At 43.0% G+C, this 144,179-nt stretch overlaps 2 protein-coding genes and 1 long non-coding RNA gene across 3 annotated transcripts; all 3 read right to left on the bottom strand.

The window, feature by feature from the left end:
- Window positions 1-40,509: 40,509 nt before the first annotated feature.
- LOC114661403 (melanin-concentrating hormone receptor 1-like) lies at window positions 40,510-42,646 on the bottom strand. Its single transcript, XM_028814613.2, has 2 exons — window positions 42,343-42,646; window positions 40,510-42,136 (listed from the first exon to the last, which is right to left on the bottom strand). The coding sequence occupies exons 1-2, from the start codon at window positions 42,395-42,397 to the stop codon at window positions 41,133-41,135; spliced, it is 1,059 nt and encodes a 352-aa protein (XP_028670446.2). The 5' UTR covers window positions 42,398-42,646; the 3' UTR covers window positions 40,510-41,132.
- Window positions 42,647-60,799: 18,153 nt separating this feature from the next.
- On the bottom strand, window positions 60,800-121,603 carry LOC114661052 (lipid droplet assembly factor 1-like). The gene is made up of 5 exons (XM_028814158.2): window positions 121,348-121,603; window positions 102,371-102,496; window positions 85,196-85,364; window positions 76,105-76,243; window positions 60,800-61,697 (listed from the first exon to the last, which is right to left on the bottom strand). The coding sequence occupies exons 1-5, from the start codon at window positions 121,363-121,365 to the stop codon at window positions 61,622-61,624; spliced, it is 528 nt and encodes a 175-aa protein (XP_028669991.1). The 5' UTR covers window positions 121,366-121,603; the 3' UTR covers window positions 60,800-61,621.
- Window positions 68,630-71,222, bottom strand: LOC127529627 (uncharacterized). The gene is made up of 2 exons (XR_007936255.1): window positions 70,938-71,222; window positions 68,630-68,756 (listed from the first exon to the last, which is right to left on the bottom strand). It is a non-coding gene; the product is annotated as an uncharacterized LOC127529627 (long non-coding RNA).
- Window positions 121,604-144,179: the final 22,576 nt, after the last annotated feature.

Here is a 144,179-nt window from a genome sequence, read left to right as displayed (position 1 = left end):
TTAGCTGATTTGAATGCCTGTCACTGCTCAATGATGATTACTTGCAACACCAAATTGGTGTGATGAGCTCGTTAAGCCTTGAACTTCATAGACAGGTGTGTCCAATCATGAGATATAAAGGTATTTAAGGTGGTCAATTGCAAGTTGGGCTTCCCTTTGACTCTCCTCTGAAGAGTGACAGCATGGGATCCTCAAAGCAACTCTCAAAAGCTCTGAAAACAAAGATTGTTGAGTCTCCTGGTTTAGGGGTAGGCTACAAAAAGCTATCTCAGAGGTTTAAACTGTCAGTTTCAACTGTAAGGAATGGAATCAGGAAATGGAAGGCCACAGGCACAGTTGCTGTTAACCCAGCAGGTCTGGCAGGCCAAGAAAAATACAGGAGCAGCATATGAGCAGGATTGTGAGACTGGTTGCAGACAACCCACAGATCACCTCCAAAGACCTGCAAGAACATCTCGCTGCAGATGGTGTATCTGTACATCGTTCTACAATTCAGCTGAATTTGCACAAAGAACATCTGTATGGCAGGGTGATGAGAAAGAAGCCCTTTCTGCACTCATGCCACAAACAGAGTCGCTTGTTGTATGCAAATGCTCATTTAAACAAGCCAGATTAATTTTGGAACAAAATGCTTTGGAGTGATGAAATAAAAATTGAGTTATTTGGCCATAACAAAAAGCGCTTTGCATGGCAGAAGAAGAACACCACATTCCAAGAAAAACACCTGCTACCTACTGTCAAATGTGGTGGAGGTTCCATCATGCTGTGGGGCTGTGTGGCTTGTTCAGGGACTAGGGCCTTTGTTAAAGTCGAGGGTCAGATGAATTCAACCTAATATCAACAAATTCTTCAGGATAATGTACAAGCATCAGTCACAAAGTTGAAGTTACGCAGGGGTTGGATATTCCAACAAGACAATTACCCAAAACACAGTTTGAAATCTACAAAGGCGTTCATGCAGAGGGAGAAGTACAATGTTCTGGAATGGCCGTCACAGTCCGCTGACTTGAATATCATCAAAAATCTATGGGATGATTTGAAGCAGGCTGTCCATCAAATTGAACTGAACTGGAGAGATTTTGTGTGTTGGAATGATCAGAAATACCTCCATCCAGAATCCAGACTCTCATCAAAGGCTATAGGAGGACAGCATCTAGAGGCTCAAAGGAGCAAAAGGAGGCTCAACTAAGTATTGATGTCATATCTCTGTGGGGTGCCCAAATTTATGCAACTGTCTAATTTTGTTATGATGCATATTGCATATTTTCTGTTAATCCAATAAACTTAACGTCACTGCTGAAATACTACTGTTTCCATAAGGCATGTCATATACTAAAAGGAAGCTCAGCCAATGAGAAACAAAAATCCAAAGAATTAAGAGGGGTTCCCAAACTTTTTCATATGACTGTATGTTATGTAGCATCTTGAGTTTGTGTTAATGTTTTCTTTCTCATTCATTTTTGATTCTTTTGTTTACGTTAACATTGTCGATCATTTCATTTTTTTTTGTCTGGATATCTTTTCTTTTTATGCACCATGTGTCCCCTAAGAGGCAGGACTACTTCCCCATCACTGCTGTGGACTTCCCTTATCCCTACAGAGGCTGAGGAAAGCCCACAGTCCTTTGCGGTTCATTGAATGCACTTGGTGGTTGGTGAGTTCTCCTATGTTGTTTTTTTTTGCTATTTTTGTACTTTGCCGATTGTCTTTTTTTGTAAACCTTTCGTTCTTTTTTTTTTTTTTTTTTGGATTTCGTATTGAGATGATTTGCTATTTGGATTGCTTTTTTTGAAGACATTGCCTTCTGTATCCTTTGTGCTTCTCAGAGTTACTTATTTTAGAGTACAGTATATACTTGCATATAAGTCGGGTCTTGAAACCCAAAATATCCATCATAAAATCAGATCCCGACTTATATGCCCGTTCAAAAATGCGACACTTCATTTTTTTTTTTTTTACATCTTCTTGCCTCCACCAATCTTGCATCAGTTTCACAGACACAGCGAATTTTGTTGCAGCAGCACAGTTACCACTTTCTTTTGCTACTTCAATGACGTTTAATTTTAAAACCAGCTTCATATTTTCCTCTGATCGAACGCTCCATCGTAGATAAGGGATGTTCTTACGATGAAGGTGTATGAGGGTGTGAGATACAAAAAACACAAATCAGTGCAAACGTCGCTTCGGAATAGTTTGGGTATTACCGTGTGGTCACGTAGGCACAATAGAGAGAGAGGGGTTAGGAGCACATGCTAATACAGCGCATTGCCGCACCCACACAGAAAAAAAAGGCCGTGTACTCCATGGTTCCTCTCTCTGGTGGGCGTTAGCATATCGTAATCTCTTGGATCAATAGCGTGAGTTTTCCGCATTCAACTTATACAACCAACATTATAAAATTCCAGACATTATACTGTAAAATCAAGTTCCGACTTATCCGTGGGAGAACTTATCCGCGAGTATATATAACAACAACAACATCTTCTTATATAATACGCTACCGTGGCTGTCTGTTTGTCTGTCAAGGATTTTAAATCACCTGTAGCTCGCAAACCGTTTGACCTATTGACCTAAAATCTACTGTCCGCCCGTGGGGTGATGATTGACGTTCAAGGTTATTCCTCTTTTTATTTTTATTTTATGTTATTGTAGAATCAACCCTCAGCAGTGGCCAGCAGGGTGGCCGTGTGGCGCATGCACACAGGGTTGGCGTCTCTATCATCCCTACCACCTTCGCTGTCACTTCCCCTACCTCATCATATCTTAAATCATTCTTGAGGCAGATTGAAGACTTAAGTGCCAGCTTAAGTGAAAAATTAAAGAAAACGAACTAAGCAATTGCAACACAAACACTGACTTAATCAGTTTTAACTCGAAAAGATGCCGACAGAAGAGAAGAAGTGGACGGCTAGGGTAGAGAAAAGAACAGCTGCTCAGAAAGCAGCAAGCGCATCAACCTCTGAGCAAACGAATGCTAAACGTACAGAGAAAGACGATGAAAACTAGGAATGCTCAAGTCAAGTGTATTCACTAAGCGTTATTGTGCAGTGCACCGTTACTGCTTTATTTCTATAGAGCACATTTTTGATGCTCAAAGTGATGTAGCTCAAAGTGCTTTACAAGATGAAGAAAGATGAAAATATATAAAAATGCAATTAGGCAATATTAAGTCTTCTTCTTCTGCTCCCGTTAGGGGTTGCCACAGCGGATCATCTTCTTCCATATCTTTCTGTCCTCTCCATCTTACTCTGTCACACCCATCACCTGCATGTCCTCTCTCAGCACATCCATAAACCTTCTCTTAGGCCTTCCTCTTCTCCTCTTCCCTGGCAGCTCTATTCTTAGCATCCTTCTCCCAATATACTCAGCATCTGTCCTCTGTACATGTCCAAACCAACGCAATCTCGCCTCTCTGACTTTGTCTCCCAACCATCCAACCTGAGCTGACCCTCTAATGTCCTCATTTCTAATCCTGTCCATCCTCGTCACACCCAATGCAAATCTTAGCATCTTTAACTCTGCCACCTCCAGCTTTCTCTGTCTCCTGCTTTCTGGTCAGTTTCACCGTCTCCAACCCATATAACATAGCTGGTCTCACTACCGTCATGTAGACCTTCCCTTTCACTCTTGCTGATACCCGTCTGTCACAAATCACTCCTGACACTCTTCTCCACCCACTCCACCCTGCCTGCACTCTCTTCTTCACCTCTCTTTTACAATCCCCGTTACTATGTACTGTTGATCCCACGTATTTAAACTCATCCACCTTCACCAACTCTACTCCTTGCATCTTCACCATTCCAATGACCTCCCTCTCATGTACAAACATGTATTCTGTCTTGTTCCTACTGACCTTCATTCCTCTCCACTCTAGAGCATATCTCCACCTCTCCAGGGTCTCCTCAACCAGTTCCCTAATATCGCTACAGATCACAATGTCATCAGCAAACATCATAGTCCACAGGGACTCCTGTCTAATCTCGTCTGTCAACCTGTCCAGAATAAAGTAAGGTCCGATGGGCAGGGAGGGCAGAAAAAAAAAAAAAAAACTCCAGATGGCTAGAGAAAAAAACAAAATCTGCAGGGGTTCAAAGGCCACAAGACCAGCCAGCCCCCACTGGGCAAATCTTTCATTTCTAAAGATTCCATGCTCTGCCTTTTTTTGTGCTAGCTGGGGTGTGATGGTGTTTTCCGATAGGAGTCGCCAGCTCCCTGGAAATATGTTTGTTTTGCAATTGTGGCGTCTTAAGTAACCTAAACCTGAATAGATATATTATAAAGAGGCGCTATCCCTCCCTTAGTGATACAGCGGTAAGGAATCACATAAGAGATAATAACTTAGCTTTGTTTAATATCGGCTTACGCTGCATATGAGACGAGGGAAGCGAATAGCAAAACTCAATCCAAGAGTGGGGGCCTGACGTGTAGAGTATGGCATCATCGTCGCTGCGTTAGAAGGATATTCAGGATCGAATGACGTAATCTTCCATCCATCCGTCGGCTTACAAAGTATTTGGCTGCTGTCCAAGTCTTTTATACAGTTTTCTCCACGTGGAGGCCCCCAAGTAGGCAAATAGTCCAATTCCAAACAAGGAAAGAAGATCCTATGTCATGCTGACTCTAACAGACAAAAAATAGTATACAGCTGTTGTCAGGCTGACTGCACGTTCCCCCATTTGTCTTTATCTATCTTATCCTATGCATGGCCTAGCAGTTCTAAATGCTGAGCCCCTTTGTACTAAATCTGGCTCAACTGTGCTTGTAGAAAGAAAAGAAAAACAGATTTGAAATATTTGCGCAGACCACAGAGACATTAAACTTATATTCTGATTACAGATGGTCTTCCCTCCTCTAGTGGGCATTTAGAGATTTATTTTGGGGATTCTGTTAGCTAAGGAGTCCCCAGTTAAAAATAGTGTTGTTATTTTTTAATTATTATTGTTCATATTGTCATTTATTTCCTATTATTTTTGTAACTATATACTGTCTTTTTAAATGATTCCTGGATTTTCATGTCTGTTTATTTGGTTGTGCCTTTGGGATTTGTGCATTGGGACTTGCTAGCTTTGGATTGCCTTTTAGGCTAATCATTTTTGTTTTTTGCTCCTTTGAGCATTTTGCTTTGTTTTTCTCATTGTGTTAAATTAATTCTTCCTTTATAAAGATTCTCTGTTGCCGTTTTGTTTGCAAGCCAGGGGTTTGCAGTTATCCCTGTCCTTGTAGGGCATCTTGATATAATTTTTAGACATTTGTTTATATTTGAAATTGTTAAGTCAGCTTTCCCCACTTTTGACTTAAACAAGCTGAAGTCAGCAAACTGGACTGGGTGAGCCTCGTCTGGGCTGACTAGTGAAGGTAGCACCCTGCATGTATGAGTCATTTTGGAGTTCTCATCCCCTTTTCAACATGTTTGTGATACCTTCTTACTACAGTACAGGGTGGTTTATTTCCATGCTGAGGACAGAAGACTGTAACAACAATGGCGTGTCATGAATTGAGGAGTACTTCTTAAAAGAATCCTAATGAGGTCCCTCAGGGTAGCTGGGGAGCAGACACTCAGAATGGGAAACTAGCCAGTATAGTTGAATGTCCCAAAAACTGTAACAAGTAGCCCCACAAGAGGAAGGATCCTCAAATGAAGAATCTTTATAAACGATCGAATTTATTTTGCCAAATTACTCTGAAACAAAGGAAGCTCCAAGTATACCCACTGGGAGGATAGCTTAACCGTGAGTGTTCTACTTGCTAGACGGATGGCAGAACAGTCCGTAGTATACTCACTGGGCAGATGGCATTGCAGTGTGCGGGATGCTCATTTGGCAGTTGGTATTACTGTGGCCGGGATATTCACTGGGCACATGGCATTACCGTGTGTGTTATTAACATTCTGCAGATGCCATTACAGTGTCCAGTATACTCCCTGTTCAGATGGCATTACATTGTCCAGTATACTCCCTGTTCAGATGGCATTACATTGTCCATTATACTTCCTGTTCAGATGGCATTACATTGTCCGTTATACTCCCTGTTCCAATGGCATTACAGGGAGTGGTATACTCCCTGGGCGAATGGCATTACAGTATATGGACTCACTTGGCAGATAGTATTAATGCGTTCCACATACATGCTGGTTAGATTACATTATGCTCTCCTCTGTATTTGCTAGGTGATAGCACAACATTGTTTCATATACTCACTGGGCACATGACATTACTGTGTCCAGTATACTCACTCAGATGGCATTACAATGCGAGGTGTTTACCAACTTGGCAGATGGCATTAATGTGTCCAGTGTACTCCATGGTCAGTGGTCATAACAGTGTGCAGTATACTCATTGGGCACATGGCATTAGCTTGTGCAACATGCTCACTACAAAGATGGCATTGCACTGGGTGGTACGCTCTCTTTGCAGTTGGCATTACTGTGTCCTCCATCCAGTCCCTATTAAGAAAGCTTCACGTTACATAAAAACACAAACTCCATGGGTATCCTGATGCTGCTTGTTCCTTTAAAAATTGTCGAGAATTAAGACTTACCCTGAAGCCAAGCACACCCTAGATGGGATGCGGGTTCACTTAGATTTATTTTTCACCCTGGATGGTGTCAGTCCATTGCAGCCACACTGGCTGAGAGACCTTCTGATATTCTTACAGGACATCCTCGAGATTTTAAAGGGCACTGGAGTAGCTGGGCCAAATCCGAACGGGCACAGTGACAAACGTGGAGCTTGACCAGGCTGGGAGTGGGCAGCAGCCCCAATGACAGAGCCACTAAGTCTCAAATCAATGATTTATTTCGCCAAATACGTTTAAATGGACTCCAGGGATTTTAGAAATGAGCCCTTCAATGTAGAATAACATGCTATTGAACGTCCATCTTAAACAAGAGAGAAGACACTAATTAGAGCCAGCAGTCAATGTGACTTCATTGGAAAACTCTTAAGTACGATCTGTGTCACTGACCTGAACCATTCAGACTGGGAGACAGATGTCTGGAATTCTAATGCTGAGGATTCAAGCCTGCCATGTGAGAAAAATCAATGATTGTTTGTTACTCTTTTAAGCTTTCTTAGTCAAGTTTAAGGCGTGTGAGGGGTCAGAGCCTATCCTGGCATCATTGGGCACAAGGCAGGAACCAATTGGCCCATCATTATGGCCCACTCACAGACACACAGAGTCACTTTGGGTGTCACCAATTAACCTGACAGGGAAGTGGGAAGGAAAATGGAGAACCTGGAGAAGAACACACAATGACCAAGGGAGAACATGCAGATGTCACTTAGGCAATAGCTGAAATGTACCAGCTGAGGGGGGCAAGCTGTTCAAAGCTCGAATCAAAGTTATCGATATCGATAGTGATAAACAGATCAAGACTCTTTCATGTGTAAGACACTAGAGGTCGCTGTTGCCTCTTTTAACCCAACAGACAGACACCCTGAGCACAGGGTAAAATCACCAAGAAGGTATTTCATTATTTTTCTTCTTGTAGTAGATGACAGAGTGTCTCGAGAGGAGTTGTGGTATTGTATGAGGAAGTCTGGAGTGGCAGAGAAGTATGTAAGATTGGTCCAGGATATGTACGAGGGAAGTGTGACCGTGGTGAGGTTTGTGGTAGGAGTGACGGAGGTGGGATTACATCACAGATCGGCTCTGAGCCCTTTCTTATTTACAATGGTGATGGACAGGTGGACAGAGGAGATTAGACAGGAGTCCCCTTGGACTGTGATGTTTGCTGATGATATTGTGATCTGTAGTGAGAGTAGGGAGCAGGTTGAGGAGAACCTGGAGAGGTGGAGATCTGCTCTAGAGAGGAGAGGAATGAAGGTCAGTAGGACCACCAAGACAGAATACATGTGTTTGAATGAGAGGGAGGTCAGTGGAATGGTGAGGGTGCCGGGAGTAGAGTTGGCGAAGGTGGATGAGTTTAAATACTTGAGATCAACAGTACAGAGTAATGGGGATTGTGGAAGAGAAGTGAAGAAGAGAGTGCAGGCAGGGTGGAGTGGGTGGAGAAGAGTGTCAGGAGTGATTTGTGACAGACAGGTATCAGCAAGAGTGAAAGGGAAGGTCTACAGGATGGCAGTGAGAGCAGTTATGTTATATGGGCTGGAGATGGTGGCACTAATCCGAAAGCAGGAGACAGAGCTGGAGGTGGCAGAGTTAAAGTGTGACGAGGATGGACAGGATTAGAAATGAGGACATTAGAGGGTCCGCTCAAGTTGGACGGCTGGGAGACAAAGTCAGAGAGGAGAGATGGCGTTGGTTTGGACATGTGCAGAGGAGAGATGCTGGGTATATTGGGAGAAGGATGCTAAGGATAGACACTGCCAGGTAAGAGGAGAAGAGGAAGGCCTAAGAGAAGGTTTATGGATGTGCTGAGAGAGGACAAGCAGGTAATGGGTGTAACAGAACAAGATGCATAGGACAGAAAGATATGAAAGAAGATGATCCGCTGTAGCAACCCCTAACAGGAGTAGCCGAAAGAAAAAGTAGTGACCACCATAAACAGGCTATACAATACAATACTAATAATACAATAAATTGACTCAAATCTCTCCTCCACACCTCCCAGCAAGCTCTGTCCTCTACCTCCCAACTCCGGCTCACTTGCTGGGTGTCCAGCAGTCCTTTATATAGTCCTTGACCTGGAAGTGCTCATCCTCTTCCGTTTACATGACTTGCCAGCACTTCTGGGTCAGATGGAGAACTTTTCTTCTTCAGCCTGGAAGTACTTTGAGGCTTCCGTCCCCGTGACTCGATAGTACTTCTGGGCTATGGAAAAGATATGAGTCCCCAGGTCCCTCGGCAGCATCTCCTGGCGGCACCCACAGTATCCACCAGGGCTGAGAAGCCGGACTCCAAATCCCATGGTGCCTTGTGGGAATCTGGGGCACCACTATCCTGCAGGGACCTCACCATCTGGCGTCTCAGGGGAGGCAGTGTCCCACAGTAGCTGCCTTCCCCCATCCTTCTCTTCTTTGGGCGTCCCAGTCGGGTTGAGTGGCCAGCCATCTGTCACACATGTCAAAGTGAAAAGAGATCTCTGCAAAGTGGTCTAAATTTACGACAAATACAAGACACAGTATTGGACTGCACAAATATTCCTGTCAGAATAGCAGCCCATAATGGTGTTCTTCTTTTCCAAATTGCAGGGTGCAAATGTTCTTTACAATTTCATAAACGAAACCGCTAATCCATATTTGGAAATCCATTCATGTGAAAGCTGAGCAAACATAAAGGAAGAATGAAGATTGAGCCCCGCGCTGTTCTCTAAGGGATTTTCTGCTTCATGACCATTTTTTCTTTTTCTTTTCACTTCTGAAAAATAAAGGAATCTCGAGGCTGCACGCCAGCCCTAAAGGAAAATCCAATTTGTGTCTCCTTAATAAGAAGGAGCCTAAGGATGGATCTCCTTTTCAAACCCAACAGCGGGCTTGATTTTTCTTTTTCTTTTTTTTTTTTTTGCAGATTTTATCAATTGTTTTCATTTATACACCAACAATTTCTTACGAGATTCAACGTTTGTGTTTCCCAGGCTGCTCTCTTAGGATCCTGTGAGGAGCGTGGGCTGTTAGGTCAGTCAGGAGGGGTTTTTGGGACCCAAGGTATCTCTTGGAATTTTATTTTGCTTTTTTTTTTAGCCAAGAGACACTCCATCCATCCATTGTCCACAGCTTATCCGAAGTCAGGTCACGCGGGGAAGCAGCCTAAGCAGCGAAGCCCAGACCTCCTTCTCCCAGGCCACCTCCTCCAGCTCCTCTAAGGGGACCCCGAGGCGTTTCCAGGCCAGCCGGGAGATATAATCCCTAAAACGTGTCCTGGGTCTGCCCCTTGGCCTTCTAGCAGTGTGACATGCCCGGAACACCCCCCTAGGGAGGCGTTCAGGGGGCATCCTGACCAGATGCCCGAACCACCTCAACTGACTCCTCTCAATTCGGAGGAGCAGTGACTCTAATCCAAGTCTCTCCTGGATAACTGAACTCCTCACCCTATCTCTAAGGGAAAGTCCAGCCACCCTGCGGAGAAAACTCATTTCGACTGCTTGTATCTGCAATCTTGCTCTTTCGGTCACTACCCATAGCTCGTGGCCATAAGTGAGGGTAGGATTGTAGATCGACTGGTAAATTGACAGCCTCGCGTTTTGGCTCAGCTCTCTCTTCACCACAGCGTTGCAGAGCCTGCATTACTGTGGATGCCGCACCGATCCGTCTGTAGACCTCCCGCTCCATTCTTCCCTCACTCGTGAACAAGACCCCAAGATACTTGCACTTCTCCACTTGAGGCAGTAATGTGTACCCAACCCGGAGAGAGCATTCCACCCTTTTCCAGCAGAGAACCATGGCCTCGGATTTAGATGTGCTCTCATCCCCGCTGCTTCACACTCGGCTGCGAACCGCACCAGTGAGAGCTGGAGGTCACTGTTCGTCGAAGCCAACAGAACCACATCATCCGCAAATAGTAGAGACGAGATTATGAGGTCACCAAACCATACCCCCTCCGCTCCTTGGCTGCGCCTAGAAATTCTGTCCATACATGAACAGAATCGGTGACAAAGGGCAGCCCTGGCGGAGTCCAACCTCAACAGGAAACGAGTTTCACTTATTACTGGCAATGCGAGCCAAGCTCCTGCTCCTCCTGTACTGGGACTGAATGGCTTGTAACAATGAGCCTTGAACCCTGTACTCTTGGAGCACACCCCACAGGATGCTTTGAGGGACATGGTCAAATGCCTTCCCCAAATCCACAAAACACATGTGGACTGGTTGGGCAAACTCCCATGCCCCCTCCAGGATCCTGGCCAGGGTGTAGAGCTGGTCCAGTGTTCCACGGCTGGGACGGAATCCGCATTGTTCCTCTTGAATCTGAGATTCAACTATCGACCGAACTCTCTTCTCCAGCACCCCTGAATAGACCTTAACGGGGAGGCTGAGGAGTGTGATTCCCCCTATAGTTGGAGCACATCCTCCGGTCACCCTTCTTAAAAATTGGGACCACCACCCCGGTTTGCCAATTCAGAGGCACTGCCCCTGATGTCCATGTGATGCTGCAGAAACGTGTCAACCAGGACAGCTCCACAACATCCAGAGCCTTGAGGAACCCAGGGTGGACCTTGTCCACCCCAGGGGACCCACCAACTCAGAGCTTTTTAACTACCTTGATGACCTCGGCCCCTGATATGGACGGAACCCCCCCGGAGTTCTCCAGCTCTGCTTCCTTTAAGGAAGACATGCTGGTGGGATTGAGAAGATCATCAAAGTATTCCTTCCACCGGTCAATAATGTCTACAGTTGAAGTCAGCAGGCAGTTCATAATTTGATTGGAGTCATTAATATCTGAATCATTACCTAAATGTCTGTCCATTCATCCATCCATTCAGTTCCATTCAGTTTATATTTATATAGCGCTCTTCACTGAGGTCTTCCATACTAGTCAATCTCACTTCTAACACCATGTGCGACTCTTAACACATCATTTTACCTGCCACTACAGCATGACCCCCAGGTGACTTGGTTTACTGTGCGCTGGATGTTCTGACTGGGGACCAGGCGCTCTCAATGCCCAGTTGAAAAATGTAAAATGCTCTTAAGTAGCCACACTGGACCCCAAAACAAGAGGAGGAACTTTCAAAATGAGCAGAGGGATACACAGACATCATGAAGATTGGATATTTTTAAACCTTAACTGACCTCATTTTCAATTTCTGGGGGTCCCCTGGGACTCCGTGAGAAATGAAACACTTTTGGCTGCCCGCCAAGGCACATGTGTGCCGCTGGCTTCACTTGTCAGTGTCTCAGACATCCACACGGTTTGATCAGTCAGACAGACTCGGTCCATTCACAGGCAGGTTGCCGCATCAAAACAAAACAGACAACGGCAGGGCCTGCAAGCTCAGCACGTTGAAAGGCCCGTGCCGGAAAGTCGGAACTTGAGAGCTGCAAAAAACAAACTTGGATCACCTCCAAGTTGTCATGAAAGAATAAAAAACCGAAAGGAAGCAATTTAAAAGTATGAAATTTCAACCTCTTCAGGCCCCCTTTCTTTCTGTCACACTGCAGCACTGAGTGGAGAGTGACCTTGCCTAATCTGATGGGCACATGGAGGCCTTGTTGCGACTGGCTAAATTGTCCTCTGATGCCACACTGAAGAGTGTTAGAATGTCTTAAACCCCCAGTTAGGCTCCCAAGAGGACATCTGATGAACTTTATAAGGCCCACTGAGAGAACCTTCCCAAAGTATGGGGTCTTCCACTTGAGCTCTCCAGTGGTCCGTGTAGGGCTGTCTCAGTGGACACCTCTCAAAATTTCAGCTCGCCGACATCGGGGCTCTAAATGTGGCCCTCCATGTGTTTGTCTTGTAAAGCCTTTCAAGTCTGCACTCCCAACATGGCCATCTCAGAAGACACGAGTAACAGCATCCAAATGGGCATTCACAAGAAAGGACCCCCAAGTGTCCATTTTATAAACTTCATATAGCTCCTTTTCGAGCGTGTTTCCCCAATGTGCGTATTTCAAAAAGGCTTGACTGGTGCCCTCCAAGTGTATGTAACTTATGAGCCTCACGTAAGACCCTCAGAGTGAGGGCCTTTCTGAATTGTCCATTCCATGAGTCCACCATTAACCCTTCAAATGGCATTTCCCAAAGTGTGTGTCTCATTACACCTGTGCAGACCTGTAAACTGAGGTGTATCTCACACTCTTCAAATGCCCTGAAACAGGGATACATTTTTGAATTGTGTATTCCACGAGCCCACCCTAAAACTGGCACAAAGTGGGTATCTCATGAACCAGGATATGGTGCACCCAAAGTGTCTTTCAGTGAGTCCCCTGTAGAGACTCCAAATGTTTTAACGAGTCCTCCAAATGTGAACCTCTTGTGGGGCTTGAAAATGACTGCTTACAAGCGTTTAATTTTATAAACCCTACAGTATATAGCACCTTTCAAGTGTCCATCTCATAAGGCCTGTTGAGGACCCTCCCATAAAGACATGTCTTGTGAGCCAGGAGTAGGCCTATCCAAAGTGTCTTTCCCTGAGCCCAGTGTAGGGCTCTCCAAATGTGCACCACTTGTGAGGCTTGCAAGTGGCCATTCCCAAGTGTTCATTTTATAAACCCTATATAGCGTCTAGCATACTGTATATAGCACCCTTCAAGTGTGTCTGACTGCTGTGCACATCTCTTAATGCCTGTCTAGGGCCCTCCGTGTTTAGCCTGAGCGAGTTCTTCCGTTGTATAAATACAGAAACAATTGTTCTGAGCCTTGGGATGAGATTCACTTTGAAAGGTTGCTATATAAAAGAATGAGGCTCAATCCCCATTATTTAAAGGCCACTATACAATGACTACTAATGGTTTTGCCACTCCGGGGGCTTTCCTTGCCTGTGATCTCATACAGCTTATAAAAGACACATATTGCCAATTTCGTTTTTCATTTTGCATTAGGTGTCTTTCCTCTTCCTTTCTAGGGCCATGCCACCCCCTGATATTTCAGATATTTCAGTCTCCATGGTAACCCGCATAGCCAGCCACAGTGTCACGAGCCACCACATTATTGTGTCTGAGGTGAATGCCCCATCTGCAGCTTTACAGGGGACGGTGACGCCATTGGCACACATGAGGATAAATCAATGTCACTGTACAGCATAATTAAACAAAAGGCAAATCAGACCTACGTGGCTAATGACCAGCCTGCTCGGATTAGCATACGGGTTGAAGGTTTTGAGAAAACTGCAAAAAAAAAAAAAAATATAAATGAAATGACTATTTTTATACTTCAAGTGCCTGAAATAGTGGATGGGCAGATGGAAGAAAGATTTTTGGTTAGTTGAATTGAAACATCCTGCAGCGCCAATGATGCCTTGAAAGTGCACCATCTAGTGGAGGGATCTGAACTTGCCAGTAGACTGTATTAAAGTTTATTTTGAAATTGTGCCACCTGCTGGTGAGATCTGGATTTGACAGACGAATATATTAAAATATTCATTATGTACTGTACAATAATGCCATAAATTGGGGGGATCCAGGATAATTCCAAATGAATATTAATTACCTTCTTTACATAATACTTCCTTTTCATCTTTTCCCAATTTTATGCGGGGTTGATGAGCTCAATCAATCTTCTCCAAACGGCTCAGTCCTGCACTTCCTCCCCAGTCAGACCCTTTTCCTTAAAATCTTCTTTTACTTTATCCATCCACCTCCGCTTTGGCCTTCCTCACTTTCTCTCCTCCTGAACCTTCTTTCCCATCACTCTTTTGCCCACATGTTCATTGTCTCTCCTCATCACATCTCCAGACCACAACAATCCACTTTCCCGTACATTCTTAGATCCAGTATCTCTCCCACTTTTGTTGTATCTTTGATTGTCTCATTTCATAGTCTGTGCTTTTGTGTAACTCCACACCTCCATCTCAACATTCTCATTTCTGACACATCTAACTTCTACTGCTCTCCCTTTGCTGCCCATGTCTCAGCTCCATACATCATTGCTGGTCTTAAAAACCTAACCCTTTAACCTTCGTCTTAATTCTTTGATCACACAACACTCCTGATACCTTCATCCAGTTGTTCCATCCACACTGCATGCACTCTGTGGGTTATCTCTGCATCTGATTCTCCATTTTGGGCAACCACTGATCCTAGATATTAAAACTTCCTCTTTTCAGTAGCTCCTCCTGCAGGCTAACTTTTGAATTCTAAGCACCATTCTTCTTCTTTTGGCTGCTCTGGTTAGGGGTTGCCACAGCAGATCATCTTTTTCCATCTTTTCCTGTCCTCGTCATCTCGCTCTGTTACACCCATCACCTGCATGTCCGCTCTCTCCACATCCATAAACCTTCTCTTAGGCCTTCCTCTTCTCCTCTGGCCTGGCAGCTCTATCCTTAGCACCCTATCAGTATATAGTCTATCAGTATACCCAGCATGTCTCCTCTGCACATGTCCAAACCAACGCAATCTCAATTCTCTGACTTTGTCTTCCAACTGCCCAACCGGAGCTGGCCCTCTAATGTCCTCATTTCTAATCCTGTCGTTCCTTATCACACCCAATACAAATCTTAACATCTTTAACTCTGCCACCTCCAGCTCTGTGTCCTGTGCCACCGTCACCAGCCCATATAACATAGCTGGTCTCACTGCCGTCCTATAGACCTTCCCTTTCACTCTTGCTGATATCCGTCTCTCACAAATCACTCCTGACACTCTTCTCCACCCACTCCACCCTGCCTGCACTCTCTTTTTAACTTGTCTTCCACAGTCCCCATTACTCTGTACTGTTGATCCCAAGTTTTTAAACTCATCCATCTTCGCCAACTCTACTCCCTTCATCCTCACCATCCCACTGACCTTCCTGTCATTCACACACATGTATTCTGTCTTGGTGGTCCTACTGACCTTCATTCCTCTCCTCTGTAGAGCAGATCTCCACCTCTCCAGTGTCTTCTAGACCTGCTCCCTGCTTAAATTTCACATCTTCTGTCTTCTTCTCCCTGTTTGTCTTTAACCTTCTGTCTTCCAAAGCCCTTCTCCAGTTCCTTTTTTCTGGTGCTACAAAACACAATACAATACAATACAATTTAATTTTATATAGCCCAAAATTACACAAGGAGTGCTGCAATGGGCTTTAATAGGCCCTGTCTTTTGACAGCCTCCCCAGCCTTGACTCTCTAAGAAGACAAGGAAAAACTCCCAAAAAACCATTATAGGGAAAAAATGGAAGAAACCTTGAGAAAGGCAGTTCAAAGAGAGACCCCTTTCCAGGTAGGTTGGGCATGCAGTGGGTGTCAAAAAAAGGAAGTAAATACAATACAATACACAGAACGGAGCACAAGTAATCCTCAATACAATATAACAATAGAAATATTACAAGTACAGAGCAGAATCCAACAGTAGATGATATCACAGAATACGATTTGTGTCATCAGCACAAAGCCTGTACTGAAGGGATTGGTCCTTTTTCCTATGAGTCCCATGATCCCATGATATCCCATGTTTAAAATGAGACTTAGCCCCCCTTTACATCAACGGCGAGTGTGTGGAGAGGGTCCATACCTTCTGGTTTCTCGGCATCCTTATCTCCGCTGACATCTCCTAGACAGACAACATCACAGCAGTCATCAAGAAGGCTCAGCAACAGTTACACTTCCTGAGGGTCGTTAGAAAGCAAACCTGGACTCCAACCTGCTACTGACCTTCTACCGCTCGTCCATCGAGAGCCTTTTGATGTACTGTATCACAGTATGGTACGGCAGCTGCACCATGGCAGACGGAGAGGCTTCAGAGAGTAGTAAAGGCAGCACATAAGATAATCGGCTGCCCTCTCCGCTCCCTGATGGACATTTACACCTCCCGCTGCCTCAGCAGAGCAAAAAACATCATCAAGGACTGCTCCCACCCTGGCTCTGATCTGTTTGACCTGCTGCTCTCAGGGAGGCGCTATAGGTGCATCACAACAAGGACAAACAGACTCAAGAACAGTTTTTTCCCAAAAGCCATAACCATCCTAAACTCACACATGCACTGACTACACAGTCTAATGCCCGAACCCCTGGACTTCCTTCTATCCATCAACTGTGCAATATCCAATATCTAAATGGTACTGATAATAACTGTGCAATATCTGTATACTGTACAATATCATTACTCTCAGGGTCCAACATCCACTACTCACTGCACATGATCATTATTGTGCAATATTTTAATTATTTGCAATAACCCAACAGTGCAATTGTTATTATTCTTTCTATATGTATATAGCGTCGCAGAACTTTTTTGCAACTTCTTTGCAACTTTTTGCAACCTTTTGCACCATTTATTTATTTGTTTATTTACTTGTGTTCTACATATGTGTCTGCACTGAAGGAATGCTTTTAATTTCATTGTACATGTGTATAGTGACAATAAAAGGCATTCTATTCTATTCTCTTCTCTTCTCTTCTCCCAGCATGCTTCATTCACCTCCTCCCGACTCCCGAATGGAGGGAGGCGGCCCCTTTTATGTTGCTCCTGGGAATGCTCCAGGTGGTTCATTAGCAATATCTGGAATCACTCCCAGGTGTAATGAAAGTTCAAGAAAAGGCTCCACAGCTCCTCCTGATGGCCCTCACAGAAACCAACAAGGCTGCAACAAACTCCAGCTTCCAGCGTGCCCTGCGGGAATCCATGGTACCACAGCCGCCCAGGAGGGCTGCCTTCTAGCATCTCAGGGGAGGTAGTGCCTAGCAAGTGCTGTCTCCCCCAGGTCCTTTCATTAGAGAGGCGTCCCGGCTGAGCAAGGGCCTCTGCAGTCAGACTTTAGGGATTTTCAAAACTCAATGACATTTTAGAAGAATGAAGTGGATAGGACTGATGAGCTTTGGTGGGCTGAATGGCCTGTTCTCGTCCAGATTGTTCTAATGTTCTAAAACTACAAGTTTAGAGAAATCACCTTAAAAATGTGAAAAGCAAAGATTAGTGCATGGGTGCCTGTCTCCTAACAGCAGGTAGAGCTGTAAACATCTCAGAGATTATTCAGACAAGGAAGACCGACATTGTACGGTCAGGTTGCAATCCTCACTAATGGTGGCAGCAGATGTTATGCTTCAGCCAGGGTCTCATCACTGCCCCAAATGTGTTTTATTTTTATACTTTTAGCTGTTTTTTGAGTGTGTTATTTTGTTTTATGTTTTTTTATCTTTATTGTATGCATGAACTATTGTGATGTTTAGGGTCTTTTTTGTATTCTGTTGAGTTTCATTGTTTTCATTTTGTTTCTCGGCCCTGTCACCTTACATTGAGCCCAAAGAGGTAGGGCCGCCGGTGGGTTTTGTTGGCCCGACTAGTGTTGAAGGCGCAGTGTCTTTGTTTCAGTTTCTGTCTTGCGGTTTGTTTTCATTTCTTATTGGATTTTCTGCCTTTGCCCACCCCTCCGAACCCCCCCCCCCCCCCTGCTTTGTTGACCAGCTTGTGGATTATTGGATTTGTTTGCTGTTAGTTTTGCCATTGTAGACAAAATCCATTTTCACTCTTTTTTTTCCTGCATTGCCTTTTGTTTTTCCTTTTTTTTTCTTCAGAAAAATCTTTAAATATTAAAAGAAACATTTTGTTTGTCTTTGCTTTCCTGGGACAGGAAGTTTCACAGTTTCTCTCTCATCCGTTCTGGACATTTTATTTTTAACTTTTGATATTTGAAACACCGTTCTTGAGCCTGTGTGTCATGATTTGACTGTTGTTCTTTTTTTTTTCTTTTTTTATGTTTTCATTGACTTCAAGAAATAATAGAAATTTAATTCTGGGAGGCTTTAGAGGTCAGGCACTCCAGTGGTCACGTCTGATTCTTGATTCCAGGCATTTTTTGCAACACTAGATTTAAAACACATTTGTCTGTGATGCCCTTTTGAAGCAGACATTTGGATGTCTGCTTGCCGCTGTTAGGGCTCTCTGCACACAGGACAGCTGTTCCATGTTTTTTATAAAACAAAGTCATTCTTGATTATGTATATAGTGCCTTTCCATTCTTAATTCCATTCCAGTTTGCTTTCTGCATGCGGTATTTTTTCACAGTACAAGGCCAGTCTTCATTTTATATAGCGCCTTTCCACTCTGTAACCCCCATCTCTGTATGTGCATCTGCTCCATATCTGAATTACATAAAGCCTGTCTTCATTTTATATAGCGCCTTTCCGTTCTTCACTCCATCCCATATGTTTTTTACCCACAATGCAGTTGTTTCCATAGTTTTAAAATGTGAGGCTACCCTTTATGTTATATAGCACCTTTCCAGTCTGTAATCCCATCTCTGTATGTGCAGCTGCTCCATATCTGAATAACATAAAGCCAGTCTTCATTTTATATAGTGCCTTTCCAGTCTGTAATCCCATTTCTGTATGTGCAGCTGCTCCATATCTGAATAACATAAAGCCCGTCTTCATTTTATATAGCGTCTTTCTGTTCTTAACTCCATCCCCTGTGTTTTTCACCCACAGTGCAGTTGTTTCCATAGTTTAAAAATGTGAGGCCACTCTTTATGTTATATAGCGCCTGTCCATTCTTTCTCCATCCCAATTTGCTTTCAGCACACAATACTCTTGTTCCCGTATTTTAATATTATGAAGCTAGTCTTCATTTTATATAGTGGCGTTCCATTCTATAACGCCACTTCTGTATGATTTTCACGTGCAGTACAGCTGTTCCATTGAACAACATGAAGCCAATTTTTATTTTATATAGTGCATTTCCATTCTTAACTCTATCCCAATATGTTTCTTGCCACATCTTAATATCATGAACAGAGGCGGATTAAGTGGTCATGGGCCCCTAGGCTACTCTTTGTTTGGGCCCCCTGTTGCAGAGGATATAGACAGCCCCACGTACTCATAATGCTTTACCAGAAAAAAAAAGTGATTTAATGCCATGTGTAATAGCATGCTGGAAATATTACATAGCCATAATATTTGCACTAGCATAAACAAACATCCACAGAAATACCTTGACAGCCTTTACTATAAGTAGCAACTCCACAGATAAAAGACATTAATAGTGGATCTGCAACTTAATAACTTTAGCTTTCTAAACCAACAGGTGCAATAACGGCAGTAGTATAATGGCCACACTATATTACAGAGGCAAAATCACACATATCAAATAAAACAAGACCCATAAAAATACAATACAGTAACACAAAGTAATAACACAACAGCATCACAATCTTACGGCAAATATACATTTTTCTACCTTTAGAAGATTTTCTTCCTTGTTTTCCTGCTTGAGAAGTCCTTGATGAGGCTGGTAAAATCCAGTTTGTGCAAAATATCTCAGAGACAGGTGATTCAGTCTGTTATGGCCCATTGTGGATCTCAGTCTGTTTTTAACTAGTCTCAGTTTAGAAAATGAACGCTCCCCGCTAGCATTTGTTACAGGCAGAGTCATAAATATCCGGTGTGCTATATCAACATTGACTGTAATTTTCTTCCTCATATAAGTTGCAGCAGTGACCTTGCTGAGATGTCCTTGTTTCTTTAATAAATTCTCTGAATTGTCCAATTCCATCCACAAAATCTTCCTCCAGATCACCCGCATATTTCTTCTGAAGATTAGCCGCTCCATTTCGAAGATCTTCTACAGAGATGGAGGGAATATTGTTCAAAAATCCAAACGTCTGCTCAGTGTCTTTGTAGGAGTGATACCTTTGTAGGAGTGAGTCGGTCTATGATGGCATTAAAAACTGTTGTCTCGGCCTGATTGCTGATTCAGTGGATTCATCTGCTTGTTTTTTCCTTTTTCTGTGCCTCTGTGTGTCCGCTTTGTAGTGTTGGAACACAGTTGGTGACACGTTCTTTGCACCACTCTGAAAGTTGTCCAAATCATCTCGCAGGCAGGCTGCATACAGTTAAGTCCATAAATATTTGGACAGAGACAACTTTTTTCTAATTTTGGTTCTGTACATTACCACAATGAATTTAAAATGAAACAACTCAGATGCAGTTGAAGTGTAGACTTTCAGCTTTAATTCAGTGGGGTGAACAAAACGATTGCATAAAAATGGGAGGCAACTAAAGTATTTTTTAACACAATCCCTTCATTTCAGGGGCTCAAAAGTAATTAGACAATGTTTATTTTTTTCCCTGTGCTTAAAACTCATTAAAAAAAAGTGTTTACAGCAATCGGTTCGTAAGGCTATTAGCGTGAACTCTTGTAATGTTAGTTTTCTCAGTTGAAGGTTTTCTCAGTGTTATTCAATGTTTTTACATTTAGTTTACTATTACACTGTGCATTCTATCGTATAATTAACTATTTTTGTGCTTAAAAATATATATATATTTACATTCAGCTCGTACGATCCAGAATGGATTAATTGTATTTACATACAATCCTATGGGGGAAATTGCTTCGGGTCATGACCAAATCGGGTTGCGACCAAAGTTTTGGAATGAATTACGGTCGTGACCTGTGGTTCCACTGTATGTGTAATAAAGGGGAATGACACAGGAAATAAGTTTTGAACACCAGAAGAAAAGGAGGTGCAGAAAGGTCTGGAAAGCCAAGAGAGCAGCTGAAATCTGAGTGTTTAGAAAGCAATCCTGATAGCTCCCCATCAGTGCAAATGAATATCCTCTGGTTTAGTCCTAACTGATGGTTTCTCATTCCCAAGGTGTCACACAAGAAGCATCTCATGATGGGTAAAAGCAAAGAGCTCTCTCAAGACCTTCGCAGCCTTACTGATGGCATCGGTAACAGACGTCTTTCTAAACTTCTCAATGTTCCAGTGAGCACTGTTGGGGCCATAATCCAGAAGTGGAAAGAACATCATTTCACCATAAACCGGCCACGACCAGGCAAGATTTCTGACAGAGGAGTCAAAAGAATCATCAGAAGAACCAAGAGCCAAGGACCATTCGCTGGTGGAGAGCTTCAGAAAGACCTGCAGTAAGTCCAGTAAGTAATGCACTCCACCGCCATGGCCTCTATGCACACCACTCTCCACGCAAGACTCCACTACTGAAGAAAAAAGCACATTGAAGCTCGTTGAAAGTTTGCTGCCCAACATTTGGACAAGCCAATGAAATACTGGGAGACTAGAGTCTGGTCAGATGAGACCAACATTGAACTCTACGGATGTTCGTCCTGTCTTTTTCATCTCGCTCTGCCACACCCATCACCTGCATGTCCTCTCTCACCACATCCATAAACCTTCTCTTAGGCCTTCCTCTTCTCCCCTTGGCAGGCAGCTTTATCCTTAGCACCCTTCACCGAATATACTCATCATCTCTCCTCTGCACATGTCCAAACCAACACAATCAATCCTTTCTGACTTTGTCTCCAAACCGTCCAACTTGAGCCGACCCTCTAATGTCCTCATTTCTAATCCTATCCATCCTTGTCACACCCAATGCAAATCTTAACATCTTTAACTTTGCCACCTCCAGCTCTGTCTCCTGCTTTCTGGTCAATGCCACCGTATCCAACCCATATAACATAGCTGGCCTCACTACTGTCCTGTGGATGTCTGTCACCCACAAATACAGCTGTTCCATATTTTAATAATATGAGGCCTGTCCTTATTTAATATATTGTCTTTCCATTCTATAACTCCAGCCCTAGATGTTTTTACACACAGGATGACTGTTCCATATTTCAATAACACGAGGCCCATTTTTATTTAATATACAGTAGTGCCTTTCAATTGTATAACTCCATCCCCATATGTTTTTCACCCACAGTGTAGCTGTTCCATATTTTGATAATGTATAGCGCCTTTCCATTTGGTGACTCCATCCCTATATGTCTGTCACCCACAAATACAGCTGTCCTTATTTAATATAGCGTCTTTCCATTATATGACTCCATCCCTAGATGTTTTTACACACAGGATGACTGTTCCATATTTCAATAACATGAGGCCCCTTTATGTTTAATATAGTGCCTTTCCATTCTGTAACTCCAGCCCTAGATATTTTTTTACACAGATTATGACTGTTCCATATTTTGAAAACGTGAGGCCAGTCTTTATTTAATATAGCGTCTTTCCATTCTACAACACCATCCTTAGATGTTTTTTCCTCCTCAATGTTTCTGTTCCATATTTTAGTAACATGATGCCACCCCTTATTTAATATGAATGTCTTAATTGCTCACAATCAAACACAACAATAGAAGGACATCTGACGAGCCGTCATTGGAATCAACATCTGCAGAAGCCAAAGGAGCGAATAAAGAACAGAACAAGGCGCGGTATCGACGGAAACACTGAACAGGTGGGTCTGTGTTGAGCGCCAACGCAGTGATGTCTTTGTGCTATAAATCATTAAAAATGTTCAACAAGAAAAAGAAAAAATAATAAAAAAAAAAGAAAAGAATGATTAAATGGTCGGTGGGCGTCTACTTTCACAAAGGGAGTGCAAAATAAGCCGACAAGGTAATCAGGGGAATAAAACAGTAATGAGACCCGCGCTGTCGGTTTAATTCAGCTATTAAACAACACGCCGGTGGATCTGATTGAGCCGCTCGCTTGCTCACTCACTGGCTGTGGCTTCGATGACACCAATTTGACACACTCGCTACCTTTTTTTTTTTTTCTTCCCTGTGGCAGCTCCTTCTCCATTACCTGGAGGGGAGGCTGATTAGCACACAACAATGCTGAGCACCCCCGGGACCATCTTGATGTCTCATTGGCTGAATCTGATGAACAGAGAAAGTAAAAGAAAAAGAAACGAAATGTCGATTCTTCTTGCATGCTGATGACAAATGAGACATTGGAGCTGAGATTGCTGGCAGAAATGAGCAGAAATTTCTGAAGAATCTCATAAAATTAGTAGTTCAACGGTGGCTAATGGCAGCACATGAGAGTCACTTGTTTACTCCTCCTGGGTATGAAAAGCATGTCGGTGCCATGTTTTTTTTTTTTTCTTATAGATTTGTATTACATCGCAGATGCCTTCTTACCCCCATTTTTATGGATGTGGCCATGGCCAGAAGGAGAGGTGTTTGGGTGGTAACCAACCTTCTCAGAATGTTAACCATAACACTCAGCAGTGGTACCCAAGTCACTGACCTCCCCTTCCAAGCTTCCGTCTGGTGTCCTCTCTCTGTCATGCCAGTGCCAACCTCTGCCCCAACATTCCCAGCCAAGCCTTTGCTTCTTGGATTTCTTTCTATCTGTTGCTTCCTCACACAGGACTGGACATTCCACCAGGAGGATTTTCTTTCCCTCAGGAGACCACATGAGGAGTTATGGACAGTACCGCCTCTGGAATCTGGAATTTTCTGCCCTGTTCAAATTTCATCTCCCATTCATGAGTTCTTCTGACCCTTTTTTCCAAAAGTGGTGGTGCTCAGAAGTGGCTTTGTTTTTGGTTAAGTATGTCTTTCTCCTTTCCCAGTCCAAGATCTCCATGAGCGTGTGTCAGCACCTTGTCATAACACCACCTACATTTCCACTCGGTCAATGCTGTTTTTTTCATTCTGACAGGTTGTCCGCCAGGCTTCCTCTACCCCACAAAACTTGCAGAGAGGGTCCTCCCTCATTCCCCACCTGTGCAAGTTGACTGGAGTTTGGAGGTTGTCAAAAACTGCTCTGAGCAGAAAGGAAATGCAAAAAAAAAAAAAAAAGGCTCTAGCCGCCACAGTTCAATCTATGTGATGGTTCTCTTAGGGAGGTCCTATCTTGTCCAGACACCTTTTAATTTCAAGCTCATTGGATTTAGCTCTTCTTTTAAGAAGCATCTGTTGGTGAAGAAAGATTCACTGATCTTGACTTTGCTGACAATGCTGTGATCTTCGCTGAGTCAATGGAGGCTCCGATGGGGGCTCTCGAGAGACTGAGCAAGGAGTCTGAGGGTCTGGGCTTGCGAGGGTCCTGATAAAAACCAACATCAGGCCTTTAATGACCTCTTGGGCACGGCCATCAGCAGTGTGTTTGTCTGCAGAGAGAGTGTTGACCTCGTTGAGAGGTTTATTACCATGGCAGTGACATTCATGGCTCTGGTGACTCTTCCTATGAAGTCAGTAAACGGATTGGGAGAGCATGGAGGGTCATGAGGTCGCTGGAAAGGGGTGTGTGACACTCCCGGTATCTCAGCAAAAGGACAAAGGTCCAAGTCTTTAGAGTCCTGGTGCTTCCTGTTTTGCTATATGGTTGTGAGACATGAATGCTATCCAGTGACCTGAGACGAAGACTGGACTCCTTCATGTGTGTCTCTTCGGAGAATCCTTGGGTGCCGCTGGTTTGACTTTGTGTTGCTCACGGAGTCCCGAATGAGGCACATGGCCTGCATTGTGAGGGAGCCTCAGTTACGGCACTACGGCCATGTGGCACGTTTCCCTGAGGGTGATCCGGCTCGTAAGATCCTCATTGTTGGGGACCTGAGTGGCTGGACCATGCTAAGGGGTCGCCAATGTAACACCTGGCTGCAGCAGATAGAGGGTCATTTCCGGAGGGTGGGACTGGACTGCGTGTCTGCCTGGGGGGTTGCAAACCTGGATGCCGAGTTGTTTCGTCGTGTGGTGGGTGTGGCAACACGCTGTACCAGTGCATGCTCTCCAACTTTACTTGACTTGACATAGTGGCCCTCTGTGTTGCTAGCTGAGCTTTTTGGATGGGATTTCCCCCTTTAGTGGGCACTTTGGGAAGTATTTAGAACTTACATGCATTGAGACTCTGGAGCATCATAACACAAACACGCCTTCACAATCTTCAAAGGAGTCGTTAAAGTCAATCCAGCAGAATTCTTTCAACTTCACATTGAATCACGTACCTTGAGGACACTAGTGGACATTAAGGGGAAGTGCCTTTCGGACTGAAGCCAGGAAGTCCTTCTTTATGCAAAGAATCATGGGACTCTGGAGCAAACTACCAAGTCATGGAGTTGATGCAGAAATCTTGAGAACCTTTCAGAAGGATCAGGATGAGATGTCGAGACTGCTTTGCTATGAGCTTAACAAACGGGCGACTATTGGACTCTCGTTTGTAAAATTTCTTTTGTTCTGGTTAAATAGATACCTCTGGAAAAATCACAATATTTTAGTAAAAAAATGCATGTGTTTTGCATGTTTTGAGCATACGACTGGATAATGGTCATGTGGATTATGTGACACAAGTGATGTGAGATTATTTCTTCTTTTTTCCATGGACATTTTTCAGATCTTTTGTACAGCATTAGTCACCACTGAGTTCTGTTATATCTCAAAAGTTATTCTTCTCTGTTCTCCATTAAAACATGAGATTAAAAATGCTCTCAAATTACATGGTGTAAGCGGCATGTTTAAAAATGCCATTTTAGGCAGAGCGTTCAAGATCCTATTTGACGGACGGGACTGCAGGACTTGCTTGGTGTCGGTACACTGTTGAACATTAAGTCACATTTAATCGATTTCTGCTCATTAAATCAGCACACTCTGGAAACGGTGCAGTAACATTCCAAAAACATGAAGTGCATCTCAAACATCTGAAAGAAATCTCTGAGGCTCCATCCTGTGTGTGGCATTAAGCAATTCAAGAGGTGTCTGCTGATCCCTACAAGCGGCACAGCATGTCTTCTTCTGAGGATTCACTTGACGCTCAAAGGCTGTTGTTACTTCACTGGAATTGTTAATGATGTTACATTTACAAAACAAGTTTGTGCACGGGCCGTCCTGGGCCGCCTTCAGCTCAGGGCCCCGAACAAATGTTCCCATTGTCTCCTCCACCAGTGCCCGCCCCGGGGCAGAGCTATGCAAAGTTTCTCCCCATGGTGGATTTAGTCAGTGAAATTCTGATTTGAGACAAGCTTTTTCCCCTTGGTAAGTGCATTGATTCCACACCCCGATTAGTAAATTTATACACAGATCAGCCACAGCATGAAAACCACCTGCCTAATATTGTGTACACTACCCGTGATGCCAAAACAGCTCTGACCATTAGCCTGACATCGAATATATGTGTCTCATAGTGTGTTTCATGGCATAAGCTGTCAATTGAGACCAAGATCAAGCTTCAAATGCCAGGGGTGAATGAGTTTTTGTGTCATAGACTGACGTCATTTACAATTTTATATATAGATTAATACACACCGATCAGCCACAGCATCAAAGTCCCTGCCTAACTTTGTGGAGACCACCCTCATGCTGCCAAAACAGCTCTGACCCATCGAGGCATGTGTAATAAGAATATAAGTTTAATGTCACTGTGGGCGGCACGGTGGCGCAGTGGGTAGCGCTGCTGCCTCGCAGTTGGGAGACCTGGGGACCTGGGTTCGCTTCCCGGGTCCTCCCTGCGTGGAGTTTGCATGTTCTCCCCGTGTCTGCGTGGGTTTCCTCCGGGTGCTCCGGTTTCCTCCCACAGTCCAAAGACATGCAGGTTAGGTGGATTGGCGATTCTAAATTGGCCCTAGTGTGTGCTTGGTGTGTGGGTGTGTTTGTGTGTGTCCTGCGGTGGGTTGGCACCCTGCCCGGGATTAGTTCCTGCCTTGTGCCCTGTGTTGGCTGGGATTGGCTCCAGCAGACCCCCGTGACCCTGTGTTCGGATTCAGCGGGTTGGAAAATGGATGGATGGATGTCACTGTGCTCTGTACACAAATTATTTTAGAAATTCACTCACATGTACAAGCCAGGCCAAAGTTAGCACACAGGGGCTCTCAGCATTTAGAACTGCTAGGCAAGCATTTGAAGAGAGAAGGTACAACTACAAAAATGGGCATTGTAATATTTCTGTATGTTAGAGATGAAATTGAATCCTCTCCTTCCTTGTTTGGAACCTAAGTAAGGGCCTGCACGTGGAGAAATCAGTATAAAAGACTTGGACAGCACCCAAATACTTTGAAGCCGACAGACGGATGGGTGATATCGTCATCCGTCCTGAAAAGCCTTCCAGCACAGCGACAAAAGATGGCAGACTGTATAGATCAAGATCCCACCTTGGTATTGTCTTTGCTATAGGCTTCCCGTCTGTAATGTCGCGTAAATCGTCAGTAAAGAAAGCTAAGTTATTTTCTCTTATGTGATTTTTCCTGCCGTATCACTATGGGAGAGGTATCGCCTTTTAATATCATATCTGTATAGTTTTCGGTTACTTAAAACGCGGCAATTGCAAAAGAACTTATTCTAACTAGGGAGGTATTGCCCCCTAAAAGGAAACAGCATGGACCCCACAAGATCTCTAGTGGTGTCTTGTGTTATCTGTCACCAAGATGTTAGCAGCAGATCCTTTAAGTCCTATAAGTTAACAAAGTGGGGGCTTCCATAGATGAATGTCACGTGAATTCATCGAATGGCCTCTAAGATCACCTGGCCATCGATGAAACGGCGCTTGAGTCCCAAAGTGCAGAGTGAGCAGGGCTGTCAGGATTTCCCTTTATGTAATATACAGTAGTGCCTTTCTATTCTGTTACTCTCTCCCTATATAGTGTTCACCCACCATGTGACTGTTCCATATTTAAATGACGTGAGCCCTGTCTTTATTTAATATAGTGCCTTTCAATTCTATAACTCCATCCCCATATGTTTTTCACCCACTTGCAGCTGTTCCATATTTTGATAATGTACTGTATAGCGCCTTTCCATTTGGTAACTCCATCCCTACATGTCTTCTTCTTCTTTCAGCTGCTCCTGTAAGGGGTTGCCACAACAGATCATCTTCTTCCATATCGTCCAGTCTTATTCATCTCGGTCTGCGACACCCATCACCTGCATGTCCTCTCTCACCACATCCATAAACCTCCTCTTAGGCCTTCCTCTTCTCCCCTTGCCAGGCAGCTCTATCCTTAGCACCCTTCACCCAATATACTCATCATCTCTCCCCTGCACATGTCCAAACCAATGCAATCTCACCTCTCTGACTTTGTCTCCAAACCGTTCCAACTTGAGCTGACCCTCTAATGTCCTCATTTCTAATCCTATCCATCCTCGTCACATCCAATACAAATCTTAACATCTTTATCTCTGTTATCTCCAGCTCTGTCTCCTGCTTTTTGGTCAGTGCCACTGTCTCCAACCCATATAACATAGCTGGTCTCACTACAGTCCTGCAGATGTCTGTCACCTACGAATACAGCTGTTCCATATTTTAATAATATGAGGCCTGTCCTTATTTAATATATCATCATTCATTAACTTCAGCCCTAGATGTTTTACATACAGGGTGTCTGTTCCATATTTCAATAACACAAGGACCCTTTTTAATTAATATAGTGCCTTTCAATTCTATAACTCCATCCTCATATGTTTTTCACCTACAGTGCAGCTGTTCCATATTTTGATAACGTATACTGCCTTCCCATTTGGTAACTCCATCCCTACATGTCAATCACCCACAAATACAGCCCCCTGACATCCCTTACAATTTTATATATAGATTAATACACACCGATCAGCCACAGCATCAAAGCCTCTGCCTAACTTTGTGGAGGCCACCCTCATGCTGCCAAAACAGCACTGACCCATCAAGACCTGGACCCTACAAGATCTCTAGTGGCGTCTTGTGTTATCTGGCACCAAGATGTTAGCAACAGATCCTTTAAGTCCTATAAGTTACAAGGTGGGGGCTTCCATAGATCGGACTTTTATTTCCCGCTCATCCCACAGATGCTCAATGAGATTGAGATCTGGGGAATTTGGAAGCCAAGTCAACACCTTGAACTCTTTGTTGTGTTCCTCAAACCAATCTTGAACTACTTCTCTAGTGTGACAGGGCGCTTTATCCTCCAGAGAGAGGCCACTGCCACCAGGGAATACTGCCAACATGAAGGGGTGTATGCAGTTCGCAACAGGCATTAGGTACTTGTGCTACTTGTCAAGGTAACATCCACATTAGTGCCACGACACAAGATTTCCCAGCAAAACATTATCTAGAGCAAGGGTCTCTAACACGCTCGCCACCTCTTTCCAAGTAGCTCGCCAAAGGGTTAATGAATCCTACATAAATTTGAAAACTCGATTAGTCAAATTAGGGGTGGGCGATCTTTCCAAAAAATTATATTGCGATCCTTTAAACACAAAATCACGATCCACAATCTGAATTGCAATCTATCTTTCCCCTTGGGATTAATAAAGTATCTATCTATCTATCTATCTATCTATCTATCTATCTATCTATCTATCTATCTATCTATCTATCTATCTATCTATCTATCTATCTATCTATCGAGATCCACGAAGGGAGAAAAAACGAATCACGTATCATAAAATAGTTTTATTCCTGAGCTTTCAACCCCTATCAGGGGTCTTCATCAGAGGATAATGCTTAGACTTACAAGAATCAAAGGCAATATATAGCAACACATTCAGTATGGGGGGGGGGGGGGGGTGGAGGTGACTAAGTCAGTATGATCAAGGGGGGGGGGGGGGGTTGTATAGTTTAATCATTGTTTATATGTCCTTCTATGTCTTTTCAATGTGGCAGACACTTAAGAGAATATCCGGACTCAAAATCATCAAAACCTAAGTAAAACCATCCATTATCCAACCTGCTAGATCCGAACTACAGGGTCACGGGGGTCTGCTGGAGCCAATCCCAGCCAACACAGGGCGCAAGGCAGGAAACAAAACCCCAGGCAGGGCGCCAGCCCACCGCTGCTAAGTAACACTTTATTTTAAATATCAAACAAAGTTGAATTCAATTGTTCTCTCGTTCACTAGCTAAGCAGACTTAAGGAACACGTCCCGAAGCTGCTTTGTTTGGGTCTCCAAACCTCTGTGAGTCTAACATGAATGTCATGAAATCACAGTTCAGAACAAGACAGACAGACGAACATTTAAATGACTCCATAAGAGTGAACCTGAGGGGCTCCACTCCACCATACACCTCAGTGCCCGTCATCTGACGAACTCAAAAACACATCACACATGAAACTAACCTGTGAATAAAGTGACACAGTGACATGTGACAAAATGACAAATGAAGAAGTCATATCTGTGGATTTGGAATTGCATTGTTTTGTTTTGACAGCATGCATGTTTTAATTCAATAGTGTGAGAAAATGCATACAGACATACAAAATACAGTTGCAGGTGAACTCAGTATTTTTTTGTGATGTTTTAATGCAAAATGTGAGTTGTGGACACCAACATTTTGTAAATGTTTGGGCAAAGCAAGCTTATTCAGTTTGTTTGGGTTGAAATAAGCTATGAGAATAAACGTTAGAAAACATGAAGAGCTCTCTGCCATTTTCATTTTGTAAAAGGAGCTCTCAGGGGGGAAGAAAGGTTGGAGACCCCTGGTCTAGAGCGTCATTCGGCCTCCGCTGGCTTGCTTTCTTCCCATAGTGCATCCTGTTGCCGTCTCTTCCCCAGCTGTCCACATGATCTTAAAGAAATTGGGATTCATCAGAACAGGCCGCCATTCTCCCATTGTTCCATAGTCCAGTTGTGACACTCATGTGCCCATTGTAGGCGGTTTTGACAGTGGAGACAGACCAGCATGGGCACTCTAACTGATCTGCGGCTGATAAGAAAGCTGTGATGCTCTGTGTGTTGTAACACTTTTTTTTTTCTCATGTCCAGCCTTAAGTTCTTTTGCAGTTTGTGCTCCAGTAGCTCTTCTGTGGGATCGGACCAGGTTGGCTAGCCTTTGCTCCTCACACCAATTAATGAGTCTTGAGTATCCGTGACCCTGTTGCAGGCTCACCAGTTGTCCATCTTTGGTCCACTTTTGGTAGGTACTAGCCACTGGATACCAGGAACACCCTGCTATTTTGGAGATGCTGTGACTCAGTTGTCTAGCCATCACAGTGTGGAACCCAGATCCTTGCGCTTGCCTGTCTTTCCTGCTTCCTGCTAAATTTACCCCAAGGTTGGGAATCCCTGATTAAGAGGAATGTCATTGATTTCAATTCGATAAGGTGACAATTCATACAAATACTAATTCATTCTCAGTAGTGTTGTTTTAAAATGTCATGTCTGTTTAAAGCAAATTGTGGTGTGCCTTATAACATTGTTTTGTATTGTGTTTAGTTATTCAATTGTTTTGTAATTCTTTCCTTTTTTCATTAACTATGGGGGCACAGTAGTCTTTTCACTAATGCAGGCCTTTCGGAGTCCTTTGGACCTGCGCTGGTTTTAATGTAGCGCCTGCTTTGTGTATTTGAGGCGGCTGTCGACATCTTTCAATCCAGCGATCTTCCGCCTCAGTGCGGCTTTTTCTTTCAGTTCCTCAGGCCGTATTGTCGGCATGTATGGAGCTTCATCTTTTTTTTTTCATTGCGGCAGTAAATTTTGGCAAAGAAAGAACGACGAATCCATGTTTAAAATGTTTAATTCAACTGAAAAAAAAAATCAAAAAAACGTAAGCAAATGTTTACATCTTCACTGACGACTTCTTTTATTTTATTGAAGTACTGGAGATTTCAAAGTCCAGGGCTTTAAAACGTCGAAGCGCAGGTCCAGCTCATTATCGCAAAAAAGACAAATGTGTGGTGCATGGCAGGAGAAGACACACCGCAAAAGCACTTGCGATCAGATCCCGCCGCGCGTGTGCAAACGTATGAAAGGACCGACATGTAGGTAGGCAGGAGTGCAGGCTCGTCAGCTTCACACTGTGCACATTTCACAGGACAGCAAAACTCATACAAGTGCGGCTTTGGATGAATGATTATTTAGTGCATCAAGCGCATCGGCATCAGAAGCTTGGAAAATAGAAAACAAAAATCTACCCGTCCCACGATCACCTTCATTAAACAGCCGCTTTCTCCTCCTCCTCCTCCTAAGTCTGTCTGCTCCCACCGACGCCGCTTTAACAAACACACGTGAATCCGCAGTTGGGCGATGCGATGAATTTTGAGCAAATGAGAAAAACAATGACAGAAAGAGAAGGCAGGGTAGCTGTGTCACTAAGTGGATGAAACTGATGCTGGCATTTGTCACCTTCCCTAGCGGCAAGTGTTCGGCCTGCGAAAAGGACCGCCCACGTGTTGAAACGAGCGCGAGATAAGCGACGCGACCTGTTGAGCTAAGTGTGGCGAGTTGCCGCCGACTTTGTCGAAAAGCTGCTTAAAAACTGAAAAGGGCAAGCAGCATTTTCTGTGGAAATGTAAATGGAGTCTCGATCGACGGTCCGCTAACCCAGGCGTCCGCCCCCTCATCACGCCGGAGATCCGCGAAGAAACCGCTTGGAACTGCGCAGCTCGCTTTGCTGTCCCTGGTGCTGAAAATCAAACCCGTTGATGGCGGAGACGTTAACAGCGTGGCATGACCCTGCCCAGGATAAGCGGGTTAGGAAGTTGGATAATAATAATAATAATAATGTATTAATACATCGCCTTCACCATGCTTAAAGTGCTTCATAAATATTAAAAGAAATACAATAGCAATAAAAACAAACATGACATTAATAACACAAGGGTACACATTAACATCAAACATTAGTACAATTAACTCATTAATTACATTTATATAGCGTTACTTCTGACACTTAAAGCCAGGGGCGGGACAACCTTTAAGGAATTCTGGGTGCATACCCAGGGGGCCGTTATGGCAAGGGGGCGTTTCACAAATCCCACCCAAGCGCTCGATGAAACGACTGAGCATCCACGAGTCGAAATGGTCAAGGGGGGACCCCCCGCCTTCCCAGAGAAAGGTTGGGATGGCAGAAAGTGATCAAGTCTTAAACCAAAATCAAATACGCCTATTTAATGCCTTACCGCCCAGTCAAAAGTTTTAAAATTTTCCTCCTTTTTAGTCATTCTGGTGTTTGTGTATACATATTTCTTTATATATCAATTTATGTATGTATTTATCTAAACAGCTTCTGTAAAAAGTAAAATTTCCCCCTTAGGGACAAATAAAATATATAGTGCATATCTATCTATCTATCTATCTATCTATCTATCTATCTATCTATCTATCTATCTATCTATCTATCTATCTATCTATCTATCTATCTATTATATAGTGCCATTCATATCTATCTATCTATCTATAGTCATATGAAAAAGCCTGGGAACCCCTCTTAATTCTTTGGATTTTTGTTTCTCATTGGCTGAACTTCCTTTTAATATATGACATGCCTTATGGTAACAGTAGTATTTCAGCAATGACATCAAGTTTATTGGATTAACAGAAAATATGCAATATGCATCATAACAAAATTAGACAGGTGCATAAATTTGGGCACCCCAACAGAGATATGACATCAATACTTAGTGGAGCTTCCTTTTGCAAATCTAACAGCCTCTAGACGCTGTCCTCCAATAGCCTTTGATGAGTGTCTGGATTCTGGATGGAGGTATTGTTGACCATTCTTCCATACGAAATCTCTCCAGTTCAGTTCAATTTGATGGCTGCTGAGCATGGACAGCCTGCTTCAAATCATCCCATAGATTTTCGATGATATTCAAGTCAGGGCCATTCCAGAACATTGTACTTCTCCCTCTGCATGAATGCCTTTGTAGATTTCGAACTGTGTTTTGGGTCATTGTCTTGTTGGAATATCCAACCCCTGCGTAACTTCAACTTTGTGACTGATGCTTGAACATTATCCTGAAGAATTTGTTGATACTGGTTTGAATTCATCCAACCCTCGACTTTAACAAGGGCCCTTGTCCCTGAACTAGCCACACAGCCCCACAGCATGATGGAACCTCCACCACATTTGACAGTAGGTAGCAGGTGTTTTTTTTGGAATGTGGTGTTCTTCCACCATGCAAAGCGCTTTTTGTTCTGACCAAATAACTCCATTTTTGTCTCATCAGTCCAAAGCACTTTGTTCCAAAATGAATCTGTCTTGTCTAAATGAGCATTGGCATACAATAAGTGACTCTGTTTGTGGTGTGAGTGCAGAAAGGACTTCTTTCTCATCACCCTGCCATACAGATGTTTTTTGTGCAAATTGCACTGAATTGTAGAATGATGTACAGATACACCATCTGCAGCAAGATGTTCTTGCAGGTCTTTGGAGGTGATCTGTGGGTTGTCTGTCACCATTCTCACAATCCTGCACATATGCCACTCCTGTATTTTTCTTGGCCTGCCAGACCTGCTGGGTTTAACAGCAACTGTGCCTGTGGCCTTCCATTTCCTGATTCCATTCCTTACAGTTGAAACTGACAGTTTACACCTCTGAGATAGCTTTTTGTAGCCTTCCCCTAAACCAGGAGACTCAACAATCTTTGTTTTCAGATCTTTTGAGAGAGATCTATCTATCTATCTATCTATCTATCTATCTATCTATCTATCTATCTATCTATCTATCTATCTATCTTATAGTGCCTTTCATATCTATCTATCTATCTATCTATCTATCTATCTATCTATCTATCTATCTATCTATCTATCTATCTATCTATCTATCTATCTATCTATCTATCTATCTATCTATCACAGGTGGCGCAGTGGTAGTGCTGCTGCTTTGCAGTAAGGAGACTGTGGAAGATTGTGGGTTCGCTTCCCGGTTCCTCCCTGTGTGGATAGCGCTTTGAGTACTGAGAAAAGCGCTATATAAATGTAATGAATTATTATCTATCTATCTATCTATCTATCTATCGTGCCTTTGACAGAAACGGGGCGTGTGGGGGTCTTAATTCGGCCTTTCTCAAGGCACTTTACATATACAGTATGTGTAAGTAAGTTTGATCACTGCCGAGAGTCTCTGTGCGCACCATTTTGTAATCGCGTGACGTTTTCAGCGCGGACGGTAGAAAATTATCGCTCACGCTTGCAAAACGTATATCGCATCAGTGACGTAGCTGGAGTTCGTGCCGCGCGAGGCGGGGCGGGGCTTCAATTTGCCCCCTCCAACGTATCTGAATATGTTAACCTATTTAAACAGAAAATTAAAATGACGTATGGAGAAAAATCAAGATACATTTTGCATATATTTATTTATATATAGAGAAACAGCAATATTTCTTCACATATAATTATTTATAAGCATAAACTAGACAAGAATATAGTATAGACGCACTGATAAGCCGTGTTCTGATTATTAGTTTAATATAATTACGCTGCGAAAACCAGAACCGGTGTGGTGTACAAGCGATAGGTGGGGATGAGCAAGAACGCATTCGGATTGTTAACGAAACGAAATTATACATTGTGAATTACAGTAGTTGTTTATCTTTCTTGAAATTATTATCGGTGTAATGTTTCTGTTTATTTTTGTTATTGCCTCATAAATATCAACTGCCGTGTCTGATGCCGTCACAGAAGGACTGTCAGAAAATGATTTTTGAAGCATTTGTGGATGAAAATCAGAGAATTTGACTTTTTTCATTCATGAGTTGATATTTTTCCGAACCCTGCTGCTTACACGTGAAGTGTTCTGAGCCTTTTGGCCAATAATGCCGCGCCAAAAATGTGCCGCCCGAGGCGGACCGCCAACTCCGCCCGCCCCAAGCTACGCCACTGTATCGCATGCGCTAAAAATGTGACGCCACCCGCGCTGAAAATGTGATATGCTCTATATCGCTCGCGCTGTTCTGATGACGACTATGAAGGGTGCCGGACCGAACAATCATTTCACTCATAAAAAGCCGTGCCACCCCCATACGCACTTCAAATATCAGTTATAGACTGATCCCTGTGCCATTCGCACTTTCAACTGGCGTTAAACAAGAAATTTCAAATGTACTTCTTTTTACTACTGGTTCTTGACTTTAATCGTCTTCTCCTTATTTACTATTTTTTGTATTGCTGTAAGAAAGAAACAGTATCTTTTCTGCATTTGAATTTTCGTGTACTCTTTTGTTTCGTGTTATTGCCTGATATAAGCACAGTAGGAAACGTATATGGCTGCACAAACGTGTGCGCGTTTTCGGGCATCGAGCTAAAATTGCGTGTAAAGATTCGCTGTGCCCCTCTTTACCTACGCAGAACTTCTGAGCGCACGGAGACGTACAAAGTGTGCGTTTATGTTATAAATATGAAACGATCCGCAAAGACCGCCAGCCCCCGCATGTTAAGCGAGCTGAAAATAGTTATACGAGGAATATGTACAAACCGGACAGACACAAAAGAAGGAGCATTGTGTTACATTTTAGGGACGATTCGCCAGGTTACCAGCAATTGCCCGAAATGTGGAACACAAAATATCCACTTACTTTAAAATTGCATCAAAGAAGAAAGAGACAGCCAGGCATCGGTGTGCACGACGCAGAGCGCTCAGCGATTACCGACATGCGGAGGATGAGAGGCTGGTGGTTTCAGGCGCAGTTCTTTTCACAAACGAAAGGTTATGTCGGCTTCACCAAAGAAACAATACTCTCTAAAGAAGATTGTTTAAACTTTATTTTAACTTTATTACTGAGTCTTTGTATTTTCTGCGCTGCTTCGCACGGAGTCACTGATAACCCCAAGTCAAATGTCTATTAATACTTGAATGAAAAATGTGAATATCCATCGTTCACCGATTGTCCTAACACGCCTATCTCAGGCAGGATTCAAGGGCAGCTGGAGCCATCCCAGTAAGCATAAGGCAAGAACAACATCTGGAAGGGGGCGCCAGTCCATTGCTGGGTGAACACACACGGGCCAATGCCAGTTCACCTAACCTGCATGTTATCTGTGGATGGAAACAGGAGCACCCAGCGGAAATTCACAGCCCCCCATATCCCCCCAGCGACCATCCAACAGTCAACTGCAATAGACCATCTTCATTTGCCCATCTTCATTCTCATCTCAGGAAAGCTACCATTGCAATCTCCACCCTCGCTCATTGGAACCATCCACCACAATTGACCATCCTCGTCTTTCTATAGACTACCCACCTCCTGGAAACCATCCAACACAACTGACGATCCTCAACTATCCCATGTCCCCAACCCATTTTCATCTAACCCAAGAAAACCATCCACCGCCACTCGGCCAGTTTTGAGGGAGACCCTCCCTGGAAATCATCCAGGCAACTGACCACTCCAACAAATTAATATAGCAGCAAATTGGTGGTAATCGGGGGTCTCTAATGAGCTTGCCCCTCCCACTTCAAAACCTTTTCTCTGCCACTATTAATAATAAGAATAATAATCCTTTAATAAAAGGATAAGTGCCTTTGTGTCTGGCCGGTTGCTTTGTCATTGTCATTCCAACAGATGCCACATCACAAACAAGTTTAGTAATAAAATTTATTGCGTGTCTTATTCCAACAAATGGCACATTACAGACATTAATACGGCTATTACGCTTCCCATACCAAATGGCATATCACAGAGATCTGCATTGCTTGATAGACTGCAAACGTTAACGCTAAAGTCTCCGTTGATTATTTCGATTTCATTTCATCACAGACGGTAGCAAAGCTAATAAGAAGAAGAACTCAACAAACGCCACCCGGGATCGTGATCGGGCACCGGATTTGAACCCACAGTGGAGCAGAGTAGAGCCACGCAGCCGTGCACCACAGCGCCGCTTTGTCGTATTAACAGAAGTGATCGCGTGCCGCCCTCGTCTCCAGTCTGGCTTTGCGGTCTCTTATCGATGATTAATGCGACGCACGTATGCAGAACAGAAAACGGCCATTCATTAAACTTGCATTCGTTACTTTCATCAGACACTTCCATTTCTACGCCGCCGCCAATGATGGTTTCTTTTGCAGACTGGGCGGAATGACGACTCTGAAGCTCTTGTGTGGGTATAGACGATTGATCGGGGGAGTGTGATCGAGACACCTCAATCCGGAAAAAATAAGATGTAATCTGGGGGGTGGATGGCTGCATGAAAAGTGGTCGAAGTTAATGCGTACTTGGATCATCTATTTATTAAAATGAAATGAAATTCTGCGACCAGCTAGACTCTTCAAAAGAGCGGGTCTTTAAGTGGCACTACACTGGATTGTGTGGAAACAAAAATAATAATCCTGTTTTTTCGCATATGAAGTTGGCTCTTTGGGCTTTAAACCTTCCAAAAATGTAAACAAAGCAGAAAGCTTAATGTCTAGCACACGACCTACCAGAATGGGACAGATGAAGAAAACCTGAGCTAAGTGAATGTCCTATCAAAATCAAAAGCCCATTCCTTATTTTATCATCTCGCCGTGGTTATTTATGGAACGGGATCTAATTAAGTAAAGATTATTTCTGGAACCTTCCTGTAGACGGTTCTTTTCGAAACCAAAAACGATTCCCTTATAGCATCGCTCTGAAGAACCACTTTGACACCCCGAGTGTGTACTCGTACTTGGAGAGAGCCGTCTGATAAACAGTAAGCCAGTCACCACTAGTCGCCAGCCGTCCAACTGCTTCATCCCACCAAACGTATTCCAAAAAGCTGAGTTCGTCTATGCCTTGACACCCAATTGGAAATCCGAGTGTAGGCGGGGATACGAGGCTACAGCTTTAATCGCATTAGTTCGATTCCCGTTGCGTCTTTCTGGCGTCAGCTGTCCATATGTATTTCATAAAGTGTCAGAGACGACTGTCACACTCGCTCACACAGACACCCATTCTCCGTGCGCGTGACAATGACATACGACGCTCCCCTACATTGCAGATTTTGCTGAAGCTCCAAAAAATGTCTTATCATATAGTGCCTTTCATCTATCTATCTATCTATCTATCTATCTATCTATCTATCTATCTATCTATCTATCTATCTATCTATCCATTTTCCAACCCGCTGAATCCGAACACAGGGTCACGGGGGTCTGCTGGAGCCAATCCCAGCCAACACAGGGCACAAGGCAGGAACCAATCCCGGGCAAGGTGCCAACCCACCGCAGTCTATCTATCTATCTATCTATCTATCTATCTATCTATCTATCTATCTATCTATCTATCTATCTATCTATCGTGCCTTTCATCCATCTATTTATTATATAGTGCCTTTCCTATCTATCTATCTATCTATCTATCTATCTATCTATCTATCTATCTATCTATCTATCTATCTATCTATCTATCTATCATGTAGTGCCTTTCCTATCTACAGTATCTATCTATCTATCTATCTATTATATACTATAGCACCTTTCATATCTATCAGTTTTAAAGTGTCTGTCATATCTAATAAATTTATCTATCTATTATATAGTGCCTTTCATATCTAAGTATTCAGGCAGAGTTGTGGGACAGCTTGATCCTGTCCTAGCAATTGTATGTATATATATTTCCATCAATCCATCTATTTTCCCAACCCATCTATCTTGTATATAATGTAAACTGCCGGCATTGTATTATATAATAAGTTTGAAGGCTACTTTGCATCTTTTTCCACTGAACTTCCATAATGTGAATCCTTTTTCAACCCCGCTTATCCTGACCAGGGTCCCAGTGAAGCTGGGTCTGTTTTCTGCTCTGCCTAACACAGAGCCACCAGTGACCACACACCAAATGTCATTCGTAACTATTCATATTTAAATAAAAAATCCATCCATTCATTTTCCTGACAGGGCAGCTGGAGCCTATCTCAACAAGATCAACACCTGGACAGGGCACCAGTCGATTGGGGAACACAGACACATTAGGACCAATTTTAGCATCTCCAGTATTTCATATATTGTGGACTGTAAGGGAAAACCAAAGCACTAGGAGGAAACTCACATGAACACGGGTAGAACATGCAAACTCTATGCAGTGAGGACCTGGGACACGAACCCTGGTCTCTTTGTTGTAGTAGTACTGCCACTGTGCCACCGTACTCTGCATCTTGAGATGTTAAATTGGTATCTGGATTTTTCTCTTAAGTTTGTACAGTATATATTTTTAATTTTAATACACTTTATTAATCCCTGGCAAAGTCACAGGTCAGCTGGACTCTATCACAGCAATCGTAATTGTAAGCTTATATAATAAATGGCATACTGGATGGCATCTTGACTGGAATTGAGGGGGGATCTTTATCCAGCCGAGATGTCATTACAAAAGGACAGTTTGGTGGGATGTACATCTCAGCCAGGATGGCTCCTATTCCTATTCCCAGTTGGGGTGAGGAAATAACAGATGGACAGTCTTTTGTACATATATATATAAATGTTCCAAACCCGCTTACCTTTTATATAATAATATATAAATGATGTGGATATAGTATTTATCAGTCCGTCCTTCTTCATTCCCGCATGTTTACATTTCTCTGCAAATCCCAAATTGCGGTATTTAACGCCAAAAAACGTTCCGTCATACATAAAGAAACAACTGCTGGCAGGGGGCTTTAGAGGCTTACGACCCCAATCTTTTATACCATTTATCTTATACTCCCTCCCCCCACGGTACCCAAATCCTGCCCTTAGATGTTCAATACGTTTTTAACGAGCTCGAAACCTAAGGGGGACGCCCCCACTGCCCACCCCTTTCTTCGATAATGCAGATACACCCATAAAGACTCCGATACAATCCAAATTTGGAAACGCCGCTCTTAAATCCCCTAAGCCCACCTTTACCACATACGCCCTCACCAAGCCGCTCGCGTCCTTTGTTCCTTTTCCAAAATTAGTCTGCACCGGGCTCTGGTTCTACAGGTGGCACTGCCCGTTTAAACCGTTCCGCTGTTCGGTGTAGTATGGCGCCTCCCTGCCATTTACGACTTTCCCTTTTTTTTTCCTCACTTGGCGTAACTAACGGGGTGGGCGTCGGATTGTTGCTTGCCCTCTCATCCATGTCCTAAGATAACTGAAACTGTTCCATGCTACATCCTTTGAGCGGAGCGATTGAAGTCGATGACGCCGCCGCCTGCACACACGTTTATGAACGGGGTGGGTGGACTGCATGTGCTGCGCGCTTTAAAAACACCGTGACACTCATGCAAACAGTCACAGTGACAGTGAACGGGTCACCTCCCGGTCACCGAGACAAGGTGGAGAATCTGCTGGCCGGAGGAATGATCTCCATCTCCTCTGCTGGGATTCCTTCGGCTCCGTGCCGGACTCTGCGCCTCCTCGGCGGGTCTCACGGACACGATGAACCTCCTCCTGAACGTTTCGCACAGGACGATGTAGATGAAGGGGTTTAGGCAGCTGTTGGCGTAGCCCAGACTGATGGCCACCCTGTAGGCATAATAGAAGGGTAGGGTTGGCTGGTCGATGGCCAGTTGAGCTAGCTGTAGCACATAGAAGGGAGCCCAGCAGAAGAAGAACACCAGGCAGATGGTGATGGCGATGCGGGTCACTTTTTTGGTCTTGATGCGGGCGCTTCTCTGCGTGGTGAGCGCCTCCGAAGAAGTCATGCGGAGCAGAATCCTCCAGTAAGCTACTGAGATGACAGTGAAAGGAATAGCGAAGGCCAAGAAGAACTGATAAAGAGTGTACCAGTAAATATCCGTGGCCGGGTTAGGCAGTCGGATCCCGCAGCCCAGTACCCCCCCGGGTAAGGGGATGAGCCTGGCATACATCCATACGGGGGTAATGCTCAAGAAGGACACGAGCCATAGGACGCAGATGATGAGCACGGCCACAGTGGGGGTCCTGAAGCGCGAGGACGTCAGCGGGTACACGGTGGCCAGGTACCTGTCAAGCGTCATGGCCGTCAGGATGTAGGTACTGGTGAACTGGCTGTTGGTGTCCAGTGCCGTGATGATCGTGCACATCGTCTCTCCGAAGTGCCACACTCCATTGCCCAGCAGCTGATGGATGAGAAAGGGCATCCCCAATAGGAAGAGCAGGTCCACCACCGACAGGTTGACGATGAAGATGTCCGGGACACTACTTCTGCAGCGAAACTTGGACTTTTTAAACACGGTGACAATGACGATTGTGTTCCCGATGATGCCCAGCAGACAGATGATGCCAAACACCGTTGGCATGAAGACGCTGCTGTAAGCCATGTGTTGATCTGCTCCTTAAAAAACGAAGAGAAAACGAAATCAGCGCCGGGGGAGACAAACCATTCAGCAAAGACACCAACGTGAAATAAAGAAAGAGGGGGGAAAAAAGCCTTTAAAAAGCACCCGCTGCAACAAAACAAAAGAAATCCAAACGCCACACTCTGAAACTTTTTAGCTTGCCGAATGAAAACGGTCAGAGCTACTCCACGACAAGCCTTACCTGTCTCGGACACGTTCGGGGACAAGCGGGACAGGTTGGCGTCTCCGTGGTCCATGCCACGCCGGCGGCCTCCACGTCGCTACGCACCTTTGCTCAAGCCCGCGCCGACTGACTCGCTGCCGTTTTTTGGGGAGATGGGCGACCGACTGAATGCGGGAGGCTGCGCGTTCGCTCTACCCCCCGTGCGCGCGCTTGTGCCTGAGTGCTCGTGCGCGCAAGTCTGTGTGTGGACGAGCGTGAAGCCGCAGAACCATTGGAGCGCCTGCGCAGCACACCGTCGCAGCAGCAAGCGGGTAGCTCCGCGGGGCTTTCAGAGCTACTGGTCCTTAATAATCATGAGAGAGGTATTGGTGCTGGTGCGAATGGCGATGATGTCCAAATATTTCTGTTATCCGTGCATTTTGAACACTTTTCTGCAATTATTATTATTAGTAGTAGTTGTAGCACTAGCAGTTAACAAATGTGAATTTCCCCTTGGGATTAATAAAGTATCTATCTATCTATCTATCTATCTATCTATCTATCTATCTATCTATCTATCTATCTAGTAGTAACAGAATTTATACTGCTAATCCACCTTAATAAAAGGATAAGTGTCAGTGTGTCCATGCAGTTGCTATGTCTCAGTCGTTACAACATATGGCACATCACAAACATTCGTAGTAATAAATGCATTGCATAGGGAAGAAAGGCGACTGGAGTGACTTTGAATAAGACATGGTTGTTGGTGGTGGACGGACTGGTCTGATTATTTCAGAAACGGCACAACCATCTCTAGAGTTTACAGAGAATGGGTTAAAGTGAAAATATCCAGTGAGTGGCAGGTCAATGGGCCAAAAAGCCCTGTTGATGCCAGAGGTCAGAGGAGAATGAGCTGATAGAAAGGCAACAGTAACTCAAATAAGCACTTGTTACAACTGAGGTATGCAGAAGAGCATCTCTGAAAGCACAACACATCAAACCTTGAACCTTATGGCTACAGCAGCAGGAGACCACACCGGGTGACACTCCTGTTAGCTAAGAACAGGTAACAGAGGCTACAGTTTTCATAGGGTTACCAAAATCGGACAACAGAAGATTGGAAAAACATCGCCTGGTCTGCTGAGTCTCGATTGCTGCTGCGACGTTCGGATGGCAGGGTCAGTATTTGGTGTCAATAACATGAAAGCATGGATCCGTCCTGCCTTGTATCAACTGTTCAGACTGGTGCTGGCAGTGTAATAGTGTGAGGGATATTTTCTTGACACACTTTGGGCCCCTCAGTATCAACTGAGCCTCGTTTAAATGCCACATCCTACCCGAGTCTTGTTGCAGACCACGTCCATCCCTTTATGACTGCAGTGTCGCCATCTTCTGATGCCTATTTCCAGCAGGATAACGCGCCATGTCACAAAGCTCATATCACCTCAAACTGGTTTCTTGAACATGTCAATGAGTTCACCGGACTCAAATGGCCTCCACAGTCACCAGATCTCAATCCAATGGAGCACCTTTGGGATGTGGTGCAATGGCAGATACACATCATGGATATGCAGCCAACAAATCAGCAGCAACTGTGTGATGTCATCATGTCAATATGGACCAAAATCCATGAGTATTTTCCAACACCTTGGTGAATCTATGCCTCGAAGAACTACAGCAGTTCTGAAAGCAAAAGGTTTGCGGGATCCTCTCAAGGTTGCTGGACATCATGGCCGGCCTGTATGCTGGTACTGTGAGTGCTGTGCAGAGTGAAGGCAGAACCTCTGCGTTTTTTCCAGTTGATTCTGGGGTTCCGTCAGTAGGTGTGTTCTGCTCCTACTCTGTTTAATGCTTGCATGGACTGGGTGTTGGGCAGGTCGTGGGGTCCAGCGGCTGTGGGGCATCTGTTGATGAAAAAAGATTCACTGATCTTGACTTTGCCAACGATGCTGTGATCTCCGCGGAGTCAATGGAGGCTCTGATGGGGGCTCTTGAGAGACTGAGTGAGGAGTCAGAGTGTTTGGGCTTGTGAGGGTCCTGATAAAAACCAACATCAGGCCTTTAATGACCTTGTGGGCACGGCCATCAGCAGTGTGTCTGTCTGCAGAGAGAGTGTCGACCTTGTCAAGAGGTTTACTGACTTCGGCGGTGACAGTCATGTGCCTGGTGACTCTTCTTATGAAGTCAGTAGACGGACTGGGAGAGCATGGGGGGTCATGAGGTCACTGGAAAGGGGTGTCTGGCACTCCCGATATCTCAGCAAAAGGACGAAGGTCCAAGTCTTTAGAGTCCTGGTGCTTCCTGTCTTGCTATATGGCTGCGAGACATTGACGTTATCCAGTGACCCAAGATGAAGACTGGACTCCTTTGGTACTGTGTCTCTTCGGAGAATCCTTGGGTCCTGCTGGTTTGACTTTGTGTTGCTCATGGAGTTCCGAATGAGGCACATTACCTGCATTGTGAGGATGCGTCAGTTACAGCACTACTGCCATGTGGCGTGATTCCCAGAGGGTGATCCGGCTCACAAGACCCTCATTGTTGAGGACCCGAATGGCTGGACCAGGCCAAGGGGACGCCCATGTAACTCCTGGCTGCGACAGATAGAGGGTCATTTCTGGAGGATGGGACTGGACCGTGTGTCTGCCTGGGGGTTTCCAACCAGGATCCCGAGCTGTTTCGTCATGTAGTGGGTGCGGCAACGCGCTGTACCAGTGCATGCTCCCCAACCTGACCTGACCTGAAGGCAAAAGGGGGTCCAACCTGGTACTAACAATGTGTACCTAATAAAGTGGCCAGTGAGTGCAAACCCCTTCAGTACCCATGGAGGAAATAATCAGACAAGAGAAATATGGTACAAGAAGATTATATATATATAATATGTATTTAACTTGCATTAATATTTAGCCTTCACTCCCAACATTCAATATTGTAGTCTAATCATTTATAGTGCACATGTTCAGGCCGAAGAGAAGCCATTGGAGCAGAACAATCACCCTCCAGTTCTCCAGTGGGGAGTGCTGATGATTGTAAGTCCAGTTCAGCAGAGTGCAGGTGGCAGACGGCTTCTATTTCAATATAATTGCCCACATAATTTGCATATTCAGTGAGCGTTTTATGAAACTTGCCAGGTATGGAAAACTACCAGCCTAAGCTGTTGTTATTTATGGACTGAGCACTTCTAAGACCCAAATAGCACCTTTTTCCTGTCTGTGCACAGTGCTCCTGCTCCAATCACTCATGGCCTCCACCTGAAAGTGATGCTTGAAAGAACCCTCCTGACATCAGCTGCACCTATGCTAAACATTTAGGCTCACAAATCACAATCATCAAATAGTTAATTTTTAATTTCTGGCAACAATAGATGACAGCAGTTTTAGCTTTTCGTTTTCCCTCGGCATCGAGTCTTTTGTTCAGAATCGTTTGCTCTCTCCCTGAAGCCCTGACGGTGGTTTAAAAATGCATGGACTGGAGGATTTGGGGGTTGGTGTTTTAGGAAGAAGCCCTGTGGGCGGAACCATTGCAACACAGGATTCTGCTGCCATTCACTACACACTTTTTAATGGGTGGTCTCCTGATGTTTATTCCCATTTGACAATGACCTGCTTTGGTGATTGGCACAGGTGTAGCCTAACCGTTTGGTCTGCTTGTGCTGAGCTGGTAAGTTGCTTTGCTTGAGGCAGCTGTCCATGTGCAGGTAAGGCTGTACACGTGGGGCGCCATAAAGTAACATTAAACCTAACATTACTATAAATAATACAGCTCAGCATAGACGAACCAAAATAACAAACATAGGAATCCCCATGATAGTTTATTCAAGGTATGGTGATAAGAGCACCTGGTGTGGGAGATTGCCATATTTCCATAAAGGTTAGCAGCTTGGACGACGGCAATAAAAAGTGAGCGGGCACTTGCTTTGGTGATTGGCACAGGTGCAGCTCAACCGTTTGGTCTGCTTGTGCTGAGCTGGTAAGTCCCTTTGCGTAAAGCAGCTGTCCACATCCAGATAAAGCCGTACACGTGGGGCACTATAAAGCAGATAGATTAAGGCAAATTTCCACAACAATACAGCATCTCTTTTGTGTTTAGCTGCAAGCTGATAACAAAGGAACAAAGGTAATACTTTAGGTTAGACACAGCAAAAATGAATCTATACTAATAAAAGGCAAAGCCCTCACTGACTCACTCATCACTAATTCTCCAACTTCCCGTGTAGGTAGAAGGCTGAAATTTGGCAGGCTCATTCCTTACAGCTTACTTACAAAAGTTAAGCAGGTTTCATTTCGAAATTCTACACGTAACGGTCATAACAACGTCCACCATGTTAAACTTTCTTATTTATGGCCCCATCTTCATGAAATTTGGTAGGCCGCTTCCCTGCGCTAATCGAAACCGATGTACGTACTAATTTCGGTGGTATGACACCACTGTCGGCCGCTATATTGAACTTTCCAACGGTCTTTGTTACTTATGGGCCCATTTTCAAGAAATTTGGTACGCAGTGTCCCAACGCTAACTGAATCCTACTTACGTACATATATACGTCCATAGCCTGCAGCTCGGTCGCCGTGTGAGGCGGCGTTGGGTCCCCCATCCCCATGTAGTTGGCTGCCTGCCTAATATAAGGCCATCCGTCGCTCCGGTCTCTTCATTCCCTTCCTTGCTTCGCCACAGTATTCACGTCTCCCTGCTGATAACTGCGGCCTTTTTATTTAATCCATGGCTTCTCCGCTGTTTTATTGTTCGTTTATTACGATTATAGTTATTGTGTAGGTACTTTAGACTTAGTTTACATTGTTCAGGTACCCATTTCCTTTATCGTTCCAACCATACCCCCATTAACATGTCTATCGAGGTGATCACCATCGATCAAAGAACTGTCACTTACCGAGTGGTTTCCATGCCTGGAGATGGCGACTGCCTTTTCAGTATCAGGCTCACTCTTGATATCTGGAGGAACATTAGTGTCTTATGTATTGAATGACTGGGACAGGTTCAAGGTGTGGACTGATGATGGTACAGGAGATAATTATACTACACAGGAGCACTAGAAGAGTGAAATGCTTAAGCCCTTCACTTATGGTTCTGCATGTGAGTTGATGGCTGGCACTGAATTGTTCGGTTGTCGCTTTCAAGTGTACTGAAATGGCCAAATATTTTACACCTTTGGACAACCGCTAATGCCTCTTAAATATCTTAGATTCACAGGTGACGATTTGAGTAGTGGACACTTTGATGTTCATGAATGTTTAAACTCTCAAAAGCTGGATGCGAAGTTATTGATGAAACCCATTTCAATTCAAATGCCTCCAATTTCCAGTAAGGCTCTGCTTCGAAATGACAATTAATAAGTCTCAGGGACACATCAGTGACACACTCCTTAAGTTTCACAAAATGTTGTCTGCCTGACAGTTCATTCTCCGTAGACTCAGAGATGGCTGGATGGCATTGAAGGCACTGGAGATGTAAAGAATGAAAGAATTATAAAGAACGTAACCCTCACAGTGTGGACAATTCGATCTGCATTAAGATACAAAGTTCTCCCCCTGACTCCTCTCCTCTGTCTCATCACCTTTATCAATATACCCCATAAGTGCAGACTCATCAGAGAGTTCCTACAAGTGACCTGACCTGCTGTTATTTCTAGATGGATGTGTATGGAGTGAAGAGTAAAGGTGACGGGCCTGTTCCTTGTGATGCTCCAGTGTTCCCCACACAGTCACAGAGTGTCACAAATTGCAGTCTGTCTGACAGACAATCCATCATCAGGACACCATAGGCTCATCCACCTGCATATCTCTGAGTTGGCAGAGATGGCTGTAGGGCATTGAAGGCACTGGAGAAATCAAAGAACGTAACCCACACAGTGTAGACAATTCAATCTGCATTAAGATACAAAGTTCTTCCCTGACTCCTCTCCTCTGTCCTATCCCCCTTGTCAATGTACCCCATAAGTGCAGAATCATCTGAGAATTTCTGCGAGTGACGTGACCTGCTGTTATCCTTCTAACCTGAGATGTGAAGAGACAAGAAGACGGGCCTGTTCAGTGTGGCGCTCCAGTGCTGCTCACATTCACATCAGTGACACACTCCTTAAGCTTCACAAACTGCTGTCTGCCTGACTGTCCATTCTCCGTAGACTCAGAGATGGCTGGATGACATTGAAGGCACTGGAGAAATCAAAGAATGTAATCCTCACCATGTAGACAGTTCTATCTGCATTAAGATACAAAGTTCTCCTCCTGACTCCTCTCCTCTGTCCTATCCCCCTTGTCAATGTACCCCATAAGTGCAGATTCATCTGAGAATTTCTATAAGTGACCTGACCTGCTGTTATATTTCTAGTCTGAGGCATACAAAGTGAATAGTAAAGGTGACAGGACTGGTCCATGTGATGCTCCAGTGTTCCTCACACAGTCCTGGAGTCTCACAAATTGTGGTCTGCCCAAGAGACAGTCCATCATCAGGACACCACTGGCTCATCCACCTGCATATCTCTGAGTTGGCAGAGATGGCTGGATGGCATTGAAGGCACTGGAGAAATCAAATAATGTAATCCTCACAGTGTAGACAATTCTATCTTCATTAAGATACAAAGTTCTCCCTCTGACTCCTCTCCTCTGTCCTATCCCCCTTATCAATGTACCCCGTAAGTGCAGAATCATCTGAGAATTTCTATAAGTGACCTGATGTTATATTTCTAGACTGTGGTGTACAGGGTGAAGAGTAAAGGTGACAGGCCTGGTCCATGTGGTACCCCAGTGTTCCTCACACAGTCCCAGAGTAGAGCCGTTCTTAGCAGTTTGGGGGCCCTACGTGGTTCAGAAATGTGCAGGCCCCGGATGTGCAGGCCCTGGATGGGGGGGGGGGTTCCGGGGTGACAGAGCCCCTCCGAGCTCAGGAAGGTGTTCTAATAAAACATCCGGAGAAGGCCTTAGATGACCAGTAGGCCTACATGTACGCTTGTGTGTATGCAGAGTGGTAAAATATTGATTTTGTTCTGGATTTGGTAAAGGCCGGTAATATAGGGATATTTCATGATTTTATGGGGATCTCTCTGAATGAATCCGAAATGAATCTCTAAAACTAACGTTTGCTACAGTGCATTTGGCAAAGTTACGACGGCATGACAATATTATTAGGGATTTAGGTGAAGATTGCAATTTGGATAATAAATTACCATTGTTAATAAGACTAAGAGATGCAATGAAATGAATTTCCTGGGACAGGCACAGACGGCTGCAGTGCCAGGGGGCATGACAGGGGCCCCAGGCCCACAGCCCGACAACAAAATAAAAAATAAAAAAATTGTAAGTGAGGGCCAGCTCGGGGCCCTACACGGATGCGTAGTTCGTGTACGCCTAAGAACGTCCTTGCCCAGAGTGTCACAAATTGTGGTCTGTCTGACAGACTCCTCTCCTCTGTCTCATCCCCTTTATCGATACACCCCATAAGTGCAGAATTATCTGAGAGTTTCTGCGAGTGACGTGACCTGCTGTTATATTTCTAGTTGGAGGGGTATGGAGTGAAGAGAGAAGGTGACAGGCCTGCTCCTTGTGCTTATTCATCTGTGCAGCATAACTTCACTTTAGAGTGGTCAGACGTATTTCTCTAGATTTTGCATATTTCAGTATGAGGTTTGTGAATCCTTCATATTCATAACTAATTTTACCAGAGTATCAAAGATCCACGTTGCACGAGATTCTATCTATTTCTTCTTTATAGGCGTAATTAGGACTACAAGAAGCCTTTGTTAAGGTCTTGTTACCTAAGAGTAAATGAGCAATAGATGCATTTGTGCAACACCTAAACCCAATTAAGCGCTTCGAGTTTTAACAAGCAGGTCAATAAAAAACGAACCGAAAGCAGTAAGTGTTACTAACAGAGGAGGCCCTGCAGGAATGGAGTTTGACACCCCTTGTTATCCGAGCAGCAGCAGGAATCGGCCTCTGATGAGAAAAACGAAAGATCAGACACACTTGCAGATCCACTCAGCTCAATGTTAGTTGTGAACAGGGTCGCGGGGGGTCTGCTGGAGTACCATCCCAGGTAGCACAGGGTGCAAGGCAGGAAAAAACCCTGAACAGGGTGCCAGTTTATCGCAGGGCAAATGAACACAGACACACCAAGCACACACTTGTTGCCAATTTAGAAATCGCCAATTCACCTAACCTGCATGTCTTTGGACCATCGGAAGAAACCGGAGCACCCAAGACAAACCCCACGCAGACATGGGGAGAACATGCAGACTTGCGGCTCTAAATTGACTCTGGGGTGTGTGTGTGTGCATTTGTTTGTGTGTGTTTGTTTGTGTGTGTCTAAGTGTTTCGGCCGCCTGGCGTCCTGTTCAAGGCCGTGTCCTGTCTTGCTCCCAGTTTTTATTTGTCAAATGAGTCATACTATAGATCAATTTGGATGTCTTGGTTCTCCGTCTCTGAACTTTTCTTCTTTTTTTTTTATCACAATCATCGTTTGTCATTTCCAAATGTGTCGCCGCGGGATGAAGGTGCCATTATCATCAGTCACTCGTCATTTTGCAGATGGATGATGGCCTCCTCATCTTTACTGTCACAGGTTTTGGGATGTTTAGAATACAACCAGCCCTCCGAGCCATACCCTCCCATGTTTTTGTACTCATTTCCCTTTCTGTAGTGTGGCAGTGGCTCTGATGAGAAGCTCAATGCCCACAGGCACCATGAAGAGAGACTACCCCGAAGGGCAGCCATCTTTTTGTTTCCTTACTCTGCTTTGATAAGCTGCATTTCTGTACGGACCCTTCGGGGCATTCCAGAGACTTATGTGAATTTCCCCTTGGGATTAATAAAGTATCTATCTATCTATCTGGAGTGAATGTCCCTAAATCGATAAAGTTGTTTATCATACTTTGAAATTCCTGGGCACCTTTTAGGAAGTGTCTGTAGATGGCAAGGCCGGCACTGAGTGGAGAAATACAGTAGGTCACCATTTTGTAGATCATCCTGACAGCCTTTTTCTCATAAGATGGAAGTTACACCTAATTGCCGATATCCTTTAGATATGAATTAAGAGACACCGTTGTATGTCTCTGAGGCTTCCGGCGGGGAAATCTTTGGAGTGTTAATTGTACAACTTCTAAGCCTTGGAGAACAGAAGTAATTAAGGACATTTATCTCATTAGAATAAAAAAAATGGTAAAGAGCGGAGATGTGAAAAAAATGCAAAAATGGAGTCGCTGTTTTTAAAGACAAAAACGTAGCAATGAAAAAGAACAGAAATTAAGAGAACCTTGAAAGTCAAGTTCACTGGCTTCATTAGCAATAACTGGCTTCTAATTAATCGGAACAAAAAACCTGCAGCCACCGTGGCTTTCCAGGACTTGAAAATTGTACATCCGCTTCCCCATACGTGGACGGCAGAGCCGTGATGTGACAAGTGTGTAGCACCCGCCCAGGGGTTGGCGATCGAAGCGAGCAGGGGGCAGTGCCCTCAAGTGATTTTACATTACAATGTCGCCTACTTATGGCAGCTGACACCTACTGATCTTGTTAACTTGTTCCTGGTAATACAGTAAAAAAAAAAAAAAAAAAGTTATAAAAGGTTAAGTCTCATTTTATGTAGCGCCTTTCATAATAAGTTATCAAGAAACAGCTGTGAAAAGCAACGTGTGACAAAAGCTTTACAGGTCACATTACACAGCAAGCAAAAAAAACAAAACCTGAAAAAGCCAGGAATCGAGATAAGAGTAGCCATCGTAAAAATGCTTGTGCAAATTAACACAGTGGGCAGAATAACATCACTGGTCATGTACGGCATACAGAAGGGGTCTCAAGCTCGGTAACTGAAAGACCACCATGGTCTCCTCGTCAATTTCGAAATCAGAAGCCGAGAAATGTGTCATTTAATTCTACATTTCTTTTTTGTGCTATCCATTTGCCTGATCAGAAATTTGTTTATGGAACGTTTAGACCTTCGTGGTCCTTCTTTTTTCTTTATCTTTCTTCCTAGACCCTCCAACCTGCAGGGAAAAACCTGGGGGCTGGTGACAGAATTGGCCCTTCAGCCACCATAAAAAAATACCTCACGCTGTTCCATTCCATCTGAAGTAGTGTGGTGCTGAGGTGTCATCTGTCGCATGGCTGGTACTCGGGTCCTAATCTGGGATCCTGAGTTGGTTTGACATGTGGTAGGTGTGGCAACGCGCTGGATCAGCATGCGCTCCTAACCTCCTCCACTCTCTCTCTCTCTCTCTCTCAATTCTACGGAGCCCTGTAGGTGACAGGAAAAAATTTTTAAAAAATCTATTTGAAGGGATTGTTTTAATTTTTTCTTATTTCAGTGGCTATTTATTTTTCCTGGTACGCAGTTTAGTTAACCGGAACCGGAGGAGAATAGCCAGGCAGTACTTTCAGTCTATTCTACGCTGTGCAGTGCCATTATCGACTAGATTTTTAAACGTACCTTTTCTTCTATTAAAGTTTGCTTATACCACTGACTCTGGAATGTCACGTTGTCGGAGAAAAATCCATAAATCCATTCTTGTAACTTCTCCTGTGTTTGAAACTCGTTTCAGGACTCCTCAAAAGAGCCGTTTCAACCGCGGTGGTCTTCCAACTAGTTCTTCTGGTTCACTGATTTTAATGCACATTTCACGGTTCGCTCAACTGTATGCCAAGAAAACCATACTGGGCACCATAATAAGAACTGGACTGCCAGGGGGAAAAATAAAAATAATCAGTTCAAACGAATTAATACGAAATTGGCTCCGTACTACTCAAATGAAAAAAAAAAAAAAAAATCCGCTCAAACAAGTTTCGTAATTTGTTCAAACGAGTTAATAATTCATTTGAGCGGATTTTTTTATTTTTTTGTTTTTGCTTGACACCTACGGGGCTCCATACAATTCATATGCTGTACTGTTTTATTATGATAAGCTTTACAAACAAGATGAATTTCCACAGAACTGACGTTGCTAGGGTGATAAAGGAAATGTTTAATCGTGACAAATATTTCATGATGAAAACACATCATTTTCTTCTGGTTCTCTTTGTTACTTGTACCACATTGTTAAAAGCAAAATGAAAATGGGAAGTAAATTAAGAGAGCGACTGAAGCTCGTTCAAAGTGTGTGATGCAATTAAGAGGTGTGTAATCTTATCGAGTGAAAGAATTACAATTAAGACAAACGAGGTTTACTCTGTTAGTGTCAATGATTGGCATCTTGTTTGGAAAATCAACTATAATGAAAAGCTGCAGCCACCAAGTTGGAAACATCTGGTGTACCAGTTAATTAAAGAACATCTCCAGGATTTCAACATGTAGTTCCTTTTGAATGCCTAACAAAATGCAAAACAGTTCAATTTAATTTTAGTTGGGCAAACTCGGAGCTTTACTAAGATAATTTGGCACAGCATTTGAAGTGCGGAAACAGTTGAGAAGACGTGGGGCAGGTTTAAAAATGTTTTTTCATATAATGCCGGACAGGTTTCCCACATTTACCTCTGGGGACAAATAAATCTATCTATTATATAGTGCCTTTCATCCATCTATCTGTTATATAGTGCTTTTCATCCATCAATCTAATATATATTGCCTTTCATCTGTCTATCATATAGTGCCATTCACAGATCTATTATAGTGCCTTTCATCTATTATATAGCACCTTTCGCATTTCTATCTAATAGTACCTTTCATTTATCATATAGTGCCTTTCACATATCTAATAAGTTCTTCATTTATCTATTGATCAATTATATAGTGCCTTTCACATATCTATTATATAGTGCCTTTTATCTGTTATATAATGCATTTCATCTATCATGTAGTGCCTTTCATCTACCTATTACATAGTGCCTTTCACATTATCTATTTCTATTTTATAGTGCCTTTCATCTGTCTATCATATGGTGCCCTTCACAGATCTATCTATTGTATAGCACCTTTCACATTTATCTATTGATCTGTTATATAGTGCCTTTCATCTATTATATAGCACCTTTCACAGATCTATTATATAGCACCTTTCACATCTATTGAGCTATCTGTTATAGAGTGTGTTTCATCTGTCTATCATATGGTGCCTTTCACAGATCTATTATATAGCACCTTTCACATCTATTGAGCTATGTTGTAGAGTGCCTTTCATCTGTCTATCATATAGTGCCTTTCACAGATCTATTATATAGCACCTTTCGCATCTATCTATTGATCTGTTAGTGTCTTTCATCTATTATATAGTGCCTTTCACCTGTCTATCATATAGTGCCTTTCACAGATCTATTATATAGCACCTTTCACATCTATTGAGCTATCTGTTATAGAGTGCCTTTCATCTGTCTATCATATAGTGCCTTTCACAGATCTATTATATAGCACCTTTCACATCTATCTATGGATCTGTTATATAGTGTCTTTCATCTATTATATAGTGCCTTTCACCTGTCTATCATATAGCACCTTTCACATCTATTGGGCTATCTGTTATAGAGTGCCTTTCATCTAGCTATTTATAGTAGGTCATCCCAAAATTTAGGAATAGTAAGAAGTTCAAGAAAACTCTGAGGGGGATAAGTAGGGAGCTAAAATGGAATTTACAAAGGGAAAAAAGAGACGAATAAGGCATGGAAGACTAATAACTCCAGCATGAACCATAGGGCATATGAGAGCAACAGTTAAAAAGGATATTAGGAAAGATAAAAGACAGTTGGAGAAAAATAGTGCAGAAAAGGCAAAAGATAACCCAAAGAGATTCTTTCAATATTTTAGTAGTGAAAAGAACACTCAGGGAGGAGGTGAAGAGTATTGGGAATGGTGAAGGCGAGCTAGAATACACAGGCAGTGAATTAGAAAATCCTTTGAACTTGTATTTTATTGAAGTTTATACACATGAAGAAGTCAATAACCTCCCAAAAGTAAAAGGGGCCAATATGGAGGTACTTTGTGACTGGGAAATTATAAAGAGAGAGACGTGTTGCTTAGATTAAACTGGCTGAAATCTAACAAATCACCAACAACAGATAACACTTATCCTCAAGTGCTTACAGATGTTAGTGAGTACAAACATAAACCTTTGGCACATATTTTTCCAAACTCTTGGCACACACTCTATCCACTGGAAGCTGGAAAATATTATCCCATTGTATAAATAGGCCAGTTAGCTTAATGTGCATGACAGGTAAATTAACGAGTGGAATTATTAAGGAAAAGCTTGAGCAGCACATGTCTAGAACAGGAGGAGTGTTAGCAAATACTCAACATGAGTTCAGACACAGAAGTCATGTGTCACAAAAATGCTGCAATTCTAAAGGGAAGCAGCAACAGAATACAACCAGAGAGGCGCCTACGGTATTATTTATCTAGTTTTTAAGATTGCTTTAGATAAGATACTACATGAATGGCCACCATTATGCTAAAGGTGTGGTCTGTAAGTGGGCACAAAACACAGTAAGCAAAGGACAATGATGAGGGGAACTTTTACCAGAATTAGGTGGTGTCCAGCACGGGTCAGTGCTGGCACCTCTACGTTATTTAATGTACATAAACAATCTGAACAAGAACAGTAACAATAAGCTGGTCAAGTCTTCTGTAATAATACTAAAATAGCTGGAACTGCAGAAAATGGAGAATCTGCTAAATTGGTATAGAGCAGGGGTGGGCAATGCCAGTCCTGGAGGGCTGCAGTGGCTGCAGTTTTTCATTCCAACCCAATTGCTTAATTATAAACCAATCCTTTCCAATCTTGGACCTTATTTAATTTAATGGTCTGTTAGTCTGCAATGTAAGGTTCTTATGTCATAGATTTTTTTCCTTTCCAAGGATATCATCCAAATGATTTGAACTCTGTCACATTTTCTATTAAGTGTTTTAATAAATCAAACAGTACATGATGAACACACACAGGTATATATCGAAACAAATTAGATAGTGAACTGCTGGCCGCTTTGTCATTTACATCTTATTGCTAATAAGGAGCCATTAAAACAGTGAATGCAGCTGTTTAAGACTGAAATAAGCAATTAAGGGTGGGGAACCTTAACAAGCGAGACCACTAAAATGAAGCATCAAAATGTCACTTAAGCAATAAGAGCTTCAACAGCAGAAATTGACTTATCATTAAGAAACTGGGTTGGAACAAAAACCTGCATCCACTGCGGCCCTCCAGGACCGACACTGCCCATCCCTGGTCTAGCGAGACACGGACAGCTGAAATGTGTTGTAAGTAAATCTAAAGCGTTACACGTAGCAAGTAAAAATAGTAGATTTGAATACACGATAGGAGGTCTGAAACTTGAAAACACACCTTATAAGAATAACCTGGCAGCCATAGTGGGCTCATCAGTATTGGCCACCGGACAGCGTACAGAAGCGATCCAAAAAGCTAATAGGATGTAGAGTGTAAGAGCAGAAGTACAAGTGAAGGGAGGCTGTGCTTCAGGTATATAATGCGCTAGTGAGGCCTCACCGGGAGTACGACGTGCAGTTGTGGTCTTCTTATCACAAAGAAGACATGGCAGCACTAGAGAAAGTCCAGAGCAAGGGTCACCAACTCTGGCCCTGGAGGACCACCGTGGCTGCAGGTTTTCCTTCTAACCCTTTTCTTAATTAGTGACTGGTCCTTGATGCTAATTAACTTCTTTTGAACTCATTTTAATTGATTTGCTCGTGAAGACTCAGACCCCTTCATTGTTTCTTTTTCCTTAATTAGCGGTGAAGGTCTCAGGAAAGAGAACAGAAAAGAGAAAATCAACAATTACAGAAATGTCTGCTATTGCACAACGAGAGCAGCAACAAGCCACGGAATTAAAGAACGGGTTTAATTAACGACAAGACTCGGCGCCTCATTAAGCAGCTGGTTGGAGTGAACTTGGCTGGAGTTTGAGGCCCTGACTTAGTTGGTCTTCTGTCAGCTCCCTCACTTCACATTTCACTTCTGTTTGGGTGCCATTTAAGGAAAGAAATGAAGCAATTCAGAGGAACGGTGAAGAAAATCAGGGGAACAGATCTTAAAAAAGCCATTCAATTAAAATGAATTCACAAGAAGTTAATTAGCAGCACAAACAGGGCACTCATTAAAAAAAAAGGGTTAGAATGAAAACCTGCAGCCACGGTGGTCCTGCAGGACTGGAGTTGGCGACCCCTGGTCCAGAGGACAGCCGACACCAGGACTAAAAGGAATGAGCGAAGAATCTTTTAAGTAGAGTCAAGTGGGGACAAGACTGAAGTGTTTAAAATTACGGAAGGAATAACTACAGCAGATCCCAGTTGTTACTCCACAATAAATTCCGCAAACAAGAACTCAAAGACATGGATCGAAACTGGCTTTCTTATAAGTATTAGAATGAAAGAACTGCAGAGACTTGCAGACAGTGTGGTGGAGAGCAGGACTTTAGGGACCTTTCAAATTCGCAAACGGATCTGATTTTGGACAGTCTAGATGAATGGACAGGCTCGTTGGACTGAATGACCTGTGTGGGAGAATAATTTTAGGGTAACATTCATCTTTAAGAAATAGCATAAAGGGTTAACAAATGTCGGAAAAGAGATTAGGATCAAGTGAACAACAAAATGTACACTGAAATAGAAGAATTGGTTTAGGAAAAATACTGAGATGGTCAAGTAAATAAAGAATGTACCAGAAGAAAAGGTGATGTGATATACAAAATGTACTGAAGAATGACTAAGAAATTAGCAGATGTCCTATAAACAACGAGAATGGACAGTTGTTATATGCACTGAAATTTCAAGGGTGGTGGGCTCAACTCACACAGTATGAGAAGAACCAGAATATAATATAATAAGACTTTTATCTTCTTCTATAATACGCTACCGTGGCTGTCTGTTTGTCTGTCCAGGATTTTAAATCACTTGTAGCTCACAAACCATTTGACCTATTGACCTGAAATTTGGTACACAAATACTACGGGACCTTTACTGTCTTTACTTTCGGGGTGATGATTTTTATTACTCTTTTTATTTTACTATAGGATCAACTCTCAGCAGCAGGGCGACCGTGTAGCACACGTGTACGGGTGCCGTTTTCATTCCCTACCCCTGTCACATTACTTCCCCTACTTCTTCATATCTTAAATCATTCTTGAGGCAGATTGAAGACTTAAGTGCCAGCTTAAGTGAAAATTAAGGAAAACGTACTAAGTAATTGCAACACAAACATTGACTTAATCAGTTTTAACGCAAAAAGATGCCGACAGAAGAAGAGAAAAGTGGGCCGCTAGGGTGGAGAAAAGAAGAGCTGCTCAGGAAGCAGCAAGCGCATCAACCTCTGAGCAAACGAATGCTAAATGTACAGAGAAAGAGGATGAAGACTAGGAATGGTCAAGTTCAGTGGATTCACTGCACGTTATTGTGCAGTCTGCCGTTACTGGTTTTATATAAGTCATTTGGGTGTAAACCAACAAACCAACCAGAGTAAAACATATGCATCGATTGACAGTGTATGTAAATTCAACAGTTTATAAAATGAACCTCGAATTCTTTGTTTCTCTGTTCATTCTAACCAGGCTGTCACAGACTGCTTCTTGATGAACGCTCCCTCCAAGGCATTTTGCTGAGGAGTAATTAAAAGATACAATGAACAGCTTTACTCCTGCCTGATGACTGAATTGTCCTGTTAGAGGATGTTTCTTTCTTTAAGAAGACTAGGGGGCTTTGCCCCCCTGCTCGCCAACCCCCCGGCCTGTGCTACACTCCAGCCACTTCACGTCACTGCCACTCGCATGTGTGGATTTCACTTTCACTAAACAACAAATCTTTTAATTCTCGCGGATACGCCTCCTCATTGGGTAGAAACACAACTTTTCCCTGATGGCAACACGAATTAGACGATCTACAAGTCTCCGACTTAAAGTTTATATCCAGACGATATATTCCACCTCTTTTCGCTGTTCCGTTATTTCACAGAGTACTAATTTCCATTTGTTTGCACTATCATTTTTTTGAGACTTTCGAATTTTCTTACTTCCATGATCTCTAACCTGCTTTGCATGTGTATTGCGCCAACGTTTTTGAATTCTTTATGACGTTCTACTATGTCATCTACTCTTTGTCTTTTATTTCCGGCCCCGGGTGTGGTTAAACCTCTTGGCACAAAGTCTCATCTCGCGGGACGTGAAAGTGTCTCTCTGAGAAAGTCACGTCTCGTCCCAGGACTTTTTTTATTATAGATAGATAGATAGATAGATACTTTATTAATCCCGATGGGAAATTCACATATAATAGAAAGATGTTAAATTTCGACCACACCTGTTCTTGTTTTCTAAAAAAACAGCTGCCTGGTTTGTAAGAGTGTTGAAATTCTCTTCATTTTATTGTTATACTTTTTATGATGTGGTTAGGATCCCAGGGTGGAGCAAATCCTGATGTGAGCACCATTTGCTATGTAGGTGTGGGGTTTGGGGAGGTGAGTACGCCAGTTCCCCTTTAACTCTGAACTGGTAATGGACGTTATTTTGTGATAATCTTCAGTGTGTTGTGGCATTTAGTGAAGGTCAATATAATGACACCTTTGGCACTAACAATGCCTTTTCTGTGGTCACAGGGGCTACCACAGGCTGCAGTTGGCCTGTTCCACAGGGTAAAAAAGACTGTCTTTTACTGATGTGAGAATCATAATGTGAATATCATCCAGAAACTAGTAAGGTCCATCAGCAATCACTCGGATATCTGCTTAACTAGAGAGAGGTGGGGATAAAAACTAGGGAGCACTTTCACACGGTTCTATTCAATAAGGGCGCGCACAAAAAGGCGACCTTCAAAAGGGCGACCTCAATTGGGCGCGGAGAATAAAAGCGCACATAAATAAAAGCGATCTTCAAAAGGGCGACCTCAATTGAGCGCCGAATAAAGGCGCGCGTAAATAAAGGCGAGCTTCAAAAGGACGACCTCAATTGAGCGCCGAATAAATGCGCGCGCAAATAAAGGAGCGCTTCAAAAGGATGACCTTCGGAGCGAATTAAATTAATTGTCCTTGATTATGCTAATAGGCCGCATCTCGAATATCTATGTGGCATTGCACATAATCTACAGCTTCAAGTGTAACTTGCTTTCACCTTTTTATACATTCAGTCATTGCCTTAATCTAATTTTCTGTAATTTTGAAAACAACGAAATATAGAGAGCTTTAGAAATAGTTCGTTAGAAGTTCATGCATTAATTAATTTGATGTTTTAATATTCTTGCTTTCACCTTTTTATACGTTCAATCATTGCCTTTATCTAATAAATTTTCTGTAATTTTGTTGCGTTCGTCTTTATTCGCTGCGCCCAATTGACGTCACCCTTTTGAAGCACTCCTTTATTCGGCGCTCAATTGAGGTCGCCCTTTTGAAGATTGCTTTTATTTATGTGCGCATTTATTCGCCGCGCCCAATTGAGGTCGCCCTTTTGAAGGTCGCCTTTATGTGCGCGCCCTTATTGACGGATACCCTTTCACACGTTTCCTCATAAAGTTCAAATTTACAAATACATTAAGAACTGGAATCTTGCACTTGTTAGTTGACAACCCAGAATTAACACGCAAGGTGCTGTTCAATACACAATCTTAAACTTAGTGTGCTACAAACCTCTAAAGTATTGTGTGAATACTTTATAACAGTTATAGCAGTTTTAAAGAAATCAATCAAATCAGTTAGTGTTCCTCGCTGAGCAAAGAAATCTGTTTCCTTTAAAATCTTTGGCAAAATGGCCTTAAATGTACTCTATCATTAAAAAATAAACATGTAACTGTACCGAATTTATTGGTTTTTTTTTCGTGAAAAAGCAGGTAATATTCAAAAAGGCACTTAAGTTTACTGTATGGACACAACAAATGCATTTTAAAAAATATTCCTGCAATACAGAGACAAGTCAGGCTGATGGACACATGGAGAATACAGCGTCAGTGCCCGATACCTGCTGCTTTCACCTTTACTTTTCACTCTCCTTTAAGAAAATGAGATCAAGAAGAAGGGCAGCCTCCGTATTTCATTCAGCTCAACATCATACATTATTTACACCCAGATCACCTTCATCCTATTTGTTTACGTGTCACAAATTCTTTCTCTGATCCTCGATGCCAGTGTTGCAGCTGCTCTCTGGGCTGCAGGTGGGAAGGCACGAGTCTCTTCCTTCTTGTAAAGGCGGCTTTGCATAAAACATCAAGTTAAAGTGCTAATTATTCCTAATCCCATTCATCAAACCTCTCCTGTGGCAGTCTAGAACTATTAAATTATAAATGCTGATAAATCTGAAAGGCACATAAAAGCACCAAAATTAGATTCTTTCACTGAAAAATACTGTGAAGGAAGTCGTGGCAGAGGGTAAGCACTGGGCATAAACCCCACATTGGATCTCTAATCACTTTTTTGTTCTGTCTGTTGCTCAGAAGTAGGTGATTTCCCAGAGGTGTCTTGCTTCATCCGTCTTGAGCTTAAAAGAAAAATAAAAAGTAACAAAATCGAAAGAAGAGTAAGTGCATTTTGTTAACATTTATGTAATATGCAAGCACAAAATCAGTTTAATAGAATGTATGTACTAAATCTGTCACAAAGTGCAGCAAATGTCTGGTATCACAATGCCATTGGATGTGGCAGTTCTATGCATAACACGGTGCTATGAAAATGGCTCATTTAAGTCTCGCTAATTGCTGTTCTTGAAATGCCAAGGAGCAGACGGCAGGGTCAATTCCAAATGAGGCTGGTAAAAATTCTTATCTCCACAGCAAGTCATTATAAACCATCAAGGAAGAATAAAGGACCAGGCCGAAATGGAAAATGTAGGATAGTTACAACACTGGGCCATTAACCAATCTGCCAGTGGGGACCTTACTGTTATTTCAGGCCACCATACCCGTGAGCAAACAAATGTAACAATCATGCGATAGATAGATAGATAGATAGATAGATAGATAGATAGATAGATAGATAGATAGATAGATAGATAGATAGATAGATAGATAGATAGATAGGAAAATACTACGCAATGGATGGATACATATGAAAGGCACTATATAATAGATACATATATATGAGAAACACTATATAATGGATAGATATGAAAAGCACTATATAATAAATAAATAGATAAATAAATAAATATGAAAAGCACTATATAATGGAAAGATAGGTATGAAAGGCACTATATGATAGGTAGTATAGAATAGATAAATAGATATATATATGAAAAACACCATATAATGGATAGATATGAAAGGCACTATATAACAGATACATAAATATGAAAAGCACTATACAATGGATGGATAGGCATGAAATAATAGGTACTATATAATACATAAATAGATAACATGTATGAAAAATACTATATAATGGATAGATAGGTATGTAAGGCACTATATGATAGATAAATAAACATTTTTGGAGCTTCAGCAAAATCTGCAATGTATAAGCGTTGGGGAACGTTGTTTGTCATTGTCACACACACAGGGGTGATAACAGCTTACAAAGAAGGGGTGTTTGTGTGAGCGAATGTGACGTATGTCTCTGAAATGTTATGAAATGCTAGCCGACTTTATGGACTGCTGATATCAGAAAGACGCAAAGGGAATCAAACTAATGCAATTAAAGCTGTAGCCTTGGTGTACCATGGGGGTCTCTCCCACCCTCAGATTTCAATTTTGGTGCCAAGGCAGTAGTCAGACTCAGCTGGCTGCAATGAGTTTGGTGGGGTTGAGCAGTTTGACGACTGGTGTCTAGTCCTGATCGGCTTACTGCTTATCAGACGGCTCACTCCAAGTCAAGCACTCGAGGTGTCAAAGTGGTTCTTCAGAGTGATGCTATAAGGAAATCATTTTTTGGTTTTGAAAACAGCAATCCACATAAGGTTTCCAGAAAGACCCTTTACTTATTTAGATCCGCAACCTATTCCATAATTAATCATGGAGAGATGATAACAGATTTGTAAAATATGAATGGGTTTATGATTTTCAAAGGACCATCATTCTTAATCAGTTGAAGTTTTCTTGATATATCGTGCCTTTATTTGCCACTAGGGAGAAATCTGGTATCTTACAGAAGCTCTTTAAATAAATCCTTACATTTGACACACACCAGAATAACAACATTTACACTGAGCCACTAGGCTACACTACAATGGCACACCAGAGAAACTCATTCAGTGACACAATGGCCTCATAACTGAAGCAAACGTTGAGGAGCTTACTCTGCTGTACATCTGAGTCACTGCAGAGGTCAGTCAGGACAGATTACATGCTTGATGAAGTTAACTCATTTAATTAAAATCCTATCTAACATTTCCATCCCTCAATTATTAGTTCACCGATATGTCACGGGTCCAGAATCCTGAGGTCCCTGCCCAGACAGTGAATTTGTGATGTCCATGCCTTCTGCCAATGTCTGCATGGGTTCCCTCCTATGGACATAAAAGGTTACGCTAATTTGGTGAGTCCAAATCGTCCCGAGAGGGGTAGTTTGAATGAGTGAGTCCCGTAATTGGTCAGAATTGGTTCTTACCTTGCAAATTGTGCTGCTGTGACTATGAACTGGAAAGGAATGATGAATAAGGACAGAAAGTAGATACTGCTTAGATTAAAAAGAAAATAAAGACAAAAAAAGTTTTTAATGTGCTCAAGAGGTCAGTGTTATAAATATAAACGTTACTTGTTCCAAGGTCCTGTCAGGAAGGTGTGGTACTGTGCTGGATGGGGGGAATGTTTTATCCAACTGTAGGTTTTCATTAAACTTCAGTAAAACAACAAACAAGTTTGAAGCCCTCTGATTATCTTACAACTTCCACTCCCTATCACAGCAGTGTATCTGACTGTTTGCTAATCACTCATAACTTGACACGCCTTTGGGATTCTTTCAGTTCTATAAAGCACACCTCGGTCTGTAAACACCACAGCAGTGAGGGTCAGCCTTCCAGCTCCTAGCAGGGCGAATTCAGCTGGAAAGACCCGCCACGTGCTGTGTACGACTGCCTAAACTTGTGATCCTGATTTTTGACCATACAGTATATACAGGGTGAGTTAAAATTATGTTAACATTTGAATGGCGGAAACAATTTATTCACAAAACATACTTCATATGTGCAAGATGATTTACAGGAACATCTCAACCTGTTCACCATCACGTTCAACAAATGTACCACATAAATTGTCCACAAAAATTGTATCTATTATAAAAAAAAAGCTTGCGACAAGACTTTTTGCCAGAGACGAGATGTGATTTCTTGAAAAGAGACAGAGAGACACTTTCACGTCCCACGAGACGGACAAGTCCCGTCATACTTACAACCTTCAGATGCAAGTCCCGTGATGCACCGTTGTATCACCGTTTAAGAGGGGTTTCGGAGGAACGGCCGCGTCTCCTTTGGGTGCGCTCAGCCCCCCCCTTCAAAATGGCGCCTACCTCCGGCGGGGGGGCTGATGGGTAGGCGAATGAAATGCAGATCACGCGTGAGGGCAGCAGCAGCACGCCAGCAGCTGCTCGAGCAAAAAGGAGTTAAAAAAAATGTATTGGTTTCCCATTGTATCACCATTTAAGAGGGGTTTCGGACAGGCGGCCGCTGGCAGGGGGCAAAGCCCCCTAGTATAAGTATATACATAGCGCTACCATTAGTGTTAACATAATTTTGACTCACCCGGTACTGTGAGCAAACCAAACTTCTAGTGCTTTCCATCATGAGTTTCTTATTTGTAATTTCTTCTGGCAAAGACTCACAACAAACACCCACAAATGCTCTTTAAAACTGCCAGACCATTCTATAAATTCAATTCCCTGCTCATCTTTCTTCCTTTACTTTAACTTTGACAGTCTGATTCTGTTAAAGCCCTGAACAGGTAGCAGGTGTGCTTCAAATTGGTTAGATGAACAGTGAGGTGTTGTGTCTTTTGCCATCCCAAGCTGCTCTTTTCCTTTCTACATTCACAGCACAGCCACTTTTATGTGAATCATCAAGCCTCCCCATGGCTGGTTTAAAGGTATTAAACCTACTGTTTTCGCTTTGGGTGGGCATATAAATAGTAACAAGCTCAGGTGTTCAGCAGCATGTGTTTTTAATTTACGTCATACCATCCACCCCCCCCCAAAGCCCCATGGTTCAAAGGAAAGATTGTTTTCCGTATTGAAGAAACTCGTCTTTCATTGAATCTCTTTGTAACAACAAGGATTATGGTGTCAGTGGGTTGGTTTTAGCTGCAACTGTTTGAGTCAAAGTGTCAACCTGATGACAGAAAAGTCCTAAAAATGGCAAATTATGGGGATTGTAATAGTGGTATGGCAGACATGATGCTGTCACCTCAGACTAACAGTGTTTGGTTTTTAATTTTTAGTAATGGCTCCTATTTCCATTTCAGTCAAAACAGATGCCAGTGGTTACATCCAGAAATAAGAAAAGTGCAAAAGTGTTGTTTAAACTTATAAAGCACACTTAATTATATAGGACGCGAACTAGACATAGACACTTGTTGTGATGTGAGATTTTGCGTATAAGTTGATAAATATTTTGTATGTATTATTTTGTAGCATTCATGTTTACAACAACCAGGAATGGGTCTCTTTGAATTTTACGACAGAGTTGGGGGGGGGGGTGTGCCTTAAACCAGTTTGGCGAGTGTTTCTCTGCTAAATTCTTTGAACCCCCCCAAGAAAGCCAGGCTGCCAAACTGCCAAGCTTTAACTTAACATATGGTCTTGGGGGGGTGGCAGGTGTTAAGATGTTCTATTCCCCCATTGGTCTGAAGTATGGCTGTTTGGAATTGCCTTGTATCAAAAGCTTTTAAGTACCATGACGTCCTATTGGCTCTAGGGGTTGGACAGAGAATCTATAAATTTACTTGCTTAACCTCACACTCTCTCTCTTACTAACATCTGATGAAGAAGCATCTCTTACCAAACTGATGAACTGAAAGGACAACACAATGGAGAGCACAGCTCGGCAGCCATATTGAACAGACATGTGGCTGAAAGCTGACCACAAATGAAGTAGAGACATTTTTAAGTAACTAACAAGTCTGTGTGCTGCCTGAAACTACACATCACCATTTAATCAGGTTGTTTGGTTGCCAGTATTCAAATGTACTTTGCATATTGTTATTATTTATGAATATCACCAATAATACATTGTTTAAATTGTAATTTAACTCTTCCTTTGTCTTTTACTACACCTAATTGCCTGAGGTTATAGATGTAGAAGGGATGGTGGGAAGAAGTTATATACTATAATACCTTATAAACAGTGGTAAGTCTGTGAGATTTGAGGTGTTCTGACAAAGGCTACATATTAATAATACAAAAGGGGAAAGTAGAGCAATATAGTACTCTACCAAGACGAAACAACACTGAATAATATTATTTCTGACTTAATAATCAACACCATACCATTTTTCTCGCCTTGATTACTGCAACTCGCTGTATTCTGGGATTAGCAAATCCTTGATAGGCAGGTTACAGTTGGTCCAGAATGCTGCCGTTCGCGTTCTGGTTGGGGCAAGAAAGTCTGATTCTGTTTCGCCAATATTAGCTTCTTTACACGGGCTGCCTGTCAGTTTTCGAATTGATTTTAAAATCTTGTTGCAAGTTTTTAAATCCTTACATGGGCTTCCTCCTGCCTATTTATCCGAATTGTGTGCTTTACACCAGCCATCCAGAGTGCTTAGATCTTCTGGTCAATTGTCTCTTGTTGTCCCTCGTACCAAGTGTATAACTACGGGGGACAGACAGGACTTGTGCAGCTGCTGCTCCTCGCCTGTGGAACTCTTTACCTCATCACATAAAGGAGTCGTCTACAATTGAACTGTTCACAACAAGATTAAAGACTCATTTCTATTCACTTGCATTCTGTGACCTTCAGTAATACTGATGGTTTCCTCATTGTGATTATGTAACATTACTTCTATTTATTATTTATGTTCATTTGTTTTATTTCTATTTATGTTATTCATGTTAATTGTATGTTTTACTTTAATTCTATTATTGTAAAGCACTTTGGCCACAGCATTCCGATGTTGTTTTAAATGTGCTACATAAATAAAGTTGACACTGACATTGACATACAAATAAACTAGATTGCCTTTTGGGAACAGGCAGGGTGCAAACTACAACAGGATTCTACTTCATTCTCAAAAATGAGGGACAAAGAATTGGTTTGGTACTGGGATTAGTACCCCGACTTGTGCTGCTGTTAAGGGAGAGTTGGTTTATTTCATAGGAAACCTGTTGGTTTGACTGGGTTGGCTTGCTTACCCTATTGGAGGACCCCATAAGGATGGATGTACTGACAAAAAGCTAAGCAAATCATACAGAATTAGTACAGAATGTGTGTGGAGCAAGGCCTGTAAAAACAAAAAAACTACACTGCCTGAAAGTCTGTCAATCCAAGATACAAATTTGAGAATATTAACACAGCACATCAGAGTCAATCTTAGTGAGGTGCAAGAGACCACCACAGTGCCACAGGCGGAGTGGTGGCATTGAGGCTAAGGATCTGCACTGTCATCTGGAAGGTTGCCAGTTCAAATCCAGTTACTGCCAGAAGGGTTTCCTACTCTGTTGAGCCCTCAAGCAAGGCCCTTAACCTGAAAATTGCTCCAGGGGTGCTGTACAATGGCTGACCCTGCACTCCAAAGATTTTAGGATTTTATCTCTCACCTAAACTGAGAGACAAAGAAAAGCAAGAGATGCCTGACCATGTATGTGGTGGGCCTCAGTAACATCTCTGAATTCATGTACCAGGTAAAGGCAAAGGCCTCATCCGCAGTGTGACCAAATAGGAGGAAATATGCAACACATTTTAGCTTTTAGTGCAAAGCCCCAGGACAGGCACATGATCTCTGGCATTGTAACACTGAAATGTAAGCTGTAACACAGTGCTTCCCAACCTCGGTCCTGGGGACCCCCTGTGGCTGTAGGTTTTTGTTCCAACCAGCTTCTGTTTTTAATTGGACTCCTGGGCTAATTAAGTGAACTGTTATTTCCCAAGTTCTGTGTTTTGGGAACAATATCGAATTTAGAAAACTAAGTTTGGTAAAAAAAAAAAAAAGAAAAAAAAAATTAAAACGCACCAAACAGTTATATGGGAATAATGTATTTTTTTTTTCTTTTTAACAACTAGGGGCTCACTTCACTCGCCAACCCCTGTGCCTTCGCTACGCACCAGCCTCTTTGCAGTTCTGCCGCTCATGTATGGGGACGCGGATGTATTACAGCGAGTAATTAACCATATTAAAAAATAGCAAAACGTAATAATTTGAAAGTAAATTATGTTTCATGTTGCGTTAGAGTTATTCGTTGTGTAATATGATTTTGTTCTGTTTGGCTTTGAAATTAACACTCAAATACTTTTTAAACTTACACTTTTTACTATAAAACTTCAGTAAAAACTTCTTCTTTCGGCTGCTCCCGTTAGGGGTCACCACAGTGGATCATCTTTTTCCATCTCTTCCTGTCCTCGTCATCTTGTTCTGTCACACCCATCATCTGCATGTCCTCTCTCACCACATCCATAAACCTCCTCTTAGGCCTTCCTCTTCTCCTCTTGCCTGACAGCTCTATCCTTAGTACCCTTCTCCCAGTATACTCAGCATCTCCTCTCCACATGTCCAAACCAACGCAATCTCACCTCAACAATTTTTTAAATTAAATATTATTTAATTAAATTGATTTCATCAATATCGCATTGAATTTTGATTCTGTATTTGGACTTTCATTGAGACAACGCAACGTATAACTGCCTATGATTGAATTTCGTTTCTTTCTCTCTATTAAATAAAATGACTTTTTCGAAAGTTTGGCTCTAAGATTCGTTAATTGTCTTTGCAAAAGCTATTCTAACGGGAAACTGTTTTAATACGAGTGGCATATCAAGATCTCCTTTGTTGTCTAATGTTATCCCCCTGAAGATGGACTACATTACCTTTCTTGGATACATCCTTCTTTCTACAGTAATCCGTGCTGTGTAAGACCAGACGGTGTTAATGGTTGTAGATATTCTTCATGATATTGTAAGCTGATGTTTTCATCTTCCACACCATCACCAGCATTTCAGCAGATTCTATTGATACGCATTTAACCAATTTGCAGTGTAACCGATCGACATTTTTGGCGTTAATTCGTTTAACTTCATCATTTCTCGGTGCTAGGATTGCCCGTGTACTCATTTTTTCTGTTGATAACCCTTCAGGATGAAATTCTTCAATAAGATTTGGACATAATACATCTTCTTTAATTGGGAACTTAAAGTGAGGAAAACGTTAAAACGTATAAGAGCTGAGAGCGCAGGAAGTGTGTCTGTCAAAAGCATTCACATGAATGAGAGGTGAGAGGACCGTGTGTGTGGTTGAATATGGTTGAGGGGAGGGTGTGACTTGAACAAATCTCAAGGCAAAAGTCTCATCTCACAGAACTTGAAAAAAATTTCTTCAAAAAAGTCTTGTCTCGTCGCAGGATTTTTTTATATAATAGAGAGATATTTTCATTTTGATTTTAATTCTACTTTTCCAGGTGTTCTAATTATTTAATTAATCCATTATTTACTAATTAGTGGGTCTGACACTAAAGTAGTTGCAGCCTTTGATTATTCAGTGTTGTTTGCCTGGGTGTCTGCTCTGCTCGTTTTTAATTGCCACATTTATTGTCATATTTTGCACAGAGAAAGGGCAAAATATAATGAAATCAAAACAACAAAAAGAGTTAAGCATGTTAATCTCTAGCAAAAGCAGAAATATTTCTAAATGTCTTATAAATGTAAAAATCATGCTGCTCTGCTTTTCTGAACGTTGAATAAGAAAAAAAAATCCTGGCTAATTAAATGAGATGAGTGTTATCAGGTGTTGTCAATGATTATGAATCTGGTTGGAACAAAAACCTGCAGCCACAGTGGGTCCCCAGGACCGAGTTTGAGAACCCCTGCTATAACAGATACCATCTACCCAAGCATCATCTACAGCAACTTTTAAACTGCAAGATATGCCAATGGTTTTATCAAAAGTAGTGCAAATATTAATGGTAGGATCCTTAGTAAAACACAAGGTGGTCAGCTGAAGACTGATCGTTGGGGGCAGCTCTAATTCCCAAAATCACTGCACCTGGGACACTTGGACCAGACATGGTTGTGCTGCTTCCTGAACATCAAGACAGGAGGGTATGTTTCAACTAACTATAAGTGAGGATTAGATCAGTCCTTTTAGGGCTGTCTGAGCAAACATGTGGTAGCAGAAGAAGGTATCCATTGTGGTGTCGCTCTGCATCTGGAGCAATGTCCAGTTAGCAACATACAAAAAAATTGTGTGATTATCAAAATAAAGCACACAAGAGAGTGTAAAAAACAAAATGAAGTTAGCACTGATGCTCATTACCTCAGATCTCTACATTGACCCATCTCATCTTCTCATCAGTAAACCTTTGCTCAACTCTCCAGGATACCAAAAGCACCAAGTTTGATTTTAATAAAAACTCACCCTTACCCTCGCCCAGCCAGGTTCACCTCTGGCCAGCTCTATAAGGGCCGTGTTTTCAATGAACCGAGGGACTGGGTTCTGCACCAAAGCCTTCTTCTTTACCTTCTTCTTCTTTTGGCTGCTCCCGTTAGGGGTCACCATAGTGGATCATCTTCTTCCATATCTTTCTGTCCTCGTCATCTTGTTCTGTTACACCCACCACCTGCATGTCCTCTCTCACCACATCCATAAACCTTCTCTTAGGCCTTCCTCTTCTCCTCTTCCCTGGCAGCTCTATTCTTAGCATCCTTCTCCCAATATACTCAGCATCTGTCCTCTGTACATGTCCAAACCAACGCAATCTTGCCTCTCTGACTTTGTCTCCCAACCATCCAACCTGAGCTGACCCTCTCATGTCCTCATTTCTAATCCTATCTATGCGCGTCACACCCAATGCAAATCTTAGCATCTTTAACTCTGCCACCTCCAGCTCTGTCTTCTGCTTTCTGGTCAGTGCCACCGTCTCCAACCCATATAACATAGCTGGTCTCACTACCATCAAAAAAAGTGAAAAAAGTGGAGAAAACATTTTTTTGAGAATAAAGTAGAATTGTTCTATGACAATCTAAATGATATTTGAAATAAATTTTAATACTCCATCAACACGTTTAAATGTTCAACAGAACATTACAACTTAGCAGATTTCCAAGCAGCCTAATTTCCTCATTCTAAATTTCGGTCCGTTCTGCTGTACCTGCCATAGCAACTGGATTAGCTATTAGTCTTCCTGCTGTTTTCTTCTTCATTTTCAAAAATAACGATTCCTCAGTTTGCCGAAAAGTGCTCTCCTGCAGAGCCGCGCAGCAGAACTTTGGTGTCATGCTACATAAACAGCTGATCACTGTAGGAGGTCTGATCAAAAAGTTTGAGAATTAGATGCCATCTATTAAAAAATTGTGCAATGACTTGAAACTTGTAGGTCACCTGTTTATCAGGAGCCAATCAGAAATTGCACGGCATCAAATAGAAGATGATTCACACATTTCTTTGCATCAAAAAAAAATAAATTTAACTAAGATTCACAGAAGTGCAATTGCGTTAGGTGATTCTGTCAGTGCCTCTGAGCTTTTACAGAATACAGGCTACTTTACCGGAAGATGACGCTCTGCTTGACTAATCAAAGAAAACATCTAAGAAGTAGCAACTTCAAAAACTGAATCCCCCTAATATGCAAAAGAATTGTTATGACACAAGCATTCATTCACGGACGCTCGGTAACATTAGCCATTTCATAAAGAATGAAATGTTAGTTTAAAGGCAACGTTGATCATTCTGAGCAAATACATCACAATGTTGCTGTGTCCAGATGAGTCAATGCAATGGTGTCTGAACTGAGACTGAAATAACTGCAAAGGCTGAACATCAGTACTACTTCGGTATTACATAAAAGGCTACAGCATATTTTAAAATGTGTGGAAGCGTTATTTGTGTTTGTAATTTTCCTGTTAAAAGCACTTACAAATTATAGTGCCATTTTGCACCACTTCTGGCAGGCCATCCTGATCTTAACAGGACTAATAAAGCCTCACCTGGCCCAAGAATAGGGAGAGCCCAATAACACCTACCATGCTCCTCAGCATGTGAACTACACCGACAGAAAATTAAGAAAACGAGTGCCTGACCAGTTAGAATTGAATGGAAACAACACTTTATATTAATCTTACATATTTCAAAACTATGTCCCACCTTAAAAGATCGAGCTGTAAGAGATTTAAGTGTTTACATGGTCTATGTGTCTATGTACTGTAAATATGCTCCCCTGGAAACAAAGAGGGAAGGTTAACACTGTGGAACCGTGGTCCCTCATGATAATTTGTCCTATCAATCCAATCACCTGCATCCGGGTGATTCACTATTTAAACAGGAGGACAAAAAGAATAAGAAAAAAAATCCTGTTCTACTATACCGCAAATTTATTACAGCGCCAGGAGAAAGTAGCGATCCAGATCATTTACACTTTTTCTACTTGCCACTTTCAATGCCAGACAACTTCACCTTTACGACATAAAACTGAAAGAATATTAAGAAAACAAGTGCCTGACAAAGTTAGAATCGAATGTAAACAACACTGTATATCAATCTTACATATTTCAAAACTATGTCCCACCTTAAAACATCGAGCTGTAAGAGATTCAAGTGTTTACATGGTCTGTGTGTCTATGTACCATAAACATGCTCCCCTGGAAACAAAGGGGGAAGGTTAACGCTGTGGAACCATGGTCCCTCAGGATAATTTGTCCTATCAATCCCATCACCTGCATCCAGGTGATTCACTATTTAAACAGGAGGACAAAAAGAAGACAACAAAAAAAAAATCCTGTTCTACTATACCGCAAATTCATTACAGCGCCAGGAGAAAGTAGCGATCCAGATCATTTACACTTTTTTCTACTTGCCACTTTCAACGTCTGACAACTGACAACTTCACCTTTACAACACAAAACCCTGGGGTTCTGGACTATGCCGACGTACCGAGGATAAGCACGGTGAGACTGTTTCTTATTGTTTGGTGTGCGACACAGTCAGACCAACGAATGATCTCAAGAACAAGTCCACCCTGTGACACTATGCCTAGGACAAGACAGGATGAGTTTGAAGACTGCAGAGTTAGGTCAACCTCTGCCTGTCATGGTCTGCACTCCATGCACTCTGCTGTTGATCCTTGGGAGTTCAAACCTTTCTTAGTAAACTAACCTGATCAGCATTGTTTATTGTCATAACTCTTTATTAAATTCTGTTAGTCTGGAAGTTAAAAATGGATATTATAGATATCTATGTAATCACTGGAAGGAAAAGGTACTGTAAATGCTGCATTAAAAACTGACCCAACAGTTTTACGTGTCCAAGTTTCTGACTTCTGTGGTGGGTTGGCATCCTGCCTGGGATTGGTTCCTGCCTTGTGCCCTGTGTTGGCTGGGATTGGCTCCAGCCGACCCCCGTGACCCTGTGTTCGGATTCAGCGGGTTGGAAAATGGATGGATGGAAGTTTCTGACTTTAATGACAAAGAAATGTGCAGAACTCTGGCACAATGCTACAAAAACACTTTTCTAGGTATTTTACTTCTTTTTAAATGCTGTTGTGAGTCATTTTAAAACACAGTTAATCATTAGCGCTTTGAGTACTGAGAAAAGCGCTATATAAATGTAATGAATTATTATTATTATTTTCTTTTGCTCCAATATCTACTTGCTGTCCTGAGAAGTCAGCGCCTTGAGAGTTGTTGCAACACTCTGCGACTGCACTTGGTGAGGAGCACAGTGCAAGAACAAAGTTGTTTGTACTGTTGTGTTGTACAGGGTGGTGCAAGGAATCTGGAAATTTTGTACCAGGTGTTGGCGACCCCCAGTTGTTTGGGACCAATGTGACCTCATTTAGAACCCCTTGCCGTTAGTTATAATGGAGCAGTGGAGTGGTGTGCAATCAGTGTTCGCTGTAACAGCCTTTTTTAAAAATGGTGATAGTGTGATTGCTGCGCAAAGGGAATTTCAGCGTCTTTACCAGTTATGACGTCATGATCGTGTCCCATCTGCTAACGTGATTACAACATGGGGGCATAATTTTGAAGAAACGGGTTCAGCCTTAAAAAAAGAAGTTCCCAGGTGGAGCCACTTCGCATATTGCCCAACAATCAATGGCAGCTATTCGATGATCGTTTGGAAGGAGCGTCATTTCACACAACAGTGACATTCCATGGCCTCCGAGATCCCCATATCTGAATGTTTGTAATTTTTTTCTCTGGAGACATCTTAAAGTCCAAGTGTACCACACACATCCTGCAACCATTGCATAGGAGGATTGAAGAGGAAATTGCTGGCATTCCTCTTGACATGTTTACATCGGGCAATGCACAATTTCCACAAAAGGCTGCCAGAATATGTACGGAGAAATGGACAACACCTTCATGATGTTTTCTTCAAAACATAAAATGAATGCTGAATGAATGTTGATTACCATCATTAATTGCATATCCTGTACAATACATTTCATCATTAAATATATCTTGTACTGTGTTTATTTGTGCCTTGAACGTCAATTGAAAATTTCCTGTTTCCCTCCACCTTGTATTTCTGAGGTGGCCAACATAGATTGACAATCTAGCTCTGTGAAGAGGATCACTGGTGTTATGTTTTGTGTGTTGTATTTACACCATTTTTTGATGCATACCCAACCTACCTCAAAGGGGGTCTCTCTCTCTCTGTCTCTCTTGGAATTGCCCTTCCCAAGATTTCTTCCATTTTTTTCTCTACAAGGATTTTTTGTGAGAAAGCATATGACAGAGTGCCTAGAGAGGAGTTGTGGTATTGTATGAGGAAGTCGGGAGTGGCAGAGAAGTATGTAAGAGTGGTCCAGGATATGTACTGGGGAAGTGAGACAGTGGTGAGGTCTGCGGTAGGAGTGACGGCAGTATTCAAGGTGGAGGTGGGTTTACATCTGGGATCGGCTCTGAGCCCTTTCTTAATTGCAATGGTGTTGGACAGGTTGACAGACGAGATTAAACTGGAGTCCCCAGGGACTATGATATTTGCGGATGTCATTATGATCTGTAACGAGAGTAGGGAGCAGGTTGAGGAGACCCTGGAGAGGTGGAGATATGCTCTAGAAAGGAGAGGAATGAAGGTCAGTAGCACCTGAATATGAATATGTGTGTGAATGAGAGGGAGGTCAGAGGAATGGTGAGGATGAGGGGAGTAGAGTTGACAAAGGTGGATGAGATTAAATAGTTGGGATCAACAGTACAGAGTAATGGGGGTTGTTGAAGAGAGGTGAAGAAGCGAGTGCAGCCAGGGTGGAGTGGGTGGAGAAGAGTGTCAGGAGTGATTTATGACAGACAGATATCAACAAGAGTGAAAGGGAAGGTCTACAAGATAGCAGCGAGACCAGCTATGTTATATGGTTGGAGACGGTGGCACAGGAGACAGAGCTGGAGGTGGCAGAGTTAAAGATGTTAAGATTTGCATTGGGTGTGACGAGGATGGACAGGATTAGAAATGAGGACATTAGAGGGTCAGCTAAGGTTGGATGGTTGGGACACAAAACCGGAGAGGCGAGATAACATTGATTTGGACATGTGCAGAGGACAGTCGCCAGGTATGTAGAGAGAAGGATGCTAAGGACAAAGCTGCCAGGCAAGAGGAAAAGAGGAAGGCCTAAGAGGAGGATTATGGATGTGGTGAGAGGGTGCAGGTGATGGGTGTAACAGAGCAAGATACAGAGGACAGAAAGAGATGGAAGAAGATGATCCGCTGTGGCAACAACTAACGGGAGCAGCCGAAAGAAGAAGAAGAAGTAGGATAGGCAAGCATAAACTAAGCTGAAAGGGCAGAAAACAAGTCAATGGGTAATTTCTGTGACCTACTTACCGTTGGATCTGGTACTGATTCACAACATTGGACGTCAAGACATAAAAGGCACTGAGAATGGCCGTTACGCTGAATGCAATGATGGAGAGGCTGCACAGCACACAAAGCAGAACCAGCACACCTATAAATAACAAACAACCTGCAGAGGCACAAAGAGTCAGAGAACATCACTGTTTAGTCTGCCACACGTTCAGCATCTTGTATTTAATAAGTCACCTCATGCTGAGACTTAACGCTTTGAACGGCATAAAATGGCAACTTGTTTTACAATTAAAAAGAACAAAAAATCTGTAGCAATCTGTTTATTGACAGTCTTGCAGGGTACAATATCAACAGAATGTATGACTGCCAGGCTTAAAACTAGTAACATCACTAAGGCCTCCATCTTTTTAATGTACTGTTTAAGTCAGTGGTACAAGTGGAATCTAGAATCTATGTTTACCTTTTGTATTTTATTTTTACACATTTCTGGACAGGGTGGCACAGTGGCCTTGCAGTAAGGAGACCAGTGTTCTCGTCCTTCCCGCCATGGAGTTTACATATTTTCCCCATATCTGTGTTGATTTCCTCCGTGTTTAAAATTTCCTCCAAAGATGTGAAGGTTATGTGGAATGGTGATACTAAACTGGTCCTTGTGTGTGTTGGGTGTGTTTGACCTGCAATGGACTGGTGCCCTGTCCAGGGTTTGTTCCTGCTTTGTGCCCTGTGCTATCTGGGATAGGCTCCAGCAGACTCCCGCAACCCCGTGGGTTAGAAAATGACTAACTGACTTGACATTTCTGGACCAACGGATACTTTCAAGAAATAAGAGTTTAGGGGTAGGTTTTTGGAAATCCCAGACCCACCGCCATTATTGGCAGACAGGAAAATAAAAGAACTTCTGTCCCAGCAGATTTCCTGTGAGGTGTAAGGAAAGCTAAAAAAAAAATAATCCTACTGTATGGAAGAAAGGGGAGTTTGAAGCAGAGAAGACATGAAATAAATACAAAATCCGATTGTTCTACTCATGGCCACACTTGACTGCTACCTTTCAGTCTCAAATGTAATATTTCAGCCCCTGGGGTCAAATTTCTGTTTAGTGATTACTTTTTTTATTACTGTTAATATTATTTTTATTGATTATGTGCATTATTCATTCTTTTTGATTTTTTCTTCAATGTATTAAAACTGCCTATGTTATGTGTTTTCTGGGTGGTCCCCCAAGAGGTAGCACCATCTGCTAAGCATTGCCAGGAACTGCACTCCGCCCTGTATATCCCACACTTCCTGACGGTTCATTTCAAACGCACTTAGGAGTGGGGAGATCTTGTGCTTTTTGTGATTTTCATTTGTAGCGACAGTAGCGAGCAGGTTGAGGAGACCCTGGAGAGGTGGAGATATGCTCTAGAAAGGAGAGGAATGAAGGTCAGTAGGAACAAAACAGAATACATGTGTGTGAATGAGAGGGAGGTCAGTGGAATGGTGAGGATGAGGGAGTAGACTTGGCGAAGGTGGATGAGTTTAAATACTTGGGGAGTGGGGAGTGTGGAAGAGAAGTGAAGAAGAGAGTGCAGGCAGGGTGGAGTGGGTGGAGAAGAGTGTCAGGAGTGATTTGTGACAGACGGGTATCAGCAAGAGTGAAAGGGAAAGTCTACAGGACGGTAGTGAGACCAGCTATGTTACATGGGTTGGAGACGGTGGCACAGGAGACAGAGCTGGAGCTGTCAGAGTTAAAGATGCTAAGATTTGCACTGGGTGTGACGAGGATGGACAGGATTAGAAATGAAGACATTAGAGGGTCAGCTCAAGTCAGAGAGGCGAGATTGCGTTGGTTTGGACATGTGCAGAGGAGAGATTCTGGGTATATTGGGAGAAGGATGCTAAGGATAGAGCTGCAAGGGAAGAGGAAAGGAGGAAGGCCTAAGAGGAGGTTTATGGATGTGGTGAAAGAGGACATGCAGGTGATGGATGTAACAGAACAAGATGACGAGAACAGAAAGATATGGAAGAAGATGATCCGCTGTGGCAACCCCTAACGGGAAGAGCCGAAAGAAGAAGAAGATGTGCTTAGTAATTTACTGGATTTTTGACCTTTGGTCCTGTATTTCAAACATTCTTCAGATTCTGTACTTTTATTCGCCTTGGATCTCCCTGCTGGCAACTCCTTTTTGTGTCTTTGGTGCTCTACAGAACTTTAACACAGCCTTTGAAAATCAATTTTCTGTTTTATAAGTATTCAACATGGCCATTTTTTGTATCTAGCTGGGGGGTTTTGACAGGATTTCCTCCTTTAGCTGGTATTTTTGGAACTGTTTTGAGACTTGCGTGCTTGGGACTCTGAGCTCACAACATTCACTTTAGCAATTTTAAAAATGAACTTTGTCCCCTGTTTAAATGTATCTGTGCCACAGTTATCCTTTACCGTTCTCCATCTTATTGGTCTGATGTGAAATCTCTCATTTTTGAGTTTATTTGAAGTGGGAGTACACTCAAGTTCCCATTCAAACATGAGACAACACTGGTGTTTCATTTTCTGACCTACAGCTGTCTAACTGAGCATTTAGAATTCATAAAACAGAACATGCTTTACCTCTTCTGTGTCTCCTACCTGGCTCCCCTTGAGAAGTCCATGGCTGCTCCTCATAAATTACACATTAAACAGAAATCCTATTTAACGTCAGCAAAACACATTCTGTGCTCGATTCTATTACGATTGCAAGAATAACTTGCCTTGACTTGTACTCAATGCATCATGCTGTCTATCCTAACATTCTCAGCTTCTCTAATTGCTTCGCTACACTATTTGCCCACTACAATTTCCATACCCCATGTACTTTTCAATAACATGTTGTCAATTTCATGTTATGGAATATTGAAATTTCTAGCTATGCACACTAAACCCAGTAGTAAAAAATAAAATGTCTTCCTAAAATCTGGCATCTGAGAGCCTTATACTGAGTTTAAATTCCAGGAGCTTAAAAGTGTCTGCACCCTCACTAAAATTATAGAAAGGATGTCTGTATCTGGTCTGGGCTCTACCTCTCCTGGTCCATCCCATCCTCATGTGTTGGTTAGTATTGAAATTTTCACTGATAAGATGAGATTGCAGATTCAAAGAGAAATAAAAGAGGGAGTCTGGCTAGCATTGTTCATTTTGCTATTATGGAAGCCTTTAGTTACATTTTGCTCCAGAGTTTAGTGTTTCTGATATTGCCCTTCTGTTTTTGTTTTTAGCTTTAAGTCTGCGTTGTGGATACCTTTGCCTGAGCCTTGTCTGACTTCTTGTGCTCTTGACCTTTGCTTTTAGGCTTTGCTCCCTCGCCCACCATAACCTATCATCTATGGAGGAGGATCGAAAACTTTAGATTCGTCAAAATTTTTTATCTCCGGTTTTCGACAAATCTTGACATTTTAGGGTTTCCTGATACCAAAAAACATCAATATCTCGATGATGGGGTATGTGTCTGTCCCTCTGTGTGTCACAGTTTCTGGAGGATGGTCTAGAAAAGGGGTCCTCAATCACAGTCCTGGAGGGCCGCAGTGGCTGCAGGTTTTTGCTCCAACCCAATTGCTTAATAAGAAGCACTTATTGCTCAAGTAACACTTCTGTTTCACTTTAGTGGTCTCGCTCGTTAAGATTTTGAACCCTTATTGCTTATTTTAATCTTAAACAGCTGTATTCTTGGCTTTTAATTGCTCCTAATTAGCAATAACATGCAAATGACAAAAGAGACCAGCATTTCTCCATTTAGCTTGTTACCATTTACACCTGTGTGTAATCATGCACTATTGAGTTAAATTAAATACTTGGAAGGAAATTGAAGAGGAAAAAGTGAAGGACTGAGAATTACTCCTCCATTTTAGCCTTCAAATCATTTGGATGATATCCTCAGAAAGGGAAAGGAAATCCAGGATATAAGAATTACCTGACATAGCAGAGTTAAAGCACTAACAAACCATGAAATTAAATTATTGGCAAGAATTGCTTTCTAATTAAGCAACCAGGTTAGAACAAAAACCTGCGGCCCTCCAGGACTGTGATTGAGGACCCCTGGTCTAGAACTAATCAGCTGGAAGGAAAAAATACTAAAACTAATACTAAAAAAACTCGAAACTTAAGCCAGTTATGAGATGACGATATGCAGATTAGTTTTTGAGCCAAATCGTGAAAGATTGGAACCCTCAAACACCATAATTCTGCAATTAATTATGAGTTCTTCTTGTCATTTGCTACCGTAATGACCTATTTTATGATCATAAAAATCAGCATCAGAGCTAGTTAGTTTGGCTAACTTGGTTCCTAGGGCACTAAGCCTGCTGACACTCACATCTGAATTTTTGACCCTGGATTCTTGGACATTTTTATATTTATGACTCAGCATGGCTACCTGGTCAGTTCTTCCTTGTCCAGATCTACACTGTACCCTAAGTCTGTAATACCAGTCATGGTTAAGAGAGTGGGGGGGCTATGATTGTAATAAGAATAGAAGTTTAATGTTACTGTACTCTGTACAAAAATATTTTATAAATCCACTCACATGTACAGGCCAGATTTAGCACAGAGGAGCTCAGTATTTAGAACTGTGAGGCAAGCATTTGAAGAGAGAAAGGGACAACTACGAAAATGGGCATTGTACTATTTCTGTGTGCATGAAACTGGATCCTCTCTTTGCCTTGTTTGGAATGGCATGATTTACCTAAGTAGGGGTCTGCACATGGAGAAAGGGTATAAAGCCTTGGAACATTGCCCGGCACACCAGGGAGCCGGACGGATGGGAGATAACGTCACCCCGATTGTTAAAAACCCTTCCAGCGCAGCGATGAAAACGGCAGACTGTATACATTGAACTCCCACTTCGGTAAGTCTTGCCATTGGCTTCGTTTCGTCTGTTATGCCACGTAAATCGTCATTAAAGAAAACTAAGTTATTTTCTCTTATGTGATTTCTTACCGCCGTATCACTATGGGAGGGATATCGCCTCGTTATAATATATCTATTTAGGTTCAGGTTACTTAAAACGCCACAATTAAAAAGAACTTATTCCAAACAGGGAGCTATCGCCCCCTAGAGGAAAACAATGATGCAATCCTAAAGATCAGCTTTTCTTCCAAAGAGGAATGAGGTGCTGAGCTTGAAAAGCAGTGGTCCATAGCAGATTCAGTTCCCTTAAATGCTGGTTGATGAACTGGTGAGCATCAAAAACAAAGCAATCTTTGTACACAGCTGAATAATTTAGATATGACCTACAGTATCTTCCTTGAGATGGTCTCCAGTATAACAACTGGAGGGGATCTTATGTTTTATCCTAAAATGGGCCATAAATCCTTTTCATGACTGAATTTAAAAATGATTGACCTGACTAAACTATAATTGTAAATGTTGTTGAACAATATTTAATGTGAAGTTCATGATGCAGATGATTGATTTATGATGGGTTATATAACTTCATAAATATATAGTTTAAGTTTTAAAATATCTAAATTTAAAACGTGATGTGTATAGTAAATTTACATGTTACAATTTGTTTGTTGTTGTTAAGTGACTTTAAGATAATACAGTATGTATGCAAAGTAATGCGTCTCGCAAGAATGCACTTAGGAGTTATCGGGAGAACATGAGAAAGACCTGCCCCATGGATCGCAGGTGGCCCGATGTCTCTCACCAGGCTCTGCCATGTTACATTTAAGGTTAAAACTATAAATGTCTGAAGCCAAAACAGACAATCAAAGTGATGCAAGGACCTCTTTTCATGACAAGCGGCCAACGAGGTATTTTATTTGTAAAACGTCTTTTGTTTCATGTTTGCACTAAATGTTTTGTATTTCATCCTGTGTGCACCCAAGTTACTGTGTATTCATTAATGTGTTCTCACCATGTAGTTCTCACAGCGCGAGTAAGACAAGCCCAAGCAATAAACACCCGTTTCAAAGAACCGACTTGTGTCTGTGTTGTTGTGAAGAGAGCTACAATAATAGTCACGTAACTGGAAAACAGATATCCTTAGAAAACATCTTCTATTCCTGCTTAAAGTCCGTCTGACTAACATGTCCAAAACACTCTCACAAATATGCATTCAAGATATTATTATTAGTTGTGACCAAGTACAATGCGTAACACTAAATTTGAAGTTGTTTAATAAAGCGAAATCAAAGCGAGATCATCCTCTCAAAGTCTTCGATTAATTTTTACAAATTGTGTCCACCATGATGTGCCTACATTGTGATCAAAATGGTCCAAAATTGCAGCACCCATGAAAAGGAATTATTTCAGTTTTTGAACTTCTGGGCTGTATTTACAGTTGTTTAGCAGTTTTATCTTTAGTACAGTTATCAATTTGCTTTTCCTTTGATGTTTTATAGGCAATTTTTGATCCTCTTTCCACAATCTGCTTGTCTGTTTAGGGGATTTCTACCCTTAGGAGATTTCTACCAAAATAAATCATATTTTGCCTTTATCTATTTCTGGCAGCTTTCTAAATAAAGTTATATATTTTTTTTATCATTACTATACAATGCTATTTTTTTTATTAGAGGCACCACCATTTTCTATGTATTAGTATTATGGTTTCCATGGAAATGTTCCCAGAAGGCATCCTGGGATAGGCAGTTTGTGACCTCATCAGAGCCACCATTTACAGATCAGAGGGTGCATCTATTAAACATCCAAGATTGGATAAACATATTGAGAGTTAGCAATTCTTTAGTTTTCTTTACTTTTCTTTGGTTCAGCAAAAATTCTTTTTTTTTTTTTTTTAAACTTCTTGGTTCACGATTTCGCGGCACGGTGGCGCAGTGGGTAGCGCTGCTGCCTTGCAGTTGGGAGACCTGGGGACCCGGGTTCGCTTCCCGGGTCCTCCCTGCGTGGAGTTTGCATGTTCTCCCCGTGTCTGCGTGGGTTTCCTCCAGGCGCTCCAGTTTCCTCCCACAGTCCAAAGACATGCAGGTTAGGTGGATTGGCGATTCTAAATTGGCCCTAGTGTGTGCTTGGTGTGTGGGTGTGTTTGTGTGTGTCCTGCGGTGGGCTGGCACCCTGCCTGGGATTGATTCCTGCCTTGTGCCCTGTGTTGGCTGGGATTAGCTCCAGCAGACCCCCCGTGACCCTGTGGTCAGATTCAGCGGGTTGGAAAATGGATGGATGGATAGTTCACAATTTCACATAGACGAAAGATAGTATTGATTTCGGGTTACCAAAACTCTGCTTGTTTTGCTGGCTACGTTCATCTCCATGTCCTTTCTCATAAAATATCTTCAGTCTCCCTGTGAGATCCGAATAATTACAATGCCCTCACACCATTTTGTGTTCTGTTTTGTTGGGGAGTTGCAGCCATTTTGTTTCTATTTTTGCATGGTGATGTTCATTTTTTTTTATGGATGCTGCGCTGGTGGCCAATCACTTGATTACTGCATCATCATTTCACACCTATATAAGATGGCGGCACACATCTGTTGTTATCTTAGTGTTCAACCAAAGATTAACAAGAAGTACTTGTTTCGTTACAGAAGTTAGGGTGAAAAAACTAAAGCGAGTAACGTACATTTTTTAGATGAAAATCTGTTTTATTTTCTGACTTGAATTTGCCTTTTGTCTTGGTGCCTCAAATTCTCTGATTTCTAAATTTAAAAACTCCTTCCTGTCCAGTATTAATGATTTGACCTTTCAATTTGGTGCCTACTGTTCCCTTTTATCAACAACTATTTGAAATAAAACACATGAAGAGACATCTCCTGTAAAGGGCATATTGAGGTTGTTCAGCATAGGTTTGAGGACAGCTCTCAGCTGGAAGCCTCCAAATATGATCCCACAAACAGATAGTGGCAGTAGGGGATCCCAAAGCAGAAGGTTTTGGTTTATTTGGTCAAGCAGTCCAGCTCAGTCCTAGGTGCCTGGCCCTTCACAAGGATACCCGGACTTGGAGATCCATGAGTACCACTAGCCGTCAGCGACTGGTGGCACTATAGCTTTTGACCCTCTGAAGAGACTCTGCAAAGAAACCCAGAAGGAACCCCTACTGTATATGGTGCTTTAAAGTGGCCACTTTCAGCTACAGATATTTGAGCTGAGAGTTGTCAGGAGGAGGGCAATAGAGTTCACATTGTGATGATTTAAACTTCATTATAAATTTATCAGAGCTTTATTCATTTTTTTTTGACTTTTTGGTATATTTATGGGTTTTGAAGGTTGTTGGATGTTATTTTGATTTCAGTTTTTTTTGCAGTGGCTTTTATTTGAACATGTTAGCATACATACCTTAACAGCACAGAGTTACAGGACAGTTGGAGCCTATCCCAGCAATGACTGAGAATAAGGTAGAAACAACACATAGACAGGGTGCCAGTCCATCACAGGATGAACACTCACACTCACACACACACACACACACACACACACACACACACACACATCCACATGGGCCAATTTAGCAACGCCAGTCCACTTAACCTGCATGTCTTTGGACGATGGGGAGAAACCGAAGAAAACCTGGAGGAAACCCATAGAGACACAGGGAGAACATACAAACTCCACAGAGGAAGCACCCGGGATGGGAACCCCTGTGTTCTTACTGCAAGGCAGCAGTGCTACCACTGCACCAAAGTGCTTCCCCGTCATATTACAATAACGGTAAAATACAGCAAATAAATAATGTTGTTATCTCCACAATTGAAAATGACTTTAATTAAAGCATTATTCATTCTCTCTTTTCTGAATCAAAACAAGATTGGTTGAAAGGATAATCAATCCTGGCATGGTAGAGTGCATTAATGGAGCCAGTCCTAGACAGGGTGAAAGTACTATAAGTGCACACAAGTAAATGATGATGATTAGAGAAAAGTGTATGCCTGCCATAGTTACACAAGCCAACCTGAGAAGTTTTTAGATGGATTTTAAATGTGTAAGGTAAATAGTAACTCAGTTTTTTTATAAAATAAAAGCAAGCAACTCCTTTGCAGTAGTACTGACTACAGAGGTGGTATTATGCCTCAAAAGGTGTGCCACAAACAGTTTTATCATATAGTATTAGGTAGAAAATAAATACGGTAGATATCAACAAAACAAAAAGACAAGAAATACATTTTGCAGTTTTCTTTGACCACTTTAGAGTAATGACATTACCTTCAAGTAAGATGAAGCCAACAGATGTAACCACAAATGAAATAACTGCAAAAGACAAAAAGAGAGCAGTGGGCAGAGTTGCCATCACAATGAAGACCAGCAGCACCAGGGCAAGGAATGGATGGCTATCAAGATACTGTCCTAACGGCGACTTCATTAATTCTACAATCTGGAAAAGAACACAAAAGAGAAGAGTTTACCAGAACGTGGCGTCAAGGAAATTAATGTGCATATTAAAACTTTTACATGGGAAGCGCCATCTTAGCGCCACTGACAGAGGGCTGCTGCCTCAGTCCTAGGAATAACGGCTTTGAACTTTAATTTGCAGAAATAAATCCATCCATCCTCTTCCGCTTATCTGAGGTCGGATCGCGGGGGCAGCAGCTTGAGCAGAGATGCCCAGACTTCCCTCTCCCCGGCCACTTCTTCTAGCTCTTCCAGGGGAATCCCAAGGCATTGCCAGGCCAGCTGAGAGTCCCTCCAGCGTGCCCTGGGTCTTCCCCGGGGCCTCCTCCCGGTTAGACGTGCCTGGAACACCTCACCAGGGAGACATCCTGATCAGATTCCCGAGCCACCTCATCTGACTCCTCTCGATGTGGAGGAGCAGCGGCTCTACTCTGAGCTCCTCCCGGATGACTGAGCTTCTCACCCTATCTTTAAGGGAAAGCCCAGACACCCTGCGGAGGAAACTCATTTCAGCCGCTTGTATTTGCGACCTTGTTCTTTCGGTCACTACCCATAGCTCATGACCATAGGCGAGGGTAAGAACATAGATCGACTGCTAAATTGATAGCTTTGCCTTACGGCTCAGCTCCTTTTTCACCACGACAGACCGATGCAGAGCCCGCATCACTGTGGACGCCACACCGATCCGCCTGTCGATCTCACGCTCCATTCTTCCCTCACTCGTGAACAAGACCCCGAGATACTTGAACTCCTCCACTTGGGGCAGGATCTCGCTCCCAAACCTGAGAGGGCACGCCACCCTTTTCCGGCTGAGGACCATGGTCTCGGATTTGGAGGTGCTGATTCCCATCCCAGCCGTTTCACACTCGGCTCCAACCCGATTCAGAGAGAGCTGAAGATCACGGCCTGATGAAGCAAACAGGACGACATCATCTGCAAAAAGCAGTGACGCAATGCTGAGCCCACCAAACAAACCGGACCCCCTCAACGCCCTGACTGCGCCTAGAAAACATCCATTTTTGCTAGAGACCCAGTTCTTAGTAAACTGAGCACTAATTAGCTCTAACAAAATGAAAAATTAACACCTGTGCTAAGCCAGTATCCACTAGAGTACGGGTGTCGAACTCTGGTCCTGGAGGGCCGCAGTGGCTGCATGTTTTCATTCTAACCATCTTCTTCATTAGTAAGCCGTTTTTACTGCTAATTAACTTCTTTTGCTTTAATTTTAATTAACTTGACTCAGTCCCCTTAATTGTCTCTTTTTCCTTAATTAGTAGCCAAACAATAATGAGACATCAAACAAGCCACCATATGACAGACAAAACAGAAAAATCAACAGATTTGGAAATGTCTGCTGTGGCAGAATGAGAGCAGCAACAAGCCATTGAATTAAATATCGGGCTTAATTAGCAGCAAGAATCAGCTTCTCATTAAGAGACTGGTTGGAGTTTGAAATCCCAGTTTAGATGGTCATCTGTTGGTTCGTTTCACGTCTCATTTCTGTTTGGCTGCCATTTAATGAAGAAACAAATCAATTCAGAGGACTGAATCCTTAAAAACAGGGCTGTTGAAATGAAGGGAAAAGGAGTTAATTAGCAGTGAAAACTGGTCACTAATTAGGAAAAGGATTAGAATGAAAACCTGCAGCCACTGCGGCCCTCCAGGCCCAGAGTTTGACACCCCTGCACTAGAGCTTCAAAATCATCCTTTACACTTTGCAGCCCTATGGTTATCGAGGAGTCGCTAAGCCAGCTGCTCGCTATTCAGTAATTTAATTGACTTAAAGCTGCCATGTGAGAAGACAGCACACTGCTTCAAAGAAAATGACAGGCAAAAGAAAATATAGAAAGAGCCTGATTGTTAACATTTTTTTTTTCTAAATGTACTTGATAAAAAAGTAGGCTTTATTAAAATAGTCTCTGCAGGCTTTGTCTGATGGATTATTTATATCATTGATTGTATTACACCGACTGTTGAAGGATTTAATTTCATGAAAAATAGCAGAATGCATTTATAGTTGATTTAAAAATATGTATATGTAACATGGACACAAAAATGTCTCTCCTCACTGGGACGTATAAAAAAAAGCAAAGTCCTCCTGCCATGTTGTGGTTTCACTGCTGACAGGGTTACTAAGAAATGCCTCCCTGTCAGGTGTCATCTGTGTTTTTCCTTTCAGTGTTAAACAAGAGTTTAAGCAGTTCTCTTCTGCCTCGTTTATTGATTGCATTTTATTTGAAACTAGTTGTCCCCTGCGGCTCTGCCCGCGTAGCAGTGAAACAGGACAAACTTTAAAAGTCTCTCTATTATAAAAAAAAAATCCTGGAAACGAAAAGCAGGGCGACGAGACATGATCTTCTCAGAAGTTCTCGGAAGACATTTAAAAGACCCGCGAGACAAAAAAGACTGGCCACGGAGCGTCTCACGGGGACCGTAAACACGAGACTTGGTGCCAAGAGATTGTCCCAGGGCCGTCTCGCGGGGTCGTGGAACATGAGATTCTTGCAAGACACGCCCTTCTTATCAAATAAGAGCATGGCCAGCAAAACACTCAGTCGTGTAAAGGCACGTAGCACACACATATCCTGTGCTCTCAGCAAAGAAGAAACAGCAGTGCGGAGAAAAGAGACCCAAAAGCGTTGGAGAGAAAAAAAAAAGGCAGATAAGAGATTATGAAAGCAGTGGAATTCGAAAGGCTCAAACAAACGAAGGCACGATAAACATGCAGAGAAAGGTACAGAGTATGAAAGCAGGAAAATTCAAAAGTATTGTAGCGTCCCAGTCAGGTTGAAGCCTTTTTTGTTTTAAGTGACCTTTAGGTCCGATTGAGGGAGGGCGGAGTACAGCATGGAAGACTGATAGCGGGGTATTGATTGATACGATAAGAGGGAGGCGAGACCTGGGAGAGGAGGGGTTGGAGAGGGTGCTAAAAAGTTGTGTTTGGGGGTTACGAAGTCGGCGATTGTTCAAGTAGAACTTTTGTGACACTTTATTACGTCAGTCGCTACGGTATCAAAAAAAAAAAAAAAAAAGATAGTAAAGATCGCATTAGCGCAAACATCAGAACCAGGTGTAATTGAGAAAACGGCAGGACAAATCGAGGTCAGAAATAAAAGGCAAAGAGTGGAAAACAAAGTCTTTTCGCCTTCGCATCACTCAATGCACAAAACGTGGATTTACACAATAATGGACCATACGCTATGAGAATCTGTGGTCCTGCACCAGTTAAAGCAACGATTCCAAAGAAAGAAAAAAAAAAAAACTTTTAAAATTGTATATCCTGTGGGAGGTGGCTGGCTGTTCGTCCCGGCCAATACCTCCAGGCCGCTAGATGGAGCCCTCCCTGTAGCATGGGAGTGCCCCGAAGACCAGCAGGGAATCATGGACAATGGAGTTTTTATTCCCGACCCTGCTGGACACCATGGGGTCCACCAGAGGACGCTGCAGATGAGGCTCAAAGACTTATATGTGCCCTATAACCCGGAAGTGCATCTTAATAACCACGACAGGGGAAACGACGTACTTCCAGGGTGAAGAAGAAGAGTTTTTATGTGACCCGGGGGTGTTCCAAGCCACATGAACAGAAGGGCGAAACACTTCCGGGTCATGGACTATAAAGGACTGTGGGAAACCCCAGACGAGTGAGCTGAGTAGGGAGGAAGGGTGGCAACGCGTCTGGGAGAGGAGGAATTGTGATTGTTTATTGATATTGATTATATGAGTAGTGTGGAGTGGAGGGTGCTTTGTGCACATAATTATAAAAATAAAGAGTCTTGGACTTTTACCTGGTGTTTGGCGTGGTACCTGAGGGTTCAAGGGAGCACTAGCGCCCCCTACTGTTACAATCCGATTAACCAAACACAGGGGTTGGTGAGCGAAGCAAGCAGGGGGCAGAGCCCCCTAGTCCATACAATACAGTTTACAATACAGTTTATTTTTGTATAGCCCAAAATCACACAGGAAGTGCCGCAATGGGCTTTAACAGGCCCTGTCTTTTGACAGCCTCCCCAGCCTTGACTCTCTAAGAAGACAAGGAAAAACTCCCAGAAAAACCCTTGTAGGGAAAAAATGGAAGAAACCTTGGGAAAGGCAGTTCAAAGAGAGACCCCTTTCCAGGTAGGTTGGGCGTGCAGTGGGTGTCCATAAAAAAATTAAAAATAATACCGTAGATACTGACGTTAAAGTTCTGCCGCGGATAAGCTGGGGCTTGATTTTATCATATAATTTCCGGTATTTTATAATGTCAGTTGTATAACTCGAAAGCGGAAAACTCACACTATTGGTCCAAGAGATTACGATATACTAATGCCCACCTGAGAGAGTAACCACGGGGCACACGGCCTTTTTCTTCTATGTATTGTGCCTACGTGACCACACGGTAATACCCACAACTCTTCCGAAGCGACATTTGCACTGTTTTATGTTTTTTTTGTGTCTCACACCCTCATGCACCTTTATCGTAAGAACATCCCTTATCTACGATCAGAAGATAATATGAAGCTGGTTTTAAACTAAAAGTCGTTGAAGCGGCGAAAGAAATTGGGAACTGCACTGCTGCAACAAAATTCGATGTTCTTCCATGTGAACCCTGAATACCATGAGGACTGATTGAGGTCACTGATGTTAGGTAGAATGCCTAGAGGGGGCTGGGTGGTCTCGTGGCCACAGGACCCCCTGCAGATTTTATTTTTTTTCTCCAGCTGGCTGGAGTTTTTTTTTGTGTTTTTTCTGCCCTCTCTGGCCATTGCACCTTACTTTTATTCTATGTTAGTGTTCCCTTATTTTAATTCTTATTTATTTTGTCTTTTTTTCTCTTTCTTCATCTTGTAAAGCACTTTGAGCTCCATCACTTGTATGAAAATGTGCTATAAAAATAAATGTTGTTGATGTGTCTGAGAAAATTGATGCAAGATCGGAGGAGGCAAGAAGATTTTGATTGAAGATTCGCATTTTTGAACAGGCATATAAGTCGGGTAGTATAATTTGTATTGAGAAGAATTTATATTGATAGCTTTGGCATGCGAGGGCTTCATGATATACAGTATTTTTGGTTTTGCTATTGGGGTGAGAATGTAGCTGTGATCTCTTTGCCAAAAACGTAAAAAGTTGGCAAGGTATCTCTGGCCAAGCAGAAGGTAGGTACGCTGTAACGTCAAACGTTGCCACTGTATCTGATCATGTTCAGTTCTGATGGGAGAGCGTCCACCACGTGGGGAGAAGATAGATAGATAGATAGATAGATAGATAGATAGATAGATAGATAGATAGATAGATAGATAGATAGATAGATAGATAGATAGATAGATAGATAGATAGATAGATAGATAGATAGATAGATAGATAGATAGATAGATACTTTATTAATCCCAAGAGGAAAGTCACATAGCCATGATATCTATGCCAATGAGCAGCTCTCCCTCAAAAACATCAAACGTTACTCCTTAACAATCTCAAGATGGTAATGTCTGATGAACAAACAGGTATCGCTAGCTAAGCGCTCCAACACGTGGTGTGACTCGAATGGAGGCTGGCAAATGAGCGAGGAGGGCCCTACCCCACATCCCTCCCCTCGGCCCACAACCTGCCTCTCAGATTCGCAGGAATATATCGGTGCCGCAACCAAGCTATGATTCTTAGCGCGATGAGAGAAGTCGGAAAATCAACCGGAAGGTTCAAAGCAAATTCTAGAAAAAAAACTCAACCTAAATCCGTTAAGTAATTCTCTTGTGAAAAGTGGACAGACATACAGACAGACAGGCAGATGCTTCCTGACTCGTGTAAGCCTCATTTTGCAATTTGGTGGGCAGAGAGGCATAGTGGTTAAGTCTTTGGACTTCAAACACTGAAGGTTGCCGGTTGTGTGACCACGAGTAAGTCACTTCACCTGCCTGTGCTCCAATTGCAAAAACAAAAAAATAAATGTAACCAATTGTACTCCAATCTTGTAAGTCACCTTGGATAAAGGTCAGTCACTTTGTAACCCACTTTGTCCTGAACAGGGTCACGGGGGCCTATCTCAGCTTTTTAAGGCAGGAACCAACCCTGGACCAGGCAATAGCCCATCACTGGGCAAACACACACACGGGTCAATTTATAATCATCAATCCACCTAACTGGGAGGAAACTGGACCACCCGGAGGAAATCCACACAGACACTGGGAAAACATGCAAACTCCATGCAGGGAGGACCCGGGAAGCGAACCCTGGTCTCCTTACTGCAGGGCAGCGACTACCACTGTGCCACCCTTTTATAAAGGTATCAGCTAAATAAGTAAATATAAATTTAGGACTGTAAGTTTTAAATGTCTCTTTGGTAGGAGTTGTTCAGAAGTGCACCATAACGACCTTTGACAATTATTCTTTTCTCTTTGTTCTCCAGTGTTCCTGAATTTGATATCGGTGAATGATGAAGAGGATTAAGTGCTTGGTTTAACTGCGTGATTGAGTTCAGCTTGTGTTAGCTGCACAGATTTTCATTTCTAGATTAGGGTTAATTCTTTTGATGAACACATCACATCTGCTTAAATGAGTTAAATTAGCATAGTGCAAGACCTTATCAAAAGGGGTTATGAAAGGCTCACCTCTGTGAGAAGAATTATTTCTATTAGTGGAGTCCACGGTGATTTGAATGATAAAAAGTTTTCTGAAGTATGAATAAGTGAAACCCAAAGAAGATGAATTCTTCAGAGGTCAAAAGATAATGCTCTGCAACTGCAGAAAAACTGGCTGGTTTAACCGTTTCAGGGCAGATGTCGACTTTGGGTCGATAGACTTTTGGAATCGGCTGTAAACCGTGACAAAACTTGCTGTTACGTTTTGGTTCGACTATCTTTGCGGGAAGGAAAGGTTTGCTTCATTGATCGGACATCTAGTTTACAGTGCACCCGTGAGTAACGAAGAGCAAACCACCTCTAAAATGGCATCGACATCTGGCGAGAGACCAAAGCGATAACTCTCTAAGCGAAATACAGTAGAACCTCTGGTCACGAACGTTTCCGAACACGTACAAATCGGGTTACGATCAAAAAGTTTGCCAAAACTTTGCATCTGTTCACGACCACACGCTCTGGTGGGGAACAAAAACACTGGCGGCCTGTTTCCCTACGCGCCAATGGTTTCCCATTCTCCATCTCCCATTTTCTTTTGTTTGCATGTACAGGGCCTAACAAAGCAGCTGATGTTGCAAAAGGAGCTACAATGTTAACCAAGCGGAGGCCTCAAGTGCTGGAAGAGGTGGAAAAACTGCTGCTAGTGTGGCTGAACGAGAAGCAACTTGCAGGGGAGAGCGTAAGCGAGGCGATCATATGCGAGACAGCCAGGAAGATTAATGGAGAGGAATTTAAAGCCAGTAGAGAATGGTTTGAAAAGTTTCGCAAGAGAAGTGGCATTTAATTGTTTTTCCCTGTGCTTAAAAAAAAGTGTTTTACGAACCGCTCGCAGTAGAGTCTAGCACGAACTCTTACAATGTTAGTTTTCTCTGTTATTCAATGTTTTTACATTTAGTTTACTATTACACTGTGCATTCTATGGTATAATTAACTATTTTTGTGCTTAAATATATATATATATATATATTTACATACAGTTCGTACGGTCTGGAACGGATTAATTGTATTTACATACAATCTTATGGGGAAATTACGTTCGGGTCACGACCAAATCGGATCACGTCCAGAGTTTTGGAACGAATTGCGGTCGTGACCAGAGGTACCACTGTATTTTAAAGCTGAATCGGACTCTTTTGATCGATTTTGATGCGAGTGATCTGGAGATGGAGATGGAAAATGAAAGTGAGGTACCGGCATCAGCTGATGGGTGCCCAGCTGACCGTGGTACTGAACACGATAGCCAATGCGCCAACAGCAACGTTCACCTGGGAGCCCCAGCACACACCAATGTTGACTTCTGTGTGAAACCCTTGCTTTGTGTCCTTTGCAGAAAACCGAGGTTTTTGGAAAAAATATCCCACCCTCATAGAGTTAAGAGCAAAAAACTTTAGTGTATCTACTGAGGCGGCAAAGTGGCGCAGTGGGTAGCACTGCTGCCTCGCAGTTAGAAGACCCGGGTTCACTTCCCGGGTCCTCCCTGCGTGGAGTTTGCATGTTCTCCCCGTGTCTGCGTGGGTTTCCTCCCACAGTCCAAAGACATGCAGGTTAGGTGCATTGGTGATTCTAAATTGTCCCTAGTGAGTGCTTGATGTGTGTGTGCCCTGCGGTGGGCTGGTGCCCTACCCGGTGTTTGTTTCCTGCCTTGCGCCCTGTGTTGGCTGGGATTGGCTCCAGAAGACCCCCGTGACCTTGATGTTAGGATATAGCAGGTTGGATAATGTATCTCCTGAGTTCTGCTTAAACATTTTTGCTTTGCTTCCTTGGTTTAGATTTTCAAGCATTATTATTTAATAGCACCCTGAATATGCCTCTGCAGTTTGCATTTTGTCTTATTTCTTATCTCTATACATATATAAAATCCAACGTCGGTCTGTCTGCTTTTCATGAGAGAACTACTTAACGGATTAAGATCGGGTTTTTCTTCAAGAATTTGCTTCGACATTCTGGTTGATTTTGCGACTTCTCTCATCGTGCTAAGAATCATAGTTTGCTTGCAGAAGTGATATACTCATGCTAAGCCGAGACAGAGGCTGCAGGCCAAAGGGAGGAGGAAGCCCGACGTCAGGTGTAGGGAGCCGGGCGGTGCTCTCTTCATTCACGTGCCAGCCTCCGTTCGAGTCGGTCTACCTCTGTGCTTTGGAGCGTACCTCGCCTCCGCTTAGCTAGCGATACCCGTTTGTTTATTGATTTTTAAAGTTTGCCCTTTGTCACTACTATGTGGGTGCAGCTGCGGGGGACAGCTAGTACGAGATAAATGACCTTTACCTATTGGAGAATTCAAGCAAAACAAAACTTTATTCTACAGTATATATGTTCTTTCTCTTGTAAACACCAAGCCAATATTAGTGCTCTTAGCTATGTAATAGGGTGTAGAGCAGTATGGAAAAATCTCTCAAATTAAAAGTATATTCTTCATGCAAGTACTGAGAGATTGATTTAGTGTAAGCTAAGCCTGCCAAGGGGATCCCACTACAGTATTGCTGTGTGTTAATTACTTGCTGCTTCATCTCCATTTTCATTGAGCCAATTTGTACATGGCCACTTAGAAAAAACGATCACGTTACCCATTTTACTCACAAGCTGAATGAAATGTGTTTCCGTTGACCTCGCAGTTTGATTATAGATTGGACAACATTTCATTTAGCTTTAAATCTACTGGTTTCTGTAATTAAATTCAACCCTGCCTTTGGTCAACCTACCTTGCAGTATATTTTCCATAACAAGCATACTTCTGTTGTTCCATCTAAACTGTGTTGGTAAATCTCAATGTTTTGCCTGTGCTAGAATTTCCTAGAAATTCTGTTATTGCACCTGTTGCTTCACAGACCACAAAGCTCACTCACAGACAGACGTTTCTCATCTTATTTTAAATGTCTGTTTGGCAAGCGGTTACTCCTAGGTGGCCATAGGATGAATGCTGCTAGTGCCGTTATTTGAAGATGGATTTGATATTGTAAGATGGACAACTTGAAGTTATAGAAAGTTAGCTCAGTCAATCAAGAACTACTTAACAGATTTAGATCGGGTTTTTTTCTAGAATTTGCTTGAACATTCCGGTTGATTTTGCAACTTCTCTCCTCGTGCTAAGGATCATAGTTTGCTTACAGGAGCGATATATTCACGCTCATCTGAGACAGATGAGGGGAGAGGAAAATGTGATGTTAGGAATGGGGAGCCGGGTGGTGCCATCCTCTCTCACATGCCAGCCTCCGTTCAAGTCGCTCTACCTCTGTGTTTTGGAGCATAACTTACCTCCGCTTAGCTAGCGATACCCGTTTGTTTATTGATTTTTAAAGTTTTTCCTGTTTCACTAATATTTGGGCAGAGCCACGGGGGACAGCTAGTATAAGATAAATGACCTTTACCTATTGGAGAATTCAAGCAAAACAAAACTTTATTCTATTCTGAGACAGAGGCTGCGAGCCAAGGGGAGGGGAAGCATGACGTCAGGAGTGGGGAGCTGGTCTACCGATGTGTTTTGGAGCGTACCTCGCCTCCGCTTAGCTAGCGGTACCTTTTCATTAATTATCTATATATATAATTCACTAAGTCCATGACAAGCAAGACACACGCAAGACAGCCACGCCCGCCAACTAACAATTCACTAAACAGCCGACCATGGCGCGAGAGCTAAAGCATTTGCCAAGAATGTGTTCATTAATCAAGAACGAAAGTCGGAGGTTCGAAGAAGATCACATACCGTCGTAGTTCCGACCATACACGATGCCAACTGGCGATCCGGCGGCGTTATTCCCATGACCTGCTGGGCAGCCAACCAGGTAACCAAAGTCTTTAGGTTCCGGGGGGAGTATGGTTGCAAAGCTGAAACTGAAAGGAATTGATGGAAGGGCACCACCAGGTGTGGAGCCTGTGGCTTAATTTGACTCAACACGGGAAACCTCACCCGGCCCGAACGTAGCTCACAGGTGTATGCGACTGAGGCGGTGTGTGCAAAATGAACAGTCAATGTGACTCACAAGTGCATGTGGACTGTACACAGACGAAAGCAATTCAGGTGAGGAGTTGGGGGCTGACACATGAGCAGGCAGTGCATACTGAACGATGACTAAGAGATGACTTAAGAAATCGGCAGACTAGAATGGCGGGGGCGGAATGGGAGTCAGACGATCGAACTTGCCTATCTAGAGGATGTAAATGTCCTAACACGGGTTCCGTAGGTGAACCTGCGGAAGGATTGTTACCGGTTGTGCCGACCCGTCGTTGGACAGTTAGGACCCGAAACCTCTCGGGCCCGCTTCCCCGCCCTCTCTCCAGAGTTCCATCTTTGCATTCACTTACAGTCGTATCCTCAAATCCACCCCATTTGGACAACTGTGTCTTTCAGGAAGTGTTCACCCATCAATACACAATTATGCGGCATATGCTACGCCGCGGGTTGGCTAGTATATTTATATTTATAAAGCTGGTCCTGTTTCACTTCTATGTGATAAAAGTAACATCATCTCAGCCAGTTATACACATGGACATATTCAAACACTAGAATTTTAACTAAAGATATAGATATCTTAGAGATAGATGTCATAGACAGAGGACACAGGTACCTAGAGGCGGTACAAGAGCCATCTTTAGAGATGCTGATAACGTCAAAGCCATCAGTACAAGGAGTTTGAAGAAATATTGTATTAAAATGGGGTGGCACGGTGGCACAGTGGTACTGTCTCGCAGTAAGGAGGGTTTGCTTCCTGGGTCCTCCCTGCGTGGAGCTTGCATGTTCTCCCCATGTCTGTGTAGGTTTCCTCCCACAGTCCAAAGACATACAGGTTAGGTGCATTGGCGATCCTAGAGTGTGCTTGGTGTGTGGCTGCCTTGCGGTGGGGTGGTGCCCTACATGGGGTTTGTTCCTGCCTTGCACCCTATGCTGGCTGGGATTGGCTCTAGCAGACCCCTGTGACCCTGTGTTAGGATATAGCGGGTTGGACAAAGAATGACTGACTGACTGTATTAAAATGCCTTAAAAATGGGTTTTAAAAGTTTCTGAACATTGTAGCAGAGTGTCCAGATGTATCAATGGTGCCTATAAGGAAATTCAAAGCTGCAAAACAATATGCAATTTTCTGAATTAATTAAACTGGAATGCATTCTTGAAATGACAGAATAATAATTACAGAAAAGACTCTATGCACAAGGACCCTGTTACACAGGACTATATCTGTTTTATATCTTCAGGCTCAATTAGGTTAAAGATAATTGGCTCTTCTAATTTAATGCATCAGTTGTAGTAGTTATTAGGTATGACAGTGACATTTTTAATTTCCCAGAAATCTGCCTTATTATTTTTCATGTTTTTCTCTCTGCACAGAACACAGTATCATGTGGCCAAGTCACAAATTTAATTGAACAGCCTGATGGAGAAAAATGGGTCAGTGATGGAATAAAGCGGCAGACGGATGAGAGATGAGAAAGAAATGCTGTGAGAGGTGAAGGAAGTCACTGCCGAAGTAGGTGAGCAAGCAGACATAAGGCATCGCTGCAATGTTTATTCTAGGAATATACAAAAAGAAAAGAAGCTTTTGCATAAACACCCCTTGAACCTTATTTAATTAAACATGGCAAATACTGACATATTGAATTAGGTATGCACAATCTACAGAAGATAATTCACCAATGAAAGCACAGTATGTACTAGAGACCAACCCTCTCGGCTTTGATGAGTGAAAATGACAGATCTATTTCAAGCCGTATTTCATGATGCATTTGGAGGAATATTGCGGACAAAATTAAATGAATAAATAAGCAACAAAAAAATGTATTTCATTACACATTTATTTATGCTCACATTTCGTGACACATTCATTTATTTTTGCTCACATTACACAATACAGTACTGTATTTATTTAATTTTGTCCAATATATTCCTTCATACCTTAGATGTACCATTCTGTTAAATTTCAGCTTTTCAATTAAATGAGAAATGGTGTTTTTGTTGGTGAGTGGACGAGTGAGTGAGTGAACTTTGTATTACAGTATAAAATATATATATATATATATATATATATACACACATAGTGGTTGTCTGAGAAGGAGAAGAAGCATCCTGGCCTGGGACGAGGATAGTTTCTTACCCAGACAGAAGGACAGAGAGGTTGGGCGGCTGGACAAAGGAACAAATTTGTGCCCAGAATGGACCAGCACATGTCGGAGGATGGAAGCAGTCCCATCCCCCATACAGCAGGTGGCAGTGGTCCACTGGTAGCATCCCAGTTTGGATACCCGCAGTGGTGCTTGGGAGTTGGAGTCCTGTCAGGGACCCTTGCTGCCAGTAGAGGCACGCAGTGACACTGGAATGCATTCCTGGGGCTGGCATGAAAATTAGCCAGCTACTTCATGTCGGGCAGTGAGAGTTGGGAGGCAGCGGGTAACACTCAAAGGAGGAGCAGAAAGAGAGAAAAGAGGGACACTTGTTCTAATTGCTATTTGTGCCTGGTCATTACTGGTCATTTGGCAGCTTATCTATATAATAAAAGCCCAGCGCCGTGTCCGTGTCCGGGTTCCTTTTGGCTGTATAGCCGCCCCGTAGAAAAGCCCCAGTCCTTCCCCTCTCAGAATTCCTGCTTACCCCCCTCCGTTCTTTCCCCTTTGCTTTTATTTTTCCTGTTCCCAAAAATCTTTTCAAAAGAAAAGTAAAGAAACAGACAGAGCATCACATTAACGTCTTCTCCCCTCTGCCCCTACAGCGTCCACCGCGCTTCTCGCGTTTTTATTTATACAAACACATTACATATAAAAACTATTTACAAAAAAAAAAATTAATCCAATTTTCCAAAGAGAACTATTTACAATACACATAGACTTTATACAAAAAAAAAAATCCTAATTAAATATTCTCAACAAGTGAAAAAAAAAAAAAAAAAAAATATATATATATATATATATATATATATATATATATATAGCATACCTTTTCAAAACAAAAGTAAAGAAAATAGACAGAGCGTCACATTAACGTCTTCTCCCCTCTGCCTATTAAATAATAAATGAAATCGATTATAAATTATTAACAAAAAGTAAATGAAATAAAAAAATCACAAAAGAAACAGAAACCACAATCTACCCTTACAGCGTCCACCTCACTTTTGGCGTTAGAGCCAAAAACGTGGTGTATGCAGGTTATGAGGTGTGACACTAATTAACGCCCGTACTACAACAGATTATATTGTTGATATACTATTAACTATTTACAGGGATCAACTCTTTTGGGGAAGTTCATAACAAAAAAAAAAAAATAAAATTATAAATAACATTTACACTTTGCTACATGTGCACTTGAGTATTTCGAGCCCCGCGTCAGAGTCGGATGGGTGTTTCATGCCGCGATTTTCTATTTTCTCCCTTCTTGCCCACTATGCCTTTCCGTCTTCAGATACCCATGTGCACTTTTACGGAGGAGGCCTTATCGAACAATGCCGAAACGAAAGGCAACTGAACCTGCTCCTGCGAGAGAGGACACATTACACCATGATCACGAAGCAAACAGGCAAAGGCGCGCCAGTCGCTCGCAAGAAACGGACACTCAGCATTCAGACAGATTAGCTCAACGACGCGTCTCTGCCACACAACGAAAGGCAACTGAAACCCCTACAGAGAGAGAAGACAGATTACGCCGTGATCGCGAAAGAAAGAGGCAAAAGCGTGCCAATGAGACACCCGATGAGAGGTCCTTACGATTGCAAAACAACCTTAATAGACAAACTCCTACAGAGAGAGAGGACACATTACGCCGTGATTGGCAAAGAAAGAGGCAAAAGCGTGCCAATGAGACACCCGACGACAGATCCTTACGATTGCAAAACAACCGTAATATATAGAGACGTATGGTCTCCCAAGAAACTCCGAGTGAACGCTCTCACCGTTCTCGCTCGCAACAAACTGACACTCACCACTCACAGACATTACCGCAACGACGCATCTCCACTCCTCTTCCTTACAACCATTTAGACAATGTATACGATTCTGATTACTCTGTGTCCCACACTTCGTGAAGCATGGGTTTTGTATTGAAAATTTGTTTCCCATGCAAAAATCAAATGCGGTGCGATGAAGGACCCAGTTCACGACTGCCAGGCGCGTTTAAACAGGGAGTCCCTTCAACTGTGGTCATCAAACGGGCAGCGTAGCGCGCGCCAAGTCGCTAGTTAATAATAAAATACTTTATTTGAACCCAGGACTGTGTGGAGTACTACTGTGTCTGAGATTTCAGGGCTCTCAAAAGTGGTGCCCCCTTGTGGTCACTTTATATTATATATATATATATATATATATATATACATATACACACACACAGTTGACCCTTGATATACGACCGGCCTGACATGCGAACAACTTGCTTTACAACCAAAATTTTTGTTTTCAATTTTGACCAACATATTGCATTACGACCTGAATGCGGTCACGTGTATCCGCTTGTGCGATTGTAAACAAACAGCCGAGAGTGTCTGTAAGCGTCAGTCGGAGCCCAGATACATGTGTTTGTGGACGAAATTTCAATCAGTGCAGTGATTTATATAATTTTTTTCGATAATTGCTAAGGAAGGAAGAGAAGGTAACGAAGGTAAAGAAAGTGATCACAATCGAAATGAAGAAGGAAATTGTGTGGAAATATGAGAGTGGCGTTCGTGTGACCGATCTCGCTAATATGTACAGTATGTCGAAATCCACCATCTCGACAATTTTACAAAGAAAGGATTTGTATAAGGAGGCTCCTTCCAAACAATAACCATCTTCCATTTCATTCTCCTCCTCCTTCCTTCTTGCAAGCCAAAGATGTCAACTTAAATGGTGAGTACAGTATGAAATTGTTTCTGGTAGGCTAGGCACTTTTTATAACTTTTTGGTTAGTACATTAGAAAAATTATTGGTGTTGGTAAATTATGCACATTATACAACCCTTTTCTATTAAAAAAAGTTAAGTAAGTGTTGCTGTGGGCAGTTCGGAACGCATTAAGGGCATTTCTATTATTTCTTATGGGGAAAAATAGTCTTGACTTACAACAAACTTGAGTTACAACCAGCCCTCGAGAACGAATTGAGTTCGTAAGTCAAGGGTCCACTGTATATATATAGATGTCTATGCATGGAAGTGTGTGTGTGTGTCTGTCTGGTTCGGAAGTGAGAGGTGGAGTCGGGGTAAAGGCTCCACCTCCAAGGAAACAGAAACTCACTTAGCCGCTAATAACACAAGCAAGGCGAGCATGTCAGCAAAACAAAATCTCGGAAGAAAGACAAAGTCGCTTAGCTGCTATCATCGGCAAAACGGGATCCCTTTTACTTTTCCTCCCGCTGCTAATGCACAAACAATGCGAGCACGTCGGCAAAACGAATCCGCCTGGGAGAGAGACGCCCAGAGTAGTTCCTTTCAGTGACCTGACATCTCTACATTTCAATTTTACTTTCTAGGACCCCGGGCTTTTTACAGCATACGCTTACATGGCTATATATATAGTAATAAAGGAACTATATTAACACCTGACCCGACATAGACAGACATGGGAGGCACACTTATAAAACAAATAAATGTTTTATTTTTCTTCGCCTGTGGGCAACGCCTTCCCCGTTCCCACAGGCACAACATAGTCCCAAAGCACAATAGCACAACCACCACAATACTTTTTCTCCTCTACGGCAAGCTTAGTCCCTCTCCTCCTGACTATGGCTCCTGGAGTAGTGTCTGCTGGTCCCTTATATAGGTCACCCAGAAGTGCTCCAGGTGCTCGTTGACCCAGTTCCAGCAGCACTTCCGGGTGTTTCGGAAGAACCACCCCCATGGGCTCAGGGACAGTTGCAGCACATCCTGGCAGCACCCCCGGATCCCAACAGGGCTGTTACAAACTTCAAGTCCCATGAAGCCCTGCAGGAGTCTGAGGGATCGCTGCCATCCAGGGGGCTGCCATCTAGTGTTCCAGGGGAGGTGATGCTCTGTCCACACTTGCTTCCCTTGGCCACCCATGACAATATATATTACTTGGTACATGTATTCCCTTTTTAACTAGAAATGGACTTGACAAAAGTTCAATAAATCCTGTAAAAGAACTTTCAAGAACTTAAGTGATCCATTTATGACAGTTAAATTGCAAGACTCCTTATTCTTACTGGCAAGTACCCCATATGATTTGGTGCTACGGATATCCTGGAGAAACCAAAGTTTACCTGCTTTTAGATAACAGGCACTTGGCAGTGGTTTTGGATGGCAAAAACTTAACTGGGACAAAACCTTTTTGTCACTGCAACTCGCCTGTTCTTGTTCCAAACCCACAACTAATGAATCACTAATAAATGAGCTGAGCTTCGAAACCAGTCTTACCACTGTTACCTTTTAAAGTGAACAACACTGTAACATCAGTCCAATGTAACCAGGAAAGCTTACCTTAGAATTTCTCTTTAGGTTATTCAGCAAAGAAGTGAAGCGGTTTTGTAGCTGCTGCATTTCTGAAGGCATTGAAGTACCTTCACTCTCTCTCATTGCAGGAGGCTGTTCAGTCTGTGAAAGTCTCTGTTTAAAGACAGAACATTGCAAATCACCCTCTAAAATAATAGAACATGGATATGAATACCTGATAAAATGTAACTCTGCATAACATTACAAAAATGTTACTAATGATATCTTGCCAACTCAACATACATTAAAAATTTGCCAACTAGAACAGAAATACTCGGTTGCTTCCCAAATGAACATTTTAGTCATATCACAGAACAGTCCAAAACATGCATTGTTTTATAATCACAGCTGCTTGAATTCTTATAAGTGGCATTGGATAAAAAATAAAATAATATCCTGTTTCGCTTTGTACTGAAATGTCATATGCTTACTACAGTTGCTTGTGACGGAATCTGCTGTGTAAGATGTTACATAAAATAGATTTGTTTATTCTGTACAGTGGAACCTCGGTTCATGAACATCTCGGTACACGTACAAATCGGTTTACAACCAAAAAGTTCGACAAACTTTTGCCTCGGTTCACAACCACATACTAGGTATACAAACAAGCCAGTTTCCCTTTCGGTTTGTGCGCGCCGATGATTTCCGCACGTGTTGCATTGTTCTCGGTCAGACGTACGTACTTGCACATGCGTGCGTGCTTTCGCTGTGAACTCTTTGTGCTCTATTTCATTTCCCTTCCGGTTCATACGCGCCAATTACTGTATTAAAGAACGTGTTCAGCCTCTCCCTGTTCATTGTTCTCAGTCACACGTGCATGCTTTATCTGTGAACTCTTTGTGCTCTACAGTACAGGTACTCGTCGACATACGACCTATGCAAGTTACGACTGTTCGACTTTACGACGCGTTTGACTGTTTCCCCTGCCAGCTGTTGGCAGCGCCAGTTTCCCGCCCTCTCAAGTCTCGCTACGCAGCAGTAAAAATATACGCAGCAGTGTTGCCCCACGTGTGTTTGTGTCTTGTTGTTTTGGCAATTTTCGATAATAATATAACCCTAACATATAACCCTATAATATTAACACTAATAGCAGCTTTCTACTCAAAACGGCAAACTTGAGAAGCTGCCAGCATCAAACCCAGAAGCTCTTGATTGGGCAGTTCTTAGGATTGCACTACGCAAGCAGTCGCATCAACTGCTTACCGCAACCTGCTTTCTTTTTTCTTCTTGAATAAAAGCGCACTTGTTCTGTTATACTTGTACTTGTGAAAGTGTTTATTTGATATTTGGACTTCAGGCTTCACACCAGTCATTCTCAGTCACACACACCACTCACATCCACATCCACAGTTATCCCAGTCTCGTTCGTGCACAAGTTTTATATACAATCATTACATTCAAATGTTAACAGTTCCCACACACAACTGCTGACTCCCAATCAAGAGCTTCTGGGTTCGATGCTAGCAGCTTCTCGAGTTTACCGCTTTGAGTAGAGAGCTGCTGTTATTGTTAATATTATACAATAAAAACATACATTTGATTTACGTCTGTAACAACCATTGTAAATTTATAGTGCTTGTCAAAGTTAGCGTTCACGCTCGCCCCGATCTGACACTGCTCTTTTCAAATAAAGACGCGCTATAACAGAGGTGAACTCAGATCAGAGAAAACAGAAGCCCTCCCCGCAAGAAATGTCGACTCACAGTGTATGAATGGCGTATGGAATAAGTGTGTTAAGCGTTATGTAAATACTTTTGCTGGATTTAACAGTGAACAAGAACTTGATGAGATTCGTAAAGAAATAGTGAAACTGTCAAAAGACCTTTCATTGGAATGTGAAATGGAAGATGTCGAGGAGTTGCTAGACCGGGAATCAGGTGAACTTATGAATGAAGAGCTGATAGAATTGGAAGAAGAAAGAGTGGCGGAAGAAGAAACAAGAGAATTGGAGTAAGACGAAGAGGAGGAGGTGCCACAAAGAATGTTCACCACAAAGGGATTGTCAGAAGATTTATCTACTGAATAAACTCCTCGCTCATTTTGAAAAAATGGACCCAAATATTGAACGATTTGCGAGGATTGAACGGATGGCACGCAACACATTTCGTCCTTATTGCGAAATTTATGAAGAGAAAAAAAAAACAAACAATTCAGACGAAGCTCACTATGTTTATGAAAAGAGCAACTCCTCCCATCACCCCGTCCGCAGCCTCACCTGATCTGATGAAGGCGATATCGACAACCCGCAGCCAAGCACCAGTGGTGCCAGGAATTAAATGTACAGTACAGTATTTCTTGTTTAGTACGTTTTCCACATATTAAACAAATTGTACTGTAGTATTTCATGTGCTTTTGCAGTTAACCATGGCTTCTAAGCACTGTAACCTCCTCTCCACCCAGTTCCTCCTCACTTCATGCCAGAACTCGACTCATGCAAGGTTAGTTTTCTTGGTGGTTTATGGTTAGTTTTTGTATTACGGATTTTTCAAATGGTCATTTTTCAGTTCGTAGCGTGAATTGTTGCAATGTTACTTTTCTTGGTTGTTTATTAAGTTACGGATTTTTCAAATGTTCTTTTTTTTTCCCTGCGATCGGGTTGTAAGGCTAGAGCGCAAACTGTTGCAATGTTACTTTCTTGGTTGCTTGTGGTTGGTTTTTAAATAAAGTTCGGATTTGTTCAAATGTTCCTTTTTTTACCCCCTGTGCTTAAAACTCATTAAAAAAAGCGTTTATACAGCGATCGGGTTATAAGGCTGTAGCGCGAACTGCTGCAATGTTAGTTTTCTCTGTTGTTCAAGGTTTTCTCAGTGTTATTCAATGTTTTTACATTTAGTTTACTATTACGATGCGCATTCTATGGTGTAATTAACTATATTTGTGCTTAAAAATCTTTAAAAAAAATATATTTACATACAGTTCGTACCGTCTGGAACGGATTAATTGTATTTACATACAGTTCGTACCGTCTGGAACGGATTAATTGTATTTACATACAGTCCTATGGGGGAAATTGCTTCGGTTCACGACCAAATCGGTTTACGACCACAGTTTTGGAACGAATTATGGTCGTGAACCGATGTTCCACTGTACAAAAAACAGCTATTGCTATTTCACCTTTCATTGCAAACAGCATTGCAAATAATGAGAGAAGGTCAATGTAATTTATACATTACTGCACACCTCTACTTTCAGACAACAAGAGAAGACAGGCATCTATTAAACCTTTTGCCCCGTGTTAGAAATGAATAATCAAGGCCCTTGTCTCTTAATAGCTTTCAATCTTTCTTTGGATGTCCTGAAAACGTCAACGACTTTTTCATATTTGGATCTCCTTTTTCACTAATTAAGGTTTTTGAAACCTTATTTTTCTTTGACAATATAATATGCTGCATTTTAGAATTAGCAACTGTAGAAAATGAAATGAAACATTAACTGTGTTCTGTATACTGTGATGGATGGCAAACAATTGGGTGGGTGTCCCAACCAGGATGGGGGCAAGGTTCCGTACCTGGATTGAAGGTTAGCCCTTCTGAGACATGAGAAGGAAGACAAGGACTGTCCTACCTTGGCGAGGAGACAAGTAGAAGATGCCAGTGTGAAAGTGGATAGGCTGGCATCCCGGCGAGGTTGAGAGACCAGTGTGATGGAAGGGCAGGGGGACACAACCCGTCAGGGCAACATGCTCCTCCAACACACTAGGTGGCATCATCCCTGGGCGACACCACCTGTATGGACACCTGCAAGGCATGCTGGGAACTGTAGTCCCATGGGGACAGCCTTGTTGGGTTCTGTAGCTGCCACCAGGGGGTGCTGTAGGGATCTCTCCAGGTGCACCGTCCATCACAATGCATTAAAAGGATGGATGGGATTAGAAATGAGGACATTAGGAGGGTCAGCTAAAGTTGGACGGTTGGGAGACAAAGTCAGAGAGGCGAGATTGCGTTGGTTTGGACATTTGCAAAGGAGAGATGATGAGTATATTGGGAGAAGGATGCTAAGGATAGAGCTGTCAGGGAAGAGGAGAAGAGGAAAGCCTAAGAGAAGGTTTATGGATGTGGTGAGGGAGGACATGCAGGTGATGGGTGTGACAGAACAAGATGACGAAGACAGAAAGATATGGAAGAAGTTGAGCCGCTGTGGCAACCCCTAACAGGAGCAGCCAAAAGAAGAAGATGCAAATCTCAGATTTATGTTTTCCTCAGAATATTATGATTTTGTAACAATGTGACTTGCTGCTTTACCCTTTCAGCACAAATGTGGTATCATATAAATTGTAACAATATGAAAAGAAACAAAAATGCCTCTCTATTATATAAAAAAATCCTTCGACGAGATGACTTTTGGAGACAAGACTTTTTGGAAGAGAGATTTTTTTTTCAAGTCCTGCCCTCCTCTCAAACATTTTCAAACAAGACCACGGTTCTCTCTCCTCTCATTCGTGTGAATGCATTTGTCAGACACAGTTCCTGCGCGCTCAGCTCTTATACATTTTAATGTTTTCCTCACTTTAAGATCCCAATTAAAGAAGACGTATTATGTCCAAATCTTATTGAAGAATTTCATCACGAAGGGTTATCAACATAAAAAATGAGTACACCGGCAATTCTAGCACCGAGAAACGATGAAGTCAAATGAATTAACGCAAAAATTGTCAATTGGTTACACGGCAAATTGGTTAAATGTGTATGAATAGACTCTGCTGAAACACTTGGTGGTGATGGTGCGGAAGATGAATACATCAACTTACAATATCACGAAGAATATCTGCAACCGTTGTGAGCGCTGAAGTCGGAAAATGACGAGATAAACAATTTAAAATTAAAAGCAATTTCTTTATTCTTTATTCTTGGTGAGTTAGAGAGACTGCCCCCCCATGCCTACGAAGAGACTGGAGCCCCCCTACCCCACTCATTCGCCCCCCCCAAGCTCAGTTCCACTGGCTGGTCAGAATAGATGGTCTTGCTTAAAAGAAAAAATTCCTCTTTATATTACCTAGCTTATTCATTAGCCAAAGAGAGAACAGAAAAAAACATAACAGTTCATTTTGAGGTCATACATAAATTAGGGTTACATCTTTAATTTATGACATTTAGGAGTACAGAAAAACAAAGCAGTACCAGGCGCATACATTATCTAAAGACTGTGACCTCTCAGTACACACACACAAACTCATTTTAAGCAGTTTTCTTAAAGTTCATTGCATTAGTAATAAAGAGATTACATTCTTATAACTTTAATATTTTCATTAGATTATATTTGTTTGATTAGATTAATAATCCTTATTTATTAATTCATAAATTACATTTTTGTCTTATATTTTTAGAAATAAAAATCTAATAGCTCTCTGCAGCATGATTAATACAAAATACAGTCACTGGTATTTTGTGAGTTAAATACTTATAATCATCTGCGGTGGGTTGTCTCCCTGCCTGGGGTCTGCTTCCTGCCTTGCACCCTGTGTTGGCTGGGATTGGCTCCAGCAGACCCCCGCAACCCTGCAGTTAGGATATAGCAGGGTGGATAATGGATGGATAGATGGATACTTATAATCATTACAGTTAATAATGTTTTTTCTGCTTTCTCACTGTCAACACAGTCCGGTCTTACAACTCACGAATTACTGTTGAAAGAAGGATGTATCCAAGAAAGGTAATGTAGTACTTCTTCAGGGGATAACATTAGACAACAAAGGAGATCTTGATATGCCATTCGTATTAAAACATTAACAGTTTCCCGTTAGAATACATTTTGCATTGTGTTGATGCATATTTAACAACTCCCATGAAAATAGAAATCGGTTTAAATTGTACATCTGCATCCCCATACGCAAGCAGCAGAACTGCAAAGAGGCTAGAGCATAGCACTGGCCAGGGGTTGGCGAGAGAAGCGGGCAGAGGGCAAAGTCTCCTACTTTATAATATGAAATAAAGACAATTTCCAAATACCATATTAGAAAATACACAAAACTAGGCACATACAGTACTTAACCCCACTGCCGAAACCTAATAACCTCATGGGACATTTTATAATTGATTTCTAAAATTAAACTATGAACTGGGCTCTTAGATTAAACTCCCATTACTTTAATGGAAACATTCACCCAGCCTATAGTGAATATAATTAATAGTTTTCATTAATAGCCGCTGTTGGTTTCTTAACAGCAGCTACTGTTAACGGTTTATTCAAGAAAACTAAAATATTTTTTGTTAAGAATTATGGAGCAGTTGGGTGGGGGGGGTTGAATTCGGTTTTATTACATTTTGTCTTTATTTTGTTCCTGCTTTATTTTTTTAACTTTGATTTTTCTTCTTTTTTTTCCCAGTTTGACAATGAAGTCATTTGTTGTCTAAGTTTGACTTGATTGTATGCAATGTTCCATCATTCCATTATCCAACCCGCTATATCCTAACTACAGGGTCACGGGGGTCTGCTGGAACCAATCCCAGCCAACACAGGGCACAAGTCAAGAAACAAACCCCGGGCAGGGCAACAGCCCACCGCAGGGCGTATGCATTTTAACAAAAACACAAACACACAGCACAGCACAGCAGATCTGTCAAGGTCAACGCAGGCAGGAATTAGGCCTCCCCTGCACCAGTCTGTTTGTGCAACTTGTTTACTTCATTTGACCCAATGTGTTGTGACAGTAGATGGCGCTATACCAGCACTCAACCCGACACAGACAGACACAGGAGGCACACTTATAAAAGCGCAAGCTTTTTTTTATTTTATTTTCTTCCCTCCCCATTCCCACAAGTACACAACAGTGTGCGCGCACACACACACACACACCAAGCGCATACCAGGGACAATTTAGGATTGCCAATGCACCTAACCTGCATGTCTTTGGACTGTGGGAGGAAACCGCACTACCCAGAGGAAATGTATGCAATGTTATTTTCTTCAATAAAAAAAAACCCCATTCAGTACTTCATTATCAAGCTTTTAAAAAATAAGGACAATCTTATGTTATGCACAGGCTTTTAAGAGAAATGTCAGCCTGCCTTTCACTCCAGTCGCTGCACAGTAAGAGCCTTAACTTGTGTACCAAAAATTACATTTATATATCATCCAATGTAAGAAAAATTATAATCATTATGCTTTTAGGTTTAATCACAGTTTTTAATCCTACTGGCCACAGCCCACCCGCTTGAGAATTTACTTGGACTGCCAGGCACTATTTTTTGGGAGATTTACTGCCCACTTACCAAATTATTAAGTGTTTTACTTTCTCGTATACGAAATATAGCGAATGTATTGTAATCGTTCAAAAATTTGATTTCAAGATTTTGATGAATCTCGACGCTTAAGACCTCCCCGAGTTCGAAAATACAATTTTTGGAATTGTGTGTGTATAAACACGATAACTTCAGTACGCTTTCACTTAGGTCAACTAAACTTTTGCATACAAGTATTAGGTACAAAATGTCTAACTCTTGAGCTATTTCCGCTAACCGGAATTGGTACTTTTTTATTCATGCAGAGTCCAATTTGTTCAACTTTACTTTTATAATAATTGCTCAATATATTATTAATTTGATTTGATTTGTTGTTGATGGTTCTTTAATTGTACTTAATATAAAAACAGAATCATTGTCTTGTGGTTTACTCCTCAAATATCCATCCCCATATCCGAGTATATGAAAAAGTCGAGGGGAGAGCACTCCCAATTTCTGATGATAGTACTTATTCATTCTTATCGTCGGTTAAATTTGGTGTCACCTAGGGTTTAATGTGGAAAACGTTTCTATTTTCTCTTTGTATGTTGTGATTATGGGTGAAAGCTTTCCACCGCCCTCCATTGGAAAAAGTGGGCCCAACAGAAATGGGTGGGTTGACGGATGTTACCATTAGACAGAATTGTTTGGGCACATTTTCAGTCGTATACTGAAGACACTCAATCATATTTATAAAGGGAGAAAAGCTTTAGCGAGATGAAGGGTATGTGGCAAATGATTGGCTTTTCAACTCAGAATTCCTTCTATTCATTCATTTTTAAACTCGCTTAATCTTTAATTAAATGAGTTTTCATTTTAGTTTGGATGAATTAGCATTAAAATGAAGTATTACTAAGTTCACATTTCTTGTCATGTTTACACAGTATAATTAGATCCTTGCTTGCATGGCTCTCTTACAACCTAGAAGTTGTAAATGCGACATCAGACTACGAATACCTCTGATATTTTTTTTTGCAGTTTCTGCTAACCTAAACTTTACCTGAGGCAGTTTATCGCTTAGCTTTTCACCATTTTAGGTCATTCACTACATTTCAACTGATTAAACTGGAAGAAAAACTGGAGTGCTAGGGTGTTGTACCGTATCAGCCATTATGAATATAGTGAGACGTCAAGCAAAATGACCCCTTTTATTGGCTAACTAAAAAGATTAAAATATGCAAGCTTTCAAGGAAACTCAGGCCCCTGTAAACACCCTGCCTAAAGAAGGGGCCTGCATATTGTAATCTTTTTAGTTAGCCTATGAAAGAGGTCATTTTGCTTGACTTCTCAATACAAGAAAAAATGGGAAAACTAAGGTGTTCTAAAACATTTGACCGGAAGTGGATTTGTCTGAGTACCATGATGTTGTAATGTTCTGCTTTTTGAAAATAAAACAAGAATTGAAATTAAAAAAATGAATTGCTAATCAGAAAATTGAAAAGGTATGACGAAACAGATTGTAAATAAACCCTCAGAAAAGAGGAGTGGGTCGAGTCTGTTAAACTCGCTTGTATGAATGTGATGTTAATTTGCTGTAATTTTAATTGAATCTACAGTAGTGCTGCAGATGCTGTTGTTCATGAATGAAGGAAGAAGAAGACCTGACTGTGCAGGATGGAAATATTGAAGGAGATACTGCAGAGGATTTTACAATACACTACAACTTACTGTACTGTGCAATAAAATCTACATTAACTTCTATAATATTCTTTATGCACACAGCTATAAGTATAAATATAAGTGAAGGCAGCCGACAGCTCATTTTCCATACCAAAGCATATGCTGGATGATAAAGAGAAAGAAATTAACAAAAACACAAAGACATAGCACAGCAGATCTGTCAAGGTCAACGCAGGCAGGAATTAGGCCTCCCCTGCACCAGTCTGTTTGTGCAACTTGTTTACTTCATTTGACCCAATGTGTTGTGACAGTAGATGGCGCTATACCAGCGCTCAACCCGACACAGACAGACACAGGAGGCACACTTATAAATGCGCAAGCTTTTTTTATTTTATTTTCTTCCCTCCCCATTCCCACAAGTACACAACACAGTCCCCAAGCACATCACACACTCACAGTGCACAATACTTTTCCTTCCTTTCTCTTTCATTCTCCTCCACTCTCCCTCCGGCAAGCTTCGTCGTCGTCCTCCTCCTCCTCCCGACCAGTAGTGGCTGCTGGCTCCTTTTATAAACACACCCAGAAGTGCTCCAGTTGCTTGATGACCCATTTCTGGAAGCACTTCTGGGTGTGGCACAAGAGCTGCTCTGTAGGGCTCAGACAGCAGCTACAGCACCCCCTGGCGGCGCCCACAGATCCCAACAGGTCTGCACCAAACTCCAACTCCCATGAAGCCCTGCGGGAGTCCTAAGCACTGCTGCAACCCAGGGGGGGGGGCTGCCATCTAGCGCTCCGCGGAGGTAACACTCTGGATAGGCCGGCTCCCCAGGTCCTCCCAGCATGGAGTATGCATGTTCTCCCTGTGTCTGCGTGGGTTTCCTCCCACAGTCCAAAGACATACAGGTCAGGTGCATTGGCGATTCTAAATTGTCCTTAGTGTGTGTTTGGTGTATGGGGGTGTGTGTGTGTGTGTGTGCATGTGCACCCTGCTGTAGGCTGGCGCCCTGCCTGGGATTGGTTCCTGCCTTGCACCCAGCAGACCCCCGTGACCCTGTAGTTAGGATATAGCGGGTTGGATAATGGATGGATGGATGGATGTAATTTACAAGGAAATGCTGAATGGGCCATTCCATACCAATTTGGCCTTATATTTCTAGTATTTTCCAATGTCATTGTTTATGCACCGCCAACGTGCCTATAAAGAGCAAGAACAGGGATATCCTCCTCAGCAAAGAAGATCAGAACGACCGTTGGATAGAGCATTTCCGCGAGACCCTCAACCAGCCAGCTCCGGACTCAACCCACGATTTCGATACAATCGTTCCTTCCGAGCCTCTGGAGGTGAGTGTGGGCGGAATCACAACGGAGGAAGTCAAGAAGGTGATTCGAAGTCTTAAGAACAATAAGACCCCGGGGTTAGATAGGATCTCAGCAGAAATGCTGAAGCATGGTGGAGACCAGACGATCCGACGATTGACCCGACTGCTAGATAGCGTCTGGCGGGAGGAATGGGTCCCAGTGGACTGGAAACGAGGCGCCATTGTCAAGCTGCCAAAAAAAGGGGCCCTCTCTGACTGTAACAACTGGAGAGGAATCACGTTACTATCGGTGCCTGGAAAAGTGCTTGGCATCATTCTGCTAAATCGACTCCGTCGCGCTATAGACCAAATGCTGTGAGAAGAACAAGCGGGGTTCAGGCAAGGACGATCGTAAAGTGAGCAGATATTTTCGCTCAGGAACATTATCAAGCAATGCGCCAAATTCCAAAAACCGCTCCTGATAAATTTCATCGACTTCAAAAAAGCCTTTGACAGTATCCACCGTAAATCATTGTGGTGCATAGCCGCACTCTATGGCATACCCCAGCGCTTTATCTCCTTCTTCAAGAATCTGTATCAAGGCTCAAGCTGTTGTGTGAAGACCGAAGAGGGCCACATGGATTTCTTTGATATCGAGACGGGCATCCACCAAGGTTGCGTCCTATCACCTTTTCTCTTCTTCCTTGCAATCGACTTTGTCACCAAACGCACGATGGACAACGCGGGTTTTGGTATCGGCTGGAAAGACCAAGCTCGCCTCACCAACCTGGATTTCGCGGACGATGTAGTGCTACTAGCCTCGACCAAACCCTCCTTTCAACGAATGACCATCTCACTGAGTGAAGAGGCTTCGAAGGTGGTTCTTTGCATCAGCACTGAAAAGTTGAAGATTATGACCATCAACCGAAGGACAAGCACAGGAATCAAGATTGAGAATAAGCTGGCAGATGAGGTCAACCAGTTTTCATACCTCGGGATCGTCGTGGCCAAGGACGGCGGCACGGACGTGGACGTCAGCTACAGAATTGGCAAGGCCTCAGCAGTCTTTCAATGCCTCCACCAAATTTGGGCATCAACATCGGTCAGCACGCCCATCAAGATACGCCTCCTCAACACCATTGTTATTCTGACGGCCATCTATGCTAGCGAGACATGGAAATATACGAAGCAGGTCGCCGGAAAGCTGAACACATTCCAACAATGCTGCCTAAGAAAAATTCTTCAAATTTCCTATCGCGCCCGCATCACAAACGATGAAGTTCTAAGAAGAGCAAACACTCGCCGACTGGAAGCGATTGTCACCAAGCGCCGAATGTGCCTTGCAGGGCAAGTTCTCCGCCTACCAGAAAATCGGCACTCGAAGATCGTGATGTGCTGGGTTCCCCCGGGGGTAAAAAAGAATGCTGGACGACCAAAGATCACCTGGAGAAGAACCCTGCATGAAGACCTCAAGAACATCGACATCAGTTGGCAAAATATGAATGCTATCGTTGAGGATCGACCTCGTTGGCGGACGCTTGTCGCCCGATGTGCGGAAATGCACGGGAGGAACTAAGTCTAAGTAAGTAAGTTATGCACCTTCTGGTAGAAAAATATGAAGAGATGCAATCAAACTCTGCTGATTGGCAACATTTTATAATTGTGATTTTCATATTTGCTGCCCTTTCCATTATAATTTTTTTTTTTTTTTTTTAATTGATTTTTTCCCATACAATCAAGTCAAGATTAACAAAACTAACTTCGGCCTCTGCACCCTCACCTTTGAAGGTTTTAAAACTCCATACAAACAGAAATGTGGGATTAGCGAAAAGTCAATTTGCAACATTTGCCATTTCCTTTTCCACGAGAGCTTCCATTTCTCAAGTTAAATTACAAAAAAAAAAAAAATCACCGCAATATGTGACTAATGTGTTCTTTATGGATAGCGTCTGGTTTATTGCCTAAAAGTCTTGCACAGTTTGTCATTTTATTCTAATTTGCATCTCGTCAGCCAGGCTTGCTCCATTAGTGTTATTAAAATTCCTTCTGACTTTTACAAAAATTACTTACTTGATTTTCATGTATTTTTTAATATAAACACCGGTTATTTCAGAGGACTCTTAATGGGTCCTGTGAACTAACTGAACTAATCTCGGACTGGACTCCTGACTAGAAAAATGTGACACGTATAACCTGTCAACACTGTCATCCATCCATCCATTTTCCAACCCGCTGAATCCGAATACAGGGTCACGGGGGTCTGCTGGAGCCAATCCCAGCCAACACAGGGCACAAGGCAGGAACCAATCCCGGGCAGTGTGCCAACCCACCGCAGGACACACACAAACCCACCCACACACCAAGCACACACTAGGGCCAATTTAGAATCGTCAATCCACCTAACCTGCATGTCTCTGGACTGTGGGAGGAAACCGGAGCGCCCGGAGGAAACCCACGAAGGCACGGGGAGAACATGCAAACTCCACGCAGGGAGGACCCGGGAAGCGAACCCAGGTCCCCAGATCTCCCAACTGCGAGGCAGCAGCGCTACCCACCGCGCCACTGTGCCGCCCACTGTCATACTTAAAGAGAGAAAGTCTGAAATCATTGTTTACACATTCCATTTTTAAAATGGCTTTTACCAGTAATTTTTTTTCTTCAAAACATACATTTCCAACCATTTTCTTCTTATTTTTATATTTTTAATTCTGTCTCTACACATTTTTCCTTTTCTGTCTGTGAAGGGGGTGGCACACTAGCGCTGTGGTTGTGCTGCTGCCTACTAACAAGGAGGCCGAGGTTTACGTCTTGGGTCCTCCCCGTGTGTAGTTTGCATGTTATCCCCGTTTCTGTATCCCCACAGTCCAATGCAGGTTACATGAATTGGCATTGTGTGTGTTTTCCCCTGGTGCCAGACTAGTGCCTTGTGCAGGCCTTCAGGGATTTTTCCTGCCTTGCACCTTTTTTTTTTGCTGGCATGGGCTCCAGCTTCCCCGTAAAATGGATGGATGAATGGATGTCTGTGTAGGCAGTAAGATGTGATAAGGAAGCGTGATCTGTCAGCTACATTTAGCTTCCCTTGCTTTTGACACCCATGGCAGTAAAATGTGGTAAGGCAGCAAAAAAAAAAGGCAGAACAGCAGCATACAAGTAAACCCCGCAATTCGCTAGCGAATCGGAAATCCTAGAATGGCAATCAGTCCCTGTGAACTACACCTGAGGTAAAGCGTGCACGCCAGGTTGTACGGCCGCGACCGCCCACACCACCGCATATACCCTCCATAATATGTCTTCATGCAGCGGCTTCCCACCGAGGCGCATATTCAGTTGTGGCACTCGCCCCACAGTCAGACGCAGCAGCCTCCCAGAGTCAGTAGGTGGCCCCCAAACAACACAACCTGTTCAAGCAGTCGGTGTCAGCGAAGGCAACAGACTCATGTCTCCACAAAACGAATCTACTTGTTTGAGCCGCGACTCCTTTCACAAGCGCGTTGTCACAGCATGGACCTTTGGGGTTTCCGTACATCCGGTGAGCCCTGCGCCCATCCGGTTTACAACCTTCGGTTAGTAATATGGATTGGCCAGGGTGTGGGTGGATACAATGGACTGGCATCCAGTCCAGAGCAGATTCATGGTAGAAGCCATAGACAGAGTTTTTTGGCAGTGCCCCTAAATGCAACAAAATCTCAATAAGACATGGTTATACATATGCAATATTGTGATAATGATAAATTTGTTTTATAATGTCGTCTTATAACATATCTTTCTCTCCTTATTGTGAGAGATGGCCGGCAGCTCAATCCAGCCGGGACGTCCCAGGTTGGGAAGAATAGAGAAGGGCAGCCTTTCCAGGACACTGCCTCTCCCAGGACGGTAAATGTACCCCGGATTCCCGCAGGGCATCATGGGACGTGGAGTCCATTTTCTCAGCCCTGTTGGGTGCCGCCAGGGGGAGCTAATAAAGGACCTGGGGACTCCTACTTTTCTTACAACCCAGAAGTACTTCAGAGTCATGAGAACAGAAGCCCATAGTACTTCCGGGATGCTTGAGGAGGATGATGTGGCGTTTGACCTGGAAGAAGAGGAGAAACATTTCCGAGTCATGGAATATATAAAGGACTGTTGGAGACCCAGCAAGCTGAGCTGGAGTTGGGAGGCTGGGTGACGAAGCTGCTGGGAGTGGAGGATTATTATTGTATTATTATTGATTATTGGAGAATTGTGGCGATTGTGGTGCTTTGTGCACTTTATTTGAATAATTAAAAATTCTTCTTGGTGCTTTTACACGTGTGTCCTGGACGTCTGTCTGTTGGGTTTCACGGGTCAACAGCGACCCCTGGTGTCCACAATATATATCATCTTCTTCTCTAATACGCTACAGTGGCTGTTCATTTGTCTGTCCAGGATTTTAAATCACCTGTACCTCGAAAACCGTTTCACCTATTGACTTGAAATTTGGTACAAATACACTACGTGACGTCTACTATCCGCTTTCGCAGTGATGATTTTATTACTCTTTTTATTTTATTTTATTGTAGAATCAACTCTCGGCAGCGTGCAGCAGGGCGGCCATACGGCGCATGTGTACAGGCGCTGTTCTCATTCCCTACCTCCTTCGCCAATCATTCTTGAGGCAGATTGAAGACTTAAGTGCCAGATTAAGTCAAAAATTAAAGAAAACGTACTAAGTAATTGCAACACAAAAACTAACTTAATCAGTTTTAACGCGAAAAGATGCCGACGAAAGAAGAGAAGAAGTGCTAGGGTGGAGTAAAAAAGAGCTGCTCAGGAAGCAGCAAGCACATCAAACTCTGAGCAAACGAATGCTAAACGTACTGAGAAAGAGGATGAATATTATGAATGCTCAAGTCAAGTGTATCGTGCAGTGCGCCGTTACTGGTCTTATATAATACGCTATTGTGGCTGTTCGTTTGTCTGTCCAGGATTTTAAATCACCAGTCACTCGCAAACCGTTTGACCTATTGACCTGAAATTTGGTACACATATACTACGTGACGTCTACTATCCGTTTTTGGGGTGATGATTGACCTCCAAGGTTATTCCTCTTTTTATTTAATTTTATTGTAGAATCAACTTTCAGCAGCAGGGCAGTCGTGCGGCGCATGCATATGGGCATCGTTCTCATCCCTACCACCTTCGCCCTCACTTCCCCTACCTCTTCATAACTTAAATCATTCTTGAGGCAGATTGAAGACTTAAGTGACAGCTTACGTGAAAAATTCCAATACGAATACGAAAGCTATCAATATAAATTCTTCTCAATACAAATTATTACTTTTTTTTAAATTGATTTTTAATGTTTGTCCTGTTTCACTACTACACAGCCGGAGCTGCAGAGGACAGCTAGTCATATCATACAATATGGCTGTTTAGTGTTGTATCAGAATAACTTGAATGGTCAGCAGTCCTTGCAGCCACTTCCAAAACTGTATTCAATATCCTTCTCTAGTCTCCTACTAGTAATTCAGCATCTAAACATTCAATAAACTACATCACACGCTTAACAACCTAATCCACCATTACCTTTCAATGTAGCCACGTAGTTACATTGCAATCATTAGCATTCAAAGTCGCCTAGTAAGGGAACCATAAAAGATGGATATTCGACACTTTTTTAAACGCAGACCTACACACATGAGTGCTCCTTCTGAGTCCATGAAAACTGCAGGGGCTTGTGATTCCATATTAAGTATGGAATAGGAATGTCATCGGTCCGCTGTTGGAAAATTACGTAGGCCAATTCAAAATTAACCCACACCTCCCTGTTGCTAAAATGGAGCTTTTTGTCTGTTCAACATCCGAGGTCACTCTAAAGACATACTACTGTGAATTTAACAGTGAAACATATCCACGCCTTATACTATAAACTCTCCTAATTGGGACTGCAACATCTTGAAAGAAGCTTTTCTGCAATGAGAAGAATTAGAACTGGCTGAACTCTACCATGACTCTCTTAACTGGCTGTTCTTACCATTAAATAGGACCAGGGCCGGTTCAGGCCAGTTCTACCATTTAGGCAAACTAGGCAGCACCCGAAGATGACACTTATTATTTTTAATAAAATTGACCTGACTTACGAACACTTGGACTCAATACAGCTGTCCAAATTTCATTAGCTCTATTGAACCTACTGTACAACCTTCATGTTTTTCATTACTACAGCGGTGTATAATTATTATTATTGTAGAAGTCAGTACAGTCGTACCAAAAGTAATGATAATGACACAAGTGTTGGTTTTCACAAAGTTTGCTGCTTCAGTGTTTTTAGATATTTTTGTCAGATGTTTCTATGGTGTACTGAAGTAGAATTACAAGCATTTCAGAAGTTTCAAATGCTTTTATTGACAATTATATTAAGCTTATGTTGGCCCTCTGCAAATCGCCCTGGCATGCTGTCCATCAACTTCTGGGCCAAATACTGACTGTTTGCAGCCCATCCTTGCATAATAAATGTTTGGAGTTTGTCAGAATTGGTGGGTTTTTGTTTGTCCACCCGCCTCTTGAGGATTGACCGCAAGTTCTCAATGGGGAGTTGCCTGGCCATGTACCCCAAATTTTGATGTTTTGTTCCCCGAGCCACTTAGTTCTCACTTTTCCCTTTTGGCCCAGTGCTCCATCATGCTGGATTGTTCATTGTTGGTCACCAACCTGTTCTTGGATGGTTGGGCCAAGTTGCTCTCAGAGAATGTTTTGGTCCCATTCCTTATTCATGGTTCGGGATCGGGGCACCACCAGTGCAGAGCTTGCTCAGAAATGGCAGCAGGTAGGTGTGAGTGCATCTTAATCCCATTGAGAACTTGTGGCCAATCCTCAAGAGGTGGGTGGACAACCAAAAAACCCACCAATTCTGACAAACTCCAAGCATTGATTGTGCAAGAATGGGATGCCATCAGTCAGGATTTGGCCTAGAAGTTGATGGACGGACAGACAGCCTGCCAGGGCGAATTGCAGAGATCTTCAAAAAGAAAGAAGGACCAACACTGAAAATATTAACTCTTTGCATAAACTTAATGTAACTGTCAATAAAAGCCTTTGAAACTTATGAAATGCTTGTAATTATACTTAAGTATACCATAGAGAAATCTGACAAAAAGATCTTAAAATACTGAAGCAGCAGACTTTGTATCATTTTCAAAACTTTTGGCCATTACTGTAGACCAGGGGCCTCCAACCCCAGTCCTGGAGAACTACTGTGGCTGCAGCTTTTCATTCTAACCCTTTTCTTAATTAGTGACCAGATTTTTGCTGCTAATTAACTCTTTGCCTTAATTTTAATTGATGCACATCTTAAAACTCAGGCCCCTGAATTATTTCTTTTTTCCTTAATTAGCAAACAAACAATATTAAGACACAAAATGTACCAACACATAAACAACAACCTGCGTCCATCACACAATAACTGAAAATAAAGAAAGGTGAAGGCCTCCTCAGTAATTTTGATCTGCTCAGGTCCACAAAACATTTTGACAGCTCTCTTAAAAAAGAAAATCAACAGTTTTGGAAATGTCTGCCGTGGCACAATTAGCGCCATGGAATTAAATAACGGGTTTAATTAGCAACGAGAATTGGCTTCAAATTAAGAAACTGAGGCCCCAATTTAGTTGGTCATCGGTTGACTCACATCACATCAAATTTATGTTTAGGTGCCATTTAAGGAAAAAAGAATCAATTGAGCAGTCAAGAGTCTCAAAAAACGTAAATTCAAATAAAGGGAAATAGTTAATTAGAAGCAAAAACTGTTCACTAAGTAAGAAAAGAGTTAGAATGAAAACTTGCAGCCACAGTAGCTCTCCAGGAGTGGAGTCGGAGACCCCTGCTGTAGATTGATGTGCTTATTAATCATGTGGGCCCAAGCCACTGCAGTGTTACCACATGGTTGACAGCTCACAGCTTTCATGACCCGGGTTATTTAAACGGGAGCATTAATAATAATGATTATTTGCATTTATATAGCACTTTTCTCACTACTCAAGGCGCTCAGCAATTGCAGGTTAAGGGTCTTCCTCAAGGGCCCAACAGAGCTGAGTCCCTTTTGGCATTTACGGGATTCGAACCAGCAACCGTCCGATTGCCAGTGCATATCCCTAGCCTCACAGCATTGTGACAGCTGGCATTCCCGGGGCCAGGATGTGATGGCAAGGTGCCCTGATGATTCACGTGCAGGAACAGGAACCCATGAGGGGCGCCCACAAAGGCAACAGGTGCGACGGGGAAACCGTGAAATGACGATGTTGTGTTGTTTGGCAGAACATTTGTTCTTTTGTGGTGTTTCACATGACCACAAACAATGGAGGAGTTTGCATTGTTGTGCTATAGTAGTATTAGCGTGATTATATCTACCTACATACGCACATCCATCCATCTTTACAGGAACTGAAGCTTATTCCAGCAAGCATCAGGGTGCCCACTGTAAGATGAACAAACACACACACACACTCACGTTCACGAGGGTGAATTTACCATTTACCAGTCCACCTAACCGTCACCTTGAAAAATGAATATGCGCATTTCTTTTAAAAAACATTCAAATGCGACCGTGACGTTCGTGAACGCCGTCCGTCGGTGGAGCGCCCAGCCGAACTGAAAGTCGTGAAGTGCGGCCTGCGGGAAAGCGAAGATGCACTCCGTCTCTCCGCCTCCTGCGCTCGGCCTTCAGTCTATGGGCACCGCGGCAGGCACACGATGCCCATGCTCGATTAAAGAGGCCTAAAGATGGCACCCCATTTTTTTTCGCCATTGATGCTTGTCACTCCGTGAAAGAGTGCAACATCCATCACCTCCCTCCCGACGATCAGCAGTGGCTTCTTACCTCGGCAGGCGCGCGCATCGACACGCGCACTCTCGGCTCCTACGGTCGCGCGCTTAACGTGCCGCCGCTCTCTCTCTCTCTCGCTTACTTCCTCAGTCGCTGTCGCCCGCGTTCACGTCCCGGTTGTTGGTCCCGCTGCAGTTTCCGCGTTCTCAGCTTCGGAGTTTGACGAGGTTTCTGCGCGTCTCCTTTTGTTAAAAGAGTTGGAGGAGTGGCGAAGTTGACGCGTACGGGGCTGTCTGGACTGTTTTGAAGGCGGACACAATTCCTTTTAAGACTCCGGCGTGTTCCTGTTGCTCGGGGTGTGACATGTTGACACAGTCGGCATATACGATGCGACCCTGTGATGCGCAGCAGAGACAGAAAGAAAAGCAAACTTTTATAAGGTGATCATCCGTCCCCGTTTTCCGGAAACAGTCCCCTTTTTCGGACAACTGTACCCACTCAGATACGTGTCCCCGGTTTCAGCTGGTTCACTTTTTTGAATGGATCTCATCTCCACGATAATTTGAACTCGGCGCACGTGCGTGGTGTTTTGACGGAGGTTATGCTTTACCGCATCCTGCAACTTTGGTGAGAAATGACGTGATAAGCTTTCGCTCCTGTAGCCCCCCCCCCCCCCCCCCCCCCCCCCCCCCCATGTCCCCGGATTGGCCCATAAAAATTCTAGTCACCTTAACTTTTAGTAACTCTAAGTTGTGCTTTCAACCTACGACCCAAAGAGCATCAGAGAAAACCAGCGATGAGAAAGAAGCTGAAATGAGAAAATCAGTCGAGGTGCCTGTGGCGTGCAGGGCAAGAAGTGAAGACTCTGATGGGAAAGGCATGAAAGGTACATTTACATACAGGGTGTCCATAAAGTCCGTGTGCAATTTAAAATAGCTGTAACTTTGTAAGTATATGTGATAGAAAGAATCTGTAAAAAGGATTAGAAAGAAGAAACACATTTTTTATTGTTCTTGTTAATTTTCAACATGTCCACCATTGTTACTAATACAAAGGGTAATACAATTCTGTAGTTCTGGGGAAAGCATTTTCAAGCTGATTTTCAGTAATTCCAGCAATCACATCAGTTATCCTAGCTTGCAAGTCTTCTAAAGATCGAGGTTTGGTTGAATAAACATTAGTTTTCACATGTCCCCATAAAAAGAAATCCAGTGGAGTCAAATCTGGCAAACGTGGAGGCCAAGAAAATGGTCCACCTCTTCCAATAAATCTGTTAGGGAATTTCTCATATAGATACTGTCTTAACATGCAAAGCAAAGTGACAAGGCGCACCATCTTGTCGAAACACGGTATTCTCTATCAGTTCTAATTGTTCAAGTTGAGGAATAAAGTCATTTTGTAGCATTTCTAAATAGCTATCACCATTATCAACACGGCCTTCAACGAAGAATGGCCCTATGACTCGATTTTTTTTCCCAAAGCACACCACACATTAACTTTGGGAGAATCTCTTTCGTGTTCAACAGACTGATGTGGATTTTCAGTTCCCCAAATACGGCAAAAATAAAACTTTTAAAGACAAAAAAAAAAAAGATACATCAGGTTTTCTAATCCTTTTTTACAAATTCTTTCTATCACATAAAGTGCATCCAGAAAGTATTCACAGCGCTTCATCACTTTTTCCACATTTTGTTATGTCACAGCCTTATTCCAAAATGGATTAAATTCATTTTTTTCCTCAGAATTCTACACACAACACCCCATAATGACAACGTGAAAAAAGTTTACTTGAGATTTTTGGAAATTTATTAAAAATAAAAAAATTGAGAAAGCATATGTACATAAGTATTCACAGCCTTTGCCATGAAGCTCAAAATTGAGCTCAGGTGCATCCTGTTTCCCCTGATCATCCTTGAGATGTTTCTGCAGCTTCACTGGAGTCCACCTGTGGTAAATTCAGTTGACTGGACATGATTTGGAAAGGCACACACCTGTCTATATAAGGTCCCATAGTTGACAGTTCATGTCAGAGCACAAACCAAGCATGAAGTCAAAGGAATTGTCTGTAGACCTCTGAGACAGGATTGTCTCGAGGCACAAATCTGGGGAAGGCTACAGAAAAATGTCTGCTGCTTTGAAGGTCTTAATGAGCACAGTGGCCTCCATCATCCGTAAGTGGAAGAAGTTTGAAACCACCAGGACTCTTCCTAGAGCTGGCCGGCCATCTAAACTGAGCGATCAGGGGAGAAGGTCCTTAGTCAGGGAGGTGACCAAGAACCCGATGGTCACTCTGTCAGAGCTCCAGAGGTCCTCTGTGGAGAGAGGAGAATCTTCCAGAAGGACAACCATCTCTGCAGCAATCCACCAATCAGGCCTGTATGGTAGAGTGGCCAGACGGAAGCCACTCCTTAGTAAAAGGCACATGGCAGCCCGCCTGGAGTTTGCCAGAAGGCACCTGAAGGACTCTCAGACCATGAGAAAGAAAATTCTCTGGTCTGATGAGACAAAGATTGAACTCTTTGGTGTGAATACCAGGCGTCACGTTTGGAGGAAACCAGGCACCGCTCATCACCAGGCCAATACCATCCCTACAGTGAAGCATGGTGGTGGCAGCATCATGCTGTGGGGATGTTTTTTGAGCAGCAGGGACTGGGAGACTAGTCAGGATAAAGGGAAAGATGACTACAGCAATGTACAGAGACATCCTGGATGAAAACCTGCTCCAGAGCGCTCTTGACCTCAGATTGGGGCGACGGTTCATCTTTCAGCAGGACAACGACCCTAAGCACACAGCCAAGATATCAAAGGAGTGGCTTCAGGACAACTCTGTGAATGTCCTTGAGTGGCCCAGCCAGAGCCCAGACTTGAATCCGATTGAACATCTCTGGAGAGATCTTAAAATGGCTGTGCACCGACGCTTCCCATCCAACCTGATGGAGCTTGAGAGGTGCTGCAAAGAGGAATGGGCGAAACTGGCCAAGGACAGGTGTGCCAAGCTTGTGGCATCATATTCAACAAGACTTGAGGCTGGAATTGCTGCCAAAGGAGCATCGACAAAGTATTGAGCAAAGGCTGTGAATACTTATGGACATGGGATTTCTCAGTTTTTTTATTTTTAATAAATTTACAAAAACCTCAAGTAAACTTTTTTCACGTTGTCATTATGGGGTGTTGTGTGCAGAACTCTGAGGAAAAAAATTAATTTAATCCATTTTGGAATAAGGCTGTAACATAAGAAAATGTGGAAAAAGTGATGCGCTGTGAATACTTTCCGGATGCACTGTAGACAGACAGAACTTTATTTGCCCTCAGGGAAATAGATAGATAGATAGATGTGAAAGGCACTATATGATTGATAGATAGATAGATAGAAAGATAGATGTGAAAGGCACTATATGATAGATAGATAGATAATATTTTATTTGTCCCAAGAGGGAAACCTGGCTTTTTACAGAAGCTCTTTAAATTCAAAGATAGATATACACACACACTACAGTATGAACACACACCAGAATTACTTAAATAAAAGTCATTTAAGAAATTTAAAAAGGAAGAGAGAATTCTTGCTTGGCAGTCATTGTCACAGCGAGTCACTATACATGCGTATTGCTGTTGGTACAAAGGAGCCCCAGTAGCGTTTCTTGACACACTTTTGCTCAGTAATTCATTGGCTGAAAGTATAAGGAGGATGTGCAGCATTATTCATAATGGCACTCAGTTTTGTTTTAATTCTCTCCTTTATATATAAGTGCTGGCATTCCCTGTTTTAATTAGATTTCTTAATAGGTGGGGAGGTGGGGTTCCACAGTGAGGCAATCTGTGACCATTAATGTTAAAAATATCCATCCATCCATTATCCAACCTGCTATATCCTAATTACAGGGTCACGGGGGTCTGTTGGAGCCAATCCCAGCCAACACAAGGCACAAGATAGGACACAAACCCTGGGCAGGGCGCCAGCCTGCATGTCTTTGGACTGTGGGAGGAAACCCACACAGACACGGGGAGAACATGCAAACTTGAGCGAACATGCAAAACGAACCGGGGTCTCCTAACTGTGAGGCAGCAGCGCTACCCACTGCACCACCGTGCCGCCCCCAGTGAGGCAGCCCCCCTTGGAAATTCAAGAGCTGCAATATACTGACTTAAGATTGGAGAGTTGAGTGAGGGGAGAGGAGGTGGGGGGGGGGGGCACCTGGGGTTAGATTTATAAAATACTTGTCTACACACATAAAATAGGGCATGAAATGTGTGTCTGAAACTTTCCAGGCAAAAGTTGGTTTTGTAAAAAAAAAAACTTTACAGGAGAACTCACGTATATTTGGAGCAACTTTCATCCATCCATATGCAACATTTCGGAGAAAGTGGGAAATGATGACACCCTTGATCAAGTAAGGAAATGCGGCCAAACCAGTTATATGATGACTCATGTAATAATTCATAAAAGATATTAAAGTTCAAAAGTGATGTGCAGACTGTGTTTTAGCTACCTGTCGTAACTTCTCAAGATTTGACACCAAAGCACAGTAAAAACACAGCTGCGATTAACTCCCTGCGTGGTGTAAGCTCTAAATATCATACTCTATAGCAGGGGTCTCCAACCTTTTTTCCCCCGAGAGCTCCTTTTACAAAATGAAAATGGCCGAGAGCTCCTCATGTTTTCTAACGTTTATTCTCATAGCTTATTTCAACCCAAACAAACTAAATAAGCTTGTTTTGCCTTAACATTTAAAAATGTTGGCGTCCACAACTTACATTTTGCATTAAAACATCACAGAAAATATTTAGTTCACCTGCAAGTGCATCTAGTGTATCTCACACTATTGAATTAAAACCTGAATGCCGTCGAAACAAAACAGTGCAATTCCAAATCCACAGATCTGACTTCTTCATTTGTCATTTTGTCACAGGTCACTGTGTCACTTTATTCACATGTCCAGTCGCATGTGTGATGTGTGTTTTAGTCAGTCAGGTGACTGGCACTGAGGTGTCTGGTGGAGTGGAGCCCCTCAGGTTCACTGTTCTGGAGTCATTTAAATGTTCGTCTGTCCGTCTTGTTCTGAACTTTGATTTCATGACATTCATGTCAGACTCACAGAGATATGGAGACCCAAACAAAGCAGACATTTTCAGAGCCCCTTGGTGAAGATTCTTACAGTTATCAGGCTCTACTAAGCTCCAGAAATGTTGTTGAGACTTTAACTGCACATTATTTTGAAGGTTTACTAATACATAATATATAAAATCCAATGTCGGTCTGTCTCCTTTTCACGAGAGAACTACTTAATGGAATTAGATCGGGTTTTTTTCTACAATTTGCTTGAACATTCTGGTTGATTTTGCAACTTCTCTCATTTCGCTGTGTATCATAGTTCACTTGCAGTACCGATTTATTTGCGCAAATCCGAGACGCACACAGTGGGCCGAGGAGAGGGGCCTTCTCACTCATTCACTCACCAGCTTCAGGGCGTGTACATTAACTCCGCTTAGCTAGCGAACGAGAGAATAATTGAATTCAACTTTGTTTGATATTTTAAATAAAGTGTTACTTAGGTCTTGACAATGGGGCTCCGCCCCCTTCTCGCTTTCCTCGCCTACCCCCCACGTTTTGAACCCGTGCCCGCTGTGCAGCCGTAGTTTCAGACGCGCGTTGTAGGAGCCTGCGTCATTTTGAACCCGTGCTTGCCCTGCTTCTGCGGTTTGAGACGCGCGTTGTAGGCGTCCATGTTCATACGGAGCTCCGTCCGTACTATTATGCGGTGCATTGTGGACCACTGCAGACTCCGTAGTGTTTCCCATTTCACTTTGTATCTCAGTCAGTCGAGCTCTTTCTTTTTGGAGCCGTGCCTGCCTGGTTTGCAGCATTTCAGACGCGCGTTGTAGGCCCCTGCGTTCATTAATTATATCCAGGCGGGCTCGTGTTTGTATCTCGGTCACTCGAGTTCACTCGTTTTGAACCCGTGCCTGCTTTGCCTCCACAGTGTGAGACGCGCGTTGTAGTCGTCTACATACATTGTATCTGTCCATGCGGGCTCGTTGTTGTAGCCGTGTTAGTTGTTGAGCTGTGTGGTTTTGGAGCCGAGACAGTTTTGCTTCCGCGGTTTCAGACGCGCTTCCGCACTATGTCGGGTTTGATTTGTGAACCTTTGTGGACTCTGTAGTGTGTCCCATTTCACTCTGGGGTGGGGCGTTGACTCCTCTTGTTTTATTATGTCTCCTGTGTCCATGGGCATGTTCATATTACTTCTGTCCCGTTTCACTCTGGGGCAGGGGGCTTTGTGTGGCGCCTGCGCACTATGTCTCCTGCGTCCATATCCGGTTTACCATTCTCGGTTAGTAATATGGATAATATGGATGAGTTTGAGTCCGGAATATTCTCTTACGTGTATCCATCCATCCATTTTCCAACCCACTGAATCCGAACACAGGGTCACGGGGGTCTGCTGCAGCCAATCCCAGCCAACACAGGGCACAAGGCAGGAACAAATCCTTGGCAGGGTGCCAACCCACCGCAGGACACACACAAACACACACACACACCAAGCACACACTAGGGACAATTTAGAATCGCCAGTTCACCTAACCTGCATGTCTTTGGACTGTGGGAGGAAACCGGAGCGCCCGGAGGAAACCCACACAGACATGGGGAGAACATGCAAACTCCACGCAGGAAGGACCCGAGAAGCGAACCCAGGTCTCCTTACTGCGAGGCAGCAGCGCTACCACTGCACCACCGTGCCGCCCCTCTTACGTGTATGCCACATTGAAAAGATAGATTGCAATTCAGACTGTAGATCGTGATATGATTTTTTGGAAAGATCGCCCACCTCTAATTTGACTAATCAAGTTTTCAAATTTATGTAGGATTCATTAACCCTTTGGAGAGCTACTTGGAAAGGGGTGGCAAGCTACCGGTAGCTCGTGAGCAACGTGTCGGAGACCCCTGCTCTATAGCCTATGCATATTGTACTTGTTTGCCTTGCCATGGCTTGTTTGGCACTACTTGAAAACTATGCAGATGGCCTCATACAAAAGCAAAGAGCTTTTAGGGATTGTCAGGATTTTTTGTTTTGGTTGTTTTTGCCCATGATCATGACTGACTTATGAGCTGATTTAGGCTCCTAACGTAATCAAGGCATTTGACAAAACGTATAGCAATAAGCAACTAGCGAGAATGAAGTTGCTTTTGATAAAGCAGTAACATTCCATTAACACACAAGTCATCTGTGATGCCAAGAGGAGACTGAAAAACTTTGTGGCCTGGCAGCCTGGGTCCACCCGTGATTAATTTATTTTTAAGGCAGAGTAGCGTTGGCAGGTAACTTGCTTATGGTACTTTACCTGATGGCTGGCTTGTTGGCAAAGCAAATGCGCTGAACGCTCAGTTTATCATATGGTCTGTACTGCTCATTGTAACAGCAATCATGTCATCACAGGTACCAAGGTGAAAGTGGCTACCTGGACTCTGGTGCCTTACGTCTTTCCTTGACCCCAAAGGAGATTAACTTCAATTTCTTGTGGAGCACACTATAGATCTCTAATGCAGGAACTGATATCTGGATGCGTCAGCTCTACCAGCCAATTAAGGTATGCAGCATTGTGATTGCATATGACAGAGGTTGATTAGCATGGTCCATGTATGGTTCTTTCAGGGTGGCAACAAGGCGTATTCATGTATGCACATTTACAAGATGATTGCGATTTATAAAGGTACCAGTAACAGCGCATTGCACGATAACGTGCAGTGAATACACTTGACTTGAGCAATTCTAGATTTCATCCTCTTTCTCTGTACGTTTATCATTCGTTTGCTCAGAGGTTGATGCGCTTGCTGCTTCCTGAGCAGCTCTTCTTTTCTTCACTCTAGCAGCCAAACTTCTTCTCTTCTTTCGTTGGCATCTTTTTCGCGTTAAAACTGATTAAGTCAGTGTTTGTGTTGCAATTACTTAGTATGTTTTCTTTAATTTTTCACTTAAGCTGGCACTTAAGTCTTCAATCTGCCTCAAGAATGATTTAAGGTATAAAGAGGTAGAGGAAGTGACGGCGAAGGTAGTAGGGATGAGAACGATGCCCGTACGCATGCGCCACCCTGCCACCCTTCTGGCCGCTGCTAATAGATGATTCTACAATAAAATAAAATAAAAATAAAAAGAGGAATAACCTTGGAGGTCAATCATCACCCCAAAAGCGGATAATAGACGTCACGTAGTATATGTGTACCAAATTTCAGGTCAATAGATCAAACAATTTGTGAGCTACAGGTGATTTAAAATCCTGGACAGACAAACAGACAGCCACGGTAGCGTATTATATAAGGCGATCAAGAGGGCTTCGGATATGAAAGCTATCAATATAAATTCTTCTCAATACAAATTATTACTTTTTTTATTGATTTTTAAAGTTTGTCCTGTTTCACCTGTGGTGGGTTGGCACCCTGCCCGGGATTGGTTCCTGCCTTGTGCCCTGTGTTGGCTGGGATTGGCTCCAGCAGACCCCCGTGACCCTGTGTTCGGATTCAGCGGATTGGAAAATGGATGGATGTCCTGTTTCACTACTACACGGACAGAGCTGCGGGGATATTGCATACAACTGTGCGTATGCCAGGTTTAATATAAATCAGAATTTTTTTTGGCATATGCATATTTTCACCATGTGATCCATGCAAAGTTTTATACATAATATCCCTGATGCCCCTTGAAGTTTTGAACACCGCAAACTGATTGTAAAGCAGTGTTTGAATTTGGTATCGATACCAGGTTTCGGATCTTAGCATTGGTACCAAAATGTCTTACTCCAGCCTCCCTGGTGGGCAGTTGGCTTGGTGTCCCCCATGAAAGTCTGATTGCATTGAAGTGTGTGGTTTCTTTTCACTAACGTCTACAAAACAGATGGTTTTCTACAAATGCCATAGCGAGTGTGAAGGAAAGGAGTGGGGACAGGGGATTGAGAGGAAATCTGCCGTTTACTTCCGATACTTAAAATTCTGAATTTCTGGTACCATACCTTTTTAAAATTTAGGTTTTTCAGTACTTTCCCAGTACCAGTATATCATGCCACCCAATCTTTTTAGGTGTCCTAGAGTTTTGAGCGAGGTGATGCGCTGAGTACTGAGTACTGTACTGGTGGATACCGGCCTTCTCCAAGCCAAGCTCTGGGGTTTGAGTTTGGGCATTGGGTAGGTCACTAGGGGACAGTCAGAGCCTTGTCCCAAAACCATTCCAGCTACTTCTGTATTATCAGTGCACATGAGAAACTGGAAACCTGATACCTCGTGGAAAGGACTTTTTGAATTGAAGACAGAATTCTTAACCAACAAATGAGGTAGAGAGGCGAGTCTTCAGTTCAAAAAGTCACACACTTGAGGCTTTAGGTTTTCTGTTTATCACATCTGCTAATAATTTTAGAAGTAACTATTTAATAATATTTTAACAAAAAACATGCATTTTGCACATTTTGAGCATACTACTTTATAATAGACATGTGTATTTTGTAATATGAGTAACTCGAGATTTTGTTTCCTTTTTCCATTGCTCCTTTATGAATTGTTTGCAGTTATATAGTACTGGTCGCTATTACCGTCTATTATGTCATAAACAGCTGTCTCTCCATTCTGCTTAAAACATGACATTACATTTTTTTTGGCCACCACTACAAAATACATGGAGTAAGTAACATATAATATTATTTTTGGGTGGAGTTTTCATTTAAATATTTATTCAGAAATAGAGCAAGAAAAGCAAGGAAGAACAAAATACGCAAAAATCCATATTACTAACCGAGAATGGTAAACCGGATGGCATGGACGCAGGGACACGGCGATGGGACCATGAGACGTACTGCGCAGGCGCGTACAGCACGCATCTCATAAACCGCACGCGAAGTTGTATCCACCGTGCACGAAGGAGTCACGGCCCAAAAACGAAAGAGCTCAACTGACGCGAATGAGAAATGAAGCCACACAAAAAAGAGGACTCTGCGCTGCAGCCCAGATTCAAACGGAAGAGGCTATGGAGGCCCCACGGGTCCATAAAGTACGGAAGGCGCAGGCGTCAGCGCCATATTGTGAGCGGCAGTACTGCGGAGTGAAGGCACAGGCGTCACCGCCATATTGTGAGTGGCACTACTGCGGAGTGAAGGTAGGAATAATGTGCTGCTTGGGTCGACTAATGTATTTCAGGATACCCAACGCCGGGGGTAGGCGAGCAAAGCGAGCAGGGGGCGGAGCCCCCTTGTAGTTTTTGAATAAGTGAATACAGGGATCGAAAGTCAGGAAATCCAAAAATTGCAAGAAGTCACAAAAGTAATACAGAGCCAGCAGTGCAGTGAGAACTGCAACATCTCCTTAAATACTTGCTAGGGCCAGTATCCCAGCTGCAAGATTAGGTGGCCCTGCCTCCTTAGGCACCACATGTAGGAGACAGGGCAGATAAACACAAAAAACATTGTTAACAGAATACATAATGACCACAGGCGGCACGGTGGCGCAGTGGGTAGCGCTGCTGCCTCGCAGTTAGGAGCCCCGAGTTCGCTTCCTGGGTCCTCCCTACGTGGAGTTTGCATGTTCTCCCCGTGTCTGCGTGGGTTTCCTCCGGACGCTCCGGTTTCCTCCCACAGTCCAAAGACATGCAGGTTAGGTGCATTGGCGATTCTAAATTGTCCCTAGTGTGTGCTTGGTGTGTGTGTGTGTGCGTGCCCTGCGGTGGGCTGGTGCCCTGCCCGGGATTTGTTCCCTGCCTTGCATCCTGTGTTGGCTGTGATTGGCTCCAGCAGACCCTCATGACCCTGTAGTTAGGATATAGCGGGTTGGGTAATGGATGGATGGATAATGACAATATGGTTAATAAACAGTACAATATTAAAATGTACAATGAAGAAAGACCCCTCCTTTAACCGTCACCTTATCGTGGTGGAGGGGTTTGCGTGTCCCAATGATCCTAGGAGCTCTGTTGTCCGGGGCTTTATGCCCCTGGTAGGGCCACCCAAGGCAAACTGGTCCTAGGTGAGGGATGAGACAAAGAGCGGTTAACCAAACCTCCTATGAAGAAAAACAATTTTGGACGGCGTTTTCCCTTGCCCGGACGCAGGTCACCGGGGCCCCACTCTGGAGCCAGGCCTGGAGGTGGGCTCGATGGCGAGCGCCTGGTGGCCGGGCCTGCACCCATGGGGCTCGGCCGGGCACAGCCCGAAGAGGCAACGTGGGTCCCCCTTCCCATGGGCTCACCACCTATGGGAGGGGCCAAGGAGGTCGGGTGCAGTGTGAGTTGGGTGGTGGCCGAAGGCGGGGACCTTGGCGGTCCGATCCTCGGCTACAGAAACTGGCTCTTGGGACATGGAATGTCACCTCTCTGAAGGGGAAGGAGCCTGAGCTAGTGCGCGAAGTTGAGAGGTTCCGGCTAGATATAGTCGGACTCACCTCGACGCACAGCTTGGACTCTGGAACCAATCTCCTTGAGAGGGGCTGGACTCTCTACCACTCTGGAGTTGCCCCCGGTGAGAGGCGCCGAGCAGGTGTGGGTATACTTATTGCCCCCCAACTTGGAGCCTGTACATTGGGGTTTACCCCGGTGGAAGAGAGGGTAGCCTCCCTTCGCCTTCGGGTGGGGGGATGGGTCCTAACTGTTGTTTGTGCGTATGCACCGAACAGCAGTTCGGAGTACCCACCCTTTTTGGAGTCCCTGGAGGGGGTGCTAGAGGGCATACCTTCTGGGGACTCCCTCGTTCTGCTGGGAGACTTCAATGCTCACGTGTGCAATGACAGTGAGACCTGGAAGGGCGTGATTGGGAGGAATGGCCCCCCTGATCTGAACCCGAGCGGTGTTTTGTTATTGGACTTCTGTGCTCGTCACGGATTGTCCATAACGAACACCATGTTCAAGCATAGGGGTGTTCATATGTGCACTTGGCACCAGGACACCCTAGGCCTCAGTTCGATGATCGACTTTGTGGTCGTGTCGTCGGACTTGCGGCCACATGTCTTGGACACTCGGGTGAAGAGAGGGGCGGAGCTGTCAACTGATCACCACCTGGTGGTGAGTTGGCTTCGATGGTGGGGGAGGATGCCGGTCAGGCGTGGTAGGCCCAAACGTGTTGTGAGGGTCTGCTGGGAACGTCTGGCAGAGCCCCCTGTCAGAAGTAGCTTCAACTCCCACCTCCGGCAGAACTTCGACCACATCCCGAGGGAGGTGGGGGACATTGAGTCCGAATGGGCCATGTTCCGTGCCTCTATTGTTGAGGCAGCTGACCGGAGCTGTGGCCGTAAGGTGGTCGGTGCCTGTCGTGGCGGCAATCCCCGAACCCGCTGGTGGACACCGGCGGTGAAGGATGCCGTCAAGCTGAAGAAGGAGTCCTACAGGACCCTTTTGTCCTGTGGGACCCCGGAGGCAGCTGATAGGTACCGGCAGGCCAAGCGGAATGCGGCTTTGGTGGTTGCTGAGGCAAAAACTCGGGCGTGGGAGGAGTTTGGGGAGGCCATGGAGAATGACTTTTGGACGGCTTCGAGGAGATTCTGGTCCACCATCCAGCGTCTCAGGAAGGGGAAGCAGTGCAGTGTCAACACTGTATATGGTGGGGATGGTGCGCTGCTGACCTCGACTCGGGACGTTGTGGGTCGGTGGGGGGGAATACTTCGAAGACCTCCTCAATCCCATTAACATGCCTTCCAATGAGGAAGCAGAGCCTGGGGACTCAGAGGTGGGCTCCCCCATCTCTGGGACTGAGGTCACCGAGGTGGTCAAAAAACTCCTTGGTGGCAGGGCCCCGGGGTGGATGAGATACGCCCGGAGTTCCTCAAGGCTCTGGATGTTGTAGGACTGTCTTGGCTGACACGCCTCTGCAACATCGCATGGACATCAGGGACAGTGCCTCTGGATTGGCAGACCGGGGTGGTGGTCCCCCTCTTTAAGAAGGGGGATCGGAGGGTGTGTTCCAACTACAGAGGGATCACACTCCTCAGCCTCCCTGGAAAAGTCTATTCAGGGGTCCTGGAGAGGAGGGTCCGTCGGATAGTCGAGCCTCGGATTCAGGAGGAACAGTGTGGTTTTCGTCCTGGTCGCGGAACAGTGGACCAGCTCTATACCCTTAGCAGGGTCCTGGAGGGTGCATGGGAGTTTGCCCAACCAGTCTACATGTGTTTTGTGGACTTAGAAAAGGCATTCGACCGTGTCCCTCGGGGAATCCTGTGGGGGGTACTCCGAGAGTATGGGGTACCGGCCCCCCTGATAAGGGCTGTTCAGTCCCTCTACGATCGGTGCCAGAGCTTGGTCCGCATTGCCGGCAGTAAGTCGAACCCGTTTCCAGTGAGAGTTGGACTCCGCCAGGGCTGCCCTTTGTCACCGATTCTGTTCATAACTTTTATGGACAGAATTTCTAGGCGCAGCCAGGGTGTTGAGGGGGTCCGGTTTGGTGGGCTCAGGACTGGGTCACTGCTTTTTGCAGATGATGTTGTCCTGTTTGCTTCATCAGGCCGTGATCTTCAGCTCTCTCTGGATCGGTTCGCAGCCGAGTGTGAAGCGGCTGGGATGAGAATCAGCACCTCCAAATCCGAGACCATGGTCCTCAGCCGGAAAAGGGTGGAGTGCCCTCTCAGGGTTGGTGGCGAGATCCTGCCCCAAGTGGAGGAGTTCAAGTATCTCGGGGTCTTGTTCACGAGTGAGGGAAGAATGGAGCGTGAGATCGACAGGCGGATCGGTGCGGCATCCGCAGTAATGCGGGCATTGCATCGGTCTGTCGTGGTGAAAAAGGAGCTGAGCCGCAAGGCGAAGCTCTCAATTTACCAGTCGATCTATGTTCCTACCCTCACCTATGGTCATGAGCTATGGGTAGTGACCGAAAGAACGAGATCGCGAATACAAGCGGCTGAAATGAGTTTCCTCCGCAGGGTGTCTGGGCTTTCCCTTAAAGATAGGGTGAGAAGCTCAGTCATCCGGGAGGGGCTCAGAGTAGAGCCGCTGCTCCTCCGCATCGAGAGGAGTCAGATGAGGTGGCTCGGGCATCTGATCAGGATGCCTCCTGGACGCCTCCCTGGTGAGGTGTTCCGGGCACGTCCAACCGGAAGGAGGCCCCGGGGAAGACCCAGGACACGCTGGAGGGACTATGTCTCTCGACTGGCCTGGGAACGCCTTGGGATTCTCCCGGAAGAGCTAGAAGAAGTGGCCGGGGAGAGGGAAGTCTGGGCATCTCTGCTCAAGCTGCTGCCCCCGCGACCCGACCTCGGATAAGCGGGAGACAATGGATGGATGGATGAAGAAAGATTAAAAATATAATAACACTAAGTATACAAAATGATATATAAAGGATAAACATTAAATAAACAAAAAAATTGAGTCAGTGATGTAACCATGGCTGAAGTGTAACTGTAATAGCAAGCTAGTATCTTAAGTTGAACTCTCTGGTAATGGGCACCTTAATGACCTCAGCAGCTGAGAGTAGTGATCCAAGCCCCTGCAGCCACAGAAAACGATAAGAAAAGTAAAGGATCAAGGAACAATGAAAAACACAAAATCGAGTGGAAACCAGACAAATGTAAAGAAGCAGGAGTAAATGATAAACACCAAAAAAAAAAGACTAAATGAGGTGAGGTGCTGCTGTAAACCCAACAAACTAAAAAAGAATTTGGTGTGTGCCCACTGAGAGATGCCAGCTGTTGATAAAAGAATACAAGCATTTACTGAGAAGCGCCAAAATTTCTTGTCCCTGAACAGGAATGGGTATCAGTTTTTGTAGGAGCTAAGAGGTGCCAGCTGTTTGCAGAAAATAAGCATGAGGAGTCAATGTGTATATTTAACGAGTAATGCTAACAAGTGCACATTTGGGAATGTATGCAGAATAAAATATTTTATGTGTGTGTACTTAGCAAGGGATGCTAAGCATTACTGAGTGTAGACTGGAGTGGAGCAACACTATACAGTACATGCGTTAAGAATGACACAGTGTGCACCGTAAGAAATGCTGGACATTACTGGCTCTTGGCAAGAGTGCTAAAGCAGAGTTAGTGTGCGTGTGTGAGTGTTTTGCGGAAAAGACTGGAAAGGGAATTTGCTAACCTGAGTGAACCCAGATAAGTACTTATAAATTAGACATTGTTATTGTTGCTTGCTAAATTATCTTTGTCCCGTTTTCCTTAATTTTTATAAATTGAGCCCTTCTTACCCATTACATAAGTTCCACAGATAGAGGAAGGGGACAGGACCTGTTAAGTGACCCAAATTACAAGTGCCTTTGATGCCACTATCAATCATAACGTTTTCTAAAGCACTGCTCAAGGAGCTCAGCCTCACTACGTGCTATACATACATTATACACTACATTACTTACAAATGAGAGCGTGGAATAAGTTCTTGGAATGCTGGCCTACTGAAGACTCCAAGGATTAACAAAATAACAGTGGGAGACCGAGCTTTTAGCTAATGGGCTCCAACGCTGTGGAACGATATGCCTTCTTATATTAAAGATGCCCCGTTGGTCTCCAGGCTCAAGACTCTTCTTTACTTTAGAATAGCGTGCCCTGATTCATTTATTCATTATACATATTGCACATCTGTTTGTTAGACATTTCTATTTAAATATACAGTATCTCACAAAAGTGAGTACACCCCTCAGATTTTTGTAAATATTTTATTATATCTTTTCATGGGACAACACTGAAGATATGACACTTTGCTCCAATGTACAGTAGTCCGTGTACAGCTTGTATCACAGTGTAAATTTGCTGTCCCCTCAAAATAACTCAACACACAGCCATTAATGTCTAAACCGCTGGCAACAAAAGTGAGTACACCCCTAAGTGAAAAATGTCCAAATTGTGCCCAAAGTGTCAATATTTTGTGTGACCACCATTATTTTCCAGCACTGCCTTAACTCTCTTGGGCATGGAGTTCACTCGAGCTTCACAGGTCACCACTGGAATCCTCTTCCACTCCTCCATGACGGAGCTGGTGGATGTTAGAGACCTTGCGCTCCTCCACCTTCCGTTTGCTGAATAGGGTTTAGGTCTGGAGACATGCTTGGCCAGTCCAGCACCTTTACCCTCCATTTCTTTAGCAAGGCAGTGGTGGTCTTGGAGGTGTGTGTGGGGTCGTTATCATGTGCAGTCTCTGAAGTTAGAGGATCCTGCTCTGCTTCACTATGTCACAGTACATGTTGGCATTCATGGTTCCTTCAATGAACTGTAGCTCCCCAGTGCCAGCAGCACTCATGCAGCCCCAAACCATGACACTCCCACCACCATGCTTGACTGTAGGTAAGACACACTTGTCTTTGTACTCCTCACCTGGTTGTCGCCACACACGCTTGACACCATCTGAACCAAATAAGTTGATCTTGGTCTCATCGGACCACAGGACATGGTTCCAGTAATCCATGTCCTTAGTCTGCTTGTCTTCAGCAAACTGTTTCCGGGCTTTCTTGTGCATCATCTATAGAAGAGGCTTCCTTCTGGGATGACAGCCATGCAGACCAATTTGATGCAGTGTGCGGCGGGCGTATGGTCTGAGCACTGACAGACTGACCGCCCTCTGCAGCAATGCTGGCAGCACTCATACGTCTATTTTCAAAAGACAACCTCTGGGTATGATGCTGAGCACATGCACTCAACTTCTTTGGTTGACCATGGAGAGGCCTGTTCTGAGTGGAACCTGCCCTGTTAAACCACTGTGTGGTCTTGGTCACCGTGCTGCAGCTCAGTTTCAGGGTGTTGGCAATCTTCTTATAGCTGAGGCCATCTTTATGTAGAGCAGCAACTCTTTTTTTGAATGAATGCCTTTTTATTGTCACTATACACATGTGCAATGAGATTAAAAGTAGCTCCTTCAGTGCAGACATATATAAAAAAGAGCACTGAAAAGGAGAGCCGTGAGAGTTCTTTGCCATGAGGTGCCATGTTGAACTTCCAGTGACCAGTATGAGAGAGAGTGAGAGCGATAACACCAAATTTAACACACCTGAGACCTTGTAACACAAATGGGTCACATGACTCCGGGGAGGGAAAATGGCTAATTGAGCACAATTTGGACATTTTTCACTTAGGGGTGTACTCACTTTTGTTGCCAGCGGTTTAGACATTAATGGCTGTGTGTTGAGTTATTTTGTGGTGACTGCAAATTTACAACGTTATACAAGCTGTACACGGACTACTGTACATTGGAGCAAAGTGTCATATCTTCAGTGTTGTCCCATGAAAAGAGATAATAAAATATTTACAAAGATGTGAGGGGTGTAGTCACTTTTGTGAGATACTGTAAGTAATACACTAATTATGAACAGTCATTAACCCTCCTGTATTCTGTTTCTCTTCTTGGTATCCTGCTGTATCACTTGGTGCCACTGCTCTACTTCCACTAGTTTTTCTACCCTTGGAAAGACATCTCTGATGCTTGGAACATTGGAATCCATGGATGGAAGGATTCTTTTGTTGTATTAGATGGACAAGCAATGACTTATACTGTAGAATGTCCAGGAATTCGGGTTAGGACTCCAGGACTGGAAGTGTCTCTTATAATTGACGATGGACCCCAAGAGGTTTGTTTTTTCCAGAGATGCTGCTGACTGGAGTTTTTGTTTTGCTTTCTTCTTTTGTCAGCTGGTCATAGTTTGACAACTTAATTATTAGGAAGATATTTTTAGGATCCATTTATGCTAATCTGTTTCAAACTACTTTGTTTAAAGAAATCTGTGTCCTTATATGCACTCATTATCCATCCATCCATTATCCAACCCGCTGAATCCGAACACAGGGTCACGGGGGTCTGCTGGAGCCAATCCCAGCCAACACAGGGCACAAGGCAGGAACCAATCCCGGGCAGGGTGCCAACCCACCGCAGAGCACACACACACCTAAACACCAAGCACACACCAGGGACAATTTAGGATCGCCAATCCACCTAACCTGCATGTCTTTGGACATCGCCAATCCACCTAACCTGCATGTCTTTGGACTGTGGGAGGAAACCCACGCAGACACGGAGAGAACATGCAAACTCCACACAGGGAGGACCCGGGAAGCGAACCCGGGTCTCCTAATTGCGAGGCAGCAGCGCTACCACTGCGCCACTGTGCTGCCCAGTAATTTGTAAAGTTTGTGTTTGTATCTACCTCAAAACCTCTCATGGCATTCTAAGTCTGCACTCAGTAAAAAGCACTATACAGTATAAAAATTAATTCTTTTGAATATTATGTATCTGATTTACAAAGGCTTACAAACAGAAGACGCTCATTTAATGGTACAAAAAATTGTTATTACAGGATCTGCTAAGGTTGGTCTGCTTTGAGGACTTGAACAGATCATGTCTGCACTGCTCAGCTCTTTCTGGAACAGAGAAGAATTAACTGTCTGAGCTGAAAGAGAATTTAGCAATCCTGGTATGTCAGAGCAGGTATGTGCTGTCAGTGCACCACTTGTAAAATAAGAAAAATGCAGTATGGCATGTGTTAGAACACATTTTTCACTGATTTTCTAGAATCTGAAAACACAGTAAAATAAAATAAAGAAGATTGTTTGATATGCTAATTTGTTTTTTCCATTGTTATATTTATTTTATAAAGTGACAGGTTTGTATATTGGCTGTAACTCATATGCTGCACTGCTATCTGTTATATATTGCTGCTTCTAACTTATTATGTATGTAAGAGCCATTTTCCTAGTTATCTAAGATTCATAAATATTTTACTAGATGACAATGCATAATCTATGGGAGGTTCCTAAAACCCCCATAAGTAGAATAGTATTGGTGTATTCTTGCCATTTCTAACAGCTTTGAGTAAACACTATTCTTCAGTTAGTGACAGCCTTGCCATGTGTAAGATGTAGAGGTATAGAGTTTTAAACCGTGCTCATGCTTGCGCACGTGACCGTGCCTGGGCTCGCGCTCATGCTAACGGGGCAACGGGCCGTCTGAGTGTGTGAAGTAACTTGTGCTTATTTAAGCGCAAAGCCGTACGTTTAAAGCATACAGAAGAAGAAGCTAAGAATCTTTAAGTATAGAAGAAGTTAAGAATCTTTTAAGTACAGAAATAATTAAAGTTTCTCAAGAAAAGCTAAGTTTAGAGAAGATAAATTTTTCCTTTTTTTTTGCCTTTTATTCTACGTGTGTAATACTGTGTGTGTACTCTTTAATTTAATATTGTTCTTTATCAGTATGCTGCTGCTGTAGTATGGGATTAATAAAGTATCTATCTATCTATCTATCTATCTATCTATCTATCTATCTATCTATCTATCTATCTATCTATCTATCTATCTATCTATCTATCTATCTATCATATAGTGTAGTTCACATTATCTATCTACCTATCTATCTATCTATCTATCTATCTATCTATCTATCTATCTATCTATCTATCTATCTATCTATCTATCTATCTATCATTATCATTGTATGTTTCTCTCTATATATATAAAATCCAACATCTGTCTGTCTGCTTTTCATGAGAAAACATCTTAATGGATTTAGATCTGTTTTTTTTTCTGTAATTTGCTTGAACATTCCTTCCTCAGGGCGGCACGGTGGCGCAGTGGGTAGCGCTGCTGCCTTGCAGTTGGGAGACCTGGGGACCCGGGTTCACTTCCCGGGTCCTCCCTGCGTGGAGTTTGCATGTTCTCCCCGTGTCTGTGTGGGTTTCCTCCGGGTGCTCCGGTTTCCTCCCTCAGTCCAAAGACATGCAGGTTAGGTGGATTGGCGATTCTAAATTGGCCCTAGTGTGTGGCTTGGTGTGTGGGTGTGTTTGTGTGTGTCCTGCGGTGGGTTGGGCACCCTGCCCGGGATTGCTTCCTGCCTTGTGCCCTGTGTTGGCTGGGGTTGGCTCCAGCAGAACCCCGTGACCCTGTGTTCGGATTCAGCAGATTGGAAAATGGATGGATGGATAGTTCACAATTTCGCATAGACGAAAGATAGTATTGATTTCGGGTTACCAAAACTCTGCTTGTTTTGCTGGCTACGTTCATCTCCATGTCCTCTCTCATAAAATATCTTCAGTCTCCCTGTGAGATCCGAATAATTACAATGCCCTCACACCATTTTGTGTTCTGTTTTGTTGGGGAGTTGCAGCCATTTTGTTTCTATTTTTGCATGGTGATGTTCATTTTTTTTTATGGATGCTGCGCTGGTGAAAATTAAAATATCTCCCTTTAGGAAAATATGGGGAGCATTCAAAACTAATCCGTTTTGGCTGTTGAAATTACATGAGCTTAAATAAAGAAAATTCATAATGCATCCGGTATTTAATATTTCCAGCATAGCAAATTATAAAATGGTAATGCCACTATTAAGATCTTGGCCTCTGGTGATTTTCAAGAGCTTTCAAATAAACGTTAATGCCTGAAGCGTCCAAAAAAACACCAACTAGTGTCAATTTAATATTAATACACGGAGAGGGGAGCGAGGTGGGGTGTAATTTTGCTTGTTGATGAAAACAGCCTGCTTCTCCAAAGTCAATCATGTATTTGGAAATTAGAGTATATATGTATATATAACAAGCATAGTTGTTTTTCTCCAAATATTAGAATGGGAAAGATGCACAATGAGTGTTGGTGCCGTAGCTTCTGTGTCCGTAAATTCATAAAAAGCTGCCGCCCATAGCATTTTCACACACACTCTACAATTTACAAGGAATAGTGCGATACACACACACACACACACACACACACACACAAATCAAGTGAGTAGCAATTCTGCCAACAAAAAACACCTTGTTAATAAGTGCCTGGTCATGGTAGGGCCCTCGGGTGATCCTTCTTTTCCTTTCAGATTCTTTGCCACATAGACCTTAACAGAATGCTCCAAATCCCATCTATAGATCTTGTGTGTTTCCCCTTACCAGCCTGGTCATCACTGTTAGGATTGATGACTACTGTAGTTCAATACTTTCCTTTTTTCTTTTATATCTATAACTAAAGGCAATTAGATAGAGAATCAGAACAGGGACCAGAAAATGTTACGCTTTTTATTTATGCATAGATTTCCAATTATGCTCAAAAATGAGTGCCAGCAAAATAATACAGCCTGATTAATAAGAAGTTCATCTTGCATGCTTAACTACCAGGTGGCTGTCTGTTTTAATATGTTAAATTGATCCCTGGCCTGACATGGGATGGCATGACCCTTGGATGAAACAGCATGACCCCTCAATGGATATGATGTCAGCATGAATGGAGCAGCAGGGAAACATTTTGTTACTTTGTTAACCTAAATCTATGCTCTCTGGCTTCCTTGATGTACCTCCTGGACCAATTGAATATCGCAGTGCAGGACCCTGCTGGTTTATTGCAGCCCTGTTTAGGTGTGACTCAGCCCCCATTCCATCCTTGATCTTTCATCTCAACCACCAGCCTCCATTCCATCCCTGGCCTTTCATCTTGGTCACCTGTATTCCGTCAGGTTAGCTGGCCAGAACTTGTTTTTAATACATCTTTCCTAAGATCTTGTCTATACTAGGTTGGACCTGTGGTAAGTACAACAACTGGCTTGTAAATTATTTTTCTGTTGTGACAGTTTAAGGTCTCCGTGACCTCTTCAACCCTCAGACCAGACGTCAGACACCAGATCAAAGTCCAAATAATAATATTTATTATAATAATAAGTGCACAAAGCACCACTACTCCACACTACTCTAATAATTAATAAACAATAATCAATCAATCAATACAATAATCCTCCACACTCCCAGATGCGTTGCCACCCTTCCACCCAGCTCAGCACAACGTCTGGGATTTCCCATCGTCCTTATTATATTCCCTGACCCGGAGGTGTTCCTGTCCAGCAATCTCACAAGTCCTTATGACTTCCGGGTCAGGGTAAAAGTCCTTTTCCTCAACCCGGAAGCACGTCGTTTCTTCTTGTCATGTGATCATGACGCACTTCCGGGTTATAGGGCACGTAAGAGTCCTTGAGCCTCCCTGCAGCGTCCTCTGGTGGGCCCCACAGTGTCCAGCAGGGTTGGGAATAAAAACTCCATTGTCCATAATTCCCTGCTGGTCTTCGGGGCACTTCCATGCTACAGGGAAGGCTCCATCTAGTGGCCTGGGGGTATTGGCCGGGGTAAATGACCGGCCATCCCTCACACTATGTACATATTTTTATCATGATATTAACTCTTTGTGGGCTGAATATTTTTTCGGCAGCTGGTAGGAATGCACAGCAGAGCAGCCTTTTCTTCCCAACCGCGCTGTCTTCGCACAGGCGCCGTCAGCTCTGGTGAGACAGCGAAGCGAATGTGCAAAGTAAAAAAGCTCCGTGGACAGCATTTTGCGTATTATTGCTGAATGGGACTCTGACTTATTGGACTCTGATTTTGATGCAAGTGATCTGGAGATCAGAAACGAAAGTGATGGTCCCCAGCTGATCGTAGTGCTGATTACGTTTGTGTATCAGCCAGCAGCTGCGTGCTAGCACTCTTACATGTCATTGTATGTCAACATCCACCTCGAAAGAGTTAAATTACACCATCCTCATGACAAAGAGAGAAGTGAGATTAGAATGAAAAGTCACAAATATTCAACCGTTCTTTACAAACAGTATTGTGCAAAAGGGCATCTCTGAGTGAGTCAGGCCTTGAAGTGGATGGGCTACAGCAGTAGAAGTCCATGACAGATTCCACTCCTGCAAGCAAGGCTACAGTTTACATATGATCAACAAACCTGGAATATTTTGGAAAAAAATTCACTTGTTCTGACAAATCTTGATGCTTGTTGTGACATGCAGATTGTAGGCCCAAACAGCATGGATTCATCCTGCCTTTTATCAGCATTACTTCTTGTGGGCATTTTTTTCTTGGAACACATTAGGCCTCTTAATACCAGTCATGCGTTGTTTAAATGTCATGGCCCACCTAATAATTATGGCCACAGTCTAACCTGTTCCAATTAGATAATGTGCCATGTCAGAAAACATACACCA

The sequence above is a fragment of the Erpetoichthys calabaricus genome, chromosome 11 (assembly GCF_900747795.2).
Source record: "Erpetoichthys calabaricus chromosome 11, fErpCal1.3, whole genome shotgun sequence".
NCBI lineage: Eukaryota > Metazoa > Chordata > Cladistia > Polypteriformes > Polypteridae > Erpetoichthys > Erpetoichthys calabaricus.
This window is presented reverse-complemented; position numbering and strand designations above follow the sequence as displayed.

Bases quoted from the DNA above. Each gene is read 5' to 3' on its own strand.
- LOC114661403 (XM_028814613.2), bottom strand. From the start codon at position 42,397: ATGGACCACGGAGACGCCAACCTGTCCCGCTTGTCCCCGAACGTGTCC. The intron at 42,137-42,342 runs GTAAGGCTTGTC...TCGTTTTTTAAG, and splicing joins CCCGAACGTGTCCGAGACAG to GAGCAGATCAACACATGGCT.
- LOC114661052 (XM_028814158.2), bottom strand. The intron at 76,244-85,195 runs GTAATGTCATTA...GTGCCTCTGCAG, and splicing joins TGGCTTCATCTTACTTGAAG to GTTGTTTGTTATTTATAGGT. The intron at 61,698-76,104 runs GTAAGTAGGTCA...TTTTCTTTTAAG, and splicing joins AATCAGTACCAGATCCAACG to CTCAAGACGGATGAAGCAAG.